Source organism: Saccopteryx bilineata, chromosome 6 (genome assembly GCF_036850765.1).
Source record: "Saccopteryx bilineata isolate mSacBil1 chromosome 6, mSacBil1_pri_phased_curated, whole genome shotgun sequence".
NCBI classification, from domain to species: Eukaryota; Metazoa; Chordata; class Mammalia; order Chiroptera; family Emballonuridae; genus Saccopteryx; species Saccopteryx bilineata.
This window is the reverse complement of record NC_089495.1, coordinates 123492127-123631068: the sequence shown is the minus strand read 5'-3', so window position 1 is coordinate 123631068 and position 138942 is coordinate 123492127. Positions and strand designations below refer to the sequence as shown.

Below are 138942 nucleotides of genomic sequence, written 5' to 3'. Positions count from 1 at the left end.
GTCGCGACAGAGCGATGCTCTGGAGGGGCAGAGCATCGCCCCCTGGTGGGCAGAGCGTCGCCCCCTGGTGGGCGTGCCAGGTGGATCCCGGTCGGGTGCATGCGGGAGTCTGTCTGTCTATCCCCGTTTCCAGCTTCAGAAAAATACAAAAAAAAAAAAGTACTTTATTCCATTTTTTCTGAGGAAGGAGAGAGAGAGAGAGAGAGGAAAGGAGGGAGAGAAAGAGAGAAAGAGAAGGGGGAGGAGCAGGATGCATCAACTCCCATATGTGCCTTGACCAGGCAAGCCCAGGATTTCCAACCGGCGACCTCAGTGTTCCTGGTTGATGCTTTATCCCACTGCGCCACCACAAGTCAGGCAAGACTCTTAATTTCTTAATTTGGCTAATTGATTGATTGTGTGGCAACTCGTCACACAATTATCTCTCTGTTCTGATACAACAGAATAACAGCCCAAATCTATTCCCAACAGCCAGTCAGAATGACCAAGCCTTAGCTAAGACTAGGGTGACCCAGAGGAAGGCCAATAAAGGGTTCAGAACATCACGTGTGTGAAGAGTGGGCTGCTTGGAGGGAGGCAGAGATTTCAAGGCCACCATGGGTGAGGGGACAATGACACAGGAGAAGAGAGAGCTAAAAAGTACATACCCTGACTCAGGAGAAAAAAAAAAAAAGTACATACCCTGAGTCCCAGGGGTCTGAGCTCTTCAGCCTGGACACTGGATGCCCCAGCATTTCTCTTAGGTGACAGGCAGCTCTCAAGGTGCCTGGGGTCTTGTAGCTCACAAAGACCCAGACAGAATGTCACTGGTACTCCTTCCTAGTCATGTTGTCCTAAAAGGCAGGCAGGCAGAATGGCAGAGACAAGAGTTACATAGGCTTTGGCATTCTCATTTCTCACACTCTCACAGGCCCTTTTAAGAGTGAACCCGAGGCCTTACGCCAGTAACCCTTAGGCAGGACTACCAAGTTTCCTGGTGAGAAAGTGGGCAGAGAGGGAACAAGAGGAATTGTGGCTTCTCCAGGTTTCCCCTGCCCCCAGGTGGGGTTCCTTGATGCAGTACCCCAGAGCCCCACTAGACAGCAACACTGCACCATCAATATCGACTGCTGACATCCAGGAGGTAACTGGTTCCCTTCTCCTGAAAACCCCTCCATTTTATCCCACCCACACAGAATCCTTCCTGACTTTACCTCTGGAGCCTGTAAGTGAGGGGAGGTAAATCTGGAGCATAGATACAGAGGATATCTGGGGCTTGTGTTGGCCAAATTCTAGAAACAAAGAATGCTTTCTTCACCTGTCCCTTCCAGCCTGCTGCTCTGCCCCCTCATTGTCCCATTCCCTAGACCAGTGGTTCTCACACTTTCTGAAGTCGGGGTGCATTTAAAATCCTACAAATACCTGTAGGTGCACTATATACAAATATCTGAGAAATACGTTATAATAATAATTCAAATATAATAAGTTATAATAAGTCAAATATTAAAGAAAAAAATAAAATCCAAGCATGCTTTTATGATAATTAAACAAAATAAATACAACAAATTAAATATATTCTGACATTAAAAAACATTTTTATATCTTGATCAAAAATGGCAGCCGCGGCTGGGTCCCGGGCGTCTGAGCTGCTGAGTCGGTTCCGGCCGCAGCTGGCGCGGTCTATGTCGAGTGGTGCCCACAGCGAGGAGGGCTCAGCCCGCATGTGGAAGGCCCTCACCTACTTCGTTGCGCTCCCCGGGGTGGGAGTGAGCATGCTGAACGTCTTTCTGAAGTCGCGCCATGGGGAGCACGAGAGATCGAGTTCGTCGCCTACCCCCATCTCCGCATCAGGTCCAAGCCCTTTCCCTGGGGAGATGGTAACCATACTCTTCCATAATCCTCATGTGAATCCGCTCCCAAACGGCTATGAAGATGAATAAAGAGAACCGGGACCACTACCCAGTGGGGACCACAGCACTGGTTTGGACCATTACTCTGCACTAGGACCAGAGAAGTGTATGGGACCTTAAGCTGACCTTTCCTTGTATCAAATGATTACTAGAGTGTACTAACCTTCTGTCTCATTCCTTATGGTAGGAGATGGCTTAAATAAATTAGATTGGTCATGAAAAAAAAAAACAAAAAAAAAAACATTTTTATGTTACATTTTTTGAGTTATGCTTTTTAGAATTTGTAAAAAAGAGGGGTTAAAAAATTAAAAAACGACAAAAAAGTTATCTTTTTATATATATAGATACATTCTTAGTAAGGTTTAGTAAATTCAGCAGGTCAGTGTTAAGTTTTTTCATTCTTGTGTTTATGAGAAACATGAGCCTGATGTGTCCTAGCGATTTCTTCAATGTTTGGGCATATATTTGAAAGGCAAACTCTCATTTCCTTGTCAATACATTGAAGAATTCCTCTCTTTTTACTCTTAATTGTGTTGAGGGTAGAAAATCCTAATTCACATAAATAGGATGTTAAAAATTGTAGTAAAATGTTCAAAGCTTTTTTAGATATTGCCACATATTCTTCTTTTATAGAAATCCAAAAGGCTTCAAGAGACAATTCCTTATGTTTAATCATCAATCCACAATCAGTGGATATAGCTGCCAGTTCTTCTTCTGTTAATGTTAAACCAAAATCACTTGAAGCTTCCATGAATAGGTTTCTAATCCAATCAAATTGTTCAGTGCTAAGTGATGGGAAATGCTATAAATTAAATTCTGCGCTCAGTGGTAGAGTGTCGGCCTGGCATGCGGGAGTCCCGGGTTCGATTCCCGGCCAGGGCACACAGGAGAGGCGCCCATCTGCTTCTCCACCCCTCCCCCTCTCCTTCCTCTCTGTCTCTCTCTTCCCCTCCCGCAGCCAAGGCTCCATTGGAGCAAAGTTGGCCCGGGCACTGGGGATGGCTCCATGGCCTCTGCCTCAGGTGCTAGAATGGTTCTGGTTGCAACAGAGCAATGCCCCAGATGGGCAGAGCATCGCCCCCTGGTGGGCATGCTGAGTGGATCCTGGTCGGGTGCATGCGGGAGTCTGTCTGACTGCCTCCCCGTTTCCAGCTTCAGAAAGAAAAAAAAAATTCTGCCCGTCAGCCTTCAAGTCCTATTTTATTTACATTTAATTTTTGCCCGCTTCCAGAATTGGATTCTTCAATATCACGTTTCTTTTTGAGAAGTCTGTCCATTTTATTTGGGTGTATTTATCTAAAAATAATATAATGATGTGTTAATAATGAATATGATAATGTGTTAAAAAAAAAAAGAGCGGTATTTCCATAATAAAATGGTATAATAGAGTAACTATGTTTATTTTTATATCTGGGCACATGCCGCGAACCAGCGCAGCTAGTAATTCCAGGTCCTGAGTGGGAACGGTGCGGAATTAAGAAAATACAGGGTCTGGAGGGCCCTGTAATTGCTGCTGGCAAGAACAAAGCGTACCCAAAAACCGCATCTTGTTTTATTTATAGGGCAAAGTGAGGCCATTAGCAAATCAATGGTCTCTGGTCACATTTCCAAGGCAACCTAAGAATTTTACCAAGTGCAGAGAACCCCCACCATACATATCATCTTAACTTTACACCAAAAGAGGGTAGAAGAAACTTGCCTCCAGTCTTTCTGGGGAACATGGGGGGTAGTGTAAACAATCCAGCACCACAGCTTAACAGCCTTTTGCAACCTAATCATGCAAGTGAGGTGGGGGGTTGAGCAGACTGTCAGTTTACAGCCAATTCCCCACATCTCTGTCTCCCAAAAATCTTTTTTTTTAAAGATTTTATTTATTCAATTTTCAGAGAGGAGAGAGAGAGAGAGAGAGAAAGGGAGGAGCAGGAAGCATCAACTCCCATATGTGCCTTGACCAGGCAAGCCCAGGGTATCAAACAGGCGACCTCAGCATTCCAGGTTGAAGCTTTATCCCACTGCACCACCACCGGTCAGGCCCCCCAAAAATCTAAACTCCAAAAACCCTGTTGGTTTTTTGGTCCCCAACAGACACATATTTCTCTGGAATACCATAGGGCGCACCAGTGCGCCCTGGCGCATACTTTGAGAACCAGTGCCCTAGACCCTTAAAGTAGTGGTGGGATTCAAATAATTTTTTTATTTTTTAAGATTTTTTTTCTTTTGTATTCTTCTGAAGCTGGAAATGGGGAGGCAGTCAGACAGACTCCCACATGCGCCCGACTGGGATCCACCCGGCTCTGCCCATCCTGGGTGTTGGTCTGTCGCAACCAGAGACAGTCTAGCACCTGAGGCAGAGGCCATAGAGCCATCCCCAGCACCCGGGCCATCTTTGCTGCAATGGAGCCTTGGCTGTGGGAGGGGAAGAGAGAGACAGGGAGGAAGGAGAGGGGGAGGGGTGGAGAAGCAGATGGGCGTTTCTCCTGTGTACCCTGGCTGGGAATCGAACCCTGGACTTCCGCACGCCAGGCCGACGCTCTACCACTGAGCCAACCTGCCAGGGCCTTTAAGATTTTATTTACTCATTGTAAAGCCAGTGGCCGCGGCCACCATCACAACAGCCTGGCCCATGCAGGTTTGCATTGGATTCAGACAGTCGGTAAAGAAACAATGGAGCCAGAAGCTGATGGGCCATCATCTTTAATCCTAGCTTGCACCGGGTGGGCAGGTAAAAACACACACTGGGCTCCAAAACCCACTCATTCAGTGTTCACAAAGCTACTGATTTATCTGAGTTTCCTAGAATCAAAGTTTTCTAACTCACCAGACTTATTCACCTCTGTTCCCCATCTCCTTCCTTCTTCCTGCACAAACTGCACAAACTGGCTTCTCCCTCAGCACTCCACCATCTTGGCTGTTTCTCCTGGCCTTCTCCATGTGGCCTTTCTCTGCTCTGCTCTCTAATGTTAATCTCAGGAACCGAGAGAGCAAGCTCCCATTCTGCCCTCATTTTATAGTGTAGAAATCAAAACCTTTAATTCAATATACAAAATAGGGAAGTCTCTAATACAAAGTCACTTATCTGGGGCATGATGGGATTGCACCCACATCAAAAAGGGTGGGAAAGGCTTAGTCCTAAAACTAAGCCCCAGGCTACAAGCAGCCCGCTCCCAACACACATTAATATCATTTGGGCGATGGGATTCCATGTGGGCAGCGCCATGTTTAACAAAGTGAGCATAATATATTTTATCTACCCAACATTCATTTTTAGAGAGAGGAGATAGAGAGAAAGGCAAGAGAGAATAGCAGGAAACAACTTGTCGTTGATTCTCGCATGTACCTTGACCAGTTAAGTGCAAAGCCTCAAATCAGCGACCTCAGCATTCCAGGTTGATGCTTTATCCACTGCACCACCACAAGTCAGGCTGATTCAAATAATTTAACTAGTTCTTTGCCCTAATGACCTTTTTTTTTTTTTTTAATTTTTCCAAAGTTGGAAATGGGGAGGTAGTCAGATAGACTCCCGCATGCGCCCAACTGGGATCCACCCAGCATGCCTACCAGGGGGCGATGCTCTGCCCATCTGGGGCGTTGATCTGTTGCAATCAGAGCCATTCTAGCGCCTGAGGCAGAGGCCACAGAGCCATCCTCAGCGCGAAGGCCAACTTTGCTCCAGTGGAGCCTTGGCTTCAGGAGGGGATGAGAGAGACAGAAAGGAAGGAGAGAGGGAAGGGTGGAGAAGCAGATGGGCACTTCTCCTGTGTGCCCTGGCCGGTAATCGAACCCAGGACTCCTACACACCAGGCCGACGCTCTACCACTGAGCCAACTGGCCACGGCCCATATTGCTTCTTGACTGGAGTCCTCACTTGTGGTTTTTTTCACTGATGGACAGAATGAACATTATTACAGTGCTCAGAATACGCTGTTGTGCCTGACCTGTGGTGGCACAGTGGGATAAAGCGTCAACCTGGAACGCTGAGGTTGCCAGTTCCAAACCTTGGGCTTGCCCAGTCAAGGCACATATAGGAGTTGATGCTTCCTGCTCCTTCCCCTTTCTCTCTCTCGTTCTCTCTCCCCCCCTCTAAAAATCAATTTAAAAAAAGAGCATAAAAAGAATATGCTGTTGTGCAAATGAATATTAAAAAAGAGTAAGGAGCCTGACCTGTGGTGGCGCAGTGGATAAAGCGTCGACCTGGAATGCTGAGGTCGCCGGTTCAAAACCCTGGGCTTGCCTGGTCAAGGCACATATGGGAGTTGATGCTTCCTGCTCCTCCCCCCTTTCTCTCTCTCTCTCTCTCTCTCTCTCTCTCTCTCTCTCTCTCTCCTCTAAAATGAATAAATAAATTAAAAATTAAAAAAAAAAAGAGTAAGGAGCCTGACTAGGCAGTGGCGCAGTGGATAGAGCGTCGGACTGGGATGCGGAGGACCCAGGTTCGAGACCCCAAGGTCACCAGCTTGAGCGTGGGCTCATCTGGTTTGAGCAAAAGCTCACCAGTTTGGACCCAAGGTCACTGGGTCGAGCAAGGGGTTACTCCATCTGCTGAAGGCCTGTGGTCAAGGCATATATGAGAGGGTAATCAATGAACAACTAAGGTGTTGCAATGCGCAACGAAAAACTAATGATTGATGCTTCTCATCTCTCTGTTCCTGTCTGTCTGTCCCTGTCTATCCCTCTCTCTGACTCTCTCTCTCTGTCTCTGTAAAAAAAAAAAAAAAAAAAAAAATATATATATATATATATAGAGAGAGAGAGAGAGAGAGAGCTGGATAAAGAAGATGTGGCACAAATACACTATGGTATACTACTCATAAGAAATGATGACAACAAAATGGTGGGATCTTGATAACATTATACGGAGTGAAATAAGTAAATCAGAAAAAAACAAGAAATACATGATTCCATACATTGGTGGAACATAAAAACAAGACTAAGAGCCTGACCTGTGGTGGTGCAGTGGATAAAGCATTGACCTGGAATGCTGAGGTCGCCGGTTCAAAACCCTGGGATTATCTAGTCAAGGCACATAGGGGAGTTAATGCTTCCTGCTCCTCCCCTCTTCTCTCTCTCTCTTTCTTTCTCTCTCTCTCTCTCTCTCTCCTCATCTCCTCTCTAAAATGAATATATAAAGTCTTAAAAAAAACAAAAAAAATGAGACTAAGAGACATGGACAAGAGTGTGGTGGTTATGGGGGGGAGGGAAGGAGGGAGAGGGGAAGAGGGAGGGGGAGGGGCACAAAGAAAACTAGATAGAAGGTGACGGAGGACAATCTGACTTTGGGTGATGGGTATGCAACAGAATTGAATGACAAGATAACCTGGACATGTTTTCTTTGAATATATGTACCCTGATTTATTGATGTCACCCCATTAAAATTAATAAAAATTTAAAAAAATTCCCTAAAAAAAAAATAGTAAGGAATGTGAACTTGTGATTTCCACATTGGGCAGCTGCCCAGACACCCACCTTAGGGAGAACCCCGATTATGAGTGCCATTTTAACAACCAGTTTGACGAACACAACAAAAAATTAGGTATCAGTTCTGCTGAACTGGTGCGAACTAGCTGAATCCCACCACTGCCTTAAAGTAATTTTCTCACTGGCCTCCTACCTTCACCCAAACCAGCTTGTCCTAAGTACAGTCAGAATAACCCTTCTGAAATTGGGTGTGGTGGTACAGTGGATAAAGAGTAAACCTGGAACACTGAGGTCACCGGTTTGACACCCCTGGCTTCTTTGGTCAAGGCACATATGGGAGTTGATGCTTCTTGCCCCTTCTCTCTCTCTCCCCTCTCTAAAATGAATAAATTAAAAAAAAAAAGAAATTGGGTATGGCCCAGGATGGCTGAAAAGTGTGGGCCTTGGGTCCAGCACCAGCTGTGTGGCCTTGGGCACAGCCCTAAACCTCTCTGAACCTTGAGAAGGACCTCAGCATCCCTTCATTCAGTGGAATTTCATTACATGTGTTCTAAAATTTTAAATTTCAGCTAACAAAGAGACCCCTAATACTTTACTCTCCTGGGCAAATATAGGGACATTTCAAAGGCATGTTATCAGAGTCCTCTCTCTCTCCCTCTCTTTCCTTTTGCTAACTTATGACTTCAAGTTCCCTTTCCCCTTTTCTCCCGAGGATCACAACCATGTCACATCTTCTTGATCTGAGTGTGTCACAAGGTAGTCTCGGGATTGCTGTGTTGGGGAGCTGGGCAGGGTTGCTCCCTCTTCCCGTCTTCCTGTAAAACAGGGCTTACAAAGGGCAAAGGCGTTTTCTTTTAAAATTCTTGAGTGTGTGGTCTAGTCCACAGCAGCCTGCTTCCTCGTCCACAGAGCCTGCCCTGCCTACCTTGCAGGATTGCTGTCAAGATTAAATTATGTAAAAAATAAATTTAAGAAATAAATAAATAAAATCTTTAAAAAATATTAAATCAGCCTGACCTGTGGTGGCACAGTGGGATAAAGCATTGACCTGGAAATGCTGAGGTCGCCGGTTCGAAACCCTGGGCTTGCCTGGTCAAGGCGCATATGGGAGTTGATGCTTCCAGCTCCTCCCCCCTTCTCTCTCTCTGTCTCTCCTCTCTCTCTGTCTCTCCCTCTCCTCTCTAAAAATGGATAAATAAAAATTAAAAAAAAAATTAAATCATGTAATCATGTTTGAGGAAACACTTTTCAAAAATATTAGGTGCTATTTCCCAGCTTGAAATACAAACACTTTATCCTGATGGCTCAAGCCTCCAGCACATGCCCACCTGCCTCCCCAGGATTATGGCCCATCACCCTCCCAACACATCCTGTAATGCAGCCAAACTAGGGGCCCAGAATTTCCCTACTGTAACCAGGCCTTCCTTGCTCCTGAGTCTCTGTTCTTTTCTTCCCGCTTGAAACCCCCTTCCTAAGCCCCACCTGTCAAAATTCTCCCAACACCTTTAGGCTCAATAAAATGAAAAATTTGGATGGGGTCCTGGGCAGTTGGCTCAGTGGTAGAGCGTCGGCCTGGTGTGCAGGAGTCCCAGGTTCGATTCCCGGCCAGAGCACACAGGAGAAGTGCCCATCTGCCTCTCCACTCCTCCCCTCTCCTTCCTCTCTGTCTCTCTCTTTCCCTCCCGCAGCCAAGGCTCCTTTGGAGCAAAGTTAGCCCCGGGCACTGAGGATGGCTCTGTGGCCTCTGCCTCAGGCGCTAGAATGGCTCTGGTTGCAACAGAGCAACGCCCCAGATGGGCAGAACATCGCCCCCTGGTGGGCGTGCCGGGTGGATCACAGTCAGCGCAAGCGAGAGTCTGACTGCCTCCCCGTTTCCAACTTCAGAAAAATACAAAAAAAAAAAAACTTGGATGGTATTTTTTTGTAAGTTATATAGTAATACCCTCATTTTGTCAAATAAAATACAAGTTTCTGTCTCCCTCCTCTCCACCCCACAACCCCCCACCATGCTGAGTTACTCCACAAATACACTTTCAAAAAGTTTTTGTGGCTCTACCAGCATATGTACATATGTGCCTTTAAATGTAGGTAAATGGAATTATACTAAACACACACCTCACTCTTTTCATTTACTGTCTCCTGGTTGTATTCCCTGCAGCAGAGAGAATGGCCTCCCTGCTTTTTTTTTTTTTTACAGAGACAGAGCGAGAGTCATAGAGAAGGATAGATAGGGATAGACAGACAGGAACAGAGAGAGATGAGAAGCATCAATCATTAGTTTTTCGTTGTGACACCTTAGTTGCCCACTGACTGCTCTCTCACATGTGCCTCAACCGTGGGCCTTCAGCCTTTAGCAGACCGAGTGACCCCCTGCTTGAGCCAGCGACCCTGGGTCCAAGCTGGTGAGCCTCGCTCAAACCAGATGAGCCTGCGCCCAAGCTGGCGACCTCAGGGTTCGAACTTGGGTCCTCCGCATCCCAGTCCGAAGCTCCATTCACTGCACCACCACCTGGTCAGGCGGCCTCCCTGCTTTTAACAGCTGTGTGACATTACCACAAATTATACCCATGGTCCCCTCAGGGTGGACAGGTGCTTGTTATTGCAGCCAAGGCTGTGATAAGCACCACTGCCCCTCCATTGCTGAGCAGGGTGCCATGTTTTAGAAAAGTCCCTGACATGGACCACCAGCATGAAATGCTCAGGTGTAGAGCGTTTGCTGGAGTGTAATGTCAGACTGTAACTGGGTTCAAACTCCAGCTGTTCCACCTGTGTCTCCCTCTGCCTCAGTTCTCTCATCACTAAAATGGAGATGATAATGGAGCTATCCCATGGATGACATGAGACAGCATATTATAGCACTTAGATCCGGGGAAGGGCCCAGAGCTGCTGACCACACTTCTCCCTCCTGTTATAGGGCCTGTGTGCTGCCATCTCCCCTAGACAGTGCCAGCACTATCCATACAGGTCCTGGTCTTGGTCGCCTGTGTGCCCACTGCACCCTGAGTCCCTGTGTTTGTTCTGGCCCATCCTGCAATATGTGCCCACCTGTGGGCAACTGTCTTAGGCTTGCTCGCTGCTCTACCAACTGCAAGCACTTTGCTTGATTAGTGCATAAGCACCTGGTAGAGACACGTGTGCACAGCCTCTATAAGGCTATGGGGTGCTTGTGCTCAAGAGAGATAGGGGATTGCAGATGTGCGGATTGCCTGCCCTCCACTGTGGGGGCCTTTTTACTGTTTGTTTGCCTGAGAGGTGGTTTCCCCTCCCTGTGTGCTTGTCCACTGTTGTGAGACTTTATTAAACGGAATGGTCCAACCCTTTCCAGCTCCTCAGTTTTTCTACCATCAGCCTAAATCCAATGTGAACCTGTCTGGCCTCGGCCACCAGCTTTACAGCTCCCCAAGGCCCAATAACCAGGGAGGAGAAGGTGAGGTGCTCTTCTTTGGACAGTTCCCACAAGAGCCCTGCCCCCTTGCCATTTCTTAACCTCCCACTCCCCTGTCCAGTCCCACCACCAGGGGGTTATGGGGAGGGAGCTGAGAAGCTCTGTGAAGGGCCAAGGTTTTGGCTAGCTCATGAGACCAGTAGGTCTTCACAGGTCCAGACCCCTTCCCCCTTCTCCCAGGCCTGAATCTTTCTTCAAAATCTGTTTCTCAAGGAGGAGTGAGATGAATAGTGGCCCAGCCAGGGCTGGGAAAGGGGCTTCCAGACTTTGGAGTTGTCCCAGCCTGCCCTCTGCCACACACAATCCCCCTTCACAGTTGTGTTTGCTAGCTCATTAGGTAAGATTAAGCCAGGTCCTCAGCCACACTATGAGGGAGAAGGGCAAACAGATCCAGGCCAAGGGTGACCTTGGCACTAGCAGGGTTCAGCCCAGATTCTGCACTTTCTGTCTGCTTCAGCCAGAACCCACGGGGGGTGGGGGGCGGATTTGAGTGGGTCCAGTCCCTGCCTTTGGGAGGGAGGTTCACGAATTTTGGCCCTGGCTGCTGGGCAAACAGGAGGTACCCCACAAGAGTGGTTGCTGTGAGGTGGAGTGGAGGAGGGAGCAATAACCAGCCCCAACCCCAGAGGAGCAGCAGTGCTAGGGGAGAAGCTGCAGCAGAAAAAGTCAGGAGCTGTGATTGCCTCAACATTGAGTCCTCTGCTGATAACAGTAATAGCAGTAACAATAGCAGCTGCTAACAGTTATAAGCTTGCCAGGTGCCCTTCCAGGGGCTTTTTATAAGAGGCTAGGCCCATTATTACCCTCATTTCACAAGTCAGTTAGGGGAGGCTCCAGAGCGAGCCCTCACTGCCTCTGGTAAGCACCCCAATAGCTAACAACACTGCCCTGTTTCACAGGTGCTTTTCACTGTGTCCCCATCATCAACCACGTGAGAAGGCCTGGCAGGCTTTGCTACTTTGCAAATTAAGAACCGGCTGGAGTGGCCTAGGCAACCCCGAGGCTGACCCCGCCACCATAGCTGAATCTGGCGAATCTCCGGGCCTCGTCCACTTCAGAAAGGTTGTGTATTGTCGGCCCAGAGGCAATGAGGGTTTTTACGCTATCTGCCTTAAAGGCTTATTCCTATAACTCCCTCCAGAGACCCCCACCGCACATGCAGCAGCCTGCGTGATTGTCCCTGCGGCAAACACCCTGCACCCTGTTGTCAGAGCCTGCTCTGGGCTGGGAGCCGGGGGCGGGTGGTAGAGGGGGAAGTTGAGCAAGACACGGGCTCAACCTGGGAAGGGGCCTCCGCCCAGGAGGATGCAAAGGAGAGTGTGTTCTTTGTAATGGAGCAAAGCGGCCGTGGCCGAGATCAGAAGGCGGGAGCTGCATCAGGATTTGGAGTAGCCGAGATGCTCCAAATGTGTTTCAAGGAAAAGGTTAGGACTAAAAGCTTCGGGGTAGTGGGCCCATTTGGCCTGAGAGTGAGGGTGCTGGACGGAGGGGAAAAGGAGGTGGCTGTTATTGGAGTGGGTTTTCCTGGGGGTGACGTGACGTTAGCAGTTGAGACCTAGATTATGTGCCTTGTGAGATTATGAGGCGAGGACGGAGCCCGGAAGACACCAGCTCCGGCGCAAAACAGGGTTCTGCTCAGGCCGAGACACCCCCTGGACGGAGTCGGGTGGGACTGGCGCCAGCACTCTGAGCGGCGAAGGACACCACGGGGCGGCTAAAGCCGGCTAGAGCTCGGACTCTGAGAGCCGAGCCGAGCCCCGCCCCGCCCCTGACACTCGCGCGCAGGTAGGGAAGAGGCGGGGCGGTGGAGCCCCGCCCCCAGGAGCCACGGCCCAGCTGTTCGGCTACGCGGCTCGGAACTGAATCCCGGGGACGAGGGGCCTCAGGGAGGTGAGCAAGGGTGACAGGCGGGGCTGTGCTCCTCATTGCAGAGTCTTTGGCGCCGGAAGGGTCCGCGAGGTCGTGCCCAAGCTCGTCGTGGGGCGGCGGTGCGTGAATGACGACGGTGCCCGCCCTGCGGAGCTCTCGGGTCCCACGTGGGCCAAGCCGGACGCCAGAGGACGGGCTGGAGTTGGACTGGGCTGTGAGACCAAGTCTTCCAGCCTCTGGGGCTCAGGTGGGACTAGACGCCTACGGGGTCTCTGGGCCAAGGGCTCCCCAATGTGGGGACACATTGATTGGGCAGAAGTTTAAAGCCCCGGGAGGAAGAGAAGGGGACTGCCACAGGGCAGCACCACACAGTTCCGCCTTACCCCAGAAGGGCGTGGAATTCGGATCCTCCCCTCCTCTCTCTGGGATGAGCAGCCCGAGCCAAGGTGGAAACAGGTGTGGGATAGTAGGGGGCTGAGGGTTCAGAGAGCTGATGCCATGCAAGTCCCCTAGTTTGATGGTGGCTGCCACCAGGGTGTCCAGGCCTAGCACCACCCTTGGCAGGTGGCTGTTCCTGAACTCAGAACTTGGACACGGGCTTTTTGACTTCTGGACTGGGGGCCTTGGAAAGGTTGGCCACTGTTTTGGGGTTCGTGTAGAGAGGGAAATATGTTCCCATTCCAGGATGGAGGGGGAGCCAGGGTCGCAGCCCCTGCCTGAATGGCTGAAAGACTAAGGGAGCAAATGAAAGGTTCCGATGTCTCAGGAGGGTGAGGCTTGAGGGAGTGAGTCCACATGTGGTCTGGCTGCTGTTTCCCAAGTGGCTAGATTTAGGACCCCTGTGTGTGACATTTGCTGGTAAAATGAGCCCAGCATCTGTGTTATGATTCTGTCACTCTGTAGGTAGGGCAGAGGGTGGTGTGGAAACTGAAGCTTGAGGCTCTCAACCACAGGGGTGATTTTGTGGGCCAGGGGATGTTTGGTAATATCTAAGAACGTTTTGATTGTCACAGCTCAGTGTTGTTGATATTTGACGTTGAGTGTGTAGAAGATAGGGATGCTGCTAAACATCCTACAATGCATGGAAGAGCTTCTACAACAAAGAATCATCCAGCTCAAAACATCAGTAGTGCTGTGCCAAGGTTGAGAAATCCTGCTGCAGCACCTGGTACATCAAGTGACAGGTACACCTCGTTTTATTGTGATGCGCTTTATTGTGTTTCACAGATGTGTGTTTCACAAATGCAAGGCACGACCCTCCATCAGTAAAAAGATTATGACTCACTTAATTGTGGTTGGGAACCGAACCTGCAGAATCTCCGAGGTATGCCTGTACTTGTCACTGACTTCCCCTCCCTGCCTCAGTTTCTCTTGGGGTTTGTGGAGAAATTTGTAATAAACCTAGATGAGATAAAAGGTAAGGAGATGCGAGGGCAGTTATTCCCCTAGTAAGAGAGGCTGCCTTTGGTGCCGCAAGCCTGCCTCTTCCTGCTCAAACCATGGGCCCTGTAGGAAGTAGGTCTGGGTGGCATGGGGAGGAGCTGAGACCAGGGTCAGGGAACAGTCCTGGAGTAGTTCACCCCAGGGCAGCCTCCCACATAAAAACTCCGATGTCCCCTGGATATCTTTTCTCATAGATGCCCCCAAAGCTGGACTGCTGATGCAGGCATAGCTGCCTGATGCCATGTGACCTGCTGGAATTTTTTCTTTTAAACTCACACCTAACTCTCTTCCAGTATTTACACCAGGAAAGTCACACTCGGGATATAACAAGGCTCCTTATTCCTTGTGGCTCCCCAATCTGCTTCCCTCCTGCTATAGGAAGTTCCACTGTGGTCATACCAGAGCCCTGCTTGTGGTGTTGTTAGCTGAACAACAGTGAGAGATGGAGAATATCCGAGTCACAGAGCAGAGGAATCCCCGGCAGGGATGACTCTGAATTCACAAAGGCAGGATGGGGTGAAACAGGTGCCCAGGCCACCCCCCTGCCCTCCTTCCCCTTTCCTGGCAGTATCCATTGCCTCTTGTCATGTTCACTTCTGACTTTTGAACCCTGGTAGGATGAGGACAAGTGGCAATTTCTGGTTTGACTTCTGCATTTTGAGTAGGGTATTTTATTTTATTTTTTTGTCATTTAGCTTTAAAATGCTGGAGTGAGACTGCCATCTTTTTAGTAAAACAAAAACCTCAATAGTGGCCTTTTCTATAGTGTGTCCCTTGAGGCACCAGGCAGTGCTCAGACTTATACAAAGCTGTTCAGGAAGTAAGCAGTAGAGCCCAATATTGAACCTGGGCTGCCCTTTCTCAGGCCCAGCCTTAAATCCTGCACCACCTGCCCGTAAAGAGACCACTAGGTGACTCCTACCTGAGTTGCTTATTGCTGAGCTGCAGCCCTACCTGCTGTCTCACACACACTCACTGCCCAGGATGGGACTTCTGTTCCTGGTAGAATGACTTGCACCCCCCCATACATTGCAGAGACCATGGGCTCGGAGTCTGGCTCTGGGTCAGCAGTAGTGTTTTTACCATGGCAAGGAGTCTGGACACTCCATGGCTTTTTCTAAGGGTTCCTATCATCTTGTGTAAACTCTGCTTCACACTAGACACCAGGAAGAAATCGAGGGTATATCTGTATGTTCATGTCTGAGTGACCTGGTGCTTCCTTTTGGATCAGGATGAGCAATACTGCAGTGAGGTGACCTCAGCCCCTGCCTGCCCCACCATGCAGTATCAGGGAGATGTGCTCCCCTGGCCACCTCTCCTCCCCTGCACATCCCTGTGGGTCCCTGTGCCACCCTCTCTGGAGCAGGCCTTAGTGTTGCCCTGGCCACCCCTAGGGATTTCCAGAGTGAGCTCACACATTCACTCCCAGTTTCCTATCCAGCTGAGCCAGGCTGAGGAAGGACAGGAGGGGATATCAGGGCCCTCTCAGGGTGCAGGCTGACCTGGCTGGCGGGGGGTGGGGGGGACAGCAGAGGCTGCCAGGCAAGGCAGCTCCCAGGACACAGGCCAGGAGGCAGTGCCGTGCCTGGCCCGTCTTTAGGGAAAACAAGGGCTTTCCCCAGATTGCCCATAAAGTTACTGTTGCTTCTCTGTGGCAGTTAGATGGGCATAAAGAAAAATTCATCTTGTCATCTCCAGGGGACTAGAGAGCCATCATGGCCCCATTTCCTCACTCGTGAAATTTATCCAGGGACCCACTTAGAAGCAGGTCAGTTGCAATTTCAAAGCTCTTGGAGGGAAGGTGCCACGGACCAGTGTGGCTAGTAATTATCCAGGTCCTGAGTGAGAATGGTGCAGAATGAAGAAATAAACTCAGAAAAAGGATGGGACAGGGAGGTCTCTGCACAGCAGATAGCTTGCAAGAGTGAGTCTCCACCCCCAAACCACTTTATTTATAGGGCAAAGCAAAAGTTATTTGCAAATCAAAGAGATCTCTGATACAAAGTCCCATTTCCAAGGCAACCCAAGAATTCTCTGAAGTGCAGAAAACCCTCCACCCTGCATGACATCTTAACTTCACAAAACAAAGGATAAAAAGAAAACTGCCTCAGTCTCTTGGAGGGACATGGGGGATGGGACAAGTAGAAACACTCCAGCATCACAGCTAACATGGAGGTGTGGGGAAGAACTTAGCCTTTAGCAACTTAAGCAAGCAAGTGAGGTGGAGGGATGGGCAGCCTGTCAGCTTACTGCCAAACCCCCACATCTCTGTCCCCCAAAAACAAAAACCACAAGGACCCTGTCAGCTTGCAGTCTCCAACAGGAAGGACTGTCCCCCTCCCCCAGGAAGGTGTTTGGAGCTAGGTGGATGGTCTAGAGGCCTGGAGGGTGTGGGGAAGCTGTGGGAGCTCAGATGCAAGGCCCAGAGGCTGGTGGGCACAGTGGTCTAGGAGAGTATGGTGAGTAGGATGAAGGTCACTCACTGTAAGGCCAGGAGCCGCCATCGTGGCCATTCACATGCAGGTTCCCATTGGATTCAGGCAGACGGTAAAGAAATGGCGGAGTCGGAGGATGGTGGGCCATTCTGTTTATTGGTGTCTCACCAAGACAGGCAAACCACAAGAGAAGACAAGGGAAAAGCAGAAAACCAGCTTTTCCCTTGAAGGGCAAGGGATCAGGGAGGCCCCTGCAATGGTGATGGCAGGAACCGAGAGAGCAAGCTCCTGGTCTGCCCCACTTATATAGTGTAGAAACCGAAAACCTTTAATCCAATATACAAATAAGGAAGTCTCTGATACAAAGTCACTTATCTGAGGCATAATTGGATTCCTCATGAGAGGGCACCACCCACATCATGCAACAGTCAAGGGTGTGGGGAAAAGCTTAGTCTTGAAACTAAGCCTTAGGCTATAACAACCTGGCCTACTTACAGCCTGTCCCCCACACCCAATACAAACTATAAGGGAGCAAACATATCATATTTAAAAACTTATTTGACCAACAGTCACTGGGGAAATGTGCCTCATTTCCCCAGCTGTATGGTACCCATACAGGTCACATATGGGTCACAGTAGTCTGTGTGGGAGGGTGGCTGTGAGAATTCCAGCGGTGGTTGGTGTCCAAGACTTGGGCCCAGTGCCCAGCCACACTAGGAACATGGCAAGGGAGCCGTCATGATAACGGCATCATGAGTGCTTTTAGGAGCGTGTCTGTGTGCCCTTGGCACAGACATGATGACGGAGCCAGTACCTCATGGGATGGTACCGGTACTGGATGGAACGTGCTGGGGAATGGCAGTACTACTGTTATTCTATAGCAGTGGCTGGTCTGGGTGGAAGTACTGCAATGCTGTGAAGGCTGAGGGAAATGAGGGTGTGTTTCGATCTTGGAGTGGAGGATCAGGCTGTGAACTGCTGCCTGTGAGCATGTGTGTCATGATGGTGTATGTGTGTGGGGGGGGAGGGAGTGTCACGGAGGCAGTGATGCTCAGCTCTGCTCTTGGGCTCTGAGAGCAGGGCAAGCTACCCAGAACCTTGGTTTTCTCCTTTGATTCCTACATATGGCCCCAGAGCCTGTGCTAAAAGCATCCTTAGGTGATCCTGCCCCTGGTGCCCAGCAAAAAGCACCTTTTCCCTGTCTGGATGGCTCTGCGCAGGTCATGCCTCTAGTGTGGCCCCAGAAGGGCTGGAAGAGAAGGTGGGGGGTCTGCTGGAGCAGGACTCACAACCAAAGTCTGACCTTATCAGCCAAGGAAGACAATAAGAGGAAGACAATAAGATAAGAACAGAGAGAAGAGAATGTGAGAGCCCTTTGATAAATTGAGAAGTGCTGCCCAAGCCTTAGGTTTTGGCAGGATGGGGGCTCATGAGTCAAAGGCCAGACCTGGACTGCTTAGAGTCACCACACTCGGCCTGTTCTTTTTCCACTTTGTCTCACTGGTTCAAGGGTGACAGGAGGCTGCAGAATGTGGGCAGATCACAGCCTAACACCTCCTAACTATGGGATCTTTTTTTTTTTTTTTTTTTTCATTTTTCTGAAGCTGGAAACGGGGAGAGACAGTCAGACTCCCGCATGCGCCCGACCGGGATCCACCCGGCACGCCCACCAGGGGCGGATGCTCTGCCCACCAGGGGGCGATGCTCTGCCCATCCTGGGTGTCGCCATGTTGCGACCAGAGCCACTCTAGCGCCTGAGGTAGAGGCCACAGAGCCATCCCCAGCGCCCGGGCCATCTTTGCTCCAGTGGAGCCTTGGCTGCGGGAGGGGAAGAGAGAGACAGAGAGGAAAGCGCGGCGGAGGGGTGGAGAAGCAAATGAGCGCTTCTCCTGTATGCCCTGGCCGGGAATCGAACCCGGGTCCTCCGCACGCTAGGCCGACACTCTACCGCTGAGCCAACCGGCCAGGGCTAACTATGGGATCTTGGACAGGCAACTTAACCTATCTGAGCCTGTTTCCCCACCTGTCAAATGGAGATCTTTGACCTCTGAGTTCTTGGCTCAAATGTAGCGACCCACTGAGTGATGATGGCAGAGGTCAGCCAGGATAGCAGTTACTGGCCATTGACAGGGTACCAGGCGCTGTGCATTCACCATCTCATGTCATCTCTATTGGATTCGGGGGGGGGGGGGGGCATCATCCCATTTCACAGCAGAGAAAACAGGCTCAGAGTGATAACATGCCCAAAGTCTTCCCCCAGGGTAAGTGATCAAGTCAGTATTTGAGCCTTGTTTCCAGCCCCCCAGCCCTCAGTCTTCAACAAGAGAAACTGTGCTGCCCCAAACAAAGCAAGGTGGGGTAGATGAGCAGTGATGAATAGGTAGGTTTTCAAGTCCCCCTGGTGTGGGTGTCCTGGATGGGCCTGTGTCCAAGTGCCCTGAAGCCCTAGCAGCCAAGGGGTTGGGGCCAGCTGCTTCTAGGGAACTAGCAAGCTCCAGGGCAGAATTCTGGGAAATCAGGTTTATTAGCTCTTTAATGACTATTTACAAGCTTAAAAGTGTTTGCCTGGCATGCTTCCTTCCTGGTGAGCGGCACCCAGCTCCCTTTCCTGAGTATGTTGTAGCATGGGACCCAGCGCCACTCAGGGCCTGACTTCTGGCTGAGTGACACCGGACCAGGTTCTTGCCTCTCTCTAAACTATGGCAAGACTTTGCCCCTCAGCTGTGTGAGCCTGAGCTAACAGTGACAAGAGCACCTAGATTTTAGGCCCTTGGAAGGCTTGTCAGTCTTTTAAGCATACACAAACTGAGCTCAGAGATGTTAGGTGGCTGGTCCAAGATCACACAGCATTTAGAGCTGAGCCTAAAACTGTCTCCCGAGTTGGAAAGTGCTTCTGTGGTCTGGAGTTCGGCTGCCAGTTCCAAAGACCAGTGAAAACCCAACTTTTGGTCCCCCAAGATCCCTAGAGAGGCAAATCTTTGAGTGTTTGGAGCAAAGTCCAATTTATGGTGTCCAGTGGGGCAGACTCCCTCTCCACAAATCCTCCTCTCCTCTGGTATCTGGCCCACAAAGGACCATCGCTTTCTGGAACCCCCCGGTGCCACTTAGGTCCCTCCCCATCACAGCAAAGCTGGGATGGAACATGCCACCCTCCCAAAGGAGGCCATGGCTCATGCGCTCCCTTCTCTATGATGCCCAGCTGAAGTTGCCTTTAGACCCTGGAGCTGTTGCTGGCCTGCGTTGTGGAAGGGCACTGTTCCCGGCCTCCGTCCTGCTCCTGTATCCCTGCCTAGCTGCTTTCCCTTTGTTTGCTTTGACCAGCAGCTTCTAGAGTCCAGAGAGTCCCAGAGGGGCCTCTGGGAGGGCCCCATGTGGGTAGGGCCCAACACTGTGTCCAGTAGGGACACCCGAAGGCAGTCTCATTTCCACTGGTGCCTGCTCCTGTATGTTGTCACCAGCTACATCACCTTAGGTTGTGGGGAACATGTGGCTCGTGTGCTCCCAGCACAGCTGGTTTCCAGACCCAAGGAGCCCCAGAGAGGATGGGGCACTCCCACCTCTGCCAGCCCCACAGCGGGTGTGTGGCACTGAGAAGGCCTGATGGGTGGTACAGAGTGGCCTTGGGGTCTGCAATGCTCTAAGAACATGGCAGCCCCCGCCCCCATGTGCTTATACTCTGTTCTTGCGAGCACCCTGCTAACTCTTTGCAGCTTTCTAAAAATGACTGGTTCCCAGAAGGGCTGTGGGAGGGAAAATCAAGTTTCAGTTTCTGTGGCAGGGAAGCGGGGAGACAGGCCACTTCCTCGGCCCCTCCCCCTATCATCCTTTGAGTCAGCAGGGGACTGGGCAGGGCAGCCCAGCCTGCCTGCTTTCTGGACTATCCGCCAGCCCACAGCTGGGAGTCTGGGCCAGCTGAAACTACAGCAGGAGATCCCCTAAACTTCCGATCATGCCTAGTGGTTAATAATGGGCTGCTACCCCTTGTCCGATGCCTCTCTCTCCCTTTTGTCCCCGATTGTGGCCATAGGCAGTTTGGGCCCACCTGTCACCTGCCTGCTTCTGTCCTGGGCCTACCTACTGCTGGCTCTCAAGAAGTCCTCAGAGTCTGAGGATTATGGAGACCCCACTCACCTTTAGCGAGACCAAGGAGTCTTGAGGAACCTGCTAGTATGCACTGGTGGCTGGCAGGTAGAGTAGAGAGAGGAGGAGGGGACTGGAGCCAGACTCCTTGGTGCAGGTGGAACTGGGGACAGGGTGAAGGGGTAGGGGTGGGGGCCTTCCCGCATTGTGCCTGGATGGCACAGTGGTGCCTTCGGGGACCTCCCTGACGGACACCTTGCCTACCCTGGCTCTGTGTCAGGACAGGGCTTCCCTGGCAGTGCCCAGCCCCCCCCTTTGTGGGAAGCTGGCTTCTGTGGTGTCAGCAGATGGGTTTTGTCACATGTGCCACGTCCTGTCTTCTGCTCGCTGGCTTAGGTTCCTGGGCATGAGGGCGATGGGGGAGCAGACTGGGTGGGATGGGGTGCTTTGGTATGATTTGAATGTTGCTCTTCACTTTTTCTTGGATCTGCCCCACTTTTACTCCATGCGGGACCCTAAGCTTCTTCCCTCTTAGAAGTCTCCTAACTACTCTGGGGCTGGGGCTGAGGCTGAGGCTGAAGACCAGTTTTGGGGAAGGCCCCATCAAGGCCAGGGTCCAGCTTAGGCAGGTGGCAGTGGCTTAGCCATTAGCCAGAAGGAGCAGGTCCTCAGACATCTCCTTATCCCACTCATGGGCCTGCTGTGGCAGGCCAGGGGATCTTAGAGCAGCCTATGTGGCTGGGCTGGGCCAGGAGGAAGCCCAGTCTCAGGATGTCACAATTTCCTGCAATGAGCAAACACTTCTGGGGTGCAGGAGATAAGTGTTGGGTGGGGCACTCCCGAAGTTCCAGCCCTTTTTCTGCCTGATCTCTGCTGCCTGGGCTCCTCCAGGCCCTAGACCAGTTATTTATGCAGGCATACACAGTAGGAGTGATCACCCCTGTACTGACACCCCCCAACCCTCACTCCTTGAGTCCTAAGGAAGGGGCTGGGCTTCTGACGCACCTGCCCACTGTTTCTGTACAGCTTGGGGCATGTGGTCACAGGAGCAGCGAGAGGTCACAGTGGAGAGGGGCTGGGGGAAAGTGGTGGTTTTATACCAAATGTGTGGGCTTCCAGGGTATCAAAGCTGAGTCATCATCTTATCCAACTCCCTCACTTAACAGAGAAGGAAACTGAGGCGAAGGGGGGGAATGGTGCTTATGTGCCAGGACCCAGTACTGCTTTACAAAGATGGGGAAGGTGGCTCTCCCAGGTACTCTACTCCTCCCCAAACAATGTGCCCCCCCCATGCCTCTGCTCTCTAAGGCCAAGCCACTTCTCAGAGCCCCCAGGATTGCTCTGGGGTCGGTCCTATCTTTCTAGTCCTTCAGCCTGGGGTTTTGTCTGCCTTTTCCCCCATCAGATTGGTGCTGATGCCAGTAGCCCAGTGGGTCCTGGGCCAGGGTCCCAGGCAGGGGTGGTAGGCTGTGGGGTAGGAGGGCTGGCTGGGGAGTCTGGTCTGTGCTGGTTGAACAAGAGGCCCACCAGGGACTCACCCTGGGAGTATGAATATCCTACATCCCCAGCCTTGGTCGCAGGCAGCACTCAGTAGAACCTTCCAGAGGGGGCTGCTTCCTGGGCTGGCTACAAGATGGGGAAGGTGACAGTTTCTGTCCAGGGTGGATGTGCACTGACCATCTGCAGCATGTGCCCACCCACCTACCTGCCTTCCATCTAGTTAGCTATTGATGGGGCTGTCAGGGTTATGGGGACACACTTACATGTAGGTAAGAAAGTGGTTGATTCTGTCTAATGGTGACAGGGCAGGCTTCCTGGAGGAAGTGACATTTTAATTTCTTTAAAGCAGCTGGTAGATGTTGACGAGATAGCCAGGTGCAAGGCCTCAGATAAGAGGAGGTGGGGTGTGTAGTGTGTCTGGTGGGGCATGGGGGCAGGTTCTGAAAAGCCTAGGGTGCTGACTCCCATGGGGGGTTGGTCAGCTCTGGGTTCCAGAAGGATCCTGCCTGTTTTCTTGACCTTTTTAGAGCTCTGACCTGGCAGCCCACACTCACCCCAGTCATCCTCTCCTGCCCGCCTGCCTTCCTTCTTGGTGCCAGTTTTCTAGGACAGTGCTTACCTGATGTCCTCTCTCTGCTCCCTGGTCCCAAATGAGGCCAAGCCGGGAACTTTCCATGTAGTTTTCTTGGATGTGTCCCGGGAGTGGGCTCAGAGTGGCATCATCATGTGGCTCCCAAGATTCTGAGGAGACAGGCTGCCGTGAGGCATGGGGCTGGCTCCAAGCACTTGGCGTGTGGAAGGAAAGGTGCCTGAGCATTGGTCATGCCTTAAAGAAGCAGGGTGTGTCCCGAGCCCCCAGTTCTGCCTGGATGCCCATGCAGGGGCCCCTCCATACCCAGAGTTCCTTTATCTGTAGTTGGAGGACTAGGCAACAAAGGCCCTGATTTCTATCATGTAAAACAAAAGGGGTGTTGCCCTGTGTGCTCAGGCAGCTAGATCTGCCGCCCCCCAGCCTCTGGTTTACTCCATGGCAGTTCCTCAGCACCTCTAGGTGCCCAGGCCCCTGAAGAACATTTTGCAGAAGGTTCAGATGCTGATTAGGTTTCCCTGTGGGCTGTACTCTCCACTTGGTCCCCTGACAGGGGCCCTTCCAGCCCTGAGTGTGCCCCAGCTTTAGGTAGTGTGTGGGGCACCAGTTTCCCAAGGAGACCTCATGCCTTGGAGCCCAGTGACTTGAGTCTCAGTGGCTCTGCGCCCCTTTCTGGCTGTGTGAGCTTGAGTGTTACTTGGCTCCTCTGAGCCTCCATTCCCCTCCCACAAAATGGAAGCAATGATGACTTTTGCCCCTGGGTGTTGAGAATAAAGTGGGATAATGCATGGGAAGGGCAGGCAAGGCCTGGGACACCTACAGACTGGACCCTGCCCTGCCCCCTGCAGCCCTTGGAGGTTCTATTCAAGGGCCTGCTCTGTGCCCTGCTGTGACTGCAGGGTATGGCAGGACTTCTTTTTTTTTTTTTTTAATTATTATTATTTATGTTTTACATTTTATTTATTCATTTTTGTAGAAAGAGGAGACACAGAGAGAGAAAGAGACAGAGAGGAAAGAGATAGAAAGAACAGAGGGAGGAGCAGGAAGCATCAACTCCCATATGTGCCTTGACCAGGCAAGCCTGGGGTTTCAAACCAGCGACCTCAGCGTTCCAGGTCCACGCTTTTACCCACTGCGCCACCACAGGTCAGGCGGCAGGACTTCTTTTAAGTTAAATGTTTCTAGTAAAGTTATACTGAAACAAAAAAAAAGACCATTTTGGTTTTGGGTTCCCAGCTGAGAGTGGAGTTTTGGGTAAACACCCTGAGGCTAGAGCCCCGTTGCTGCCAACCACAGAGACGCTTACTTGGGGGAGGGTGGGGAAGAGGACATGCGTCCTTTAATCTCTCCTCAAGGTTGGATTAATGACCCTCCACTTCATAGCTGCGGAGACTGGGGTCTGGAAGGTGTCAGGATGCATGGTTCTGACATGCCCTCTTGAGCCCGCCCATCCTTTCTTAAAGGCTTGCAGGCTGTGAGCACAAGGTCACTGCCCTCCTTGACCTGGAGCTACCTGTCCATCTGTCTCTGCATGTCTACCTCTCTGCACAGCTGAACCTTGTCCCCAGAGCATCTGTCCAGAGTGAAGAAAGGATTAGAACATGCTCTAAAGACCTTGGTAACAGACCCAGGAAGCTGTAAGCTGAGCCCAAACTCTGAAGGTAGGAAGCTGAGTAGCTGGGAGGGTGGACCCATTTGTTTGGTTGGTTGTTTGTTTTGAGACAGAGGGACAGGGTACAGACAGACAGGAAGGGAGAGAGATCAGAAGCATCAATTCTTCGTTCTGGCACCTTAGTTGTTCATTGATTGCTTTCTCATATGTGCCTTGACAGGGGGGTAGAGGGGGCTGCAGCAGATTAAGTGACCCCTTACTCAAGCTGGTGACCTTGGGGTTTCAATCTGGGTCCTCCGTGTCCCAGTCTGACGCTCTATCCACTGCTCCACCGATGACTGGTCAGGTCATTGTTTGTTTTTCAACAAATAAATAGTGTTGCCATCTGTGGGCCAGCACTCTTCTGGCGGTGGAGATGCAGTAGTGAATACAAGGCAGCTACTTTAGGCAGTTAGGGAGGACTCCTTAGAGGAGGTGCTGCTCAGACTAGGACTGGAATGGTGAGAAAGAGATACCTACTTTATTCTGTGATGTTCTGTGAGGTTCTGATCTGGTGATGGAGGGACCAGCAAAAGCAGAGGCCCAACATTTATGGAGCACCTACTCGAGACATTTTAATTTTTTTTTTTTTGGTATTTTTCTGAAGTGAGAAGCAGGTAGGCAGAGACAGACTCCCATGTGGGCCCAACCGGGATCCAGCTGGCATGCCCACCAGGGGGTGATGCTCTGCCCATCTGGACCATTGCTCCATTGCAACTGGAGCCATTCTAGCACCTTAGGCAGAGGCCATGGAGCCATCCTCAGCACTCGAGCCAACTTTGCTCCAATGGAGCCTTGGCTGTGGGAGGGTAAGAGAAAGACAGAGAGAAAGTAGAGGGGGATGGGTGGAGAAGCAGATGTATGCTTCTCCTGTGTGCCTTGGCTGGGAATTGAACCCAGGACTTACACACACTGGGCTTACGCTCTACCACTGAGCCAACTGGCCAGGGCCTTGAGACATTTTATAAACAGCTTTATTGAGATATAATTCACAAAAAAATTTATTCCATTAAAGTAGTAGTTCTCAAACTTTTTGAAGTCGGGGCACATTTAAAATCCTACAAATAATTGTAGGTGCACTATATAAAAATTTCTGAGAAATATGTTATAATAATTAAGTAAAATATTAAAGAAAAAAATATAAAGTCCAGGCGTGCTTTTATGGTAATTAAATGAAATAAATACAACAAAATTAAATTTATTCTGACATTAAAAAACATTTTTATGTTACATTTTTTGAGTTCTGCTTTCTAGAATTCATAAAAAAGAGAGGTTAAAAATTAAAAAATGACAAAAAAGTTATCTTTTTATATATATAGATACATTTTTAGTAAGATTTAGTAAATTCTGCAGGTCCCGGTGTGAATGTGTTTTTTCATTCTTGTGTTTATGAGAAACATGAGCCTGATGTGTCCTAGCAATTTCTTCAATGTTGGGGCATATATTTGAAAGGCAAACTCTCATTTCCTCGTCAATACATTAAAGAATTCCTCTCTTGCCTGACCTGTGGTGGCGCAGTGGGATAAAGCGTCAACCTGGAACACTGAGGTTGCCGGATTGAAACCCTGGGCTTGCCTGGTCAAGGCACATATGGGAGTTGATGCTATCTGCTCCTCCCCTTTCTCTCTCTCTCTCTCTCTCTCTCTCTCTCTCTCTCTCTCTCCCCTCTCTCTAAAAATCAATAAATAAATATTTAAAAAAAAAAAAAAAAGAATTCCTCTCTTTTTACTCTTGTGTTAAGTGCAGAAAACCTCTACCATACATATCATCTTAACTTTACACCAAACAAAGGATAGAAGAAACTCACCTCCAGTCTTTTGGGGAACATGGAAGGTAGTGTAAACAATCCAGCACCACAGCTTAACAGCCTTTTGCAACCTAATCAGGCAAGTGAGGTGGGGGGTTGGGCAGACTGTCATCTTACAGCCAATTCCCCACACCTCTGTCCCCCAAAAATCTAAACTCCAAAAACCCTGTTGGTTTTTTGGTCCCCAACAGGCACATATTTCTCGAATACCATAGGGCGCACCTGGAAATCTTCTAGGGTGCACACTTTGAGAACCACTGCTTTAAAGTGTGCAACTCAGAGGTTTTAGTATATTCAGGTATGTATAACCATCATCACATTAACTTCAGAACATTAAAGCAATTGAATTTATTAATTTTAGAGATGGGAAAGGAGAAAGGGAGAGACAGAAACATTGCTCTGTTTCTTTATATGTCCTGAGCAGGGATCGAGCCCACAACCTCTGCATATTGGGACAGTGCTCTAACCAACTGAGCTATCTGGCCAGGGCCTTCAGAACATTTCATCACCTCAAAATATCACCCACGCCCTTTAGCTGTCACCTCCCCCAGCCTCCCAGCCCTGAGCAGGACTCATCCTTCTGTCTCTAGAATTTCCTATTTGGACTTTTATGTGAAAGGACTCCTGCAGCATGTGTGTGTTCTCTGTGTGTGGCTTCTCTCGCCGAGGACAACGTCCTCCAGGTCCATCCATGTTGCAGCACGTGTTGAGGCTTCTCTTCTGTCGGTGCCTGAGCACCAATCTCGTGTGTGACTGCAGTGCATCCGGGGTGTCCATTTGACTGTCAGTGGCCATTTCTGTCATTTCCCCCCTTTGGCTATTATGAACACATGGCCTTGATAATCCTGAACAAGTTCTGTGTGGACATACTGCCCGAGTGTGTGGCATGGTCACTCATCTGATGCTCAGGAAGGAGGGCGTTATTCCCCTGTCATAGGTGAACATGTGGTGGCTCTTGTGCAGGTCAGGCCCAGGCTGCCAGGCTTCAGTCTGTGCTTAGTCAGACAGATTCCCGCATGCGCCTGACCGGGATCCACCCGGCACGCCCACCAGGGGGCGATGCTCTGCCCCTCTGGGGCGTCACTCTATTGCAACCAGAGCCATTCTAGCACCTGAGGCAGAGGCCACAGAGCCATCCTCAGTGCCCGGGCCAACTTTGCTCCAATGGAGCCTTGGCTGCGGGAGGGGAAGAGAGAGACAGAGAGGAAGGAGAGGGGGAGGGGTGGAGAAGCAGATGGGCGCTTCTCCTGTGTGCCCTGGCCAGGAATCGAACCTGGGACTCCTGCACACCAGGCTGATGCTCTGCCACTGAGCCGACTGGCCAGGGCCTTCAGTCTGTGCTTTTCAACAGGGGTCCACAGCAGCCAGGCGGACAAGAGTGGGCATGGAAGCGACAAAACCATGCAGGGCCCAGAATTCCCAGTGACAAGTCTGGACTTTTATGTGAGAACAGGAAATCCTAGGACAATGTTAAGCAGGGAGTGACATGGTGTGATTTGTGCTCTTTTTTTTTGTTTGTTTCGTTTTGTCTTTTAGTAAAAGAGAGAGGTTGGGGTGGACAGACAGGGACAGACAGGAAGGGAGAGAGATAAGCATCAACTCATAGTTGTGGCATCTTAGTTGTTCATCAACTGCTTTCTCATATGTGCCTTGACTGGGGGCTCTAGTTGAGCCAGTGATGCCTTACTCAAGCCAGCGACCTTGGGCTTCAGGCCAGTAACCATGGGGCCATGTCTATGACCCCACACTCAAGCCAGTGACCCTGTGCTCAAACCAGCAACCTCAGGGTCTCAAACCTAGGTATTCCGCATCCCAGGCTGACGCTCTTATCTACTGTGCCACCGCCTGGTCAGGCCGATTTGTACTTTTTTTTTTTTTTTTTTTTTTTTTACATAGGCAGAGATAGACAGGGACAGACAGACAGGAATGGAGAGAGATGAGAAGCATCAATCATTAGTTTTTCGTTGCACGTTGCGACTTCTTAGTTGTTCATTGATTGCTTTCTCACATGTGCCTTGACCGCGGGCCTTCAGCAGACCGAGTAACCTCTTGCTGGAGCCAGCAACCTTGGGTCCAAGCTGGTGAGCTTTTTGCTCAAGCCAGATGAGCCCGCGCTCAAGCTGGTGACCTCGGGGTCTCGAACCTGGGTCCTTCCGCATCCCAGTCCGACGCTCTATCCACTGCGCCACCACCTGGTCAGGCCCGATTTGTACTTTTAAAGATGACTTCTGGCCTAACCTGTGGTGGTGCAGTGGATAAAGTGTCGACCTGGAATGCTGAGGTCGTCGGTTCAAAATCTTTCACTTGTCTGGTCAAGTCACATATAGGAGTTGATGCTTCCTGCTCCTCCCCCCTTTCTTTCTCTCTCACTCATTCTCACTCTCTCTCCTCTCTAAAATGAATAAATTAAAAAAAAAAAAGATGACTTCTGCTGGCCTGACCAGTGGTGGTGCAGTGGATAAAACATTCACCTGGGAACGCTGAGGACACCAGTTCGAAACTCTGGACTTGCCTGGTCAAGGCACATAAGGGAGTTGATGTTTTCTGCTCCTCCCCCCTTCTCTCCCTCTCCCTCTCCCTCTCTCTCTCTCTCTCTCTCTCTCCTCTCTAAAAACACTGAGTAACATTAAAAAAAAAAAATATATATATATATATGTATGTATATATATATATATATATATATATATATATATATATATATATCTAGGCCCTGGCCGGTTGGTTCAGTGGTAGAGCATCAGCCTGGTGTGCAGGAGTCCTGGGTTCGATTCCTGGCCAGGGCACACAGGAGAAGCGCCCATCTACTTCTCCACCCCTCCCCCTCTCCTTCCTCTCTGTCTCTCTCTTTCCCTCCCGCAGCCAAGGCTCCATTGGAGCAAAGTTGGCCCGGGCACTGGGGATGGCTCCATGGCCTCTGCCTCAGGCGCTAGAATGGCTCTGGTTGCAAGAGCAACGCCCCAGATGGGCAGAGCATTGCCTCCTGGTGGGCATGCCAGGTGGATCCTGGTCGGGCCATGCAGGAGTCTGTCTGACTGCCTCCCCGTTTCCAACTTCAGAAAAATACAAAAAATAAAAAAGTTCTTTAAAAAAAAAACAACTAACAATATTTTTCCTCCATGGAAAGAAAAAGAGTACCAGACAGGTGGCAGTTTCAGTTACCTTTGAAAAAGGAGCTGAGCAGCCATGGGGGACAGGGACAGATGGCTTTCTAGTCTGAGAATTAGGCTGAGCTGCCACTTCCTCCCTCCCAATCCATTGTGGCACATTAGTTGCTCATTGATTGCTTTCCCACATGTTCCTTGACCGGGGAGAGGGGGGGGGGGTGCTACAGCAGACCGAGTGACTCGTTGTTCCAGCCAGCGACCTTTGGGCTCAAGCCAGTGACCATGGGGTTGTGTCTATGATCCCTTGCTCAAGCCAGTGACCCTGTGCTCAAACTGGTGAGTCTGTGCTCAAGCCAGATGAGCCCACACTCAAGCCCGTGACCTCGGGGTTTTGAATCTGGGTCCTCACTGTCCCAGTCCGATGTTCTATCCATTGTGCCACTGCCTGGTCAGGCCAGGGATACCTCCTTTGAGAACCAAGAAGCACCTTCCCTGAGCACAGTATAGTGTGAGGCCAGTGTTTGTGGCCAGGTATACCAGATTGCTCCCCAGCCATTTGTCCTCCCCAAAGCCCTATCCCAGGGTAAAGGCTGGGCTCGGCCACCTGATGGCCAAGACTGCCACAGCTGGTGGCCAAGATCTTGGCAGTTCCCCATCCTTTGTCCTTCTTTTCCTTTCTGCATGTGGTCCATGCCTGAGCAGAGACCAGAAATGGACTGAGATGAAGAGATGAGGACTTCCCATTCAGTCTCTGCCACGTGGTTTAGTGTCCAGAGTTAAATTACAACCAACTTTTGGCTGGTTGTTCTCAGTCTGGGCTGCCTGCCCTACACCTTGGTCCCTCTGACCCCTCCGGTTCTCATCACACCTGTATACCCACTCCCCTTCTCCTTTCCAGCCTTCCTGCCCCCACTGCCCACCATGGCCTCTGCAGACAAGAATGGCGAGAGCATCTCTTCTGTGTCCAGCAGCCGCCTGCAGAGCCGGAAGCCACCTAACCTGTCCATCACCATCCCGCCACCTGAGACCCCGGCCCCTGATGAACAGACCAGCATGCTGCCACAGGTGATTAATGTGCCCACACACCTTTTGGGCAGTTTCACTTCCTGGAAGAAACTTTCAAATCCTTCTTCATGAGCACTGGTGCCTGTGTAGCCCCTGGCTTAGACCTGTACCCCTTTTTCCTGGTCCCAGACATCACAGGAAGTAGGCCCTGGACTCAGGAGCTCCATCTCACAGTGGTCCAGGAAAACTAGGAAACGCTGTCCCTGAGAATGGCCTTGTCGGTCCCACTTGGGACTTGGCTGTTTCCACCTCCTCCCCTTGGCCCTTCTGAGGGGTGTGGGCTGTCTTGGACAGGGGTGACAGGGGCATGTGTGTCTTCGGCATCAGCATCCTGACCACATGGCGCCCGGTCCCTCTGAGAAAGTGGGAATGAATCAACGTTTCCAGCAGGCTGGACCGTTGGTCCATAAAAAGCTCATTGAAAACGGGCTTGAAACAGCGTGGGCTCCCACACAGCCTGGGACATAAAGGGGACTTGTGTTGGTGCCGCCCACTCACCCCAAGGCTCTTTCAAACATACAGAAACAGACCAGGACATCATAGTGTGACGAGGGAGCACTGAATAACGAGTCAGGGAAATGCATGCTCAAGTTTTTTGGAAAATGGTGATTGATTGTTGATTGAGTGATTGATTATTTTAGTGAGAGGAGAGGCAGAGAGAGACTCCTGCATGTGCCTTGACTGGGATTCACCCGGCAAACCTACTAGGGGGCAATGCTCTGCATCTGGGGCCCTTGCTCTGTTGCAACCAGAGCCATTTTTTTAGTGCCTGAGGCAGAGGCCATGGAACCATCCTCAGTGCCCAGGTCCAACTCGCTCTAAATGAGCCTTGACTGCAGGAGGGGAGGAGACGAGAAAGAGAGAGAGAGAGAGGAGCGAGAGCAGCTAGAGGGGGAGGGTGGAGAAGCAGATGGGAGCTTCTCCTGTGTGCCCTGGTTGGGAATCGAACCCAGGACATCCACATGCCGGGCTGACAATCTACCACTGAGACAACTGGCCAGGGCCGAAAATGGTGATTTTTATATTGAGAATGAAAACAGCTCGAGGGTACAAACTGGTTTTGAGGGTTTTTTCTCGTAAGGTTTTCATGGTGGGTGACAAAGAAGGCATAGCCCATGAAGTCACTGTGTGTGCACACGCCTACCCTCTGTGCTCCTCCCCACCCACAGAGACCCAGGAATCCAGCCTACTTGAAGAGTGTCAGCCTCCAGGAGCCACGAGCACGATGGCAGGAGGGCTCAGAGAAGCGCCCTGGCTTCCGCCGCCAGGCCTCCCTGTCTCAGAGCATCCGCAAGTGAGCACGCTGCCTGCCCCACCTGGCCACCCCCCAGCGGCCCTGTAGGTTCACACAGGGCCTGTCTTGTGTCCACATTCCAGAGGGTGTGGGCAGGCATTAATGAGCAGCCTCTCTCTGCAGGGGTGAACCTGGGATTCTAACACCAAGTTACAGTTGTGGAAGCTGAGGCCCAGGGGGATATGTCCTTTGCATAAAGTCACAGGTGGATTCTGAGGGGGTTCAAGGAACTGAGGCGGGCCCCTACTGCTCAGAGTGGCTCCCAGAGACCATCTCAGCCCAGCTCCTTGGTCTCTAGACTTTATTCTGCCTCTGCACATCTGGCTGTCTAGTACTGAACCAGGGAAGCTGAAATGCCCCTGTTACTGCACACACATGTGCCCAGTCACTCCTCATCACCTCCTGCGTGTTTACATGCACCAACTCTCACATCACCTCCCCTGCACACGTGCACAGTCATTTCTTGCCATCCTCCTGCCCATGCATGTGCCGTCACCTCTCATCACCCCCTGCATGCACACACGCACTGTCAACTCTTAAATCACCTCCTCTGTGCACAACATGCCCTGTCACCCCCCCACGTACACATGCACAGTCACCTCAAGTCATCCCCCTGCACATGCGTGTGCCCTGTCACACTCCTCGTAGCTGCATGTGTACACACACACACCCTTCTCTGTTCGCAGGGGCACCGCACAGTGGTTTGGGGTCAGCGGCGACTGGGAGCTGGAGCGGCAGCAGTGGCAGCGCCGGAGCCTGCACCACTGCAGCGTGCGCTACGGTCGCCTCAAAGCCTCGTGCCAGCGTGACCTGGAACTCCCCAGCCAGGATGTGCCTTCCTTCCAGGGCATTGATTCTCCAAAGCCCTGCAAGATGCCCAAGGTGGGCTCCACTGGGGGCCAAGGGCATGGCAGATGACTGCACCCAGGGGCCCTTCAGTTCTGCTCACCACCTCCCTCCCTTCCAGATTGTGGACCCGTTGGCCAGAGGCCGGGCATTCCGCAACCCTGACGAGGTGGACCGGCCCCATGCCCCACACCCACCACTGACCCCAGGGGTCCTGTCCCTCACCTCCTTTACCAGTATCCGCTCTGGCTATTCCCACCTGCCTCGCCGGAAGAGGATGTCTGTGGCACACATGAGCTTTCAAGCTGCCTCTGCCCTCCTCAAGGTGAGGTGCTCCCCCCCTCTCCTCAAAGCAGCCCTCAAGGCTTACCCAGGCACCTCCCTCTGTGCCTAGGCAATGGATGCCTGGGATCCCTGGGCAGAAGGGGGGCCCACAGTCCAGCAGCCAGGCTCATGTCCTAGCCCCAGTTCCCTCCTGAGCCCATGCTGGCTCTCTAGTTTGGGAAACTGGTTTTGCACTGATAAAGAGGCTGGGAACGTGGGAAGTAGAACGTTAGTCAGCACCCATCACCCATGCATACTGAGCCCATCATTCGTGCTCAGTGAAGGGGCTGCAGAGTGAAATAAGTCAGTGTCACTACCCTGAAAGAGCCCCTAGCCCAGGTGAGGGTGGATGTCACTACTTGGTGTGATAAGTGTAGGGGCAGCCCAGAAGAGATGCTGCTCCATCTCGCCCAGGAGTGGGGCTGATGTCAGGGAAGACACTTGAACTGAGCCCAGAAAAATAAGGAAAAGTTTGCTAGGAAAGAAAGGAAGGGAACAGCATTCTCAGCAGAGGGAATGGACTGTGCAAAGGCCTAGAGGTAGAAGGAGGCGTGGCCCTTTGGGGAGCAGCAGGCCAGTTCATGTAGTTTTAGTTACAATGTCAGGAGATGGGGTCAAAAAGGTGGGCAGGGACCTATCGTGCTGTGCCAAGAAGCCAGGAATGGTGGATATGGCCCAAATCTCAGGAATAAGGGTGCATGATGAGTGGTGGAGTACCGGCTGCCCAAGCCAAAGGGCAGGGTGTTGCCAGGGAGAAGACAAAAGCAAACCATGGAGGAAGGGATGATACATTCAGGGCTGTGGAGAAGCTGGTGCCTTGTTCCTGGCCCTCCATGCTCTGGGCAGGGCCCCACCTCCCAAGGTATTATCCCCAGGAGGGTGGGCTTGACAATTTCTTTGGTATTGGGGGCACCTGAACTGGGCCTGATGCCCGTGCCTCCACCTTGTGCACAGGGGCGCCCGGTGCTGGATGCCACTGGACACAGGTGCCGAGCGGTCAAACGCAGCTTCGCTTACCCCAGCTTCCTGGAGGAGGACGCAGTCGACGGAGCAGACACATTTGACTCCTCATTTTTTAGTAAGGCAAGCATGGAGTGTGGGCCCTCAGGGCAGGTGACATAAGAGAGGTGACCTGACTGTGACCAGTCCCTGCCAGGAGCCCCTGAGAGAGCCACAGGTCCATTGATGGGATGGAGTGTGCCACCTTGTGGATCTCCTGGATCCTGTTGAACAAAGCAAGGACCCAGGTGTGGGGCAGGATGCCAGCCAGGAAAGTCACCATCAGGGCCCACATACAGGAGCCCTTCACTTCCTTCTCAAAGAGCCTGCTTGTCCTTCCTTGTCCTGCCCTTGAATTGAGCTTCCGGGGGGCCAGTATCAGGGACAGTGACTCCTCACTGTCGCTTCCTGTGTTCCCCACCCTAGGAAGAAATGAGCTCCGTTCCTGACGATGTGTTTGAGTCTCCCCCGCTCTCTGCCAGCTGCTTCCGGGGGGTACCACATTCAGCCTCACCTGTCTCCCCCGACGGGGTACAGGTCTCTCTGTGAGTTCTGGGGGGGCCCTCCTGCTGGAGGAAGGTGGCATAATGAGGAAGGTGCTCCCCAAACCAGTCTTTCCTGGGTTATGTGAGGTGGGCATCAGACTGAGAGCCTCCGTTCCCAGCAGGAAAGAGTATGGCCATGCCCCGGTGCCTGCAGCCAAGCGAGGCAAGCGCATCGCCTCCAAAGTGAAGCACTTTGCCTTTGACCAGCAGAGGCGGCACTACGGCCTGGGTGTGGTGGGCAACTGGCTCAACCGCAGCTACCGCCGCAGCATCAGCAGCATGGTGCAGCGGCAGCTGGAGAGCTTCGACAGCCACCGGTGAGCAGGCAGGGCACCGTCCTGGGACCCCTCCACTCCGTGAGCACCTGCGGAGGTTCCTTGGGCTCTCGTTGCCCCTTCCCCACCCTCCCCACTTTCTGGGTTCCCAGGCAGCAGTCAGTCAACAAGCATCCATTGAGTGCCAGCACACAGGCCCTGTGACAGAGCCTGAGAGAGTAGAGCATGGAGGGCCGGGTGGATCAGAGGGACATTGGAAGCTATGACCATTAGTTGAGGGGACTCTGGAGGAGGACACATACAAAGACATTGGGAGAAGCCAGAGAATTGGTGAGGGGCAGTTCTCACAGAGTGGGCCATTGATAGGGACCCAGTAGACATTAGACCTCAAATTAGTAGTAACAGGTGTGGTGAGTGTCCTAAGGAGGATGACAGAGAGTGGGAGTGAATAGCTGGAGGAGGCACAGGGTGCAGTCGTGATGGGCAGCAGTTAGCTGGCTGGAGAGAAATGGGAAGAGCATTCCTGACAAAGGAAGCAGCATGTGCAGAGGCCCTGTGGCTGTAAGGAACTGCAAGAGGAGGGTCAGGAGACTAGGGAGGTGGGTGAGCACAGCAGGGCCTTCCTGTGAGAGGAGGCTGATACTAGACTATCCCAAGTGCAACAGGAAGCCATCCAAAGGTTTCAAGCTGGGAAACATATAGAGGTGCCTTTTAGAAGTCACTGGTAAAGGATGAGTTGAAGGGAATAGAAGTGGAGCATAGGGAGCAGGTGAGAGCTAGGTGTCCAGGTGCTGACCCTGGCCTCTACCCCAGGCCCTACTTCACCTATTGGCTGACTTTCGTCCACATCATCATCACACTGCTGGTGATCTGCACGTATGGCATCGCGCCTGTGGGCTTTGCCCAGCACATCACCACCCAGCTGGTGAGTTGGGCTGTGGAAGTGGGGCTCTACCATGAGGGATCCCAGCTTCCTGAGCAGCTTCAGTATTGTGAATCCCTTCCAGAGCAACATCCTGGCCCTGGTGGGATGGTGTGCTAGGCTCCCAGTGCTTTGCTTCTCGGTCCCTTCCTGGGGGCCCAACCCTGGGATAGAAACCCCTGACCCCCTTTTTTCCACCTGTGCACCAGGTGCTCAGGAACAAAGGTGTGTACGAGAGCGTGAAGTACCTTCAGCAGGAGAACTTCTGGATTGGCCCCAGCTCGGTGAGGACCCAGGAGATAGCATCTTATCAGGAAACTCTGGGCCCTATCTCCCCCAGCTGGGCAGGGTGGGGGTCAGTTTGCCCAGTAGCCATCTTCATCGGGGGAGACTCACTAGAGCAGGCAGGTCAGAACTGATCTCACTCCCTTCCCCCCACAGATTGACTTGATCCACCTGGGAGCCAAGTTCTCACCTTGCATCCGGAAGGACCAGCAGATTGAGCAGCTGGTGTTACGGGAGAGAGACCTAGAGCGGGACTCGGGCTGCTGCGTCCAGAATGACCACTCGGGCTGCATCCAGACCCAGCGGAAGGACTGCTCGGTGAGGGAAGAGGCTGCCATCCACCCTGGGCCCCCACACCGCATCTATTTGCCCTGGCCTGGGGAAGGGACCCTTCAAGGACAGTGACCACATTTCCCCTTGCTTCCTCTGCCTTCCTTGGCCTCACACACGCTGTACGTGGCCCAGCATGGGGAGGATACTGACCTCCCCAACCCAAGCAGGTGAAAGCCCGGTCTTAAGAGTGTCACCCAGGGGTAAGGGTCTGAGAGATGGGACCGAGCCCTGGAAAAGAGGGGAAGAGTCTTTACCCTGGAGGTTCCCGTGACCACTGATGGGTGTGGCCCTGTCCTAGCATGACCTGCTCACCTCCATCCTCCAGGAGACTTTGGCTACTTTTGTCAAGTGGCAGGATGATACAGGACCCCCCATAGACAAGTCCGATCTGGGCCAGAAGCGGACGTCAGGGGCTGTGTGCCACCAGGATCCCAGGTACAGTCCCAGGGTGGCTGTCTGAGATGGGGTCAAAGATTACGTCTGCCGCAAACAGGGACATTGGCATTTTGGTGTGGCAGGCTAGGGGACTCACAGCCCCTCATTTTTCCCACTCTGACCTTTGCTTCCAGAACCTGCGAGGAGCCAGCCTCCAGTGGTGCCCACATCTGGCCTGATGACATTACCAAGTGGCCAGTGAGTATTCAGGGCACAGAGTAGCCTGGGAAGGGCAAGGAGGAGGCTCCTGCCACACAGGCCCACCTCCACCCCCACTGGTGCCCCACAGATCTGCACAGAGCAGCCCAGGAGTAACCGCACAGGCTTCTTGCACATGGACTGCCAGATCAAGGGCCGCCCCTGCTGCATCGGCACCAAGGGCAGGTGAGCCAGCCCCTCTGCTCCTCCACCCACGCTAGGTTGATATTATCCCTTTCTACTCTGGGGCCACTTGTGGTGGGAGCAGAACAAAGGGGCAGGTCTGTAGAGGGGTACCACCTTCCCACTGGATAGTGCTGGCGGTGGTTAGGCACTGGCTCCAGGCAAGGTGGGCATTGGTACGAGAGGCCTTGACAAACCCTCTGTCCTCCAGCTGTGAAATCACCACTCGGGAATACTGCAAATTCATGCATGGCTATTTCCACGAAGAGGCAACACTCTGCTCCCAGGTGAGATGGGGCCCTGATCATACATAAGAAGCTGGGCAGGCCCTGGCCGGTTGGCTCAGTGGTAGAGCGTCGGCCTGGCGTGCAGAGGTCCCGGGTTCGATTCCCGGCCAGGGCACACAGGGGAAGCACCCATCTGCTTCTCCACCCCTCTCCCTTTCCTTCCTTTCTGTCTCTCTCTTCCCCTCCTGCAGCCGAGGCTCCATTGGAGCAAAGATGGCCCAGGCGCTGGGGATGGCTCCTTGGCCTCTGCCCCAGGCGCTAGAGTGGCTCTGGTCGCAACAGAGCGACGCCCGGGAGGGGCAGAGCATCGCCCCCTGGTGGACGTGCCGGGTGGATCCCGGTCGGGCGCATGCAGGGTCTGTCTGACAGTCTCTCCCCGTTTCTAGCTTCAGAAAAATAAAATAATAAAATAATAATAAAAAAAAAAAAAGCTGGGCATGGCAGCGACTAGAGCTGGCTTCATGGGTGCCCTCCTGCACTGGGTATCAGCTCTGTCCTTCATATCAGGGCCTCCAGCCCAGCTGGATCCCAGAGACTGACCTCCATGCACTCACCCCAGGTGCACTGCTTGGACGAGGTGTGTGGGCTGCTGCCCTTTCTCAACCCTGAAGTCCCAGATCAAATCTACAGGCTCTGGCTATCTCTGTTCCTCCATGCCGGGTAAGGCTCCTCAATGATCACCGCCCTCCCCCAAGCCCTTGTGGTGGCTGTTCACCTGGACTCCCAACAGAGGGGCCTTAGCACCAGGCATAGCCAGCACAATCCTTGGGATTCCATAGCTCCTGAAGTGCCTGCTGGTGGGCAGACGTGAAGGCTGATGCTGCTGTGTCCCCCCACCCTAGCCTGGTGCACTGCTTTGTGTCTGTGGTCTTCCAAATGACCATCCTGCGGGACCTAGAGAAGCTGGCTGGCTGGCACCGCATCTCCATCATCTTCATCCTCAGCGGCATCACAGGCAACCTCGCCAGTGCCATCTTCCTCCCCTACCGGGCAGAGGTAGGGACTCAGGCGGGGCAGGAGAGTGGGGAGGGCAAGCTCTGATGCTCCCTACCCCTCTCACCCGGTGTGCCAGAGGGACACACGGCCTCTCCCATGCCAGGCTCAACAGCAGATGGACTGCTAAGCTGGAGGCTTATTGGTCGATCCTTTAATCCTAGGTGCAAGGGAGCATATCCCTGAGTCATGCTTAAGTGGCACTTTTCTAGATGCTGTTCTGTTTCTCTGCTTCATGACCATGACCACGACCACTGCGTACCACCATGTCACATGTATCTATAGGTTGAGCCATAGGAAAGTGCCAGTGTGTGAATGTTCTTGACCCATAAGAATGACAATTTTTACCTGACCAGGCAGTGGCGCAGTGGATAGAGCATCAGACTGGGATGCGGAGGACCCAGGTTCGAGACCCTGAGGTCGCCAGCTTGAGCGCCGGCTCATCTGGTTTGAGCAAAGCTCACCAGCTTGGACCCAAGGTCGCTGGCTCAAGCAAGGGGTTACTCGGTCTGCTGAAGGCCCACGGTCAGGGCACATGTGAGAAAGCAATCAATGAACAACTAAGGTGTCGCAATGAAAAACTGATGATTGATGCTTCTCATCTCTCTCCGTTCCTATCTATCTGTCCCTATCTATCCCTCTCTCTGACTCTCTCTCTCTGTCCCTGTAAAAAAATAAAATTAAAAAAAAAAAAAAGAATGACAATTTTTCCCCATTGGTAGGCCTGAGAGGAAGAGGGGGGATCAGTTCATTGTTCCACTTAGTTGTCCATTTAGTTGTGTACTCATTGATTGCTTCTCGTACATGCCCTGACTGGGGATTAAACCAGAGATCTCGGTGCACTAGATGAACCTTATCCACTAAGCCACCTGGCCAGGGCAGGAATGGCAGTTTTTAATCTGTTCACTCTAATGCTGTTGCCCTGTTCAGCGTCTGACCCCTCTCCGGGAGCACTGGGCACAAATAGAGCACTTAGAAGGTTTCCACCTTTGCTAAAAGGGTGGGTGGAAACAGCCCAGCCTTGGTCCTGTAGCTCCAGCTGTCCCCTGAGCCCTGGGGCCTCCACCCTGGCAGGGACTCCCAGATAGGATGACCCAGGTCATCCTATCCAGTTCCCAAGCCCAGCTGTGACCAGAGCTCCCTTGCATACCTGGTACCTGGAAGTGACTCGTCTCCCTGCCCACTCTGCCCAGGTGGGCCCGGCGGGGTCCCAGTTTGGCCTCCTCGCCTGCCTCTTCGTGGAGCTCTTCCAGAGCTGGCAGCTGCTGGAGCGGCCCTGGAAGGCCTTCCTGAAACTGTCAGCCATTGTGCTCTTCCTGTTCGTGTGCGGCCTGCTGCCCTGGATCGACAACATCGCCCACATCTTCGGCTTCCTTAGTGGCTTGCTGCTGGCCTTCGCCTTCCTGCCCTATATCACCTTTGGCACCAGCGACAAGTACCGCAAGCGTGCCCTCATCCTTGTGTCGCTGCTGGTCTTCGCTGGCCTCTTTGCCTCGCTGGTCATCTGGCTCTACGTTTACCCCATCCACTGGCCCTGGATCGAGTACCTCACTTGCTTCCCCTTCACCAGCCGCTTCTGCGAGAAGTATGAGCTGGACCAGGTGCTGCACTGACCACTTGCCCAGCAGAGCCGGGCAAGGCTGCTACCCACAGCACTGCCACCAACACAGGGGCCATACTTGGGACAGGCTGCCTGCCTGCCTGCAGAGCACTCTGCCCGCACTCTGGAAACCCACCAACAGGGTGCCCAGGCCTTGGTCTCTGGTTCAGAGACGGCCATAAAGGCAAGTTCCTTGAAGGACTGAGGTCCACCATCTCATGTGTTCCTGTCCCTGGCTGGGGAGCACTCTGTGTACCTGCTTCTCTACAGCTCAGGGCTCACACTCTGACTCACCCTGCTGTCGGGACCACCTCCTGGGGGTGGGTTTCTTCCCAGGGACATCAGGCTGCTGCCACCTCCCACCCCAGCCTCTGCTGGTGCCTCCTCTCCCACTGTTAACTGTGAGTGTGCCCTTACCGGGGACATGGTTAGGCATCCTACCAGGTTCCCACTCTTGCCTCACCGCAGCCCCCTCCCTGTCCCTCCTCCCTTCTCTGCCCTATGAGCCTGTTCATCAGTGGCCTGCTGAATCTGCCCATAAGGTAACCACATACTGGGGAGAAGCTTTGACTGTACTCTGGGCAGAGAAGCAGCATGGAGATGCAGACTAGGAAGCCAAGAACCTTCACTTTTTTGTAACAAGCAGAGGCTGTAACCCCTGCCTTCCTCTGCTCCCGACCCAGTCGCTGTTCTGCCTCCTGGGGTGGCTCTGACAACAGTCAGCCTGTCACCCTCTGCCTTACTCCTGTCCACGCTGGGGCTCGAGTGGGGGCTGGCCACCCTGAGGACCCATTCCCAGGGGTTACCCAAGACACAGTCACACCTGTTTTTTACTGGTTTATAATATGGTTCTAATTTTTAAAAGGAACGCTAACTTTGTATGGATGATATTTCAAATGTATTAAACAATATTCTTTAGGCAACATCTTCTGACCTGAGGCCTCAGGGAGACTGAAAGCTAGAGCCAAAATGGTGGGGGGAGGACTCGGGGACATGGGCTTGGCTGAAAGGGACAGTGAAAAACTTGTGGGACTATGACTGGAACAGAAACCACGTTGGGATCACATGGAGAGCTTTAGGGGGGTCCCTTGAGGGGTTGGACTTAAATTCTTAGACCTCTGGCATCTATCCCAGGGGTCGGGAACCTATGGCTCGTGGGCCAGATGTGGCTCTTTTGATGGCTGCATCTGGCTTGCAGACAAATCTTTAATAAAAAATTAATAATGTTAAAAATATAAAACATTCTCATGTATTACAATCCATTCATTTCCTACCGCTCATGTTCATGGTTGCGGGTGGCTGGAGCCAATCACAACTGTCCTCCAGGTCAACACCAAATTTTTATTAGATAATGCATAACGTACATAGGCCGTTGTATGGCTGTCAATGGAATTACATTTTAAAATATGTGGCGTTCATGGCTCTCTCAGCCAAAAAGGTTCCCGACCCCTGCTCTAGCCCCACCTGCTTGTAAGGGCCATGAGAGGGTCGGCAGGGCCAGGGGGCGGGCCACAATGGACAACTCCATTCACTGTACCTGTGCCTTACCCAACCCTTTGCCCCATGCACCAGAGCCACCCAGGATGTGATGGGCACAGCTACTTTATTACTGTGGGTAGAGGACCTGGGCTAGCTGGAAGGAGAGGCAGCCTGCACTTTTCTGCTCCCAGCTACTCTCCCCGCCCAGTTCATCTCAGGGCTGAGATTGAAGAAGGGATATCCTTGGGCCTGGGAAGACAAGAGCAGGGCCCTGGTACTGAGCCTTCATGCCTCCCTGGGGAGCCACCCATTGGTTCCTGTAACACGAAGGGATCTGAGGCAGGCTGCAGGACACCTCCCACTCTCCCAGTTGCCACCCCCGTCTCAGGCACAGTTTGGAGTACAGGAGATTTGAAGGGTCTCATGAGGACAGACTGCAGGACTCATCAACTGGGAGAACTGACCCTGTTCTGTTTATTTCACCCCTCCACCCTGCTTGGGACTCATAGCCTCCTTTCAGGCCCAGCCCAGCCAAACTGGGGGAAGCCAGCTGGGAGAGGCTGGGCTGGAGAGGAGCCCACAGCCTGTCTTTCCAGGTCTCCCGCCCGGCCTCGGGCAGCCAGCTCAGCAGCTGCACCTCCTCATGGAGGTGTGGTGCTGCAGGGAGCAATGGAGCTCCGTGAAGGCCAGTGAGCCCACAGTGACCGCACATGGGCCCACAGGGTAGAAGCCAAACTTCTCGTAGAAAGGCACCAGAGCATCCTCACACATGAGCACGGCCTGGTGCACATCCAGCCGGCCACCCAGGTGGTCCAGGTACCGCCACAGCAGGACAGAGCCCTTGCCCTGCTGCCGGAAGGTGCGGTGCACAGCTAGCACGTGCAGGTGAACCATGTGGCCCCCGGGCCTGTGCAGCACTAGTGACTCCTGAGGGCAAGTGAGAGGCATGAGTCCAAGTCACCCCTGCGGACACCTGTCTCCCACATCACCCCCACCCCCGCACATGAGTAGGTGCCTCCTGAATGCCTCCAGTCAGGGCTCCCTCCCCCCAAGGAGGGCCCCAAATTGGGTTGATACCCCAACCTCATGGCAAAGCCTTCATGAGGGCTTTTGACCCCAAAAAGCCAAGACCTCTTGCTCCAGAAGAGAACCTGTGGCCTGGGATCATGTCTGGTTTGGAGGAAGAAACCCATTCTGGGCCCCTCCCCTCGTCCGGCTGGCTGTATAAGGAGCCAGGGCCAGGGGTGGGGGGCTGTTTTGCAGAGACCTTCTGGGAGCTGTCCATTACAGCCTAGCTGTGCCCTCACCTGAGTTAGTCTTGCCTTGTCCCAAAGCGAGCCAATGATGAAAGCCACGAGGCGGCCCTCCTGGAACCAGCCCAGGGATAGCTCTGGACACAGGGTCAGGAAGTGCTGGATCTCGTTAAGATAAAGGGGGCACATGCCCGAGACGGAGATGAAGGCTGCAGCAGGAGGCAGAGGTGGTTGCTCAGTGGTAACCACACCGCATTCCCATCCCCCAGCCCCCCTACAGGAAAGCAGGGGATTCAAGGCTAAACACACACAGAAACAGTCTGATATTCTAAGGTCCCAGCGACAAGGACAGGAGATGCAAGGTGCTTCTCCCCGCAGGGCAGCTGCAGCACTGCAGGACCGGGTCCTGTGTGGGTGGCTCACCTTCACGCTCAATCTCAAACACACCAGTGGCGTCCTGAGGGGTAAGGCAGCGAAACTCACTGGCAGGGAGTGTGTGGCGCCGCTGGCAGCTTGGGGACTCTGGCATCCCAGGTGGCAGGTGCAGGGGGGCCACAGGTGTTGGGTAGTAAATGCTCTGCATGGACAACCTTGCCGTTGGTGTTACCATTAGGCACCCAGGCTCAGGACTTGGCCTCTGCAGCAGAGGAGGGTGCCCAGCACCTGTTGGAGAGCAGTGCGGGGCAGAGGTCTTGTCCTTTTCTCCAAGAGGGACAGGCAGAGTGATGGTGTGTCTTGCCATGAGGCTAGCATACCAGATATCCCCTGCTTTGCCCTTGCTCACTGGCCGAGGCCTTTGACACTTTTTGTTTCTCCCCTGATACGTAGACATACGGTTCTTAGAGGAAGCCAACCCCCCTTAAAAAGCCCATGGCTTTCAAATTCGCCCTTCTTTTTCTCCCCATGCCCCAAGCAAGGTACTCTTGTTCCTCAAAGCTGGGAGCCAGGGGTAGGAGTCCCACTTACCATGATGTGGGCCCCCCCGTTCACACGAAAGAGCCATTCACCCTGGGCACGCCCCACAGGTGCAGGAACCAGGAAAATCTGAGACACTAGGTGCACTGCTGTAGTAGCAGGTATAGCCTAGCCTCATGTGACTTTCTCAGAGTTCTAATCCCCCCCCTAGCCCCGCCTCCAAATTATACCAGGCAGGGTTAAGCCAGCAGGGCTCCTTCCCCATGGGCCAGGATCAAATGTCAGCATGGCTGATGGACTAGGAGGGGATTACAGTGGCAGACAGAGGCCCCACAGTTTGGGGAAGGGACTAATCCCTTCTGTGGTGCAACAGGAACAGGTATTCACCCTCTGTCCCCTGGAGGCCTGGGCAAGCCCCTCCTGAGGGTCCCTCCAGCTCTGGCCACCAAAGAGTGTTACCAAGTAAATTCTTGCTTGGTGCTAAGCCCCAGCAAAAAGTCTCCTTTAATCTGCATGACAGACTGGCCCAGTGAGTATTAACCCCATTTTATAGAGAAGAAAATGGACTCAAGTTAAATAACCTCAGTGAAACGGGAACAGCAAGCCCACATCTGCTTCCCCATTACACGCTGTTCCCACCTGAGCCACTGGGCCCAGTGATTTCCCAAATGGCCAGTTGACATCTTCATGGTTCTTTTGGTCATCAGACATGTCCTCAAGTCAGAAGTCTACCAAAGCAAAGGGAGGAAATTCCAAGTCTGATACCAGGATGTACAGGTAGGTATTACTGGTGAGCCTGAAGAGGAAGGGGCTTGTTTGCTGTGTAGACAGTGGCAAAGCCACTGAAAGGGTTTGATCACTGGACCAAACCTTTCTGTCCTACCCTTGTAAACCACCCCCTCCATCATTATGTATGTAACCAAAATCTGATTCCGTAAGTGTGACTCTTTTGGTTGCACTCTGTGGAAAGATCCCCAAATCCAGGAGTATGGGTCAATGCTCACGCTTCCCCTCTCCATCATATCTCCCATCATCACTCTCCAGCTGTCACAAAGAACAACTCAAACAAGCAAAAGGCCCTTTGAGATTTATGCCCTCCTGCCATCCCCAATACCATGCCTTGCCTTCCATGCCTGCCATCTTCCTGAGGGACTAAAATAACCCTGACGTGGTGCGGCCAACACTCTGGAAGACTTGGGCGGCACCTACTAAAGCTAGACACACTCTCTCTCTCTCTCTCTCTCTCTCTCTCTCTCTCTCTCTCTCTCTCAGACCCACAATCCCACTCCACGTACCCACCGAACATTGGAGGAGCAAGAATACTCTCAAACTGGAATCCAACCCTAAACAACCATCAATCATAGGAGGGACTGTGGGATATGCACAAAACAGAAAATCACCCAGCAGTGAGAGCGAACAAACCGATACCACACACAGCACCATGGACGATGCTCACCAATGCCCCAGTGAGTGAAAGAAGCCAGAACACGAGTGGTAGGTACCGCGTAACCCCATGGTTTCTGTTCTGTTTCGTGTATTACAATCAAGAGAACAGCTGCCCAAGGGGAGCTTTGGGGTGCTAGATAAACTGAATGCTGGCTGCTTGGGGGATGGCAAAGACTCATCAGGCTGGATACCTGTGCACTTTTGTGTCTGTATGGTCTATTGTCTACTTAAATATTAGGGAGATTGCTCTAATCTAACATGTCCACCCCAAAGTTCCTTGACTACAAGTGACCTTGGCTCTACCCCATTCCCAGCGCCGCCTCCCCTCCTTCGATCTTGTCAGCACCAAGTGAGCTGACAAGCTCTGGACCCCAACAAGCTGCCCCCTACTCTTCGATCCCCTCCTCACCACAGACACCCCTCTCAGTCCTGAAGACTGCCCTGGCATCCTTTTCACCCCTTCATCTCACACCCCTCCCTCAACCTTAGCTCTTCCCCTACCAGTACCCACTCCTGTCCTCTGCCATATACACCCCATGCTCCATCAGGGCCTACCTTCTACACCTGAACAGCAATGCTGACCCCCAGCCCACCCATCTCAGGACATCCTGTTGTCTCATCTGTAATCTGAGAGGGACCATGGTGCCCACCCTGCCTGGTACTGCTGGGCCCATGTGGTACTGACACTGTAATGAACCTGAACCAGCTCAGATGCCCCCAAATTCATCCCTTTCTCCCAGTATCCCTTTGCTGTCTGAGGCCCAGCAGGACCCCCTCTGACTGCCACCAAGCAGCTCCAACCCACAACAGACCTCTCAGAATTGACTAGAAAACCTCATCACGCTTGGCCTTCAAGCCCACCAGGAAGAACATGTCCAAGACCTAGGCTGGCACCTTGTAAAGCCAGTAGCCACGGCCACCATCAAAGCCGCCTGGCCCATGCAGGTTCGCATTTTTTTTTTTTTTTGTAGGATTTTATTATTTATCCTAGAGAAGAGAGAGAGAAGGGAGTGGGGCAGGAAGCATCAACTCCCATATGTGCCCTGAGCAGGGAAGCCAGAGTTTTGAACCGGCAACCTCAGCACTCCAGGTCAGTGCTTCATCCACTGAACCACCACAGGCCAGGCTGTTCGCATTTGATTCGGACAGTCGGTAATGAAACAATGGAACCAAGAACTGGTGGGCCATTACCTTTAATCTTAGCTTGCACTCGGGCAAGTAAAAACACACACTGGGCTCTAAAACCCACTCATTCAGTGCTCACAAAGCTACTGACTTATCTGAGTTTCCTAGAATCAAAGGTTTCTAATTCACTAGCCTTATTCACCTCTGTTCCCCATCTCCTTCTCTCTGCACAAACTGCACAAACTGGCTTCTCCCTCAGCACTCCACCATCTTGGCTGCTTCTCCTGGCCTCCTCCACGTGGCCTCTCTCTGCTCTCCTACAGCATGGTCTCCTCCTATAAAGTATTCCCTCTTCTCCCAGAACAATGGGATCTCTCTTCCTTTTAAAACCTTTTGGCACAAAAGCCCTCTCCCAACACATATTAATATAATCACACCCATCCCAAGCAGTCACCTGGGCAATGGGCTTCCACGTGGTCAGTGCCATTTTTTTTTTTTTTTTTTTTTTTTACAGAGGCAGAGATAGACAGGGACAGACAGACAGGAACGGAGAGAGATGAGAAGCATCAATCATCAGTTTCTCGTTGTGCGCGTTGCGACTTCTTAGTTGTTCATTGATTGCTTTCTCACATGTGCCTTGACCGTGGGCCTTCAGCAGACCGAGTAACCCCCTGCTGGAGCCAGCGACCTTGGGTCCAAGCTGGTGAGCTCTTTGCTCAAGCCAGATGAGCCCGCGCTCAAGCTGACGACCTCGGGGTCTCGAACCTGGGTCCTTCCGCATCCCAGTCCGATGCTCTATCCACTGCGCCACCACCTGGTCAGGCAGTGCCATCTTTAACAAAGTGAGCATAATATATTTTATCTGCTCAACACACCTCCAACCTCAAGATCCCAGAAAAGGCCTCTGTCTTAGACTCTTTGGCTCCCTTGCACCCCCTAGGGGCCCAACACCACTACCAGGCAATGGAGGCTGGTCCTATTTTCTCTAGAAAATACCTCTCTACACACAGGGAATCCCAGAGAACAAGACAGTATAAACATGGCAAAAGTGCAGTGGCAGCATAGGTGAGTGGAGGGTGACCATGGGGCCTCTTCTGGTCAGCTGGAAGAACATCCACCATCGAGAGAAGATTATGGGCACAGAGATAAGTATATCTTCTTCATTAAAACTAAGGGAAACAAAAAAACAAAACAAAAAAAACTAAGGGAAACATCAAAACATTGGCATCAGGAGTAACAGCATTTGTCTCTAGTACTATTCTAGTCTTGGTGAGTGACAATCTGCTGAGGTATTTCAAAACACCCAACCACCTTAGACACCAGGGTGTCCTCCCCACAGGAGCTGTAATCAAATCCATCTGGCCTGACCTGTGGTGGCGCAGTGGATAAAGCATCCACTTGGAAATGCTGAGGTTGCCGGTTCGAAACCCTGGGCTTGCCTAGTCAAGGCACATATGGGGAGTTGATGCTTCCAGCTCCTCCCCTCATCTCTCTCTGTCTCTCCTCTCTCTCTCTCTCTGTCTCTTCCTCTCCTCTCTAAAATGAATAAATTAAAAAATTAAAAAAAAATCCATCTGACCAACACATTGGTCTCAGGAGATGTACATTATGAGTAAGGTTCCTAGATTTAGCAAATAAAAATGCAGACTGCCTGGCAAAACTTGAATTTCAGACAGGCAACAAGTAATTGTTAAGTATGTCTTGTGCAACATTTGGGGCATACACTAAAATATTGTTTATCCAAAATTCTGATTTTTTTTTTTTTTCAAAATTCTGATTTCACAGAGTGTCCTGTTGTTGGTCAAATAAGTTTGCAAATTGATATATATCTTTGCTCGCTTATAGTTTGCATTGTGTGTGGGGGACAGGCTGTAAACAGGCCGGGTCGTTATAACCAGAGGCTTATTTTTATTTTTATTTTATTTTATTTTATTTTTTTCTCACAGAGACAGAGTCAGAGATTGGGACAGACAGACAGGAACAGAGAGAGATGAGAAGCATCAATCATCAGTCCCTCATTGCAACACCTTAGTTGTTCATCGATCGCTCTCCCACATGTGCCCTGACTGCGGGCCCTCAGCAGACCGAGCAACCCCCCACCCACTCGAGCCGGCGACCCTGGGTCCAAGCTGGTGAGCCCTGCTCAAACCAGATGAGCCTGCGCTCAAACCGGTGACCCCGGGGTCTCGAACCGGGGCCCTCAGCATCCCAGTCTGATGCTCCATCCACTGCGTCACCACCTGGTCAGGCCTGAGGCTTAGTTTTAAGACTAAGCTTTTCCCCACATCCTTGACTGATTGTATGATGTGGGATGGTACACTCTCGTGAGGAATCTCATTATTCCTCAGATAAGTGACTTTGTATCAGAGACTTTCTTGTTTGTATATTGGATTAAAGTTTTGATTTCTACACTATAAAATGGGGCAGACTGGGAGCTTGCTCTCTCAGTTCCTGAGATTAGCATTAGAGAGGAGAGCAGAGAAAGGCCACATGGAGGAAGCCAGGAGAAGCAGCCAAGATGGCAGAATGCTAAAGGAGAAGCCAGTTTGTGCAGAGTTTGTACAGAGAGAAGGAGATGGGGAACAGAGGCGAATAAGTCTGGTGAGCTAGAAACCTTTGATTCTAGGAAACTCGGATAAGTCAGTAGCTTCGTGAGCACTGAATGAGTAGGTTTTTGAGCCCAGTGTGTGTTTTTACTTGCCTGACAGGTGCAAGCTAGGATTAAAGGTAATGGCCCACCAGTTCTTGGCTCCATTGTTTCATTACCATCTGTCCAAATCTAATGTGAACCTGCATGGGCCAGGTGGCTGTGATGGTGGCCGCGGCTACTGGCATTACACTTGTGTTTTATCTGGAAATCAAATTTGTGAGGTCTGAGAGAGAGGGGTGGTCAGCAAAGGCCCAGGGAAGGGCAGTGAGAGCCAGGAAGACTGGCACCATGGCATGGCGAGATCTAAACCTAAGTAGATTGGAGCCCTTGGCCTCTAAACCTCTATAATGTATATTCTGGTTTGAGGCCACTGGTCATTACTGTCACCTATTCAACCCTTCTTGCTTCAAACCAGTTGTTCTCACTCCTGGCTGCAATTGGAATCCCCTGGAAGCCTCAAAAAATGCTAACAACCTTCCTCACCCTCAAGCTTCTGGTTTTAAAGTTCTTGGGGAGAATGTTAGGAGTGCAGCCCCCTCCCCCAAGGATTCTAACATCCAGCTGGGGCTGAGAACCACTGCTCCAAGTGCACATTCTCCAAGCAGCCTTATGGCCATAACTGTTATAAAGTACCGTACCCCAGATTCTGAAAGGCACCATACCTCACTTCATCGAGTCCATGTAGAGACACCCAGTCCAGATGAACTTTGAAGAGTTTTATTGAAGGAAGAAATTTGTTAAATATGCTGGCCACATATGGTTGACACAGGGCATAGCAGGCCCAAATCGTGTGCGCCGAGTATATTTCATGGACTGGTTATATACCCTTTGACCATATACAGGTTGGGGGGCATGATAGCATGACACAATCATTAACAAGATTATAACATTTGTCTAGGGCGGTGTTTCCCAACGTGGGGCCCACGCCCCACAGGGGGGCAATTCGATAGTTAAGGGGGGCAATTTGAAAATGGACTCGACACGGCTTTAACTCTTTCGCCCCGGGCCATTTAAATGCAATGCTAGATATCGGTGCCAAATTTAACAAAAAATGCAATTCTTTTTTTTTTTTTAATTTTTTTTTATTCATTTTAAAGAGTGGGGAGAGAGAGAGAGAGAGAGAGAAGGGGGAGGAGCAGGAAGCATCAACTCCCATATGTGCCTTGACCAGGCAAGCCAGGGTTTTGAACCGGCAACCTCAGTGTTTCCAGGTTGACGCTTTATCCACTGCGCCACCACAGGTCAGGCAAAAAATGCAATTCTTAAATAATTGCGGTAAATAATTATTAAGTATAATTTCATTTGACAAGACTAAAATATCAACTGGGTGATTGGCATCATCAAGTAAACTTCGTCCTGGGTTCACCGCGGAGCGTGCTGTCTGCCGCGGGGAACCCCGGACGTTTTAAAAACTCGCTAAACAACGCAGTTATTCTCACCTAATTGGCCCATCGCAACTTCTGTAGTGTTTCACATCATTCAGTTGGTGTTAATTTGAAATAAGTGTCAGTCAAAACTGTTGTACAAGCTCATTGATTTAATAAATATATATATATTGTATAGATATAATTGGTAAGTATTTGATTTTATTTTTATCAATATTAAACTCTTTATTAAGTACTTCTTGCATCGGGGCTAGAAAGCAATAATATTTTATAAATATTATTCGGGCTATAATAGTGCATGCACGACAATTTTAATTTTAGAAGCATAACTTTCCAGGAAATTTTGTCAAGTGGAAAAAATATAGATACTTTTTGATTTGCAGTGGTAGTGTAGTAAATGTGTTATATACATTTAAATAAATATGATTTTTTAGTATACATTTACTCTATGTCACATTGAATATATTTTAACACATATTTTAATATTAGTTTTTAATTGATCTTATTTTTATTATAGCCCATAGTAAAATGAGTGGTGCAAGCAAGAAAAAAACTCGTCAATATTTGGAGGAATATTTAAAATTTGGGTTCATACTCTCTGTTCATGATGAGTGGATTCCTTTTTGTCTTTTATGCCAGCAATGCTTGACCAACGAATCAATGAAAGGAGGTGGTCTTGAGGCGCATTTGAAGGCGAAACATAGTGCTCATATTAATTCAGATTTGAGTTACTTTAAAACTTTAAAGAAAAATTTTGAAAAAAGAACAACATTAAAGTCTCTATTTACTGCTCATACTTCAACTAATAATCATGTTCTTGAGGCTAGTTATCAAATTTCTTTATTCATCGCTAAAACTGGAGAAAATCACACTATAGGAGAGAATTTAATAAAACCATCAATATCAGCATTTCTTAAAACGGTTCTTGAAAAAGATGACAAAGATGTAAAAGCTATGCCACTCAGTAACAATTCTGTTAGCAGAAGAATAGACGAAATGAGTGAGGATATTGAAAAACAACTTATTGAAAAGCTGAAAACAAGAAAATTCTCCTTGCAAATGGATGAATCAACTTTGAGAGACAGTGAGGCAGTATTGATAACTTACGTAAGATATATTGATAAAGGACATTTTGCTGAAGAAATGTTCTGTAAAAGATTAGAAATCACCACTACCTCCAAAGATATATATAATAAGCTAAAAAACTACTTAGATGTCAATGATATACTGATGAAAAATATAACATCTTGTGCTGCAGATGGTGCTCCCAATATGATGGGCAAGAAAAATGGCTGCTTAAAATTGATGAAAGATGCGAATCCAGAAATGATTCTTGTGCATTGTGTTATTCATAGGGAAAACTTGGTAGCTAAAACATCTCGCCTGTTCTGAATGAAGTATTACATACAGTAATAAAGTGTGTTAATGCTATTAAAGCTAGTGCCAAATGTGAGCATCTTTTCAAGCTATTTTGTGAAGAACAAAATGAAGACCATGTGAGACTTTTACTTCATACTGAAGTAAGATGGCTATCTAAAGGAAACTGTTTGAAAAGATTTATGGAACTGTTTGATACTCTTAGTGATTTTTTAAGCGACAAACCTGAAATGAAGTATCTGTTAACAATAGATGGTAAAGCATTTGTGAGTTATTTAGCCGATATCTTTGAAAAATTAAATATATTAAATAAGCAACTTCAAGGAGCAAATAAAACTCTTGTCGATGCAAAAGCAAAGATATTTGGTTTCATTACCAATAGTGAGTTATGTCAGAAACATATTCACAACAAAAACTTTAAACAGTTTCATTGGCTCCAAAAATGTGAAGTAACTGATACCGTTATTTGTTATTGTCAATCATTTGAATATTCTATCGGCTGATTTAAAAGAAAGATTTTCTGATTTAAAACAAATTGATTTCCCAACATGGATGATGCAGCCAATGTTATTGGATTTGTCTGATATATCAAATATGCAGTATCAAGAAGAACTCGCAGAATTGCAAAATGATGAGTCAGTTAAAGCTTTATTTAATATCAAAGGAGCGATGGCATGGCTTTGTGAGGAAACAGAAATCAAATACCCAAATTCAGCCAAATGTGCAAGAAAACTATTGCTACCGTTTCCATCTTCATTTTTAGCTGAATGTGGATTTAGTGCTGTAAATGATTTACTGTGTAACCGTGAGTGGAAAAATTCTGCTTGACCTTTTGACTAAAATTAAAGAAAGCAGGAATTGACCGCTCCCTACCATAAACTACTTAGAAATTTGCTTAGAGCTAGTTCACAGGAGGCAGCTGGACCCCAACCTGCTTACGCGAATAGGTATGTGTTCCTGATAAAGATAGAGATAGGATAAGGGTTAACTACTAACTGCCAACTCAGCTTCTGTAAACGGTTGCTTGCTTGCCTACCAAAGTATAAAAGCCCTTGCAAAAAGACTGAGAGTGCTCTTGGCCACCTTTTTGCCTTGAGCCCGCTCGTGAGTGTAATAAACTTTTTCTTCTGTTTTACCCACACACTTGGGTCTAGAGTCTTCGTGGTGCGCCCTCGGTCAACATTTGGAGGTTCCACCGAGATCCCACTTCCTCGCAGACCACGAGACGCACGCCTGACGCTTGGTGAGTGAAACTGGCGGTGGCTGTCAGGCAGGGACGTGAGTCCCTCCTGGCTGCGACCGACAGACGTGTCAGGGGTCGCAGGCCACGACTCCGGGGGACGCCCTGGAGTGTGAGGACGACCAAGGACGCTTGGAAGTCCATCTGCTGTCTCAGACAGAATCTGTAGATTTGTTGCCAGTTTCCAACTGAGCTTGTTGGTCCGGACCGCTAGGTTTATTTTTAGTTTCATTTTGCCGTTCACGGCACAGCCGGCTTAGTCTATTCGTCTTTGTGATTGTCCTGGTTATTGTCTTATTTGTGTGTTATTGTCTTTTTGGGTTTGAAATGGGACAGAAAACTTCCACCCCACTGTCCCTGACTTTGTCTCATTGGTCTGAGGTTGATGCCCGAGCCCATAATCTGTCTCTTCTTGTTAAGAAGCGCAAGTGGCAGACTTTCTGTGCCTCCGAGTGGCCCACCTTCGGAGTAGGTTGCCTGACCACTGGAACCTTTCACAAGGACACCATAAAGGCAGTTAAAGCAGTTGTCTTCAATCCAGGACCTCATGGCCATCCGGATCAACAGCCTTATATTTGGGTTTGGGAAGACCTGGCCGACGACCCTCCTCCTTGGATCCAACCTTTCCTTCCTCCCCCTACACCCTCCCTCCCAATAATCCTCTCCACCACTCCGGGCCCTCCCAGACCTGCTCTAACTCATCCAGACATCTGCTCTATGCTTCCACTCAAACCTCCGGAGCCAACGGCGCCTGCTTCATCCCTGTATCCTCCCCTTCCCTCCTCTGTTCTCCCTGAATCTCAAACTGACCTTATTCTTTTTGATTCGGGACTCCCGCCTCCCTATCCCAGGGATGTCCCTGCCAGCGCTGCTGGTCCCCAGCTTGGGGCCCCACATCAGGACAAATGGGGACCATCAGTGGAGGGTCCAGCCCAAGGTACCCAGAGCCGGAGAGCACAAGCCCCAGATGACGTGGCCGTCACCCTGCCCCTTCGACCTTTCGGACCCCCTGTCCCTGACGGCCAAGGGGGGAACATGCCGGCGCTTCAGTATTGGCCCTTCTCCTCCTCAGATCTATACAATTGGAAAAACAATAATCCGCCTTTTTCAGAGGACCCTGTCAAACTTACTGACCTTCTCGAGTCTCTTATGTTTTCCCATCAGCCCACTTGGGATGACTGCCAGCAGCTTTTAGGTATCCTCTTCACCTCCGAAGAAAGAGACTGAATTCTCCTCGAGGCCAGGAAATTGGTTCCTGGACCTGATGGTCGTCCTACTCAACTTCCCAACCTTATAGATGAGGCTTTTCCCCTGAGGCGGCCTAACTGGGACCCTAATACACCTGAAGGTAGGCAGCGACTCTTACTCTATCGCCAGACTCTGATGATGGGTCTCCGAGCAGCGGCGAGATGCCCCACTAATTTGGCTAAGGTAAGAGAAGTAATTCAAGGGCCAGAGGAATCCCCATCCAGATTCCTAGAGAGACTAATAGAAGCCTATAGGAGGTACACCTCTTTCGACCCTGAGTCTGAAGAACAGAGAGGGGCACTGGCTATGGCTTTTATAGGACAGTCAGCTACTGATATTCGGAGGAAACTCCAGAGGATGGATGGGTTACAGGACATGGCTCTGAGAGATTTAGTCAAGGAAGCTTATAAGGTATACTATAAAAGAGAGACAGCAGAGGAAAAGGAGCAAAGATTAGAAAAAGAACGTGAGGATCAGGAATGTAAGTGAGATAAACGGAGAAATAAAGAGTTAACGAAGATTTTGGCTACCGTAGTAGGGAAGCAGGATAGGAAAGGAAAGAATAGCACCCTGGGCCCGCGCCAGAAGCTGGGATCCAATCAATGTGCTTACTGTAAAGAGGAAGGACATTGGGCTAGAGATTGTCCCAAGAAAAAGAAGAAGACCGCAGACCTCCTTGCCCTGGAAGGTTAGGGGCATTGGGGTTCGGACCCCCTCCCCGAACTCAGGGTAACATTCAATGTGGAGGGGACACCAATCGACTTTGAGGTGGATACAGGAGCGGTTTACTCTGCCTTGCAGAGCCCGCTGGGTCCCCTCTCAAACAAAAAATCCTTGGTCCAGGGGGCAAATGGATGCCAGCAAATGGATGTCATGGACAACTAAAAGGACAATGGACCTGGGGAGGGGAAAAGTACAGCACTCCTTTCTGGTCATACCAGAATGCCCTGCCCCGCTGCTGGGGAGGGATTTGCTTACCAAGTTGGGGGCGAGTATTGATTTCAAACCTCAGGGATCAGAAGTAAGATTCAGTAACCCTCTTGTCAGTCAGCCTGTTGTGACCATGCTGACCTTGTCTGCTGAAGATGAGTATAAACTGTATGAGACCCCTGCCCCCGGACCCCATTCAACAGAATACAGGTGGCTTCAGAGCTTCCCAGAGGCCTGGGCAGAAACAGTAGGGCCAGGATTGGCAGTACAAAGGCCTCCAGTGGTAGTATACTTAAAGCCCTCCGCCACCCCCATAAGGGTCAAACAATACTACATGAGTAAAGAGGCCCGGGAAGGCATTAGACCTCACATCCAGAGGCTGCTAGGACAAGGGATCCTGAGGCCTTGTCAATCAGGGTGGAACACCCCCCTGCTACCAGTGAAGAAACCAGGGACAGGGGACTATAGACCAGTCCAGGATTTGAGAGAGGTTAACAGTCGGGTAATGGACATACATCCAACGGTCCTGAACCCTTACAACCTCCTCAGTACCCTCAGTCCTGACAGGAAGTGGTATACAGTACTGGACCTGAAAGATGCCTTCTTCTGCTTGAGCCTGCATGAGGACAGCCAACCCCTGTTTGCTTTTGAATGGACTGACCCTGAGAACGAACTCAGCGGACAGCTCACCTGGACGCGGCTACCCCAGGGCTTCAAGAACTCTCCCACCATCTTTGATGAAGCGCTGCACCAGGACTTGAGTGCCTACCGAGCCTCCACCCCTGAGGTAACTCTGTTGCAGTATGTTGATGATCTGTTACTTGCAGCCGCCACCATAGAGCAGTGCAAACAGGGAACTGAGAAACTGCTTGTCAAACTGGCCAAACTGGGATACTGGGCATCCGCCAAAAAGGCCCAGATCTGCCAACCCGAAGTCACCTTCCTGGGCTACTCTCTCTGAGACGATGGCCCACCATCTCACCCACCTTGGGACTGACAAACTGGTACAACTGCTTCAGGATGATAAAACATTGACCACCCCCGAGAAGAGGCAAATGGCAAAGGAAGTAGTCAAAGCTTGTAAGGCCTGCCAGATGGTAAATGCCTACCCAGCCAAAGGAACCAGAGGAACCCGTCTCCGAGGCACCAGACCAGGCCAATATTGGGAAGTAGACTTCACTGAGGTAAAACCTACCAAGTATGGACTAAGGTATCTCTTAGTTTTTGTAGACACCTTTTCAGGATGGGTAGAAGCCTTCCCTACCAAACATGAGATGGCGGCAGTGGTAATTAAGAAGATTATGGAAGAAATCTTTCCTATATTTGGCCTTCCAAAGGTAATAGGGTCTGATAACGGACCGGCGTTTGTGGCCCAGGTAAGCCAGGGGGTAGCCAAAATATTGGGGATTGATTGGAAACTACATTGTGCTTATAGACCCCAAAGTTCAGGACAGGTAGAGAGAATGAATAGAACAATTAAAGAGACCTTAACTAAATTAGTCATAGAGACTGGCCATAGAGATTGGGTAATGCTCCTACCATACGCTCTTTTCCGGGCTCGAAATACCCCTTCCGCTAAAACTAACCTAACTCCCTTTGAAATACTTTTTGGAACCCCTCTGCCTATTCGGGATTTATCCCCCTCTGACATAAATATCCCGAATACCCCTTTGTCTGTTAGGTTACAGGCCCTGGCCAGAGTGCAACATTGCCTATGGAAGCAGTTGTCTGACCTTTACCAGCCAGCAGGAGACGGGACCCCGCATCGCTACCAGGTTGGGGACTTTGTCTATGTCCAGAGACACCAACACCGGACCCTCGAACCCCGCTGGAAGGGACCCTACCAGGTCCTCCTCATCACACCCACCGCTGTAAAGGTCGATGGCATCGCTGCTTGGATCCATACTTCACACCTCAAGCCTGCTCCTACTCCTGATGACCAGTGGACAGTGGAGAAAACAGATAATCCCCTCAAGCTGTGTGTCCGCCGCCGCAACAAATCCCCACCAACCGACCTGGCAGACATGGCAGGTGATATCGGGGACCAGTGACATAGTATGGGAAGTGACTTTCAATGACCATCCCCCCCTGGACTTGGTGGCTGTCCCTGTATCCAGACCTCTGTCAGCTTGTGGCAGGGCTGGAGACTTGGGACATCCGACCACGGACCCTGCTAGACCCCTTCCTTGTAATATGTCTAGGAACCCCGTCTGCCTCAGACAAGGCCCGATGCCTGCAGACTATTTCAATTTCCCCTAACAGTTCCTATTTAATCCCTGAAAAAGGAACTCGGTGGGCATGCAGAACAGGTCTAACTCCCTGTGTGTCCACTCAGGCATTTAACAACTCTCAAGATTTTTGTGTAATGGTTAGGGTTTCCCCCCGCCTTATATATCATGGGGATGAGGACTTTGAAGAGACGGCTGAGGGGCGGACCAGACATAAAAGAGAGCCTGTCACACTCACCCTAGCAGTACTGCTGGGAGCCGGGGTATTGGCAGGAGTAGGAACAGGAACCGCTGCCCTAGTTGAAGGACCCAGACAAATGGCCTTGCTAGAGTCTGCTATTAACCAGGACTCAGATCTCTAGGTTTAGAGATATGCAAGAGAAAGAGGAGGAAATGTAACCGTGAGTGGAAAAATTCTGCTTGACCTTTTGACTAAAATTAAAGAAAGCAGGAATTGACCGCTCCCTACCATAAACTACTTAGAAATTTGCTTAGAGCTAGTTCACAGGAGGCAGCTGGACCCCAACCTGCTTACGCGAATAGGTATGTGTTCCTGATAAAGATAGAGATAGGATAAGGGTTAACGACTAACTGCCAACTCAGCTTCTGTAAACGGTTGCTTGCTTGCCTACCAAAGTATAAAAGCCCTTGCAAAAAGACTGAGAGTGCTCTTGGCCACCTTTTTGCCTTGAGCCCGCTCGTGAGTGTAATAAACTTTTTCTTCTGTTTTACCCACACACTTGGGTCTAGAGTCTTCGTGGTGCGCCCTCGGTCAACAACTGGTAAAAAAAAAGAAATCGGCCTGACCTGTGGTGGCGCAGTGGATAAAGCGTCGACCTGGAAATGCTGAGGTCGCCTGTTCGAAACCCTGGGCTTGCCTGGTCAAGGCACATATGGGAGTTGATGCTTCCAGCTCCTCCCCCTTCTCTCTCACTGTCTCTCTCTCCTCTCTCTCTCTCTTTCTCCTCTCTAAAAATGAATAAATAAAAAAAAATTTAAAAAAAAAAAAAAAAAAAAAGAAATCGGCTGGATATAACACAACGTGGAGACTTGAGACTAAAGCTAACCAAATTGGAACCTAATATAAAATCTCTGTGCAGCAAGCATCAAGTGAAAGGATCACACTAAATTAAAATAATAAATTAATATAGAAAAATCTGTATTAAAATTATTTGGAATTTAAATTTCTGTTTTTCATTATATGTTTTGAAATTTTACTTACTGTGTTTTGTTAACAATTTCATAGTGATTTCTTCCTGGAACCTATCATTTATGTTTATTAAGTGAACAAATCAATTTTTAATTTTTTTTTTTTTCCACTGAACATTTTTATTGAAAGGTGTACGTAAGATGACTATTCCTGCATCTTCTCAATGGTTTCTTCCTTGTATTTGCCCTTTTCCTTTCCTACTTGGCGAGATTTGGCTTTGCGTTCGAGGATCTTTTTGCGGTCTTTGTCCAGCTTTAACCTTGTGATAACCACCTTGCTGGGGTGAATGCCCACGTGGACGGTCGTGCCATTCGCTTTCTCCCGCTGCACTCGTTCGATGTAGATGACGTATTTCTTCCTGTAGACCTGGACTACTTTGCCAATTTGCTGCCCCTTGTAATGTCCTCGCACAACCTGGACCTCATCATCCTTTCGGATGGGCATGGACCCAACGTTGTACTTCTGTCTCAGCTCTTTGGAAAGAGGAGAAGACATAATCTTCCTGCGAACATGGGAAGGGGCATTGAAGTGCCTTTTGCGGTTCTTGCTCCGGTCAGAAGTCACAAAGGGATTGAACTTCATCTTGACCTTTCCCTGGCTGTTAGCTGGCCGCTGAAAGAAGATCGGGGACCGGGAGGTCGAGAGCATCCTAGCCCGTGAGCCAATGGCTGCGGATTACACGCGCCTTTCCAACAAATCCTCACCCGCTCCAAATCAATTTTTTAATGTTAAAAATTATGTATGTTACATAGGGGGAGACATAAAAATTTTAGAAAGGTTAAGGTGGGGCATGGCACAAAAAAGGTTGAGAAACACTGGTCTAGGGGATTTACAAGAAACGTTAACTTTCAAGGTAATACAATCAAAGACATTCACAAATCCTTTTAGTATCCATTTCTCCTCCTTTGCCCAGAGGTACACGTTAATCTCAGGATTCCAGGAAGGGAGGGAGAGCTAAAATCAGTGTAGGGGGGTATGTCGTTAATTTTGTCTCTTATTGAAGGAGAAAGGGAGTTCTTCAGATAACCTTAATCCTTTCAGAGAACTTAAAACCAAAGGATCTTAGTTGTTCTTGTAAATCAGGAGACTTCTATATTCTTTTTCCTCCATTTTCCAAAGAAAGGACAGGAAAGCCTGACCTTTTCTCCCAGAATATTAATATTAATGTTGGAGTCCATGGGAGTCCAAAAGACCAGAGTCACAGGCTTTATTGAAAGGAAGAAAGGAACCCTGCCGGGCACTTCTCCCGGGGGAGAAGAGCACCGGTTACAGACTAGGGGCGAGTTATATAGTGTTTGGGAGAGCCTGAGGGAATACTGAGGCAAAAGTCCTGGTATGTCCGGAATGCTCCTCCTTGGGGGGCTTCGAGCATGTGGGTGTTGAATCAAAAGTCCTGGTATGTCCAGAGCCCCTCCTTGGGGCGGCTTGTCAGCTTTTTGGAATTCCTCTGTCTCAGGGTCAATAGTCCAGTAAGGGTGAGGTCTGACAGATAAGCAGAACATCAAGAGGGCAGTTTGGAATTCACGTATCTATCAGTTCTCAACTCTGTGGTTACATATAAAAGAAAGGCAGTTATTAATTTTATAATATATGGTAAGGGGTGATGAGGAGAAAGAGGAGAAAAAATTGGAAAATTATTGCTTCTTCTGGAGAGAACTCGAGAAGGGAACCTTGTCAAGCCAAGTCCCTCATCCAGTTAAGGAGGTTGTCAATTTCCACGCTGTGAGGTCTGAACCAGGCGATGTTTCTGAAAACCTGAGTGAGGAAGTGTTGGGAAGATAGAATGTATTATGCTCACTTTGTTAAAGAGGCCGTTGCCCAGGTGATATTAATGTGTGTTGGGAATCCTTGTAGCCTGGGCTTGGTTTTGGGATTAAGCCTTTCCCACCCATTTTGATGTGGGGTGGTACAATCCAATCATGCCTCAGAGAAGTAACTGTATTAGAGACTTCCCTATTTTGTATATTGGATTAAGGGTTTGGATTTCTACACTATAAAATAGGGACGGAGTGGGACCTTGCGCTCTTGGTTCCTGAGGTTAGAAGAGAGAGCAGAGGAGAGCAGAGAAAGGCCACGTGGAGGAGGCCAGGAGAAGCAGCCAAGATGGTGGAGTGCTGAGTGAGATGCCAGTTTGTGTAGAGTTTGTATCTGGGATAAGGAAGGAGATGAGGAACAGAGGTGAATAAGTCTGGTGAGCTAGAAACCTTTGATTCTAGGAAACTCGAATTAAGTCAGTCGCTTTGTGAGCACTGAATGTGACTGGGTTTTGGAGCCCAGTGTGTATTTTTACTTGCCCGCCGGGTGCAAGCTAGAATTAAAGACTATGGCCCATCAGTTTTTGGCTCCGCTGTTTCTTTACCGACTGTCCGAATCCAATGCGAACCTGCATGGGCCGGGCTGCTTTGATGGTGGCCCTGACCCTGGATACTGGCTTTACAGGAAGTAAAAAATTTTGCGGGTTAATAGTTGTCAGTTGCTTGCTGCGAGTGCCGAGTGGACAGAGTGACATGGTGATGCATGGTCTCCTGGATGAGCCTCACGAGACATGCTGGTCTGGTTCCTCTCGAATGAGAGGACATGTGGAGATTTTAAGAGACAGGAAACTTGTTGGTGTAAGTTTTTTTAGAAGGATTGAATATGTGTGATAAAGAGGAAGAGGGTTTGGAGAACATTCAGGAGGGAACTTCTCGGGCTGAGGGGCGGCTTCTTCCTGCTGTCATCCCTACCTATTTGATATTTCCCTCATGAAGTTCTCCTTGGGGTACTGGGGAATAGGAATGTAGGAGCATCGATTGTAGGTAATCCTAGAGATTTCTCTCATCCCGGCCAGTAGGAACTTAATAAAGAAAGAGGCAGGTATTTGGAGATTAGCAATGCAGAGATAAGGAGGGTTGTATAGGGGTGTATGTGTGAAAGTTCTTCCATGGTAAAAGTTAGAGATATTTTTTCCTGGCAGACCTGGAGAGAGCAGTTAGCTTGAGTTAAAAGAAATGTTTCATGTCCGTTTGTAGGCTCCAAGAAGACCCAGTGATCTTGTCCTTTTACTGTGAAGGGAAAAAGACTGAGAAGCGTTAAGAGGTGTTGCTATTTATTCTCCTAGTTTTTCAGGAATATGGGAGAGCTTTAGAGTTAGGGGACCTGTAGAGGTTGAAAGATAGGATTTAGGAGGTTTGCTGATATAGGGTTTCAGATTTTTCTGTTTCGCGAGGGCAGGTTTCAGGGTTGATGTGTAGGGTTATGTAGATTTTTCCAGTTTTCTGATTGGCGAAGGTCTGCATGCGGTTCTGTAAGAAACTAGTAAACAAATGTAAGAGGCAGGGTTTAAAAGTTAGAAAAGTAAATAGGAAAGTGAGTGAACTAATGAAAGGCAATAGTAAGACGCCCAGTTTGTGTGAAACCACTGATTTCATGTTTACAAATTCACTGGGCTTCAGAGAAAGAGAGAGAGCAAATAGGAATAAGACAGGGCAGTGTGGCTAGTCCCCCTGTCCCTAGATCTACTTTTGTAGAGATTTCTAAAGCAATAAGAAGAGAAATTACCTGTATAGCTTGTTTGGTCCTTACATTGATGGATAGTGTATTAGGAACTGGAAGAGGCTCATGGGGTGGGATTAGGTTGATAATTTAGGGTGAGATAGATTAGGGATACAGGTTTTGTCTAATTAGTATGGAGACGCAGATAGGTGTTGGTCCCACACGAGTAGAAAGTTCCTGATTTGGTGAGGCAGGCTGAGAGGTGAATAGAGAATAGAAGGACAAGGGGTCGGTTTTGTTTCTCTGTTTCTGAGCTCCAGATGGTCAGGGTGGAGGAAAGAGTCATCCTAATAAGTGGGGAGGGTAGAGGATTGTTAGCTAGGGTGACTGATTAAACATTCTTTGAAAACCAGTTTTCTGACTGTACAAATTCTTTTTTCTCGGTACAAATCTCCTACAACCTGCACAAACCTTCTACAACTTACATAAACCTTCAACTTTCATGCACTTTCTTATCCAGAAATAACTGGCCTTCATAACAACTTGCTTTTCCTTTTTCTTTCAAAAGTATTTCCATACCTTATACCTTCTATTATCAAAATCATACAATTCCTTTCTAGTCAGAACTCTTGATTTATAAAATTTTAATCTCTAGTGACAATCAAGTTGACTTTCTTTTTATCCTAGTTTCCCTTTTCCCAAAGCCTGACTAAAAGAGTCCTTAGTTTTTTCATATATTTGCCATACATAGACCAACCAGCTTCAGGTTTGTGATTGGAGTAAGGCATTCCGTTTTTCTATTTTAGCAGCAGTGGGAGTTGTCAGGATCATGGTGTGTGGACCTGTCCATGTGAAAGTCAGTCCTTGGATGATGTAATGCTGGAAGTGCCTCTTGGACAGTCTTTGAACAGTTTGCTGAGTGACCTATAAAACCTGCAAGTACTTAGGGAAAGAGTGTTACATTTCCACACTTTGCAGTTAGAGTTTAAGTCCTAGTGACCACTGCTTCTAGCTGGAATTAGCAGCAGGTCCCAGCCTATAATAGGCATGGGGCATTGAGATAAGAGAAATAAAGGAGATACTAAACATTAAATAAAGCCATAAAATCAGACTATCAATACCCACAGTAGAGATCTTTGAGGGATAAATAAAACTTAAATATTCAGGCAAGGCATAGTAGATGGCCCTTGTGTTTACAAGAAAGGAGATCAGCTTATCTGCTACTTGGAAGAAATACCTTAGGCTCATGAACGATGTCCTTGGGCCTTCAGTGGCAATTCCCAGCATGCTGGGCAAGGTCAGGTCACAGGTAGCTGGAGCAGGGCTAGAAGAGACTGAACCCTCCCTCCATGGAGAAAGGGGGCAGCTTACCTTCTCATGTCCCTCTTTCCACAGCACAGGTGTGTCACCGGTGCAGCCGGGAAGCCTGGCAGGCTTCAGTTTAATGACCTTTCTTTCCACTCTGGAGCAGGGCCTTGATAGAATGCTGTGAAACCCCTTAGGGCGCTGGAGCCAAAAGTTGGTATTTCCTGACTTCTTTTGCGCCTTATTTGCCTTTTCTGTTACTTCCTTGGTCATTATAGATATTAAAAGCCATGCTCAGAAGATCTCACTGAGGGGCTTGACTAAGAGCAAAATAGGAAATTCAGTGTTTAAAGAAGCCTATTAGACTGAGGAAAGATTTGATCTGTGGTGGTAGGTGGTTGGAGACTGGAGGGTCTGAGTTTGATCTAGGGTGAGACTTCAGGTGGTGGGGATTAAAGTAATGCCTAGATAGACTAGGGACTGAGAATAAAGTTGAGCCTTAGCAGAGAAGACAGGATAACACTTCATAGTGAGGAAGTTAAGAAGGGTGGTGGTGAGTCTCCTTGAGGCAGGCACGGAGGGGCTGCAGAGGAGTAGGTCATCTACATATTGTAAGAGAGTACTAGTTTTGAGATTACCTGCTACTAAATCCTGAGCTAGTGCCTGCCGAAACAGGTGTGGGCTGTTTCTGATCCCCTGGGGTAAAATAGTCCATGTAAGTTGCTGGGCTGCATTAGTGTCTGGGTAAAGGCAAACAGAAAGTAAGAGTCAGGGTGTAGAGGAATGGTAAAGAAGGCATTCTTGAGGGCTAGGACCATGAAGTGAGTGGTGTTTGAGAAAATGTGTGACAGTAATTTGTAGAGATTAGGGACTACTGGATGGAGAGAAATTACTGCCTCATTGATTAGGTATAAGGCTTGTACGAGGTGATAAGCTCCTGAAGGTTTTCGAACAGGAAAGATGGGGGTATTGCAGGGAGAGTCCGTGGGGATGAGTAAACCTGGTTTATGAGGTGGGTAATTACTGGTTTAAGGCCTTAGAAACAGACACAGTTACACAAAGACTTTACATAAAAGTTATGAGTTAAGGAATTTAAATGAGCGCACTTTACTTGTTTCAATTCACTAGAAATATTTTCTGACAAACAATGAGACAAGACAGATTACTTACTCACATAGCTTAATATACAATTCTGTTTTTTAAGTTTTTCGAGATGGCAGGGAGTTGCCAGCATAGAGGAGGAAGAGAGAAAGCAGGTGGATGGACAGTGTGAGCAGCTGGATGGAAAGAAGGAGAGTCAGAATCTGCAGGAGGAGAGAAGGAGGTTAAAGTATTGGTGTGGCGCCACATGGTCAGAGGAGTCAAAAGGATTTAGAGCTCTGAGGAGAGAGGAGAGGGCAAGGAGGGAAGAGGCACAGTCATAGTTTGTAAGGAAGGAGGAGGGGTCGGAGAGGAGACAGACAGAACTGCAGTTTGTAAGGAGGGAAGAGAGGTCAGAGATGAGACAGGCACCGCAGCCAGGGCCACAGCTTCTGAGGAGGGGGGAGAGGACGAAGAACACAGTGGAGAAGGGAGAGGCCCCTGGCCAGCAGGGGAGGAGAAAGAGAGACTGATGAATGAGAAAACAGGATTTAGTGAAGGAAAGAGCTTTCTGGGGGGAAGAGACTCCAGCAAAAAAGATTTGCTGAGGGAGTAGAGAGGGGTCCCGAGAGAGGGGTGCCCCGGGGGTCAGGCAGGAGAAGGAGAGAGTTTGAGAGTCCGTGGAGAAGGAAAGATTAGGAGCAGAGGTTTTAGGTGAGGTTTCTTTGGCCAAAACCGGCCTGCGTGTAGAACAGAAAGTACAGAAATTAAGGACAGGAGAGAAAGGAGAAGAAAGCCTGCATGTAAGGAATTTCTGATGCCCTCCCCGTCCGGTGGCAGAAATTGTCAAGATCTCTTAGGATATTATAATCGAATGTCCTGTTTTCAGACCAATGGGAGTCTGTACTGAGGCCATGCCATGTTAGAGAAGAAGATTAATTTCTTTGGTTTGAGGTCTGAGAGACCGAATTTGGCGAGGATTTTTATGAGACATCCTAGAGGGGTCTGGTCGGAAGGCTTTGACTCTGAAGAGCCCATAGTGGAGACAGGTGAGCAAGGGGGGCGTCCCCGCCTTTTGTCACTGTCTCAAGAGGAGAGAATCTCCGTGTGGGGGAGTCGTCCCTGATAGAGGTTGTCACCACATGTCAGGGAGCTAGCTCCGAGGATGAGAAGTCCTAGAGAGTGGAGAGGTTTGGCTAGGCGCCTAGTCTTCCGTGCAATCCACTGAGACTGAAAGTCAAACCCCTCAAAACGTGAGGCATATCAGAGAAAACAGTCCAACCAGAAAGGGGTGTTTTTAGAGAGAAATTTAGAGGCCAACCGGGAAGGGGAAGGGAGAAACTCCTTACCTTCTGGTCCAGCAGGGGTTCAGGACAGGGTTAGACTGCTGGCCAATCAACCTACAATTACACGTCCAAACAGAATCAGGGAGTAAGCCCAGGATGAGCTGCCGCTGCCCATTGCTTTCCTGGTTGTAAGTTTGAACGGCAAAGAGGGATCATCCAGGCAGGTAGTACCCTGTCCCGGGTTTCGGCACCAAATGTTGGAATCCATGGGAGTCCGAAAGACCAGAGTCACAGGCTTTATTGAAAGGAAGAAAGGAACCCTGCCGGGCACTTCTCCCGGGGGAGAAGAGCACCGGTTACAGACTAGGGGCGAGTTATATAGTGTTTGGGAGAGCCTGAGGGAATACTGAGGCAAAAGTCCTGGTATGTCCGGAATGCTCCTCCTTGGGGGGCTTCGAGCATGTGGGTGTTGAATCAAAAGTCCTGGTGTGTCCGGAGCCCTCCTTGGGGCGGCTTGTCAGCTTTTTGGGTCAATAGTCCAGTAAGGGTGAGGTCTGACAGATAAGCAGAGAGGGCAGTTTGGAATTCACGCATCTATCAATTAATTTGCAGCTTTTTGGTACCTTACAACTCTTAGCTTTCTTTTTTTTTTTTTTTAATTTATTTTATTTTTTTTTTTTTTACAGAGACAGAGAGAGAATCAGAGTGAGGAATAGACAGGGACAGACAGACAGGAACAGAACAGACAGACAGGAACAGAGAGATGAGAAGCATGAATCATTAGTTTTTCGTTGCGCATTGCAACACCTTAGTTGTTCATTGATTGCTTTCTCATATGTGCCTTGACCACGGGCCCTCAGCAGACCGAGTAACCCCTTGCTTGAGCTGGTGAATTTTTGCTCAAACAGATAAGCCCATGCTCAAGCTGGCGACCTCGGGGTCTCGAACCTGAGTCTTCCACATCCCAGTCCGACGCTCTATCCACTGTGCCACCGCCTGGTCAGGCTAGCTTTCATTTCTTTTTTCTTTCTTTTTTTTTTTTTTTTGTATTTTTATGAAGCTGTAATTGGGGAGGCAGTCAGATAGACTCCTGCATGCGCCGGACCGGGATCCGCAGGGCAGAGGCCAAGGAGCCATCCCCAGTGCCCGGGCCATCTTTTGCTCCAATGGAGCCTCGGCTGCGGGAGGGGAAGAGAGACAGAGAGGAAGGAGAGGGGGAGGGGTGGAGAAGCAGATGGGCGCTTCTCCTGTGTGCCCTGGCCGGGAATCGAACCCGGGACTTCCGCATGCCAGGCCGACGCTCTACCACTGAGCCAACCGGCCAGGGCTAGCTTTCATTTCTTTAACCCTGCCTTTCAGGGCTTACAGCAAATGACTAATCACAAAGGAATGTCTGATGTCACAAGCCGAAAAGTCCTGGCAAACTTCCATAAAAGACCCTCCTTGGTCCAGCAGCCAATGGGCTAAATGCCCATGACCCATCTCACTCCCCCTCCCCAAAACCCTTAAAACCCAAGTCCCAGGCTGGGCCTGGCTCAACTCTCCTTGCAAGTCATCCCAGCAGGGTTCCTTTCTTCCTTTCTTCCTTTCTTTCTTTCTTTTTTTTTTTTTTTAAGATTTTATTTATTCATTATAGAGAGGGGAGAGAGAGAGAGAGAGAAGGAGGGAGGAGCAGGAAGCATCAACTCCCATATGTGCCTTGACCAGGCAAGCCCAGGGTTTGGAACCAGCAACCTCAGCGTTTCCAAGTTGACGCTTTATCCACTGCGCCACCACAGGTCAGGCGCCTCTTCCTTTCAATAAAGCCTGTTACTCTGGTCTTTTCAGACTCCCATGGATTCCAACAACAACATAACTTTTCATCCTGTTTGTCTTTATTGTGGGGAGGGCGTGCCAGAGCAGGGGGCATTCAAATCTCTGTAGCCTCAGAACTTCAAGTGGAGGCTTCAGCAGAAGTCTAGAATGTAAAACAGCAAGAGCTACCTGGCTGGAACTGCGGCAAACTACATGAGGGTCCCCAGAGGGCCCTGCTGGGACAAGGTGGATGACATTGTGGGCCCCAACGAGGACGCCTAGAGGGAAACAGAATTCCTGTAGAGGCACAGACCCAGAGTACCCTGTCCTGCAAGCTCCTTGGATCAACATCCCCACACACATTTCTTTCCTGGTCGTGTCTCTTGGGCCCTTGGCTGCCTAGAGGTTCTGCCCAGGCTCAGGTGGGTGTCAAGAGAGAAGTGGCTCTAGCTGAGAGGCAGTCAGTCACAGGTGACATCGCCAGTACTCTAACTACAGAACCAGAGATGAGAGGACACCACACGCTCTAACAGTGTGTCAGTATCAACTCCGGTAATGTGGAAAAGTGTTCCCATAACCACACATTCTGCTTATCCATGTATATATGCTACCTCCCATGATCTGGCACTGTCCGATTCCCGTACACGCCCAGCCCATCAGCACCATTGGCAAGGATCTGCAGCCCCTTCCAGGCTCAGCCTTCCCACTCTTGGGTGGCCCAGCACTTCACCAGCCCAGTGAGGTTGTGATTTAAATCTAATTATTGATCTGGTGCAAAGAGGGGAGGTGGAGTAGGTCCTCGGGGCAAGGGAGCAGCAGCACATGTCTTACAAGAAAGAGTCATCATCTTTGAGCAAAAAGAAAGTACTAGCCCTGGCCAGTTGGCTTAGTGGTAGAGCGTTGGCCTGGCGTGCGGAAGTCCCGGGTTCGATTCCCGGCCAGGGCACACAGGAGAAGCGCCCATCTGCTTCTCCACCCCTCCCCCTCTCCTTCCTCTCTGTCTCTCTCTTCTCCTCCTGAAGCCGAGGCTCCATTGGAGCAAAGTTGGCCCGGGGGCTGAGGATGGCTCTGTGGCCTCTGCCCCAGGCGCTAGAGTGGCTCTGGTCGCCACAGAGCAATGCCCCGGATGGGCAGAGCATCGCCCCCTGGTGGGCATGCCAGGTGGATCCTGTTCGGGCGCATGCAGGAGTCTGTCTGACTGCCTCTCCATTTCCAACTTCAGAAAAATACAAAAAAGAAAAAAAAAAAAAAGCACTAACCTCTAATGGGCTGGAGGGGCTACACCTGTGAGCATCCAGAAGGCTTGAGGAGAACCTGCTGCTTTAAGATTTTTGAGTGCAGCCACCCAGATATCCCCAGATATCTCAGGGTCCTGCTTCTTCCCAATCAGGATCCTCCTTGGCATAGCAGACTCACTAAGGTTGAGAATTCAACTTCCTTCGGAGCCCGGCTACTTTTATTAAGTATAGTCTTCTCTGTCTTCAGATGAGTTTCCTTGGGTACTGACAAGGAGAACCTCTGGCTTTTGTACTGATCCTTTGATTGATGACTCCTCACCCACAGCCTTTCACTTTCTCCAATGCAACTACCCCCAAGTACGGCCATCGGCTTCCATATCCTTATGCTGCTCCCCTAACCACTCAAAACCCTGAGATGTTTCACCATCACTGCTTGTCTTTCCACTGGTATTCCATCTGTGGGGAAGCTGGTCTTCCCAGAATTGATAAACAGCCTGTACAAGATGGACTCAGTGTGGACAGGTCCAGGCGTCAGATCTATCCATGCACGACTAAGGGAAACAGGCTGGGGACAGTACACATGCGTGCCTGCCTTACATAACTGAAAATGTTACTGTAAGGTTGGTGGATAATGGGGAAAGGTCAGACCCGCAAACTTTGGCTGAGACCACCCACAACCAAGCGCGCCAAAAGAAACTTCCCTGGAGCCCTTTGGAAAACAGCGACTATCTACCAGCCAGTGAGATTTCACCACGTCATATTAGCCCGACTTCCCTAGAGGACCCCTTTAAATATCTCCCACGTGGTTTAATCCTTGTGACTTCCCTGGCCTTCATCTTTCCTCGGGGCCAGGGAACCTCGCCGGGGATGCACGCTCTGTACTCAATAAAGCTTTATGTTATTCCACACTTTGTGGCTCCGGCCCCTCCCTTTCTTCTCAGCGGGGAAAAATACCTTACAGTTACCCCCACTTTTTTTTTTCTGAAGTGAGAAGCAGGGAGGCAGAGAGACAGACTCCCGCATGCACCCGACCCGGAACCACTGGCATGCCCACTAGGGGGCGAAGCTCTGCCCATCTGGGTCGTTGCTCTGTTGCAACTGAAGCCATTCTAGCACCTGAAGTGGAGGCCATGGAGCCATCCTCAGCGCCCAGGCCAACCTTGCTCCAGTGGAGCCTTGGCTGTGGGAGGGGAAGAGAGAGACAGAGAGGAAGGAGAGGGGGAAGGATGGAGAAGCAGATGGGTGCTTCTGTTTGCCCTGGCTGGGAATCAAACCCAGGACTTCCACATGCAGGGCTGACGCTCTACCGTTGAGCTAGCCAGCCAGGGCACCCCCACTTTTTGTAATCATGGATTGGTGACACTTTTGAGTGATTTTACTATAAAATGCCTGTGCACTATGTCAGGCGGCTGCTGGCTGCTGTTGCCGCTGCCATACTGCATTAGGCTGCCGCTGCCAATAAAATATATCCTATCTGCCTAAAGTTCCATGCGTTTTTTTTTTCCAGCTACCAGTTCTTCGCAGCCTTCCATCCCCTGCCTCCGACCTCGGACCCGACACCATCCCAGTTCACTGCCCAGGAAAGTTTGTGTGTGTGTGTGTGTGTGTGTGTGTGTGTAAGAGACAGAGAGAGGGACAGACAGACAGGAAGGAAGAGAGATGAGAAACATCAATTCTTTGTTGCAGTTCCTTAGTTGTTCATTGATTGCATTCTCATATGTGCCTTGACTTGGGGGGGGGGTGCTACAGCAGACCAAGTGACCCGTTGCTCGAGCCAGCGACCTTAGGCTCAAGCTGGTGACCTCGGGGTCTTGAACCTGAGTTCTCCACATCCCAGTCCGACGCTCTATCCACTGTGCCACTGCCTGGTCAGGCTGCCCAGGAAAGTTTTAACAGTTGCATCGCCACAGCCTGCCAAGGTGCAGGAGATTCCACCCACTGCCAATTAGCAGGCAGGTGTCCAGCCCCAGAATCCTCTTTTTAGAGTCCATTCTCTATGATCGCACCTGGCACCAATGGTTGTTACAGGCAAGATTCCCCAGGAAATAGACTTTCTGACCCTGAGTTCTGAGTGAAGATGTGTAGTTGGAGTGTGCTCGGGCCAACACCTGTGAGGGAGTGAGGTCAGCAGATGTGGCAGGGAAGAAGTTAAACAGTGAGGATGCAGTTGTAGCAGAGGCTTCAGTTGACCCCAGGAGGAGCTCTGAGGCTGGGTTGGCCCTTCCCAGAGGTCCTGAATGAAGGCGAGAGGGCAGGCTTTATTCCCCCATAGGAGGTCATTGGTGGGGTGAGGCATCCTCTTTCAGTTAAGGGCAATCCTTGGAGAGGGATACAGCTGTGAACCTTGGCAACCACAATTCGGCGACTGGGGAAAGGAGGTCTTCAGACCTGAAGGTGGACTTCGGTCCGAATCCCACAGTACCCACTGCACGCCATCTCCCCAGAGGCTGTCAGCACCCACATTGTAGCAGTCTATCAGCTGAGTGCTGACTCTTCTGCTGAAGATGACACTTAGCTGCTTGACTTCCTGGGGTTTATTTTTAAGCCTACTTTGCATAGATAGGCTGCTTCCCTGCTGGGCTCAGTGGGGCCCATCCTTATTTGGAGTTCAGTATCTGCCATTGTACAGAAAAGCATTTCCTCAGGAACCTTCCAGACCTTTCTGGAATGATGTCAAAGGCAAGAAGACATCGCCACCTTCTGGAGAAAGAAGGGACCTACAGTTCCCTGAGCTACTGGAGTCCCTCTGTCCACCCAATAGAAAGATGTAAATCCCATGTGTGATTTTCAATTTTCTAGTAGCTACAAAGAAACAGGTAAACTTGATCTAAATAATACATTTTATTTAACCTAATATACTATATTGTCATTTCAACAAATAATCAATATAAAATTATTAATAAGAGTCTGACCAGGCGATGGTGCAGTGGATAGAGTATCAGACTGTGATGCGGAAGAGCCAGGTTCGAAACCCCGAGGTCACTGGCTTGAACGCGGGCTCATCTGGCTTGAACGTGGGCTCACCAGCTTGAGTGTGGGGTCACTGGCTTGAGCATGGGATCATAGACATGACCCCATAGTCGCTGGCTTGAGACCAAGGTTGCTGGCTTTGAGCAAGGGGTCACTCGCTCTGCTGTAGCCCCCCAGTCAAGGCGCATATGAGAAAGCAATCAATGAACAACTAAGGAGCTGCAACAAAGAACTGATGCTTCTCATCTCTCTCCCTTCCTGTCTGTCCCTACCTATCCCTCTCTCTGACTCTGTCTCTTTCTAAAATAAAATAATTATTAATAAGATATTTTATATATTTTTTTCACCAAGTCTTCAAAATCCAGTGTATTTTATACTTACAGTACATGTCAATTCAGACCAGCCACAGGTCAAGTGCTCAACAGGCACATGTGGTTAGAGGTCACTGTGATGAGCGGCAAAGATCTAGATGCTAAAGGCTAAGAAGAGAGCAATAGTATGTGTGCAGAATAAGTGTTGGTGTATGAGTGATGTGAGCGTGCACATGTGGGGTGTGCTTTCATACCTAAAAAAATGGAGAGCTGGGGACTTGAGGAAAGACAGAGGCATCCCAAAGACTTGATGCACTGAGGGCCACTGGGAGACGTTGCTTGTTTTGTTCAATCATTCAACAAAAATCTTTTGAGCACCTACTATAATTTAGACCTGTGCTGGCTGCTAGGAACCAAAGATGGAGACACAGTTTTGTCCTCAAGGTTCACAGTCCCATGGGGAGAGACAGGAGTAGAAAAATGGTTGTAATAGAGGATAAGAAATACAATCAGGTTCGATTCCCGGCCAGGGCACACAGGAGAAGTGCCCATCTGCTTCTCTACCCCTCCCCCTCTCCTTCCTCTCTGTCTCTCTCTTCCCCTCCCGCAGCCAAGGCTCCATTGGGGCAAAGTTGGCCCCGGGTGCTGAGGATGGCTCTGTGGCCTCTGCCTCAGAAGCTAGAATGGCTCTGATTGCAGCAGAGCGTCGCCCCAGATGGGTGGAGCGTCGTCCCCTGGTGGGCATGCAGGGTGGACCCCAGTCGGGCACATGAAGGAGTCTTGTCTAACTGCCTGCCCATTTCCAGCTTCAGAAAAAAAATAAAATTAAATTAAAAGAAATACAATCAGACAGGTATTACTAGGTAGGGGGGAAGTGGGGGGATGGGGGAATGGGGCACTTGGAAGACTTCATAGCTAAGAAGGTTCATTCATTGTTCATGAACAAACCACAGCTGGAGACTCAGGCAGAGGCATTTCTCCAGCCAGACACTAAGGGTACAGGAGAGCTCTCCAGGGTAGCTCCCCTCCCACCTCTCCTTTCTAACTGAAGTCTCAGTGCTGAAAGCACCCTAGAGCCCCCATACATCAGCGCCAGGGTGGAAGGAATTCTCTGGGCCCATCTGGATTTGCTCACACAGGGCGGCTTGGAGAGGTCAAACAGTCTGGGCTCCCCCAGGGAACAGTGTAGGGCCAGTGCCCATTTTACGTGGGTGTGGAGAGATGGCCCAGTGGTGGGTTAAGATAGGGACAAGACAGCCTCACCTGTGGTGGCGCAGTGGATAAAGCGTCAACCTGGAAATGCTGAGGTTGCTGGTTCGAAACCCTGGGCTTGCCTGGTCAAGGCACATATGGGAGTTGATGCTTCCAGCTCCTCCCCCCTTCTCTCTCTCTGTCTCTCTCTCCTCTCTCTCCCTCTCTGTCTCTCTCTCTCCCTCTCTCTCTCCTCTCTAAAAATAAATAAATTTAAAAAAATAAAAAATAAAAAAAGATAGGGACAAGACAGAGCCTGCTTCCCCCAGATTAGTTCATGTTGCTGCCTTCTCTGCTACCCCCTCAACCACGCCAATTCCTTAGCAAGGCTGGCACATTTGTAAAGAAGAGAAATTCTCCCAAGAAGCATCCCCAAGAAGGACTGGGTATTGGGGCCATGAGAGGAAGGTGTTTCTCCACTGGGATGAAGATTTTTTCCCCCTATCCAACAATTTTGAAAATAAAAACTAAGCAGAAACTTCCATCCAGGATCATCCCACTTGCCAGCCTGTGTTCAAAGAGACTATGGCTGGGGGCTCGGAGTCTGGGAAGGAATCAAGCCTCAAACCAGGTCCAGAGTATCTCAGCTGAATGAGGACACCATGAGGTGGGGAGGGATGTACTGAGCCTTCCTCTCTAAAAGGGCTCAGATGCAGCTCAAAATGGGGCAACAGAAAGGACTTAGAGATAACATAGCAGTTCCCTGGCATAAGGGTGGGGGAGAAGAACTAAACAAATGGAGAAACTCAGCCTTTGACATCCATCAATATGGTACATTATTGAGCTCAAACACTGTGCCAGGCACCAGGGTTACACACATAGATACAATATGATCCACATTTTTTTAAAAAGATTTTTATCCATTTTTTTAGAGAGGAGAGGGGGGGGGGCAAGGAGGAGCAGGAAGCATCAACTCTTATATGTGCCTTGACCAGGCAAGCCCGGGGATTCGAACCAGGAGACCTCAGCATTCCAGGTTGATGCTTTTAACCACTGTACCACCATAGGTCAGGCTGATCCACTTTTTTTTTTTTTTGTATTTTTCTGAAGTTGGAAACGGGGAGGCAGTCTGACAGACTCCCGCATGCACCCGACCGGGACCCAGCATGTACACCAGGGAGCGATGCTCTGCCCATCTGGGGTGTTGCTCTGCTGCAACCAGAGCCATTCTAGTGCCTGAGGCAGGGCCAACGGAGCCTCGGCTGGGCTGCGGGAGGGGAAGAGAGAGACAGAGAGGAAGGAGAGGGGGAAGGGTGGAGAAGCAGATGGCCGCTTCTCCTGTGTGCCCTGGCCGGGAATCAAACCTGGGACTCCTGCACGCCAGGCCGACGCTCTACCACTGAGCCAACCAGCCAGGGCTGATCCACATTTTTAAAAAGAGTTTAGTAAGGGAGAGAGAAGCATTTGAAATCAAGGGCTCTTACCAACAACCTAGCAGGTTCCTGGTGGTGGAGAGAGAGAGCACAGTGTGGCATGATGCTTCACAAAAGGGGGGTTCATACTTCCTCCTTCACAAGTGAATTATCCACATAAAGCACCTGGTGTAGTACCTGGCATTAAGTTATTGCTCAATAAATGGTTGCTAATATTAGCCATTATTAGAAGAAGTTGCAGAATAAACATGGCACATCTTCCTGTAGTGCCAATTTTATTCAGCTATTAGGGAGGAAAGGATATTATTTTTATATTTTAACAAACACAGGCATAAGCTGATGTAGAATGCAAAACTCATTTGGATTCTTGACATCAAAGCTTTTGAGCGTGCATTGCCTTGCCCCTTTGGCCTCCTTGCACATTCTCCAATGGACACAGGAACTAGAAAAGCTTGGAGCCAGGAAAACTGGGGTTCAATTTGCATCTGCCAGTTACCACCTTGTGACCTTAGTCACTGAATTAGTATAATTACTTTATTTTAAAATTAATTTTAATGGTGTGACATTGATAAATCAGGGTACATATGTTCATAGAAAACATCTCTAGGTTATTTTGACATTTGATTATGCTGCATTCTCATCACCCAAAGTCCAGTTGTCTTCCATCACCTTCTAACTGGTTTTCTTTGTGCCCTTCCCTTCCCCTAACCCCCTCCCCTTCCTCCCCCCCACCCTGTAATCCCCACATTCTTGTCCATGTCTCTGAGTCTCATTTTTATGCCCAACCTATGTATGGAATCATATAGTTCTTAGATTTTTCTGATTTACTTATTTCGCTCAGTATAATGTTATCAAGGTCCATCCATGTTGTAAATGACCCGATGTTTATAATTACTTTTTTTTTTGTATTTTTCTGAAGTTGGAAACGGGAAGGCAATCAGATAGACTCCCCTCATGTGCCCGACCGGGATCCACCCGGCATGCCCACCAGGGGGCGATGCTCTGCCCATCTGGGGCGTTGCTCTGTTGCAACCAGGGCCATTCTAGTGACTGAGGCAGAGGCCACAGAGCCATCCTCAGCGCCCGAGCCAACTTTGCTCCAATGGAGCCTTGGCTGTGGGAGGGGAAGGGAGAGACAGAGAGGAAGGAGAGGGGGAGAGGTGGAGAAGCAGATGGGCGTTTCTCCTGTGTGCCCTGGCCGGGAATCGAACCCGGGACTCCTGCACCCGAGGCCAACACTCTACCACTGAGCCAACCGGCCAGGGCCTATAATTACTTTTTATTTTATTTTATTTAGAGAGAGAGACAGAAAGACAGGAACATCGAACTATTCCTGTATGTGACTTGACTGGGGATCATACTGGCAACCTGTGCAGTATGACAGGTTGGGACGATGCTCCAACCAACCGAGCTATCCGGCCAGGGCATAATGACTTTTAATATTTTTAAATAGAAATATGAAGCAGACTATAAGTATAACAGTTCTGCCAATCTAAAATTTTAGCCTACCTGCAGGTGGGATGGTTGAAAAATTAAAATAGTTAAGCTTTATTGAGAGTACTGTATGCCAAGTACTGCTCCATTTCATTTAATTTTCCCAATCGCCTAATGCAGGAGTCTCAAACTCGCGGCCCACGGGCCGCATGCGGCCCGCCAAACAATTTTGTGCGGCCCGCAGACTAATCCACGAAGTTCAAAATATTTTGGATAAAATTAAGTAAGCCTAGGGGCCTACTTGTATTTTTCATTTCTCTAGCATCCTAGCTAGATATTAGCTTAGTTAACAGCAGTTATGATGCGAACTACAGTTTCTGGTCATTTTGTGACACTGAGTAAACTGCATGTACGATTGTGCTTGTTGTACTGATTTTTTTTTGTTTTCAACTGCAGTGAGAAAAGTGATGCGTAACAGTTGCCTTTTGTAGACCTAGTGCGGCCCGCCGAAGGCTGTGATCTTGCTCTGCGGCCCACATGCTGAGTTGAGTTTGAGACCCCTGGCCTAATGAGACAGATACTGCTATTATCAACCTTTTTTACAGATGAGAAAAGTAAGGTGAAAAGAAGTTTAGCCCTGGCCGGATAGCCCAATTGGTTAGAACATTGTCCTGATACATAAAGGTTGAGGGTTTAATCTCCAGTCAGGGCAAATACAGGAACAGATGGATGTTTCTGTCTCTGTTTCTCTCTCCAAAAACTCAACAAATAAAATTTAGAAAAGAAGTTCTCATTTAAAAACGTTTGCCTGACAAGGTAGTGACGCAGTGGATAGAGCAAAAGACTGGGATGCAGAGGAGCCAGTCAAAACCCCGAGGTCAATGGCTTGAGCACAGGCTTACCAGCTTAAGTGTGGGGTCCCTGGCTTGAGCGTGGGATCATAGACATGACCCCTGGTCACTAGCTTGAGCCCAAAGGTCGCTGGCTTGAGTGAGGTCTCTGGCTTGAGCAAGGGGTCACTTGCTCTGTTGTAGCCCCCCCCCCCCCATTAAGGCATACATGAGAAAGCAATCAATGAACAACTAAGGTGACGCAGCAAAGAATTAATGCTTCTCATCTCCCTTCCTGTCTGCCTGTCCCTATCTGTCCCTCTCTCTGTTTCTGTCACACACACACACACACACAGTTTATCAAGATTGCCTACCTTTATAAGATTAGTAAGTGGCAGTGCCGAATATTGGAATCTATGACTCCACTTTTTTTTTTTTTTTTTTTTCAGAGGCAGAGATAGACAGGGACAGACAGACAGGAACAGAGAGAGATGAGAAGCATCAATCATCAGTTTTTCATTGCGACACCTTAATTGTTCATTGATTGCTTTCTCATATGTGCCTTGACCGCGGGCCTTCAGCAGACCAAGTAACCCCTTGCTGGAGCCAGCAACCTTGGGTCCAAGCTGGTGAGCTTTTTGCTCAAGCCAGATGAGCCCGCGCTCAAGCTGGCACCCTTGGGGTCTCGAACCTGGGTCCTTCCGCATCCCAGTCCAATACTCTATCCACTGCGCCACCACCTGGTCAGGTTATGACTCCACTTTTAACTATCTGGCTATTTTACTACTTGCCATGCATAACAAGCCTCATGGAACTTTGACTTCATCTAGATAGATTTAAAGGCAAACTATAGGGGTAAATAATACCTGCTGATCTTTTCTGATCTTTCTCTGGACCTTCTTAACCAACGCCTTAACTAATCCCTAAGGAGTAATTACTTCAAGTTTTTTTTTTTTTTTTTTTTTTTTTTTTCTGAAGCTGGAAACGGGGAGAGACAGTCAGACAGACTCCCGCATGTGCCCAACCGGGATCCACCCGGCACGCCCACCAGGGGCGACGCTCTGCCCACCAGGGGGCAATGCTCTGCCCCTCTGGGGCGTTGCTCTGCCATGACCAGAGCCACTCTAGCGCCTGGGGCAGAGGCCAAGGAGCCATCCCCAGCGCCCGGGCCATCTTTGCTCCAGTGGAGCCTCGGCTGCGGGAGGGGAAGAGAGAGACAGAGAGGAAGGGGGGGTGGGGGGTGGAGAAGCAAATGGGCGCTTCTCCTATGTGCCCTGGCCGGGAATCGAACCCGGGTCCCCCGCACGCCAGGCCGACGCTCTACCGCTGAGCCAACCGGCCAGGGCTACTTCAAGTTTTGCATGTATATTTCCTAATACAATATAGTCTAGATACACTCTATACATACCTACTTATAGCCTTGTTATAGCCTTGCTTGCAAGCTGACATGGAGTCTCTTTTTAGCTATTTAATGTGTGTATGTTTTGTTTCTTCAACTAGATTGTAAACACCTAGAGGACAAGGACTGTGTCTTGCTCTTCCCGTATTCCTCAGACGCCAAGGACCTCATTAACAGCTGTTGACAGTCTCCGGGCTATCCTCCGTCCCACCTCCGCCACTCCCTTTTTCCTTGGTGACTACACCATTTCTTCCACCTCAGTCGGCCACACCTTCCTGTTTCCTCTAGTACTTTTATCTCCTCTGGCTCCGCCCCCCCACAATGAGCCCTTGCTATACCCACCTCTCTCAGCAGCATTCTCCAGCGTCCCCTAGCGACGAGGCGGTAGCTCCTAGCAACCGCATCTCTGTTCCCTGACGACGGCGGCACGTAGAGCTACGTCAGCGCGCCGTGGCCTCGCCTCCGGCGCGGGCTGGCCCCGCCTCCCCGTGTCTTGGCTGCCGTTGCCGCCGCCGTCGCCGCCGCCGTCGCCGTCGCCGTCGCCGCCCGAGACTCGCGCAGAGCAGTTATGGCGGATCCCGCAGCACCCGTGCCTGAAGCTCCGGCTCCCGCCCAGGCCCCGGCTGCAGCCCCGGAGTTGGCCCTGGCCCCGGACACAGCCCCCGTCCCGGCCTCGGCGCCCGCCCCGGACTCGGCCTCCGGGCGGTCCTCGGACTCCGGCCCCGAAGCCGGCTCTCAGCGTCTACTGTTTTCTCACGACCTGGTGTCGGGTCGTTACCGCGGCTCGGTGCACTTCGGGCTGGTGCGCCTTATCCACGGCGAGGACTCGGACTCGGAGGGCGAGGAGGAGGGCCGCGGGAGCTCCGGCTGCTCCGAGGCAGGGGGCGCGGGCCACGAGGAGGGCCGGGCCAGCCCGCTGCGCCGGGGCTACGTGCGCGTCCAGTGGTACCCGGAGGGCGTCAAGCAGCACGTGAAGGAGACCAAGGTGCGGCGGGCCGGCGGGGCTGATGGAGGGGCAGTTATCTGCTAGAGTCCTAGGCTGGGAGGGGAGGCGTGTGAGGCGCTGCCCGGAATGGTGCTGCTGCAGTGGGCCGAGGTGGGAGGACAAACCTCAGCGGAGCGGACGCTCCCGTGCAGAGTCATTGCGCCAGTCCTGGGCCACCGGGCCCAGGGCTTCCCCACGCGAAGGGACTTCGAAGCTGTGGTATGGTGTGATGTGGGCCGCAAGGTTATGTACGTGGATTCACCACCTTGGGGAACTCCTCGTGCTCTCAGGCACCAATGCGGGTGTTTTGCTGACCCCCGAGGAGCTACATACAGCGTTGTGCATCCAGAAAGTAAGGCCGTGCTGGGTCGGTGCAGGGAGGGGTTGTGGGCATTCCAAAACAGAGGTAGAGGTGAAAACCCAAGAAGTTCACTAGATTGCAGAAGGCGTTATTGTGGGTGAAGAAACCTAACCCCTTTTTGTTTTACCTTGTTGCCTCATTTTAATTGCTGCGGGGAATTTTGTGAGTAAAATCACTGATAATCAGAGCCGTGATATTAGTAGTACTGGGAGAAGGGGATGTGACAGCTGTGTCTGGGATTGATGACTCCTAAGTGCAGTTGGACTTCTGGAAAAGAAAAAAGTACTATAGAACGAGGGATGGAGGAGAGCCGCCCATTTGGAAACCTGATGGGATTTTTTTTTTTTTTTTTTTTTTTTTTTTTACCTGAGGCTGTGAAGCAAACATCAGATTCCCATATGGTATTCCAATGAGGCTGATGAATATTGCAGTTTTACCATACCAAGGTGTTTATCATCAGAAACCTGAGACCTTAAATCGGGATTGGTTTGGTGGCTTTTCCTGTCTTGTTTTCCTGAGTGTGAATTCCTATCAGTGATTCACAGGCACGTACAACCCTGTATCTTTCACCAGTTCTTCATGTCCTCCTCCCTCTCCGTTCAAGAAAACATTTCTCAGCAAGAATCAGGTCTGGGTTTTCGCTGCCTGGGACTGAAGAGGTCTGCTTTCAGGGGAGGGCACTTTAGAAGTTAATCTGGGTTTCTCACACACTGGGAGACAAAGGCAACAGGAATAGGGCTTTATGCCACACTACAGAGGGTTGGTGATTAGGGCTTGGGCAGGGAAAAAAGCCTCATTCCCATAAAGAGCCTGTGATCCACTTCCTAGTGGCCGAAGTGACTGCTGATACCAGTGGGATCTTTTTTCCTCCCTCGCCAGTGCACATACACCCACAGATACAGAAATCCACACACAGGACCTCAGCTTCCCCTCAGGGAACTTTATAAGTTCATGTGTAAAACTACATGGAAAATACTACTTTTTGCAGCAGAGTAATTGTTAAAAGTTATCACCAGTATTTTATTGGGAAGAGATTTTTGCTCTAAATTCGGTTTATGCATTGTCTTACTAGCAAATGATTCCTGTCTTTCTGTGGGATTTTTTTTTTTTTTTTTTTTTTTTTTTTTTTCCTGAAGTTGGAAACCAGGAGGCAGTCAGACACCCGGCATGCCCACCAGGGGGCGATGCTCTGCCCATCTGGGGCATTGCTCTGTTGCAACCAGGGCCATTCTAGCACCTGAGGCAGAGGTCATGGAGCCATCCTCAGTGCCCGGACCAAATTTGCTCCAATGGAGCCTTGGCTGCGGGAGGGGAAGAGAGAGACAGGGAGGAGAGGGGGAGGGGTGGAGAAGCAGATGGGCGCTTCTCCTGTGTGCCCTGGCCGGGAATCGAACCTGGGACTCCTGCACGGCAGGCCGACGCTCTACCACTGAGCCAACCGGCCAGGGCTTCAGTGAGATTTTTTTTTTTTTTTTTTTTTTTACAGATACAGAGAGTCAGAGAGAGGGATAGATAGGAACAGACATATAGGAACGCAGAGAGATGAGAAGCATCAATCATCAGTTTTTCGTTGCGAAACCTTAGTTGTTCATTGATTGCTTTCTCATATGTGCCTTGATCGTGGGCCTTCAGCAGACAGAGTAACCCTTTGCTCGAGCCAGCGACCTTGGGTCCAAGCTGGTGAGCTTTGCTCAAACCAGATGAGCCCGCACTCAAGCTGGCGACCTCCGGGTCTCAAACCTGGGTCCTCCGCATCCCAGTCTGACGCTCTATCTACTGCGCCATTGCCTGGTCAGGCTTCAGTGTGATTTTTTAAAAAACGTCTTTTCCTCGCCTGACCTGTGGTGGCGCAGTGGATAAAGCGTCAACCTGGAAATGCTGAGGTCGTTGGTTCAAAACCCTGGGCTTGCCTGGTCAAGGCACATATGGGAGTTGATGCTTCCAGCTCCTCCCCCCTTCTCTCTCTCTGTCTCTCCTCTCTCTCTCTCTCTCTCTCTCTCTCTCTCTCCCTCTCCTCTCTAAAATGAATAAATAAAAAATAAAATAAAAAACGTTTTTTCCTAACCATCTTCTCTAGAGGTTTATGACTTCTGGAATGCATCTCATTTGACTCTGTCGTGGCTTCCTGCCCTGGGACTCAGGGAGGCAGCCCAGGTTACTGTTGGGAGCTGCCATGTTTGTCAGGTGCTCCTGTTCATCTTTTTTTTTTTTTTTTTTTTTTACAGGGACAGAGAGTCAGAGAAAGGGATAGACAGGGACAGACAGGAATGGAGGGAGATGAGAAGCATCAGTCATTAGTTTTTCATTGTGACACCTTAGTTGTTCATTGATTGCTCTCTCATACGTGCCTTGACTGCGGGCCTTCAGCAGACTGAGTAACTCCTTGCTTGAGCCAGTGACCTTGGGCTTAAGCTGGTGAGCTTTTTGCTCAAGCCAGATGAGCCCGCGCTCAAGCTGGCTACCTCGGAGGTCTCGAACCTGGGTCTTCCGCATCCCAGTCCGACGCTCTATCCACTGTGCCACCGCCTGGTCAGGCATCCTGTTCATCTTTGGTGGTTAACTTTGTTTACAGTTATGTTCCCTCTCCCTCCGGAGCCCCACCACATATAGTTGTACAAAATTTGATTTAAAATACCAATTTTGGAACTAAACTACTTTAAGGCAGTAGTTCAGATATATTTTGAAGCTGCCCTCTTGTAACTTGCGTCAAACTGGTTGAAATCCTTTGTGCCTCCATTAGTGATGTATTCTTCTGGACTTAGCAAAAGCTAAGGGGCTTAGTAATTTTAGGAAGGGGTGGCATGTAGTGCCCATCTATGGATGGCAGGACCCAATTCTTTTAAGACTTGAGAATAAATTTGTGCGGGGAGTAAATTTTATACCTGATAAGGCAGCTCTCTGTTACCATTAGCCACAGACACATGGCCCTGGTCAGCTGAACATGTCTCCTGCTTTGCTCTTGGCTGACTAAGGTGGTAGGGTGAGTCCTTTCTTGCAGCACTGTGATTTGGGAAGATTTTTCTTCTTACCTTCCACTCCTTGTAAGTCCATCAAGGTGGCATTCTGTAAAGCAGGGGTCCCCAAACTTTTTATACTGGGGACCAGTTCACTGTCCCTCAGACCGTTTGAGGGCCAGACTATAAAAAAAATTATGAACAAATCCCTATGCACACTGCACATACTTTATTTTAAAGTTAAAAAAAACAGGAACAAATACAATATTTAAAATAAAGAACAAGTAAATTTAAATCAACAAACTGACCAGTATTTTAATGGGAACTATGCTCCTCTCACTGACCACCAATGAAAGAGGTGACCCTTCCGGAAGTGTGGTGGGGGCCAGATAAATGGCCTCAGGGGGCCGCTTGTGGCCCGCGGGCCATTGTTTGGGGATCCCTGCTGTAAAGGAAAGACCAGGAGACAGACATTTAGGTTCTGATGTCTCCCCCATCACTAATCTGGTTATTCTGTTGGTAGAATAAGATAGTGATAGTCTTGGGAAACATTTCTTTTTGAAGTTTTTACTCTTGGAATTTTTAAAATAGTGTCCTTTAATGTGGAATGGTAGGCTGTGGAGTTTTTATATTTGTTTGTTTTATTTTATTGATTTTAGAGAGTGGAAGGGAGAAAAAGAGAAAGAGAAAAGCATTGATTTGTTCCACTTATTTCTGCATTTATTGGTTGATTCTTGTATATGCCCTGATGGGGGATTGAGCCTATAACCTTGGCATATTGGGATGATGCTCTAACCAATTGAGCTACCTGGGCAGGGCCTGGCTGTGGAGTATTTTTGTAGTTTTCATATCAGTTTGGTGGGCAGTGAGTAAAGGCTTAATACCAGTCTTTTAACTTTTTTTTTTTTTTACAGAGACAGAGTCAGAAAGAGGAATAGATAGGGACAGACAGACAGGAACGGAGAGAGATGAGAAGCATCAATCATCAGTTTTTTGTTGGGACACCTTAGTTGTTCATCTTTTAACTTTTTGATGAACAAATTTGTGTGTGTGTGTGTGTGTGTGTGTGTGTGTGTTTCCGAAGCTGGAAACGGGGAGGTAGTCAGACAGACTCCCGCATGCACCCGACCGGGATCCACCCGGCATGCCCACCAGGGGGCAATGCTCTGCCCATCCGGGGTGTTGCTCTGCTGCAACCAGAGCCATTCTAGTACCTGAGGCAGAGGCCACAGAGCCATCCTTGGCGCCTGGGCCAACTTTGCTCCAGTGGAGCCTTGGCTGCGGGAGGGGAAGAGAGGAAGGAGAGGAGGAGGGGTGGAGAAGCAGATGGGCGCTTCTCCTGTGTGCCCTGGCCGGGAATCGAATCCGGGACTCCTGCACGCCAGGCCAACGCTCTGCCATTGAGCCAACTGGCCAGGGCTGATGAACAAATTTTAAAAAGAGAGATGGAGACATTGGCCAACTAGTCCTACCCCCATCTGGCCACTTCCATAAATTTGATCAACTGAAATAAAATAAGTAGTTTTTAGGGTTTTTTTTTAGATTTTATTTATTCATTTCAGAGAGAGAGGAAGGGGAAGGAGCAGGAAGCATCAACTCCCATATGTGCCTTGACTAGGCAAGCCCGGGGTTTTGAACCGGTGACTTCAGCATTCCAGGTCGATGCTTTACCCATTGTGCCACCACAGATCAGGCTTGTGTTTTTTTGTGTGTGTGACAGAGACAGAGAGACGGAGAGAGGGACAGATAGGGACAGACGGACAGGAAGTGAGAGAGATGAGAAGCATCAATTCTTCGTTGCAGCACCTTAGTTGTTCATTGATTGCTTTCTCATAATGTGCCTTGAGGGGGGGGGGGCGCTACATCAGATCTAGTGACCCCTTGCTCAAGCCAGCGACCCTAGGCTCAAGCTGGTGAGCCTTGCTCAAACCAGATGAGCCCATGCTCAAGCTGGCGACCTCAGAGTTTCGAACCTGGGTCTTCTGCATCCCAGTCCAATGCTCTATCCACTGTGCCACCACCTGGTCAGGCAAGTAGTTTTTTCTTAAAATTGCGGGCTTTATGGTCCAGTTCTTAAGGCTTCCAGCTGCAGAGGCTAAGCTTCTTTAGGACTTGAAAGAAGCCCACAGCTCCTTCCTTCATCACTCTCCTAGCTCCCTTAGCGTGGTAGCTGATTTCTCCATTGGCAACTTTTCCCATTTGGCTATATCTCTCCTTTGCAGAGATTTGCTCCTTCCTCATCAGTGGTCATCCCTTGAGTAAAATTTCTAAATAAAGCCATATGCCAACAGCCTCTTTGCCTTCTTGAGCATTGGGCAGCCAAGGTGAGTCTTTCTGGCCTTCACCTGTCATGGGGGCAGAATGGCCCTGCCCCTGCGGGGAAGAGAGCAGACTGCTGTGTGGTTTGTGGGTTCCTGTTCGTGCTTTAATTCTCCCTTCTCTTGTGTGTTCTTTTTTTTTTTTTTTTGTATTTTTCTGAGGCTGGAAACGGGGAGAGACAGTCAGACAGACTCCCGCATGCGCCTGACCGGGATCCACCCGGCACGCCCACCAGGGGTGACGCTCTGCCCACCAGGGGGCGATGCTCTGCCCCTCCGGGGCGTCGCTCTGCCTGGGGCAGAGGCCAAGGAGCCATCCCCAGTGCCCGGGCCATCTTTGCTCCAATGGAGTCTTGGCTGCGGGAGGGGAAGAGAGAGACAGAAAGGAAGGATGGGGGGTGGAGAAGCAAATGGGCACTTCTCCTATGTGCCCTGGCCGAGAATCGAACCCGGGTCCCCCGCACGCCAGGCCGATGCTCTACCGCTGAGCCAACCGGCCAGGGCCTCTTGTGTGTTCTTTTGCTTTAAGTTGCCACAACATTTAAATTTCATCCTGGTTTGAGATTTAATGTCTCAATTAAATCTGTGTCTGTAATCACCCTGCTTTTTGTGAGGTGGTGTGTATGTAACATCTCTGATGACAAGTCCCTCAGGAATTGTCTTTTTGGTTTATTTTTGGCTCCTACTCAGACCAGTGTTTCCATGGGGAAAGCTATTTAGATGTAGCATCATAGCATGTGAAGTTGGCTTGCCTCGTCTGCCCAGGTGCTGGACCCATTAAAAGCAATTGTTCTTAATGAAATAATAGGAAGGAGTTATATAAGGTTACCCAAGATGCAGGACTAAGTGCATCTAATTCTGTTTTATTCAGATAGGATCACAGCACTTACAGACTCTTAGAGCTGTTCCCTGATTTTATTCTTTGTCCTTGGGTTTTCTCCCTTCCAGTTCCTGGGACTTGATGCCATTGTGGTGCTCTGTCTGGCTTGTCGCCTGACTCGAGGGCACTTTCATTAGATGAGGAGCATGTATTTGTGTCCTGTGATTGGAAATCAAAACCCTTGGGTGCTCCTCTTGGCTGTCACCTACTCTGAATGACCTTGGCCTACTCACTGCCTCATTTTCTCTCTGCAATAAAACACGAGGTCTGTCATTCTAGCCCCTGAAGTGAGTCAGTATAGGTGGATAGCCAGAGTGTAGGTGGGTTGTGCCTGGGCGGCCACTTGGTTATTAGCAGACACCATCCTGATGTCCATCAGACAAAACCACTCCCTTCCCTTCAGATCATTTCCGTGTGTCACAGGGAAGTGCTGCACCAAAGAGGCACCTTGGGAAGCAAAAGGTCTATGGAGAAGTCTGTTTCAGTGGTGTAAGAATTTCTAATTGATTGTGTTGTTGGTTGTGACCTGGTAGATTACAGATTTGAGTTCTTTATTACGCCTCTTCTATAAATACTCATGAACTTCACTCCTCTGTTACTTTATTAGAAATTCAATAATGCACATTTAAAATAACACCTGCTAAAGTCTACCAACCTCCAGGAGGTGTGATGGAACGAATATATAAGTATGTGTATATACCAGAATCTGGAGGACATTTTTTGAAATTCATGAAAAACAGGTAATGATATTATGAATTAAAAGGATGGTAGAATACAGTTATTGCTTTTGTCTTTCAAGATAATAAGAACAAGTATTATATAGTGTTACTATGTGCCAGGTACTCTTTAAGTGCTTTATGTATATATATATTTTTTTTCTTTCTTTTTTTTTTCATTTTTCTGAAGCTGGAAACAGGGAGAGACAGTCAGACAGACTCCCACATGCACCAGACCGGGATCCACCCGGCACGCCCACCAGGGGGCGACGCTCTGCCCACCAGGGGGCGATGCTCTGCCCATCCTGGGCGTCGCCATGTTGCGACCAGAGCCACTCTAGCGCCTGAGGCAGAGGCCACAGAGCCATCCCCAGTGCCCGGGCCATCTTTGCTCCAATGGAGCCTCGGCTGCGGGAGGGGAGGAGAGAGACAGAGAGGAAAGCGCGGCGGAGGGGTGGAGAAGCAAATGGGCGCTTCTCCTGTGTGCCCTGGCCGGAATCGAACCCGGGTCCTCCGCACGCTAGGCCGACGCTCTACCGCTGAGCCAACCGGCCAGGGCCAGCTTTATGTATATTAATACCCACAACAACCCTGTGAATTAGGTACCATTCCTATGTTTCAGAGGAGGAAATTGAGGAACAGAGAGGTTAAATAACTTGTCCAATGTCACACTGCTAACAAGTTGAGTAACCTGAATACAAAAAGGAATAAATCTAGTTTGCCCTCACCTGAGAATGTTTTCTGTGTTTTTTTGTTTGTTTGTTTGTTTTTCAGAGAGAGAGGGATAGACAGGGACAGACAGACAGGAATGGAGAGAGATGAGAAGCATCAATTATTAGTTTTTCATTGCGCGTTGCAACACCTTAGTTGTTCATTGATTGCTTTCTCATATGTGCCTTGACCGAGGGCCTTCAGCAGACCGAGTAACCCCTTGCTGAAGCCAGTGACCTTGGGTTCAAGCTGGTGGACTTTTGCTCAAACCAGATGAGCCCGCGCTCAATCTGGCGACCTCGAGGTCTCGAACCTGGGTCCTCTGCATCCCAGTCCAATGCTCTACCCACTGCGCCACTGCCTGGTCAGGCTCACCTGAGAATGTTTTAAGTTCAGGATTTATAGATCATTTCTATATCTGAATACCCTGATAAACCATGAGTCATAAACTCTGTGGTTGGCATGAATCATCTGGTCTTTCAACATTTAAAAATCTTAGTGGAGTAGGAGTAACCACAGGTGAGGAGAGAGGGAGGAGCAGGGTGTTGGGATGAGTGTGAGATAGTGGCTGGGAGGTAAGGCGGTCAGGCTGTACAGCAGTGTGGGAGAAAGTGTATTTGCACTTGCTATGTTTCTGTTTGTCCCCTCAGCCATTTTCAAAATAAGTGTCAAAAGTACATTTTATTTCTGGAGAATCTGTAAATGCCCCTAGATGTTGAATGAAAGTAACCTCTGTGAGTCTGATTCATTCCAATACTGGTTTATCCCCACCACCTCCTGGAGCAAAATAAGTCCGAGTAACTGGCATTTCTATGTTGTCTTAGAAATGGCCAGTGTTAGGGAAAATACCTTGACTTCCTGCCTCCAAAGACCTCATGTCTCCTCTCTGGCACCTGTTGTCGCCCTCCTGCTGAGAATGCTAAGTTATGAGATAGGTTCAGAAGGACTCCATGGAGAGAGGGTGTCCTGCTCAGTTCCAGTTCCCTTCCCTTCAGTTGTCCTGAACTTGACTGTGTGTGCTCTCCGGGTTTTTGTTTTGTGTTTTGTTTTGTTTGTTTTTTTGAGAGAGAGAGAGGCAGAGATGGGAAGCATCAACTCATAGTTGTAGCAGTTTAGTTGTTCATTGATTGCTTCTTATATATGCCTTGTTGGGGGGCGGGGTGCTCCAACCGAGCCAGTGACTCCTGACTCAAGCCAGTGACCTTGGGCTTCAAATCAGCGACCAGGGGATCATGTTGATGATCTCACATTCAAGCTGGTGACCTCTGGGTCTTGAACCTAAGCAATGTCCCAGGTGGACACTATCCAGTACACCACCACCAGTCAGACACTACCTATATATATTTTTTTTCATTGACTTTAGAGAGACAGAGAGGAATGGGGGGGGAGGGAGCATTCATTTGTTGTTCTACTTAGTTATGCATTCATTGGTTGCTTCCTATATAAGCCCTCACAGAGGATTGAACCCACAAATGACTGAGGTAACTGGCCAGAGCTCTCTCCATCTATTTTTTTTTTTTTAAGATTTTTTATTTATTCATTTTAGAGAAGGGGGGAGAGAGAGGAGGGGGAGGAACAGGAAGCATCAACTCCCATATGTGCCTTGACCAGGCAAGCCCAGGGTTTCGAACCAGCGACCTCAGCGTTTCAGGTCGACACTTTATCCACTGCGCCACCACAGGTCAGGCCTGTCCACCTATTTTTGCTTTAGGACATTAAAGGTCTTTCTGCATCCTCCCCGTCCTGCTTCACTGTTATCCCTGTCTTTCTCCTTTCCATTTTCCTGTTGTAGCAAAAGGAACATTTTTTCTTTTTTTACTATTTTACCTACAGGCCTCTTGGAATGACGTGGAACCTCTCTGGGGCTGTGGTTGGAGTGTATAATGTGAATTGCCATCAGGACAGCACTAGGCCCATGATTAGAGTCGGCTATTCCTTGGTCCCCTCAGAATTAGATTGAGGGCGATTTCTCTGATGAGTGGGTTCTCTATTAAAGAGCCATCCTGTAGCTTTAACCTGGGAGGACATCTGTGCTCCTGTTCTGAGTGACAGAAGCTTTTGGAGTTTCTCCACCCGGAGATTAGCCTGTTTCTGGATGGGGGTGGGAGGGTGCTAATTTAAATGGATACTCAAAGGGGGAAAATGGCAATCAGAACTGTCTGTGTATAAAGTGCTTTTTCATTTACAAGATGTCATTTGTGTTTAGTAGGATTTAGCTGTTTTAACACTAGCTCTCTGAGAAGGTCGTGGTTTTAATGCTGCCTCATCCACATTTGCAGCTCTTACTGAGCAGGAATGCACATTGCCAGTTGCTTGTTTCTGACATTTCCGCCAGCCTCAGAGGGATCTGTTAGGAGCCACCTGACATATATGTGGTTACAGACAGGGAGGAACAAAATGCTAACTGAAATGTTTTGTAGTTCAGAGTAAAATTGAATCATGTTAATGGATAAAGCTTTGGATTTATTCACTCCAAGGTTTATTTGCCCTTGCTGTGCTCTCAGCTCGGTGCTGCGGTTGAGGATTTTGTGGCCTTCCACCCAGGCTGATTGTGCTGCATGGATCTTTTGGTCAGTTTTGCCCACAGGCATACTGTGTTCTTCTGAAGCAGGATGGTGAAATACAAATTTTTATGATTTAAAGATTGAGGCAGCCTGACCTGTGGTGGTGCAGTGGATAATGCTTTGACCTGGAACGCTGAGGTCACTGGTTCAAAACCCTGGGCTTGCCTGGTCAAGGCACATATGGGAGTTGATGCTTTCTGCTCCTCCCTTCCTTCTCTCTCTCTCTCGCTTTCTCTCTCCTCTCTAAAATGAATAAATAAAGTTTAAAAAAAAAGATTGAGGCAAATGATATATGGTTTGGAAGTATTCAGTTAGGCAATAAGTACTAGACTGAATGTCCTTTTTTATTTTTAATTTTAGTGAGAGGAGGGGAGGCAGAGACAGACTCCCGCATGCGCACTGACTGGGATCCACCTGGCAAGCCCACTATAGGGCAGTGCTCTGCCCATTGGTGCCCTTGCTCTGTTGCAGCTGTGGCCATGTTTTAGCACCTGAGGCAAAGGCCATGGAATCATCCTCATTGCTGGGGGCCAACTCACTCTAACTGAGCCATGGCTATAGGAGAGGAGGAGAAGAGAGGAAGAGAAGAGGAGGAAGGGTAGAGAAGCAGATGGGTGCTTCTCCTGTGTGCCCTGACTGGGAATCAAACCTGGGACTTCCATATGTCAGGCCAATGCTCTACCACTGGGCCAGCCATCCACGGTCTGGAATGGATGTCCTTTTGGGCTAAATCTTGAATATTTGGTTGAGGGGTTTTGGTTTGTTTGCATATTTTGAGAGACCGAAACATGTAATTTTCTGCAGTTCTGTCAAAGTAATAAGACACTTACTGGGTCACTTTTGGTTTAAATTAATAGCATATGCCTGACCAAGTGGTGGCGCAGTGGATAAAGCGTCAGACTGGGATGCGGAAGACCCAGGTTCGAAACCTGAGCTCAGGCCTGACCAGGTGGTGGCACAGTGAATAGAGTGTCGGACTGGGATGAGGAGGACCCAGGTTCAAGACCCCGAGGTTGCCAGCTTGAGCGTGGGCTCATCTGGCTTGAGCAAAAAGCTCACCAGCTTGGACCCAAGGTTGCTGGCTCGAGCAAGGGGTTACTTGGTCTGCTGAAGGCCCACGGTCAAGGCACATATGAGAAAGCAATCAATGAACAATTAAGGTGTCGCAATGAAAAACTGATGATTGATGCTTCTCGTCTCTTTCCATTCCTGTCTGTCTGTCCCTATCTATCCCTCTCTCTGACTCTCTCTCTATCCCTGTTAAAAAAAAAAAAAAAAGAAACCCGAGCTTACCAGCTTGAGCCCAAGGTTGCTGGCTTGAGCAGGGGGTCACTCCATCTGCTATAGCCCCCAGTTAAGGCACATATGAGAAAGCAATCCATGAACAACTAAGGTGCCACAGTGAAAAATTGACGCTTCTCATCTCTCTCCCTTCCTGTCTGTCCCTTATCTGTCTCTCTCTCTGTGTCACAAAAATAATAATAATAAAATAGCATAGTTATATCTGGTGAAGACTCATTCTAACTATGACAATTTTAAAAGTTAAAATCTAAGATAGTGAGTGCTGCTAAAAAGGGGGGAGGGGCGGCAGGCAATCCTATCCAACAATAAAATTAAAATCTTCAGCTAGCAGGAAAAAATCCTAGCCTTAAAAAAGAGCCTTCATTTGCATCCTGCAAGTGAGAGCTGTTCTTTCATGCTCCACAGCTCTGATGAGGTTTCTCCTCGTTTTAATTTTTATTCTTTTTGTGGGAGAGGCTGCTGTGATGAGGGCTGGGGAAGTGATCAGGATAGGCATATCTGTAGCACTGTACTGGCCAGCCCCCTTCAGTGTAGATGAGGAGTATGCACAACACATAACTGTGTCTCTTGTGTGGCTTCTGGGAGCATCAGGACCTGACATATTTGGTGCTGAAAGCAGCCCCATATTTGTCTGCTGTGACTGTATAATTACTTAAGAGAGTCTGAGGACCCTGAAGGTTGATACCATCTTCAAGCCAAAGAAGAAAGAGCATCTCCCCACACACAGTGTTCTTTTTTTTTTTTAAAGGTTCTTTTTTATTATTATTATTTTTTTTTTTTTTTTACAGAGACAGAGAGAGAGTCAGAGAGAGGGATAGACAGGGACGGAGAGATGAGAAGCATCAATCATTAGCTTTTCGTTGCGCATTGCGACACCTTAGTTGTTCATTGATTGCCCTCTCATATGTGCCTTGACCACAGGCCTTCAGCAGACTGAATAACCCCTTGCTCAAGCCAGTGACCCTGGGTCCAAGCTGGTGAGCTTTTTTTTTTTTTTTTCTCTCAAGCCAGATGAGCCCGCGCTCAAACTGGCAACCTTGGGGTCTCAAACCTGGGTCTTCCACATCCCAGTCTGACACTCTATCCACTGCACCACCGCCTGGTCAGGCCACACAGTGTTCTTGATGGGGAAGAGCCGTTCCAGCAACCTGCTGGTGGGAGGGATGTCTGCCTACATTTCCTCATGACCTGTGCATCCCACGTGGCCTCTTGCACCACTGGGCATAAAATAGCTCTCCTAAAGGTCACAAAAGACTGCTGATTTCGCCTGCCTAGGCGGTAGCACAGTGGATAGAGTGTTGGACTGGGATGCAGAAGACCCAGGTTCAAGACCCTGAGGTTGCCAGCTTGAGCGCAGGCTCATCTGGTTTGAGCAAAATCCCACCAGCTTGGACCCAAGGTCTCTGGCTTGAGCAAGGGGTTACTCGGTCTGCTGAAGGCCCGTGGTCAAGGCACATATGAGAAAGCAATCAGTGAACAACTATGGTGTCACAACGAAAAACTGATGATTGATGCTTCTCATCTCTCTCTGTCCCTGTCTGTCCCTCTCTCTGACTCTCTCTGTCTCTCTGTAAAAAAAAAAAAAAAAAAGACCAGTGATTTTGTGGTCACTGCGTTTCGTGACTTTTTTTCAGTGACTTTTATTCTTTGGCCCGTCAGCCAGGTTAATAGGGTTGATCATCTCTCACAAGGGAGACTTTTTTTTTTTCCAGACAGAGAGAGAGTTAGAGAGAGGGATAGACAGGGACAGACAGGAACGGAGAGATGAGAAGCATCAATCATTAGTTTTTCATTGCGTGTTGCAACACCTTAGTTGTTCATTGCTTGCTTTCTCATATGTGCCTTAACCGCGGGTCTTCAGCAGACCGAGTAACCCCTTGCTCAAGCCAGTGACCTTGGGTCCAAGCTGGTGAGCCTTTGCTCAAACCAGATGAGCCCGTGCTCAAACTGGCAATCTCGGGGTCTCGAACCTGGATCCTCTGCATCCCAGTCCGACGCTCTATCCACTGCGCCACCGCCTGGTCAGGCACAAGGGAGACTTTCTTAAGTTGAGTTCCATTTACCAGGCTGTACTGAATTTTTCTCTCTTGCTTTTTGTTTTTTTCCCTTCACCCCTCACTGTGAGACTTTTCCAAAAGTCCGAGCTTTCCTGTCCTCTCCCTTCCTATCTTCTTCAGTGCTCTTGTCCACTCCTGTGACCACAGCTGGTGTCTGCATTTAGACGACCTTCACAGCTCCATCACATTCCCAGTGCTTCCTTCGTGGTCCCATCTTGTCTTCCAGAGCCTCAGACTATGCTGGGAAGTCTGAGGAGTGCAAAGGCTCTCCCCAGGCTGAGGCTGTGGAACTTTTTTTTTTTGTATTTTTCCGAAGTTGGAAAGGGGGAGGCAGTCAGACAGACTCCCTCATGCGCCTGACTGGGATCCACCCGGCATGCCCACCAGGGGGCGATGCTCTGCCCATCTGGGGCGTCACTCTGCTGCAATCAGAGCCATTCTAACGCTTTAGGCAGAGGCCACAGAGCCATTCTCAGCGCCCGGGCAAACTTTGCTCCAATGGAGCCTCAGCTGCGGGAGAGGAAGAGAGAGACAGAGAGGAAGGAGAGGGGGAGGAGTGGAGAAGCAGATGGGCACTTCTCCTTTGTGCCCTGACTGGGAATCGAACCCGGGACTCCTGCACGCCAGGCCAACGCTCTACCACTGAGCCAACTGGCCAGGGTGCAATTTTAGTTTTTCAAAGACAAACTATACTGTCTACTTTCTATGGTTCTGTCTCATAGTCTGGATTATAATATCTTTTCTGCAGTCGGAATGAAATGGTTGTTGATTGACATGAATGTACTTTGGTAACTGAGTCATTTCTGTAGCCGCTTGGCAGGTGATTGTGCTAAGAAGTGTGAGAGGATGCCTTGTGTGTGCTTGGTGATAGAAGCCTTGGGTTTTCTGAGTGTATCTTGGTTACTGTTGCTTCATAGATCCTCCATCCTTAAGCAGGGTGGCTGACTGCTAAGGGGCACATGTATTGCTATTTATGTTTTGTGACTTTCTCAGTGATTGTTTTTAGTTTAGCATTTAAGAGTCTAATTTAATTTTGTAAGTGTGTAAAGTGTTGATCATTCACGCTGGCCACATGACATTGACAGTCTCTTCCTCCAGAGCCCAGTTCTGTCTTGGATCAGTTCTGCCTGTCATGGTTCAGTCACAGCAATCTATGGTAATCATAATTTATTTGACATTTGGAACCAAAAGCCATTTGTGGGAGCAGTTAGGTGGCCCTTTCAGATGATTGAGAGTTTCCCATGGGGCTGAGCTTTCCTTTCCCATCAGCTCTTAGAATAGCAGTGCTGGAAGAGCCCTCAGAAGACGAGCCTCTCTCTTACAAGTGGGTGAATATCAAAACTAAGGATTTCTAATTATTAAATTTGTGGATCCTTGTTTGTTTTTGACTTACTGTTATCTCTCCATCTTCAAACATGTCCCACGGTTGTATGTATGCACTTTGCAAAATTAAGGTCAGAGATTTCTAGGTGGCATACTTTAGGTAAACATGGTAGGTTTAAACATTCACTTTTCTTCACTTCCTCCAGAAACCCTGCTAAAATGACAGTAAAATATTTATTTTAAAGTGTAAAGCTGTGAGGACAAAGGATGGGAGAGAAGACAATAATAGTCAAAAGATTTCAAATTTTGGAAATAGGAAGTTGGGCAAAGACTGAGTGCAGCGGAGCAGAGCAAGCTGAAGAGTTGGTGCCACAGAGAACCAGGAGAAGTGTTCTGGAAACAGAACCTCAGGAATTAGAGGAGGTGGGTGTCACTCAAGGTGGTGGTGAGGTTTGGGCCTGCAGATAGAGGATTAGTTGAGAGTCTATAGGGAGAAATTAAACTCCCCAAGTTAGTCCTTTATTTTTGCAAGCCAGAGAATACTCATCTCCTGCCCATTAGAGAAAGCATAGGTTTATGCTCTGGAGAAACTGACCCAGAGGGACTACAGATTGAAGTGCCCCAGGCATGACAAAGGGCAGCACAACACTGAGCTGAAAGAGGGATTCCTGAAAGTCTGTACACTAAAAAGGGAACCCTAGCGTGTCCCTTGCCTGCTCCCAACATGCTGAGACCAGTCCTGCAGCTGCTTGCATTTGACATCGCCTCAAAGCAGAAGCTAGATTCTACCCCAGCTAGTGTGAGCCTTCCAGTCCAGCCTTGCTTGTGTTCACAAAGCTTGTCATTCTTTTTATTGCCTTATTTTAAATTTTTTATTATGGAATAATCATAGATTCACAGAAAGTTGCAAAAATGGTATAGAGTTGTCCCCTGTGTCCTTCATCCTGTTTGCCCCAATGATTACATCTCACATAACCACAGGAAGCACCAGACCTGGGAAACTGACATTGGTACACAATGTGTGTGCACAGTTCTGTGCCATTTGATCACGTGTAGTTTCGTGTAACGGCCATAGCAATCAAGATACAGAACTGTTCCATCACCACAAAGATATTTTATTGACTCACTTTTAAGTAGGAATGGATAGCCAAGGATCACTGAACGTATTCCGAAAACTCCCCACATGTATGAATGGTAGAGGCTGGAACAAACAAAGAGAAAACATGTCCAAGTGATATTGCAGACAGAAGAAACCCTCAAAACAAAGAATGAATGTCCTCAGAGAATTAAGAGCCAATATGTTGTCAATGAAATAGAACAGGATACATTAAAAATTAGAACAAGAAAGAATTCTTGGAAAGTAATATTGTGGGGGACGAGTTGACAAAGACCCCCAGGAAATAGAATAAAAACATCTGACATCTAGGCAGTCTGTAAAGAGAGAAAGGGAAAATGAAGGACAGAAATAATGTCAAAGAAATCAGAAATGTTCCCAGAATTGAAGATCATAGGGTTCCAGGATGGTACATGGAAAAAGTTCTGATTGGCACATTGTATAATTCCAGAACAGTGGGGATAAAGCTTCCAAAGAGAGAAACAGGTTGCATACAAAAATATTGGGAATAGAAATCTTCAACCTTTTGGGAAGCCAGAGGGCAATGGAGTAGATTTCCAATCTTAACATTATAGCTGAGCAAATGTAGAACCACTCCTATAACCACTTAGAAATGCTGTGTAAAATATGACAAAGGGTTTAAATGCGTAGTTGATCTTACAGGAAAGAAAAGGGATAGCGAGAAACTAAAATCAAAGATAGAACCTAAAGTCAGAGCAGAATAGGTTTAGTGATGTGGCAACTGTGGGGGGTGTTGGACTCCAAAACATGCCCTAGAATAATAGGATTTTAACAACACATAAAATACAGAATTGAGCCTGACCAGGCGGTGGCACAGTGGATAGAGCATCAGACTGGGATGCAGAGGACCCGGGTTTGAGACCCCGAGGTCGCCAGCTCGAGTGCAGGCTCATTTGGTTTGAGGAAAAGCCCACCAGCTTGAACCCAAGGTCGCTGGCACCAGCAAGGGGTTACTCGGTCTGCTGTAGGCCCGCAGTCAAGGCACATATGAGAGAGCAATTAATGAAAAACTAATGATTGATGCTTCTCATCTCTCTCCGTTCCTGTCTGTCTGTCCCTGTCTATCCCTCTCTCTAACTCACTCTCTGTCTCTGTAAAAAATAAAAAATAAAAAAAAATACAGAATTGAAATACAAATCCCCTCAACGGGGTTATTTCTTGGTAAAGGGACGTGAGAAACTTTTTTCTGTGGAACAAGGGAGGTTTCATTGCCCCACACTCTGAAGTGTTGGGGAAGTCTCCTGTTCATCCAAGTCTGAAGTCTGTATTTATAATTCCTGTGTTTCAGGACTCCCCATGGCTCCTTGCAGAAGGAGAAGCAAGACTTTTTTGTAAAATGACCCTTTCATTTGATTTCCTAAGGTCTCCACAAATGATGAATGCTTGCAAGGAAATTGTTAAGCATTGAGAAATTATGAGCAGGAGCCAGCCAGCTGTCACAACAAAAAAGATTTCCAGCATTTAAAAACTTCAGATAATAGCCTGACCAGGCAATGGCGCAGTGGATAGAGTGTAGGACTGGTACATGGTGGACTCAGGTTTGAAACCACAAGGTCGGCCTGACCTGTGGTGGCGCAGTGGATAAAGCGTGGACCTGGAAATGCTGAGGTTGCCGGTTCGAAACCCTGGGCTTGCCTGGTCAAGGCACATATGGGAGTTGATGCTTCCAGCTCCTCCCCACCTTCTCTCTCTGTCTCTCTCTCCTCTCTCTCTTCCTTTGTCTCTCCTCTCTAAAATGAATAAATAAAATTTAAAAAAAGAAAAAGAAACCCCAAGGTCGCTGGCTTGAGCAAAGGGTTACTTGCTCTGCTGTAGCCCCCGGTCAAGGCACATATGAGAAAGCAATCAATGAACAACTAAGGTGCCACAACAAAGAATCGATGCTTCTCATCTCCCTTCCTGTTTGTCCCTATCCATCCCTCTCTCTGTCTCTGTCACACACAAAAAAACCTTCAGATAATAGGAGAGATTATAAAATATAAATGTTTAAAGTGATTGAAGGGCTAAAAGAAAGAATAGAAATGAAAGGAAAAAATAAGATAATTTTAAAGATAAGTTTAAAAGAGTTATATGAACCAGAAAATATATCCAAGGTAGTTATGTAGAATTCACAGATAAAGGAATTCGAGAAGTAAGGAATGTATAGGACAAGATGAGAAGGCCCAATCTATGTCTAACAAGAGTTTCCAAAGGGAGAGCGGCATCTTAAAAGCAGCTTGGGAGAAAGACATTATTACTTCGAAGTTTCAACAGTGAAACAGCAAATTTCTAAGTAACAGTAGAGGCCGATCACAATGGGATAAATCTTGAGCATGCTAAGGAAAACAATTACTGGCTTAGTTTTCAGTAACCAGCTTAAGTTATAATTTGATAGTGAGAACAAAATAAAGGCATTTTTATAGAAGAGACTGAGTTTATTCACTAATGGACCTTGACTGTGCTTCAGGTAGAGGGAACTAAACCCAGGAGAAAGGAGAAAGGCAAAAGGAGTAGTGTGGACATCAGAAATGTGTAGGGAGGTCTAGATAAGCATTGACTTATGAAACAATGGTGATTACTAATTTAAGGAGAATTAAAAATACTGCTTGACCTGTGGTGAAGCTTTGGATGAAGCGTTGACCTGGTCATTGGTTCAAAACCCCAAGCTTGCCTAGTCAAGGCACATATGAGAAGTATGCAGAATTATAAAACCTAGGTCATTGTTCTAGAAAAAAGAAAACAAAGGAAAAGTATGGTAGGTGTGGTCCTGACCATTTAGCTCAGTCAGTTAAGAGTGTTGTCCTGAAACAGCTAGGTTATGTGTTAGGTTCCCAGTCAGGCCTCATATGGGAAGCAACCAAAAAATGCATGACTGAGTGGAACACAAATGCTTCCCTTCAACCTCCCCTCTCTCTCCCTTCCTCTTTCTGTCTTTCTAAAAAGTTGATAAAAATTAAGCCCTGGCTGGATAGCTCAGTTAGTAGGAGCATCGTCCCAGAGCAAGGAGGTTGCCTATTCAATTTCCTGGTTAGGGCACATACAGAAACAGCTTGATGCTCCTGTCTCTCTTTCTCTCTTTTCCTCTCCCTACCTCTCAAAAGTAAAAAAAGTATGGTAGGTAGAAAGCCCCGAAGGTACTAGAATTAAATACATGTGAATGCAATCAATGTTAGCAGTGACAGTTGCAGCAGAAGTTCTCTGGATGGAAGATAGTGCTAGATAGAGCAAAGCCCTCAACACTTGGAGGGAATTTCATATCCAGCCAAATTACTTGACAAGTAAATCTTTTCAGGCATGCACAGACTGTAAAAAATGTGCCTTCCATGGACCCTTTTCCAGAAACTGGTGGGAGATGTGCTTTACCCAAACAATGGTGTTTTCTGGGATCCGGAAAACAAGCCTTCCACACAGGCAGGCTGCAGTGGGAAGTCTATGTTGGAGAGGCAGGGTGGGAGCCTGCAGGAGGAGAGCTCGAAGAAAGAGCTCCCAGAAAACACCTGATGGATTATTTGAGCATGTTAGGAAGTTATGAGTACGCATTTGACAGAATTCTCACGGTGTGCACAGGTTGTGTGCATTCACAGAGCGCCACTTGGTTCAGCTATGAGCTCTGTATACTTTATGACAATGCATTGGGTTTTTTTTGGTTTTTTGTTTTTTTTTTCTTTTTTATTTCTGAAGCTGGAAATGGGGAGAGACAGTCAGACAGACTCCCGCATGCGCCCGACCGGGATCCACCCGGCACGCCCACCAGGGGCAACGCTCTGCCCCTCCGGGGCGTCGCTCTGCCACGACCAGAGCCACTCTAGTGCCTGGGGCAGAGGCCAAGGAGCCATCCCTAGCGCCCGGGCCATCTTTGCTCCATGGAGCCTTGGCTGCGGGAGGGGAAGAGAGAGACAGAGAGGAAGGAGGGGGGTGGAGAAGCAAATGGGCGCTTCTCCTATGTGCCCTGGCCGGGAACCGAACCCGGATCCCCCGCACGCCAGGCCGACGCTCTACCGCCAAGCCAACCGGCCAGGGCCAACAATGCATTGTTTTAGTCAGTGCAATAGAACTCTTGGATGGGCTCAAGGTAAAGGGTTGTCATGGGGGCAAGTATAAAATAAAGGCAATAGATAATGTCTACACTAATTAAATTAGGAGTTAGAGGTGCGAACATATTGTTTATATAGATAGGTAAATATTCAAACTACTAATACCTCACAAACATGTAGAATTGTTCAGCATCCTCATGGAAGTCACCTACCCTTGTAGGTTCACATTCTGATGGGGCTGACAGACGTCACTGATTCAAGGAATGATTAGGTCTATGGAGAAAAATAAAATTGGGGGGTGTAGAGAATGAGTACAAGTAATCCTAGATGGGCAGTCTTGAGAAGGCCCATCAGAGGAGGTGAGCAAAGACTTGAGTGCAGCTGTCTGGGACAGATGTGAAAGGCGCGATTGTTCCCTGTCGCAGTTCTGACTTTCCCCAGTGTGAGGGAATGGCGCGCATCAGTGTGGAACTACCTATTGAACTCCCTGTCCTACACACCCTTCTCTTGGCTCTGTGCAGGCTCAGTCTCTTGTTTCCCAGTGTTTCCTTAGCATTAAGCACAGTGTCTGTCATCCTAGTAGGTATTTAGGTTGTTGGCTGAGTGGATGGATAGATGGTTGGTCAGCAGTTGGTCAATGAGCAGCATGTAATAAATGTCAAAACCCAAACTTTCCTACAGGGCAGGCTCTGTCCCTACCCAGCCCCTGGTAGATCAGACAGAACTGGTGCTCAGGCCTGAAGAAAGCCAGGTTGATATAAGATGCTTTCTGTCACACACTCCCTTTGTTCACTTAATAGCTTCTGTACATCATCTGTTTCAGCAAAGTTCAGACTACTGATTAGTGAAGTAAACTCGGAAATAATTGGAGAAGCATTAAGGAGGCAGCGGGTTTGCGGGAGGGCAAGAAAACTAACACTTTTGATTGATTACTTACTACATGTTGCACATATCCTGGTGCTTAGATCTCAAAACTTTCACTGCAGACCTGCTTTCACCCTCATGTGGTTGGTCGGCCCTTAAAGGAAGGACCATAGCAGAGCCCTTGAGACATCATCTGTCCACATCTTCCTCCACTTCGGATTGGTGGTCCTTAAAAAGATCTGGGTACAACCTACTGGAAATGGAAAGGGTTCTTCAGATGCCAGTCTGTTGCTGCCTTCTTCAGACTTTTGGTCCAGCCCTCTGGTGGCCCATTCCTAGGGCCTAGGGATTAAGGGATATAGAGCCAGCTCAGATAGGAGAGAGAGAAAAACAGATGTTTATTCCATAAAAGGTGTGGCATACCCCAGAAGGTTTCCAGCCCTTTTCAATTAGGAGTTCTGACACTCAAAAATATCCATTGTAATTCATTAATGCACCTCAATAGTGCTTATTACTACCGCTTTTGGGAGAGCAGAATATAGTTGCCCAAGTCATGTTCCATGCTCTGGTGGCTTAGATGAGGATGACACTGGTGTTTCAATCTCTAGAGGGGGTGGTGACAATGTAGAGTCAGCCACAAACTGATGGCAGACTGTGACTTTATTTTGCAGTGTTTTCTTACAGTTGGGTTGAGCTGTAAGAAATATCTCCATGGCTGTAATATTTCCCATTTCTTGTTAAAGGACCAAAGGGCCCATTGGAGATAAATTTATAGCACCAATAGGTATTTTCTTCTTGCCACTTTTTCCACTGGGTGGTGATGCATCCTTTCCATTTTCCCAGCCATACCAGTTACCACAAACACAGTCTAGAAATGGGCTGCTAAATGTGGTTAATTTTGCTAGAAATCTTTGCTCAGAGGCAGGCTACCTGATCTTGTCCTGACCTAGTTTTAGTGACATGAGGTACTGAGGAAAGGACGATGTTACTGTCAAGGTTGGCACTGGAGAGTATTGAGGCCATGTCTGCTGACCCCCAGTGGCGTCAGCCTGCCTGTGGACTCCTCTGTCTGTGACATGGAGGGTATGATCAGGCCCAATGACAACCTAAAAATGAAGGCTGTCAGAACCATCACCAAATGATGCAAGACCCAGCTAGCTGTTGGTCTCAGGGTTTTGTGTCTCTTCCACCTTGGTTTTCTGCACCTTTACCAAGCCCCTGCTTCCCTGAGGAAGGAGGTGCTTGCAGCACCCACCCCAGTCTGTCTGGGAAAGATGTAGTGCTGGAATCAAGGAAGGCGAAGAACCAACACAGCCATTCGGGAAAGATGGTGACACCTGCATGCCCCTCTGGCATGGAGTCCCCTTACCTGCCTGTCTGCCTGCAGGGTAGCTCAGCCGTGTGTCAGGGATAGTGTGTGGGTGTGTGGGAGGGTTCTATACAGTCCGCCCTGTGCTCACAGGATAAAAACAAAGTTCCATAGGAAGACCAGCTCCCTGCTTCCCAGCTCCACCACTACCTTCAGTGAGAACTTGGCCCCCCAAGGAAAGAGTCAGCCTTGGATTAGGGCTTTGGTATGTTATTTTTACATATAGCCTTTTTCTACCATTATTTGCATTTTTTTTATTTTTATTTTTAGAGAGAGGGGAGAGAGAGAGAGAGAGAGAGAGAAGGGGGAGGAGCAGGAAGCATCAACTCTCATATGTGCCTTGACCAGGCAAACCCAAGGTTTCGAACCGGCAACCTCAGTGTTCCAGGTCGACGCTTTATCCCACTGCGCCACCACAGGTCAGGCTCATTATTTGCATTCTTAATAACAGCAGTGCCGAGTGAGTTCCTTTCCATCTGAGTCTGCTTCGGAAGGTAGGATGCATTTTGCAGAGTGTGGCAATTGATTGATCCTCAGCATTGGGCGCATGGACCTAAGGTGCCACGAATGCACTGCGTGGAAGTGAGGCTGGTTATCATGAGCCACTGCCGGAAGCAGTGAGACCTCAGCTCTTTGCTGACCAAAGATTACGTCATTTTGAAGATTGTGTCATTTCTCTGAGGGTTCGCAGTGGGGAAAAGTGAGTGGGAACAGGAACATCAGTGAGCCGAGGCCCTGGTGGCCATCTTTGAGGATTTGGAGCAGTCAGTGAGTGAGTGCCCTTCCTGCCAGGTTGGGTCTTTCTCAGACTTGGATTTCTTAAAATCTGGGAGAGCCAGATTTTAAGCACTAGCTCATTCCCATCCAGTAACCCAGCTCTAAAAATCAAGTTCTCCCAGTCACAGTGTAGGCCCAGAAACCACCTTCTGCCTGGAAGTCTTTAAGGCAGCGCTGTCCCCCAGTTGTCTGTGGAAGCATGCTGGCAGAATCTGCTTTGCCACCTTGGCAACAGCTGGCCTGAATCAGGTTCCTTGCCTCTTGGTCAGTGTGGTGCTAAAAGCTGTCCTAGAGTCCTTGGCGTCTGTCTGGGAACTGGCCTCGACCTGGGGCTGGACCACCTTAGCAGAGCCCAAAGTTGGGACCACATTCTTTTGAGGACCTGGTGCCTGTGCATCTGTTCAAGGATGAATAACAGCACATCAGGGTATACCGAGGGGTGGTATCAGTCCGATCCCACTTTGTTAATTATTTTAATCCACCTTGCTTTTGCATCTTGAGCCCCAGATTTATGCTTTTATAATTTTCTAAAATTAAAAACAAATGGTCTAGCCTGACCAGGCGGTGGCGCAATGGATGGAACGTCGGACTGGGATGCTTAGGACCCAGGTTCGAGACCCCAAGGTCGTCAGTTTGAGCGCAGGCTCATCTGGTTTGAGCAGAAAAAGCCCACCAGCTTGAACCCAAGGTCGCTGGCTCCAGCAAGGGGTTACTCGGTCTGCTGAAGGCCCACGGTCAAGGCACATATGAGAAAGCAATCAATGAACAACTATGGTGTTGCAACGTGCAATGGAAAACTAATGATTGATGCTTCTCATCTCTCTTCGTTCCTGTCTGTCTGTCCCTGTCTATCCCTCTCTTGACTCACTCCCTGTCTCTGTAAAAAATAAAAAAAAAATAAAAACCCCCACAAATGGTCTAAGTAGTTGGGGTTTGGGGTTCTATTTTGTTTTAAAAGAAAGGGAAATTTACTGGTTGAAGTAGACCATTTTAACCAAGGTGACTATTGGGCTTGCCAAGGAATGTTAAGAAACCCCGTATTTGGGGGAGTTGTAGTAGGCGGCGCGTTGCCCTGATGCCGGCCTGGCCGTGGGGGCCTGTGGGAGGTGGCGTGGCATGGCCCAGCTGTGGGGTGGAGGCGGCGGAGAGGCCTGTGGTGGCTGGGAGCGGCTGGGCCGGGAGCAGGTGCCAAAGCCGAGCCGGAACCGACAGCGCAGGCAGGCGTGGCGAGCAGCACCATTGTCGGTGTTCGGGAAGCTGTTTGGGGCAGGAGGGGGAAAGGCTGGCAAGGGCAGCCCAACCCCCCCAGAAGGCCATCCAGCAGCTGCGGGACATGGAGGAGATGCTAAGTAAGAAACAAGAATTCCTGGAAAAGAAGATCGAGCAGGAGCTGACGGCCACCAAGAAGCACGGCACCAAAAACAAGCGTGTGACCCTCCAGGCCCTGAAGCAAGCACAAGAAGAGGTATGAGAAGCAGGTGGTGCAGATTGATGGCACCCTGTCGACCATCGAGTTCTAGTGTGAGGCCCTGGAGAATGCCAACACCAACACTGAGGTGCTCAAGAACACCAAGGCTATGAAAGCTGCCCATGACAACATGGACATCGATAAAGTGGATGAGTTAATGCAGGACATTGCTGACCAGCAAGAGCTTGCAGAGGAGGTTTCAACAGCTATTTCAAAACCTGTAGAGTTTGGAGAAGAGTTTGAGGAGGATGAGCTCATGGCAGAATTAGAAGAACTAGAACAGGAGAAACTAGACAAGAATTTGCTGGAAATCAGTGGACCTGAAACAGTCCCTCTACCAAATGTTCCCTCCATAGCTCTACCGTCAAAACCCACCAAGAAGGCCCTGGCCAGTTGGCTCAGCGGTAGAGCGTCGGCCTGGCGTGCAGGGGACCCGGGTTCAATTCCCGGCCAGGGCACATAGGAGAAGCGCCCATTTGCTTCTCCACACCCCCCTCCTTCCTCTCTGTCTCTCTCTTCCTCTCCCGCAGCCGAGGCTCCATTGGAGCAAAGATGGCCCGGGCGCTGGGGATGGCTCCTTGGCCTCTGCCCCAGGCGCTAGAGTGGCTCTGGTCGCAGCAGAGCGACACTCCAGAGGGGCAGAGCATCGCCCCCTGGTGGGCAGTGCGTAGCCCCTGGTGGGCGTGTCGGGTGGATCCCGATCGGGCGCATGCGGGAGTCTGTCTGACTGTCTCTCCCCATTTCCAGCTTCAAAAAGAAGAAGAAAAAACCCACCAAGAAGAAGGAAGAGGAAGAGGAAGACATGATGGAATTGGAGACCTTAGCTGGAACCATTTAACTGGCCCGGTGCAAGCTGGGCCCAGACAGACTCTGGTGGCTTGCTAGCGGCAGGCATGTGCGTGTGCGCGTGTGTGTGCAGGGCAGGCAGGACCCGATGTGGGCAAGGTCATCGCTCTCGCTCTCTCCAAAGCAGTAAGGCCTTGTCACTGCTCACTCTGCAATGCATGGTCTGCACCCAGCAGGGTGGGCTGGGGTGGGGTGGCGGGGGGAGGTGCCTGCTGTTTATAATGTTGAATTTCTGTAAAATAAGCTGTATTTGCAAATCCAAAAAAAAAGCTTTGGAAATCTTACAATAGAATGCTCCCAGAGCAGTGTTTTTCAAACTATGGGTTATGATCCACTAATGAGTTACAAGTTCAATTTAGTGGATCATGGCCCAGCATTGGGAAAAAAATAAATAAGAAGTTATCTGAATGTATCCCACATAATAAGCCTAGGTACTGCTTTGAGGAAAGTTTTCCAGTTGCATATATAACATACATGCAAAATGTGTATTCTACAGTGGGCCACTTTTAGGAAGTCTGAGAGCCTGCACCCCACAGATCTTCCCTGTGCCCAGCTCTGCTGCCTCTCTCTGGCTAGGGTTTTGGCCTGTTACATCAAGGAGAAAGACATCTCCTCTCATCAGCAGCTGGTCTGGAGTCAAAAAACAAGCAAACAAACAAAGATCCAAGATCTGTATGTTTACACATAGACACTGTGGGGTGGAGAACTAACTCTTTCTGACATTACTTAAAATGTCAATAAATTGGCTTTCAGAGCATTAGGATTTGGAGAGGCAGGAAATGGAACTGATTGTAGGTTGGAGTTGGGCTCTTCTTCAAGCTTCTTCCTAAGCCCAGTTTCTAGTTCCAGCTGGATGTAGGGATATGACCAGTCAGTGACTCTCGACTGTATTTCCCCATGTATAAGACACACCTTTTTCTGAAAAATTTGGCATCTAAAAACTGGGTGCGTCTTATACAGTGGTTGTGGCATTTCAAATGCCATAGAAATGAGGGCGAGGTAATATATGAAGACAGTGACTCATCATCAGACACAGATGAGGACAAGCTAATGGATGAGAATTTTGACAGTGATGAGAAGTTTTATGAATGTTATATATGCAACTGGAAAAGTTTCCTCAAAGCAGTACCTAGGCTTATTATGTGGGATACATTCAGATAACTTTTTATTTATTTATTTATTTATTTATTTATTTAACAGAGACAGAGAATGAGTCAGAGAGAGGGATAGACAGGGACAGACAGACAGGAATGGAGAGAGATGAGAAGCATCAATCATTAGTTTTTTATTGCGCGTTGCAACACCTTAGTTGTTCATTGATTGCTTTCTCATATGTGCCTTGACCGCGGGCCTTCAGCAGACCGAATAACCCCTTGCTGGAGCCAATGACCTTGGGTTCAAGCTGGTGGGCTTTTTGCTCAAACCAGATGAGCCCGCGCTCAAGCTGGCAACCTCGGGGTCTCGAAACCCGGTCCTCTGCATCCCAGTCTGATGCTCCATCCACTGCGCCACCGCCTGGTCAGGCTTATTATTATTTTTTTCCCAATGCTGGGCCTTGATCCACTAAATTGAACTTGTAACCCATTAGTGGATCATAACCCATAGTTTGAAAAACACTGCTCTGGGAGCATTCTGTTATAAGATTTCCAAAGCTTTTTCATAAGTCCACACTCTGGGATAAATTTCCCAATCTGGCATAAGTAGTTTCTCTGGCCTCTGAAGTTGTATTTGCATCAGAGAGAGAGGTTAATGTCTTTGGGCCTGCCCTTCCCCCGCCCCTCCCAACTCAATGCCACTTCCTTAGAAATTCTTTAAAGACAGCATATACTTCTTATTTTACATTTGTATTTTTCTCCAACCTTGAATCTATAGGAAGCACTAAAAAAGTTGCATTTACCTTAATCCTGGGTTTGAATCAAGTTCCTCCTACTACATCGTTTCTTCTAGTCCCATTCCCAAAACTGAGTTGGGCTTCTCAGCCAGTGAAGCATCTGTTTGTGCACTCACAGGTGTGGCCGCACTCAGTCTCCCTGCAGGTGAGGTGAGGGTGCTCATGGCCCAGTGGGCCTATGGCCATCGTGCCTGGGCCCTTCAAGCTCAGGAGCAACATCAGAATTTGGGGGGGGGATATAGGTCAGTTAGGAGGCCCTGTGGTCCCCAACACAATTTGGCAGCTCAATTGGACATAAAAGCCGGTGGCTGTCGCCATGGCCATGCAGATTCACATTGAATTCGAGCAGACAGTAAAGGAACTGTGGAGCCAGAATATGGTGGGCCACTCCATTTATTAAAGTCTTCTAACGGTGGACGAGCAAACAGGCAGGGAAGACCACTTCCCTTTCTCCCATCTCAGGACCCCACCAGTCTCAGCACTCCCCAGCCAAATAGGCCGGGCAGAAATCAGGGCTCCCAAGCCCTGCCTTGGTCTCCAGTTCCACAACCCGGACTCATTCTCCGGACTCTCCCTGAACTCATCCTTTGGACTCTTTCTGCTCTCTCTAGCAAAACAGGCTGGGGAGCAAACCCCTTCTCCTGCGAACAATAGCAAACAAACAGCCCCTCCCAAGAAGGAAGGCAATCTGCTGCCCTGAGGACAGGCACCTGACTATACACACAAGGCACTGCCCCAATACAAGCAAGCAAACTTAAAAAACATTTGTTTAGTGCCTGACCTGTGGTGGCGCAGTGGATAAGGCGTCGACCTGGAAATGCTGAGATCGCCGGTTTGAAACCCTGGGCTTGCCTGGTCAAGGCACATACGGGAGTTGATGCTTCCAGCTCCTCCCCCCCCTCCTCTCTCTCTGTCTCTCCATCTCCTCTCTAAAATGAATAAATAGAAGAAAAAAAAACAAACACATTTGTTTAGGCCCTGGCCGGTTGGCTCAGTGGTAGAGCGTCGGCCTGGCGTGCGGGGGACCCGGGTTCGATTCCCGGCCAGGGCACATAGGAGAAGCGCCCATTTGCTTCTCCACCCCTCCCCCTCTCCTTCCTCTCTGTCTCTCTCTTCCCCTCCCGCAGCCGAGGCTCCATTGGAGCAAAGATGGCCCGGGCACTGGGGATGGCTCCTTGGCCTCTGCCCCAGGCGCTAGAGTGGCTCTGGTCGCAACAGAGCGACACCCCGGAGGGGCAGAGCATCACCCCCTGGTGGGCAGAGCGTTGCCCCTGGTGGGCGGCGTGCTGGGTGGATCCCGGTCAGGCGCATGCGGGAGTCTGACTGTCTCTCCCCGTTTCCAGCTTCAGAAAAATATAAAAACAAACAAACAAACAAACATTTGTTTAGGGCCCTGCCGGTTGGCTCAGTGGTAGAGCGTTGGCCTGGCGTGCAGAAATCCCGGGTTCGATTCCCGGCCAGGGCACACAGGAGAAGCGCCCATTTGCTTCTCCACCCCTCTACCGCGCCTTCCTCTCTGTCTCTCTCTTCCCCTCCCGCAGCCAAGGCTCCATTGGAGCAAAGATGGCCCGGGCGCTGAGGATAGCTCTGTGGCCTCTGCCCCAGGCGCTAGAGTGGCTCTGGTCGCGACATGGCGACGCCCAGGATGGGCAGAGCATCGCCCCCTGGTGGGCAGAGCATCGCCCCATGGTGGGCGTGCCGGGTGGATCCCGGTCGGGCGCATGCGGGAGTCTGACTGTCTCTCCCTGTTTCCAGCTTCAGAAAAATGCAAAAAAAAAAAAAGAAAAGAAATCCCGGGTTCGATTCCTGGCCAGGGCACACAGGAGAAGCGCCCATCTGCTTCTCCACCCCTCCCCCTCTCCTTCCTCTTTGTCTCTCTCTTCCCCTCCCGCAGCCGAGGCTCCATTGGAGCAAAGATGGCCCGGGTGCTGGGGATGGCTCCTTGGCCTCTGCCCCAAGCGCTGGAGTGGCTCTGGTCACAACAGAGCTACGCCCCGGAGGGGCAGAGCATCGCCCCTGGTGGGCGTGCCGGGTGGATCCCGGTCGGGCGCATGCGGGAGTCTATCTGACTGTCTCTCCCCGTTTCCAGCTTCAGAAAAATACAAAAAAAAAGAAAAAAGAAAAAACATTTGTTTAGGCTTGACCTGTGGTGGCGCAGTGGATAAAGCATTGACGTGGAACACTGAGGTTGCCAGTTCGAAACCCTGGGCTTGCCTGGTCAAGGCACATATGGGAGTTGATGCTTTCTGCTCCTCCCCCTTTCTCTCTCTCTCTCTCTTTCTCTCTCTCTCTCTCCTCTCTAAAATGAATAAATGAAATCTTTAAAAACAAAACAAAAAAAAACACATTTGTTTACCCAACAACCACTGTCCTGTTTCACCCTTTTTCTCTGTATGTCTAGGACTGAGACTCAGCTCAAGTATATGTGGGCAGGAAAGATGATGTTTCTCAGATTATTTTTACCCCTTGGTAAGTAGCAAGCCTTTAGAAATTTTCAGGCCCTGGCTGGTTTGCTCAGTGGTAGAGCGGTCAACCCGGCATGTGGATGTCTCAGGTTCGATTCCCAGTCAGGGTACATGGGAGAAGCAACCATCTGCTTCTCCATTTCCCCACCCCCTTTTCCCACAGCCTTGGCTCAGTTGGTTCAAGTGAGTTGGCTTCTGGCATTGAGGATGGCTTCTTGACCTCTGCCCCAGGCACTAAAAAAAAAAAAAAGGCTCGCTGCTAGGCAGCGGAGCAATGGGCTCAGTTGGGTAGGACATTGTGCCATAGTGGGCTTGCAAGGTGGATCCTGGTTGGGGCACGTGCAGGAATCTGTCTCTCTGCCTCTCCTGCTCTCACTTAAAAAAATAAAATAAAAACTTTTTTTTTTTCAGTGTAAATCTGACTTTATATTCCTTTTAGGAGTTTGCTCTTTGAGTCCTGACCTCAGTTAACAGCCTAATTCCTATATGTGCCTGCTAGGTCCTGCCTCTTTCCCCACCTCCTCTCCCTCGCTAAGAGAAGCAGCATGGCCAGCTCGGTTTTCTTTCCCAAAGAAAGATTGTTTTCCTTGCTGAGAGCATTGTGAGGCTTCCAGAGATCTGGGGCCTGGCTCTGTCCAGCAAAAGTAATGCCTTACTGAATACAAATCAAAGCTGGGGCCACTACAAGCTGTCCCTAGTTTTCACCAGGGGCATAGTGTGGGCCTGGCAGTGCACTTTTCCTTGTGATCTGAAGCTGTTTACTAAGCCTGGTGCTTGGCACAGTGCTTTTGTTTGAAGCTACTCTCATTTGTCTGTGAAGACCAGGTATTGATAACATCACTAACCCCCAGAAAAGGCTGGGCTGGTTTACTTCCTGTGGGACTGAAGGAGAACACCCACACCATCTCGATATTTTGGTCTTCCCTAGCATTTGTTTGACAAGAGATGACAGTGATAGGTTGGTGGCTTCTAGCCTTGACACAAAGTCTTAGACACCTTTAAGGCCCCTCCTTTGCCTTTGGCTGGACTTCTTATACTGGGAGCCCCGTTATTATTCTGGGTCCAGGTACCAGCGACCAGAAAAAATGTGAAGCCACCTTTTTTCCTAGGGCTTGAGCTTGGCCTCCACTGAGCAGGTCAGTCCTTAGGGACACCCAGTCCTACAGGATGTGACCTTGCTTCAAGTTCACTTGAAATTAGTAGCTTCTGTGTCACTTCTTTCATTTTCAGCCTATTAATCAGTTTGCCTTTATCTGTTCTTGGAACATTTTTATACAATGAACTTGAGTTCTTCCTGGTCAGTCAAGAGCAGTGTTAGAGTTATGGTAGCAGTTCAGTATGCTGTTGTTAGTGGTGGGCCTCTGCAGCCCAGAGGAGCTACGTGGCCCTCTGTGGTTGGTCAGGGGAACGGGAGGAGAATGGTCCTCCTGGCCAGGCAAAGCTCCTTGGAACTCCAATGGGGGTGGGACAGAAGTACCTAGCCTCCTTGCCATGTTGCCTTCTCCCTGTGATTGTCCTTTATTCCCCTTGCCATTGTATTGCTTTCCAGCTGGAAGCACCTGATTAGCTGTACCTTGAAAATGTATTATATTTCCTCAGCACCACCCTCCTGGAAGCAGCCTCAGGACTTCTCAACTCCACTTGTACAGTGCTTTGGGTTGCATCATTCTTTGTTGTGGGGACTGGCTTGTGTGCTGTTGGATGTTTAGCAGCATCCCTGGCCTTTCCCCACTACACAGCAGAAGCCCCTTCTCCCAGAGGTGACAAGCAAAAATGTCCTCTGGGGAGCAAAGTTGCTCCTGTTTGAGAAGCACTAGGCTATCTGGTCTCCCTCCCCCTCTCTACAGCAAGTTCTCCTTTAATAGGATGGCAGGCAGGCCCTCTGCTCATATCCCTGCAGTGGCTTCCATCTCTCTCAGGTAGACTATCAAGTCCCTCTGTGGTTCTTTGTAAGGCCTGAGCCACTTGCCTGGGCGCCTTGTACTCTCTTGGGAGCTTTGTACTCTCTTGGGAGGTCCTACTGACCTCTGCTGATCATCATGGAGCATTCAAGGCACACGCCACCCAGTGTCTTTACAACAATCCTCTGTTTGGACAGCTCCTTCCCTCATTGTTCTTTGAAATGGCCTTTTCTGACCACTCATTTAAAATAAGTCACTTATGCACTCCTCCTTCAGCAGTCTCACTCACAACTGTATTGCCTTGTTTTTCTGTGTAACACTGAGCACTGCTGGCCTAGGTGTATGTACCTCAGTCTCTCCCACTGCACTAGAAGGTAAGCTTTGCAAGAGCAGGAACTTGTGTCCCCATGTGCCTGGCACATGGAAGGTGTCATCATCATCACTCAGCTGAGCAAACTCTGGAAAGCAGGTGCTGGGATTCCTTTCCAAGGAGGGTGGCTGTCTCTGAAGCTCCTGCTTCCAGAGGAGGCAGAAAGATTCTGTTCTCAGGTTCCAGCAGGCACAGCCCATGGACACGTTACGAAGGTATCCAGAGTAATGCGTGTTCATTTTTAATTTTTTAAAAATTTATTCATTTTAGAGAGATGGCAGGAGAGAGAGAGAGAGAAGAGGGAGGAGCAGGAACCATCAACTCCCATATGTGTCTTGACCGGGCAAGCCCAGTGTTTCGAACCCGCGACCTCAGCATTCCAGGTTAACGCTTTATCCACTGCGCCACCACGGGCCAGGCCGCGTGTTTGTTTTTAAAACCTCCTCACTCAGAGATACATTTTGGTGTGTTATCATGTCTTTTTTTTTTTTTTATGTTTAGAAACCTCTGATGGCTTCAGCTTTAATTCACCATGTCAGAGGTTGTTTAGAATCTTAGAACCTATAGTGACAGTTGAAATCTGTCCCACCTCAGATATCACCCTGGCAACAATTTTTTTTTGTTGTTAGAGAGAGAAACAGAAACAGACAGGAAGGGAGAGAGATGAGAGGCATCAACTCGTAGTTGTGGCACCTTAGCTGTTCATTGATTGCTTCTCATATGTGCCTTGACCAGTGGGCGCCATCTGAGCCAGTGACCCCTTGCTGAAGCCAGCAACCTTGGGGTCATGTTGATGATCCCATGCTTAAGCCGCAACCCTGCACTCAAACTGGTGAGCCCCGCTCAGACAAGATAAGCCCTCACTCTAGTCGACCACCTCGGGGTTTTTTTTTTGGTTTTTTTTTTTTTTTGTATTTTTCTGAAGCTAGAAACAGGGAGAGACAGTCAGACAGACTCCCGCATGCGCCCGACCGGGATCCACCCGGCACGCCCACCAGGGGCGATGCTCTGCCCACCAGGGGGCGATGCTCTGCCCCTCCAGGGCGTCACTCTGCCGCGACCAGAGCCACTCTAGCGTCTGGGGCAGAGGCCAAGGAGCCATCCCCAGCGCCCGGGCTATCTTTGCTCCAATGAAGCCTTGGCTGCGGGAGGGGAAGAGAGAGACAGAGAGGAAGGAGGGGGTGGGGGTGGAGAAGCAAATGGGCGCTTCTCCTATGTGCCCTGGCCGGGAATCGAACCTGGGTTCCCCGCACGCCAGGCCGACGCTCTACCGCTGAGCCAACCGGCCAGGGCCCCACCTCTGGGTTTTGAACCTGGGACCTCAGTATCCCAGATCGGCACTTTCTGCACTGTGTCATCAGTGGCGAGGCGGTAACCATTTTTAAAAAAACAAACAAACTATGTTACAGGTGCACTTAACAAATATGGTTCTGTTTCATGGCTTAGTTTTGGTTGGGAAACTGGCATTAATCATAGAGCAGATATAGCACCCTCTAGTGTTAGCCTCTGGTACACCTGGTGCTTGTGATCTGGTGCATCTGACTTGATCTTTTATGGGTGGGATGAGGAGTTCAAACTGCTGAACCCTGTGGCTTCTTCTACCTGAGCTCTCGGCCAGTGCTGTGGGCCTTGATAACATCCTGCAGCCAGAGGCCGCAGCACTAGCCTTCCACAGGCCCAGAAGTCAGTAGAGCATTTATTGCCTTTTTTTTTTTTTTTTTCTGAAGTTGGAAACTGGGAGGCAGTCAGGCAGACTCCCGCATGCGCCCGACCGGGATCCACCCGGCATGCCGCCCAGGGGGCGATGCTCTGCTCATCTGGGGCGTTGCTCTGTTGCAACCAGAGCCATTCTAGCTCCTGAGGCAGAGGCCATAGAGCCATCCTCAGCGCCAGGGCCAACTTTGCTCCAATGGAGCCTTGGCTGCGGGAGGGGAAGGAGAGGGGGAGGGGTGGAGAAGCAGATGGGCGCTTCTCCTGTGTGCCCTGGCTGGGAATCGAACCCGGGACTCCCACACGCCAGGCCGACGCTCTACCACTGAGCCATCCGACCAGGACCCATTTATTGCTTTTATAAGCAGGAGAATCACTGTGTTTTAGAATGTGTGGGCTTGCCAGAAATACGTTTTACTCTGTTCTTATCACTGCAGTTCTGGGGCAAGACGGCTTCTGGAGCTATACTGCCTAGGTTCAAGTCCTGGCTCTGGCACTCAGGAGCTATGGGACTGTGACCAAGTTACTTATTTATTTTTTTATTTTTTATTTTTTTGTATTTTTCTGAAGCTGGAAACGGGGAGAGACAGTCAGACAGACTCCCGCATGCGCCCGACCGGGATTCACCCGGCACGCCCACCAGGGGCGACGCTCTACCCACCAGGGGGCGATGCTCTGCCCATCCTGGGCATCGCCATATTGCGACCAGAGCCACTCTAGCGCCTGAGGGAGAGGCCACAGAGCCATCCCCAGCGCCCGGGCCATCTTTGCTCCAATGGAGCCTTGGCTGCGGGAGGGGAAGAGAGAGACAGAGAGGAAAGCGCGGCGGAGGGGTGGAGAAGCAAATGGGTGCTTCTCCTGTGTGCCCTGGCCGGGAATCGAACCCCGGTCCTCCGCACGCTAGGCCGACGCTCTACCGCTGAGCCAACCGGCCAGGGCTGACCAAGTTATTTATTTTCTGTCTCAGTTTACTTATTTATAAAATGAGAATGAGAATAATAGTACACTTACTCCATGGAGTCGTGGAGGATTTCACAGGTTAAGAGACAGAGAGAGTGCCTAGAAAGCTGCCAGGAGTGTAGTAAGCACCAGTTATGCTGTTACTACAAGGCCGAGGGCTTGAAAGCTGAGTCCTGGGAGCACAGAGGTCCCTTCCAGAATGGGGATGCAGGGAGCATGTGGCAGGTGTAGGTGAGGAAAGGTGGGCCGCTGGAAGGACTGCTCAGTAGAGGCACACAGATAGGAGAATGAGGTTTCTGTGGAGAAAGGCAGTGCCCAGGGTGGGGGACATGGGGATGGGAGGGAAAGTTATGAGCCCTTCCAGACACCTGGTTCTCATTTTCTGGAATTCCCAAGGGAAAGAAATATTGTCAGGATAGTGGCCACCACACCTCTATCCTCCTGCCACTTCCACTCTGCTTCTAGCCTAGTCCTGAAAGACTAGGAGAGCCTGGAGACCAGCTTCACTGTGGAGTCATGTGCAGGTCAGGAGAGCCAGGTGGAAAGGCTGACATTGGCTTACCAGGCTCCCTGTCCCCAGGAACGCTGTGGCCGAGGCAGAGGTTCAGCAAAGGAGGGCAGGAAAAAGCCCACCCTGGCCTTGCGGTGATGTCAGCTTCCACTAGCTGTGTTGTTCCTGCTTTGGCCTCAGAGCAGGAGCCTCAGTTTCACCTGTACCTTTAGGAGCAGTGTCCCATCAGCGACTACACTAATTCAGGATCCACTTCCTGTCCTCAAAGCTCTCAGGTACCAACACAACCACCAAGGTGGGGACATAATCTGCCTACTCAAGTTGAGTCTCTTCTTAGGGATCTCTGAGCTGATGAGGTAGCCTGTGCCAGCTGCCCCAGCTCACACCAAAAGTGACATTCCCTCCCACCCCACACAGCGCCATCTCTCTCCTAATGAGTTTCCTGGGGCTGCAACTTCTGGTTTCTATGACAACTTAGAAAGACCTGCAATTGTGGTTTTTTTGAAGTCTAAAATGAGAGCAGAGGTTTGAGATTGGGTGGGAGAGCACGGAAAATACTATGTTCCAGACTGGAGACGTGGCACAGAGGGTTACAGGATAGGATAGAAGTGGCACCATCATACCACCGCACCCTTAGCAGAGTCCCACGTGGCCCCTGGCAGTCTCCTGGCATCTTTGAGCAAATATAAGAGCCTAGGACCAGAAGAGCTGACACCTGGTGACAGTGGAGTCAAGCAGAGTGATGATAGCCAGCATTTGCTGAGCACTTACTGAGTACCAGACACCCTGCACCCCCATCTGTGCTTTCATTGTCTTGTTAATCCCCTCTGCCACACTGAGATGGCTGCTCTTAGCTCATTTTATACATGTGGACACAGCGATTTGCCTGAGGTTTCAGAGCTGCCACATCTGTGTGTCTGGCTCAAGGACCCCAGATTTAATACCTGGGCTCAGTCTCATTGCGTCATGGGCTTGTGTTTCCTGTAGGAAAGTCTTTACTGCTTGTATTTGATGGAGCCCATTGTTCCCCCTTTACCTTTTTGTAAGTCATATCTAGTTATAATGGAGTTGGTTTTAGTCATCATAGCTAACAATTTGGTAACCTTGAGCCAGTATCTTCATTTTCAAGTGTCTCAGTTCTCCTTCCATGAAGGTCACCTTTCCATGCCCCAGGACTTGAGAGTAGAGAGAGCGTTATTTGAGGGAATAGCTCGTCCATCCCTGTGGTTTGAGGTCTTGGAGATTCCCGTCCAAAGGATATGGGTAGTCACAGAGATGGCCCTCCCATTATCACTATTTGATGAACTGCATGCAGAGTGGCCGTAGGTTGGAGGAACCAATAAAGACTTGCTGGCCTGGTGGAGCGCTGTCTTGTACCTGAGCTGTTGGAGGGGGATCCAATGTCCAGCAGAGGGGGAGGGGGAGTCCAGTCTCCTGAGGCCCTGGTTGTCCTCTCAGAGGAGGGCGGCTGCGGCTGGGTGTTCGTGGAGGGATAGGTCAGGTGCTCACTGTGTGGTTGGCCAGGCTCCCAAAGCTGGTGGTCCCGAGTTACTCAGCAGCCTGCAGGACTCCACAGCACACTAGATAAGTAGCATGCTGTGGCTGGTCAGGAAGGATAGCCCGGATTAGAAGGTGGTGTTGGGTGATAGCCGGCTTCAGGGTGATCCACACAGCCATGTCACGCTCCTCCTCCATCCTGCTCTACTCGGCACTTATCACAGGGTTGAAGGGCAGGCACTTGCAGAAAGTAGAAAAAGGATTTCACTCCTCACAAAATGTTACACTCTCTTTAGAACAGGTTCTTATATCTTTAATTTAAATGCTGTCTTATGTGACCTGTGGTTTAGCCACACTGATCAAAATGACTTCTGTAAGCCTAGTTTTTTTTGCCTTTGGTGGAGGAGGTGTCTGGAGTTCTTCCTCTTGCTCTGGGTACAGTGAGAGGGATGTTCCTGGAGTTTATGAAAACCGAGCTCAACATTTAGGGTTTGTGCACTTTGCTGTATCGTGACACCCTTCCCCAGGAATCATGTACCCTGTGGTGACTTCTAAGGCCATTCTCTCATACTCATGTTTTTTGTTCAGCTGAAACTAGAGGACCGCTCCGTGGTGCCCCGGGACGTTGTCCGGCACAAGCGAACCACCGTGAGTCCTGTATCCCACTCCTGGCGGGCAGTTGCTTGGGGATTATCCGGCCTGGGTCTCCCATGGTGGCTGGTGCTGGATACCTGCTCAGGCCTGGATGCCCTCTCCACAGGACAGCCAGTGCGGCACCGTGATAGATGTCAGCATCGACTGCGCGGTCAAGCTCATCGGCACCAACTGTATTATTTACCCCGTCAACAGCAAGGACCTGCAGCACATCTGGGTGAGCCTCCTGCTCGCTTCTCATTTTCCTCTCACTCTTTGGTACCTGTCACTGAACATGAGTGCTACCCCTTCCCAGGTCAGAAGGCCAAGCACAGGGTCCTCCTGCTCCCTTGGAGCCTGCCTGCACCTTGTCAGCAAGCCACTCAGACAGAGGTCAGGACTCAGCCTTATGTCTCCAACCCCAGCGTAGGCTGCAGGTGTGGTTCTCTTTGCCTAGTTTCCTTTCTCCTCTAACACGTCTCCTTTAAAAAAGGGGGGGAGGGTATTATTTATTTATTATTAAGTGAGAGGTGGGGAGGCAGAGAGACAGACTCCTGCATGCACCCTGACCAAGATCCACCCAGCATGGCCCTTACTGGGCAATTCTCTGCCCATCTGGGGCCATTGCTCCGTTGCTCGACAACTGAGCTATTTTAGTTCCTGAGGTAGAGGCCATGGAGCCATCCTCAGTGCCCAGGGCCAACTTGCTCAGACCATTTGAGCCATGGCTGTGGGAAGTGAGGAGAGGGGTGAGGGTGAAGAAGCAGATGGTCGTTTCTTCTGTGTGCCCTGACCAGGAATCAAACCCAGGACTTCCACACACCAGGCCAACACTATCCCACTGAGCCAACTGGCCAAGGAGATTATTTTTTAAATGATTTCAGACTTCCTGAAAAGTTGTGAATGTTTGTATTCCCCGCATCACCCAGATTCCTCAGCTGTTAACATTTCACTCTGTTTGCTCCATCACCTGGCCTTCCCTCCCCCACATCTCCTTTCTCCTTAGCTTTTCTCCCTGAAATTCTTTTTCCTCAAACATTCAAGAGCAAGCTACAGATGCCCTATGGCCCCTAAGTACTAGAATGTATATTTCCCAAATTCAGGAACATTCTCTTATATAACCACCTTTTCCCCATTCAGTTGTGCCAACAACATTCTTTCCCTTATTCTGATCCCGAATTCCATTCAGGAGCACACTTTGCGTTTACCGGTCAACTCTTGATCTCTACCACCCTGGCTCTGTTCCCCAGCCTTGCCCTGTCTTCCATATCCTGATATATCTATCGCTAGATTCAGCATGGAGCTATCTGACATTCACTTCAGATCAGCCTCAGGCCCTCCATCCTTGGCAGAACTGCCCCAGGAATTCCCAAGCTCTTCCCTGGCTCATAACGTCCAATGGCAGCACCATGGCAATATTCACTATGATCCCTGGTCGCATTGGAGTCTGCCATGCCTCCCCACCATAGAGTTGCCATTTATCCCTTCGTAAATAATTGTTTTGTAGGGAGATTCTGGGATTATGTCAACAACCTGTTGCACATCAGACCCCAGCCTGCCAGCCTTAGCCTCCATTAACAGTTCCCACCTGGACTGGCAGCACTCTGATGATTGCTAAATGTTGATTTTATGACCCCACTGTTCCCTTGTCGTTTTTATTAGTTGGCCTCTCCCTTATGGAAGAAGAGCCTTACCTTCTGCCCTGTTTATTTATTCATTCCTTTTTTACATCAGTGCAGACTCACGCATCCCTGTTTTATTCAGTTGGTTGTGATCCATTACCACCATTGTTTGTTTTGTTGCTTTAATGACCCCAGGTTTGGCCAATAGGAGCCCCTTCAAGCTGGCATGTATGACCTTTTGACTGTCTCCATCCCCCCACCCCCCTTCTTAGCTTTCCTACTTTCCATCTTGGACTTTTTTCTGATCCAGCCCTGGAATCAGCCATTCCTCCAGGGAGCCATGGTTCCTTGCAGAGGAGAAAACCAAGTTTCAAAAAACAAGATCTGGATGTATGTTGGGTGTGCTAATTGCTGTCAGGCCCTTCAGGACAGAACTAAGACATCCATGTTATGTGTATACATTTTTATAGACACACATCTAAACTTGTCAATACCTGTTCCATGTATACATTAAAATATGAGTTCGTCTTGATACTTCCAATTCCAGTCCAGTGCCTCAGATTCTTTCTCTTCCTCCTCCTGTGTATTAGTAAGTACCTTCCCCAAACTTGAGCAACTTGGCTCTTGATATTCTCCATTTATTTATTTGCTTAAACCGCTTTACTTCCTTGTCCTTGTAGCTGATCTCCATAGCCCAGTTCCACCCAAGAGTCCTGTGTTCTTGAATGCCACAGGTATCTGCCACCTCCTCTCCACACAGGGAAGGGAAGTTGGGTACAGCTTAGACCCTGGGGGAAGCGTGCTGCAGCAGTTACTTAGGTGTAGTAATGACCAGTCCAGGCAATAAGCTGTCTAGATCCTTCCTCCCCATCTCAGTGGGATAAAGAGGCATTGATGCACTGGACACTAATGTCATCTGCCATCTCTCACTCCCCTGTGCCCTGGTCTGCAGCCCTTCATGTATGGAGACTACATTGCCTATGACTGCTGGCTGGGGAAAGTCTACGACTTGAAGAACCAGATCATCCTAAAGCTGTCCAATGGTGCCAGGTATGCTCATCACAGAGGAGCCATCCACTTAGTGGGGCAGCCACTGGATGGCAGGAAGGGGGCTTTTTCCATGGGCCTGTGAAGACAGGCTTCATTAAGAGCCATGACAGGTGCTGTGAGCATTCAGGTCCTGACCCTGGGCAGGTCTCCTTAGTACCAAAGCCTAATTCTCTCAGTTTCTGGTCTTTGCCCTCTCTTGGTTCAGGGGAGAAGCATTGTTACTTAGGATGTCTGCTAGGAGTGGATGCTTTAGGCACTTTAATGGTGCTGAGCACTCAGATATTGGGCTAGGGTCTTGTTCATTTTAGGAGAGTTACTTGTACCAATTCAGAGATTGAGCTGTGGAAGGAGGAGGAATCACTTCATTTTAGGGCATGCAACATATGCCTTTGGATAATTCCTTTTTTTTTTTTTTTTTTTTTTTTTTCATTTTTCTGAAGCTGGAAACAGGGAGAGACAGTCAGACAGACTCCCGCATGCGCCCGACCGGGATCCACCCGGCACGCCCACCAGGGGGCGACGCTCTGCCCACCAGGGGGCGATGCTCTGCCCATCCTGGGCGTCGCCATGTTGCGACCCTCCTGGGTGTCGCCATATTGCGACCAGAGCCACTCTAGCGCCTGGGGCAGAGGCCACAGAGCCATCCCCAGCGCCCGGGCCATCTTTTGCTCCAATGGAGCCTTGGCTGCGGGAGGGGAAGAGAGAGACAGAGAGGAAGGTGCGGCGGAGGGGTGGAGAAGCAAATGGGCGCTTCTCCTATGTGCCCTGGCCGGAAATCGAACCCGGGTCCTCCGCACGCTAGGCCGAGGATAATTCCTTTTGATGCTGATCAGCACCACACGTGGTCCTGGCTCCACACCTCCTCTGAGACTCAGTCATTGTGCTGTGTGGACACCAAGTCCATGTTCCCTGTTTCAGGTGCTCCATGAACACAGAAGATGGTGCCAAGCTCTATGATGTCTGCCCACATGTCAGCGACTCAGTAGGTTTGGGGGTAGAGTGGGGGGTGTTTCTTATTCCTTGGTACACTGGGCTGTGCAGGGAAAAGGACTCTTTAGCTTAGAGCTTGTAGCTGGCCCAGTCTAAACACGGCTTCTAAGCAAAGTGGTTTCCTAGAAAAGGGCAGAAAATATTAAAACTTTCCTTTATATTTTGTTAACTTTTATCTCATCCTTTTAAAATCTCCAATTTTTTTGTCTTCAAGCGTATACAGTGTTTTAGTGCAGTGTGACATTTTAAAATGGTAGTTTACCATACAGTTTGTAAGTAAGTATACTGGGCAGTGTGTGTGATCAAACAGGCAGAGTCTTAGTTCTCAAAGTGTCTCCCCAACCAAAAACATTGGCATGGCCTGAGAGCTTGTTAGAAATGGAATGAGTCAAATGTGCATTTTAATAAGATTCTGGGTGCTTTATTGCTCCATATCTTTGAGAATGGAGCCTTCGAGCCTTTGAGTGCTGCTCTGGAGCCTTCGAGTTTTAGGGAGTATGGAGGCCTGTGGTGGGGGGCGTGTGCTAGGCAAGGAGGAGGCAGGCAAGGAAAGGGGGTTGAGAGTGGCATGGAAAGCACCATCCCCCCGAGGAAGCGCTGCTCACAAGGACTTTTCTCTGGCTCCAAATCCTGTAGGGTCTCTTCTTTGACGATTCCTATGGCTTCTACCCGGGCCAAGTGCTTATTGGCCCCGCGAAGATCTTCTCTAGTGTACAGTGGCTGTCAGGAGTCAAGCCCGTGCTCAGCACCAAGAGCAAGTTCCGGGTGGTGGTAGAAGAGGTAGGGGCCGGAGGCTGGGTGGGAGGTCAGGGTGGGACCTTAACCTCCACACCCTGGGCCTGAGCTGCTGCCTACCCCTTCCTTTTCTCCTCTAAAAGCTAAGCTCCACTTGTTGGTCTCTGGACTCTGTTGTCAGAAAGGGCTTTGAGGATAAGGGGAACCCAGGCTGTGGTCATGGGATGATCAATACACAGGTGTCTCCTGGTCGGATCCAGGCTAAGCAAGGTGGGAGAGTAGAAATGGCAGGTCCACTGAGCCCTGACTGGTGGTAAAGAGGTGACAGGGATCCCTGGTAAGGGTTAGGTGATGGTGAGGGTGGCCTGGGGGTGTTCGTATTTGGCACAACACAGTGAAGACCTGCTTCCTGCCCAGAGGTCAGGTGGACTTTGGGCAGCTGCTTAAAGAGAGAGCTATTAGAACCTGCTGACCATGGCGCTGGTCCACTCACCATCCTCAGGTGCAGGTTGTAGAACTGAAAGTCACGTGGATTACCAAGAGTTTCTGTCCAGGGGGCACTGACAGCGTCAGCCCCCCACCCTCTGTCATCACCCAGGAAAACCTAGGCAGGTGAGCAGCTCCAGCATGCCATCCACTCAACAGCCTCAGAGATGGGTCCTGAGCAAGTCTCTGGGCACAGTCACAGATGTGGGGGGGGGGGGGCTAAGAACTGCTGGCCCAGCCTCCACTTCTCTTCCCCCTCCCCCCTCCCAGGGTGAAGCGTCTTGGATGCTTTGACCATGCTCAGCGGCAGCTGGGGGAGCGCTGTCTGTTTGTCTTCCCAGCCAAGGTAGAGCTGGCCAAGATTGCCTGTGAATGTCCAGAAAAACACTGCGCCCAGGGGGAGGGCTCTATGGCCAAGAAGGTATGTCCTCGGGGTTGGGGTTGGTGGGCATATGAGGAACTGGCCTTGAGCTATTTCCACAGTCAGGAAGGATGATCTGTGCTTCACGCTTTAGGGGGCAGCCCTGATGACTCTTGCAGGCCACTTAGGTGTGTATAGCTGTCACCCCCGCCCCCAGACCAAGCTGCCTGGGGTCCGGCATGCCTGGGCATCCTGCATTCCCAGGACAGGGCTGTATCAGCCCTGCTCGCCTCAGCTCCCTCCTCCCTGCTCTGCCTTTGCAGGTGAAGCGCCTGTTGAAGAAGCAGGTTGTGAGGATCATGTCTTGCTCTCCGGACACCCAGTGCTCCAGGGAACATTCTACAGAGGACCCAGGCAAGAAGGGTGGGGGCAAAGCCAGGAGTGAAATGGGGTCTGCCAGCCCCGAGGAGACCCCTGATGGGTCTACCAGCCCAGTGGAGATGCAGGATGATGTCCCAGAGGAGACCCCGGAGGCTGGTGAGCAGCTGCCCCCCTTCCTATTGAAGGAAGGCAGAGACGAGAGGTTGCCCTCGGCAGAGCAGGATGCAGATGATGAGGCTGCAGACGATACGGATGACACCAGCTCAGTTACCTCCTCCACCAGCTCCACCACTTCCTCCCAGAGTGGCAGTGGTACCAGTCGCAAAAAGAGTATCCCCTTGTCTATCAAGAACTTAAAGCGAAAACATAAGAGGAAGAAGAATAAAATCACCCGTGACTTCAAGCCAGGCGACAGGTAAACCCAGAGAGTGTCCTTCCTCCTGGCTGAGTGTCCAGCCTGAGACTATCCCCTTGACCTCACACATATGTGCACACTCAGGCTCACACACACATGGTATGCTGCCCTGTAATGTAATGGCCTAGGGTACCCAGCTGACATAGTGTAAGTGCCTGGGTTGACCCAGGTGGAAAGGAGAGACTGGGGAGTAAGAGGGTGGGACAGTGGCCTCGACCCCGAGTCTGGCCTTTGGGACCACATTCTCTTAAACTCTCCCAAGTGGGGCTGTTCTCAGAAGAGATCACAGGGCATGAAAACTGTAGGTGAGCATCCACTGCCTGTTTGTCTTCCTTCTGACCTGGGATTAAGAGTTTCAGGTCACCACGCCCCACAAGGATGGGGTGGGTAGGAGTACCTACCTGCCCTTTCTTCCAGGAAACCTTTTGCATGGCCTGGCTCACTGGTCTCATCCTGCAGGGTGGCAGTGGAGGTAGTGACCACGATGACCTCAGCAGACGTGATGTGGCAAGATGGCTCCGTGGAATGCAACATCCGCTCCAATGACCTCTTCCCTGTGCACCACCTGGACAACAACGAGTTCTGCCCTGGAGACTTCGTGGTGGACAAGCGAGGTAGTGCTGGCTCCAGAAGGCCATCCTTGCTGAGGGCCTGGGTGGGCCTGGGAAGAAGAGGTGAGAGGTCTCAGGGTCAGGAGTAGGCTCCCCTTTGAAGGTGGCTCACTCTTGAGGACTGGGGGAGCCTTTTCTGGCCTCTACTGACCTAGCCAGGTAACAGGTGGGTTCTGTGCTGCTAAGCACAACATGTAGTGAGTGGGTGGATGAGTGGCATTAGTGCCACCAGGGCTCCTTAGTTAGTCATGTGCTCTCTGATTCCCTAGTCCAGAGCTGCCCAGACCCCGCTGTCTATGGTGTGGTGCAGTCTGGGGACCACGTGGGCCGCACCTGCATGGTGAAGTGGTTCAAGCTGCGGCCAAGTGGGGATGACGTGGAGGTGAGTGTGCAGCCCTGCTTCTTTCTTCATGGTGGGTTCTGATGAGCTGGGTATAGGGCCCTGGGCTCATGACAACCCATCCTGTGCCCCAGCTGATTGGAGAAGAGGAAGATGTGAGCGTTTATGACATTGCTGACCACCCTGACTTCCGGTTCCGCACAACTGATATCGTCATCCGCATTGGCAATACTGAGGATGGAGTTCCTCACAGGGAGGATGAGGTATGCCCCCAAGTTTAAGTTCCCACAGCTGCAATGCCTGGTCATGCCACCAGGTGGCTCCAGGAGACCAGACCTGCAAATTCCTGGCTTGTTCAAGGTGCCAATCAGCCTGACCACCTACATAAGGACACGCCTGCCGGCCTCCCAGGGTCAGATGGCATTCACGCAGTTGCTCCCAGAACCCCACTGCTGGGTTATTAGGGAAACTCTGCTCCTTATCTTAAGCACCCTGATCATGATGCTGAATGCTGCAGGAACATGGCGAAGGCTTGCAGAGGGGGTGGAGGGGCTGGGCAAATTCCAGCAGAGGAAGAGTAGGAACAAAAGTCCAGAGGCTAGAACCCCATCCTTGGGAATGACAGGAAGCCTGGAAAGACCAGATGCTGTGAGAAGAAGGGAGTTAGTGGGTGCTATGTACTCAGCAGGCAGCCAGGTGGAGAGTGAGCTCAGGAGGGCACGTTGGAGGTGTTTGGATGAGAGGGTCCTATGCTTGAGTTACTGTGGCTCCTCTGCCGGTGCCCACGTCCCTCCTGTTTTTATGGCCTTACCCTTGCCACCACTGCTGGCGCTCCCTTTCAGAGGTGCTCCAGCCCTTGCCCCTCCTGGGGGACTGCACCCTTGACCCTGTCCCATTTGCCCAACAGCCATCAGTTGGCCAGGTGGCCCGTGTGGACATCAGCAGCAAGGTGGAGGTGGTGTGGGCTGACAATTCAAAAACCATCATCCTGCCCCAGGTAAGGGCCTTCCGAGCCAGTGGCAGCTGGTCAGGAAGCCATAGCCTGGCTCCTCTCTCTGCTCAAGGGACAGGAAGATGGCTCTCAGATCTTCCTGGTGAGGGGTTGTCTTTTGGGTGACAGGGTCTTAGAGAAGCATGAGAGGGAGAGTGGCATTACTTTCAAGCTCCACAGTCTCATTCCACCTAGCAGCCACCCTAGATTGCCAGGTGTGTGTGGATTTCACAAGCCCCCCCAGATTTGCCTGGATCCCCATCTCACTGTGCTAAAAAAATGCAGGTTACTTCCTGTAGGTGATAGAGCTACCAACATTTCTAGGAAAACTTGCACAGAGTAATAAGAGGAAGGAGACAGGCTGGCCACAGCCCTAGCACCTGCTAGTGACTTCTGAGCTGCAAGGCTGTTCTCAGTACCATTCTTTTGTCTCCTTGTTTGAGCCGTCCTCAGGTCCCAGCTCTCCTCTCCTGGCACCCATAGGGGGAGGTGCAAGGGAATAGCTTGCCCCTCCTCCAGGGATGGGAACACATGTGACAGAGGCCAACTGTCTCATACATCCCTCTCCTCTGGCATGTTCCATCTCCCAGAGTAGCCCCACAGAGGCCTCTGACCTGTGCCCTGTGGGGCTGGGGCTGGATTTGCCCCCAAGGGCAAAGGCTGACTGAGTTCACACAGGATGAAGAAAAGCCTGTTGCTGGAGCAGAGCAGGCAGAGGCACATCCCAGGGACATAGGTACCACCTAGCACAGAGAAGCTACCTTCAGAGCCCAGAGCAGGAAAGGGGAAAGAGTACGGCGGGCTGTCAGGGCCTCTGGGTTCTGAGGGTCGGGGTCCCTGGAGCCCAGTGAGCTCTTCTGAGTCAACCGTCTACCCCTAGCACTTGTACAACATCGAGTCTGAGATCGAGGAGTCGGACTATGACTCAGTGGAAGGCAGCACCAGTGGGGCATCCTCTGATGAGTGGGAGGATGACAGTGACAGCTGGGAGACAGACAATGGGCTGGTAGAGGACGAGCACCCCAAGATAGAGGAGCCGCCCATCCCACCCACTGAGCAGCAGGCAGCCCCCGAGGAGAACAAGGGAGTGGTGATCAGTGAAGAGGCTGCCACCGCCGCCATTCAAGGGGCTGTGGCCATGGCCGCCCCGGTGGCTGGGCTGATGGAGAAGGCTGGCAAGGATGGGCCCCCAAAGAGCTTCCGGGAGTTGAAAGAGGCAATCAAGATACTGGAGAGCCTCAAGAACATGACTGTGGAGCAGCTTCTGACGGGCTCCCCCACCTCCCCCACGGTGGAGCCTGAGAAACCAACTTGGGAGAAAAAGTTTCTAGATGACATCAAAAAACTACAGGAAAACCTCAAGAAGACCCTGGACAATGTGGCCATCGCAGAGGAGGAGAAGATGGAGGCCATGCCTGACATGGAGTGCAAGGAGGACAAGCCCGAGGCGCAGTCTCCCATGAGGGCTGAGTGGCCCAGCGAGACCCCGGTGCTGTGCCAGCAGTGTGGTGGCAAGCCTGGGGTCACCTTCACCAGCGCCAAAGGCGAGGTCTTCTCAGTGCTGGAGTTTGCGCCCTGTAAGTTAGCCCTGTGCTTATGCCCCATCCAGCCCTACTGCTGCTCCAATGTTGGGGGTAGGGGCAGAAGGTTTTCCTGGTGTGGTCACCGGTCCTGATGCCAGGAAAGATGGGTGGAATGAATGGGGGTTGATTCACCCAGTTGGGGAATACACCCAGCCACTGCTTCCTCTGGGCCAAGCTTCCCAGGGGCTGCAGCTACCTTCCTGGACTGGGCTCTCAGGGCCTTGCCATTAGGGGTTGAGAAGCTACCTGAACTCTGAAGGTGGCATTCTCTTTCCGACCCTCTAGCAAATCACTCCTTTAAGAAAATTGAGTTCCAGCCTCCAGAAGCCAAGAAGTTCTTTAGTACAGTGCGGAAAGAGATGGCACTGCTGGCTACATCACTACCCGATGGCATCATGGTCAAGACTTTTGAGGACAGAATGGCAAGTAGCTTGGCATGGGCTGGCGTGGGCAGGTGCAGGTGTGCTCTGTGGCACCTGAGAGGCCACCCATACCCCTGAAAGGCAGGAAACAGGTTCAGTCAGGTGAGGGGAAAAGTCCAACACCAGTGTCTAGACCAAATGGCTCATTCTTTCCTCCCTGTTTTAAAGTTAGTTGTAAATCGTATAATTATGGTTTACAAGTCCAGTCTTCTTTTTGAAAAATTAGAACATTACAGAAAAAACTGAAGTTGTCTTTGACCAATCTTCAGCCCACCTTTGACAAGTTTGGTGTATCTCCTTGCGGATGATGTTTTTTATATTTTTACATCTTTGTGTCTCATCATGAACACATACTATTTTGTATCATTTGTTTTACACAAATAGCATGCCATTATACACATCACCTGTAATTTCCTTTTCTCACTCTGGGTAATTTTGAGACCAACCAGTGTTGATTCATACTGGTCTAGTCCATCCCTTTTTTAGCTACAGAATAGCACTCCTCATGTGACAGCATCACATTCTTTCTCTCCTGTTACGGTGGCCAGTGGCCAGGGCCTGGAGTTTGAGTCCTGCAGCCTGAGGTGGCGTCATTACATCCTTATTTGTTTCAGGAATGGACAGGCCTCTTCCACCTTCTACCTTACTTATTCAACAAACCTCTCCTGGGCCCCTCTGTGTACCAGGCACCAGAAGCAAGACACTGAGTTAGAGTCTTATCGACGTCCCAGCTCTGACCCAGCCCTGGAGCAAGGGGCCAAAGAAGGGACCACAGAGGGGTGCTGTTAGGTGGCCCGCAGTGGCCAGAAACCATAGGGCAGAGCTGGGAACGTGCAGAGACCGCTGCTGCTCTAGGTTCTGAATACTTTGGATTTTCTTGGGTTTTAGTGAATTTCTCTTTAAAAATTTCAACTCTTGCCTGACCTGTGGTAGTGCAGTAGATAGAGTGTCGACCTGTAATGCTGAGGTCACTGGTTCGAAATCCTGGGCTTGCCTGGTCAGGGCACAAACAGGAAGCAACTACGAGTTGATGCTTCCTGCTTCTTCCCTCTCTCTCTCTCTTCTCTCTTCTCTCTAAAAACCAATTTTAAAAAAAATTCCATCTCTTGCTCAGAGGGAAAGGGAAGCAGTGCAGGAACTTGAGGCCCCCAGGTGGCCCCGTGAGGCCATGCATGAGAGGATTCTGTCATCTTGCCTGGTGTGTGCCCTCATCGTCCCTCCAGCTCGCCATCCCTCGGCCCTGGCAGCTGACACCCCTCTCACCCCAACACCCACAGATTTCAAGGATCTGTGGAGAGACTCCCTAATGACTTAATGACATAAGTTTCTTTGGTGGTCTCCCAGCATTTTCTCCTGGAGTTCAGCATCTCCTCTTTCCTAAAAGCAAATGCAGCCTTGCCATTCTGGAATGCCTTTTCATTTTCTCTTGCTTGCCTTCTTGGGGCTGGGGTAAGGACAAGTATTTTTAACTTTTAGTGGGAGGAGGGGAGGCAGAGAGACAGACTCCTGCATGCGCCCCTACCAGGATCCACCCAGCAAACCCACTAGGGGGCGATGTTCTGCCTCTCTGGGGCCACTGCTCTGTTGCATCCAGAGATATTTTTTAGCACCTGAGATGGATGCCATGGAACCATCCTCAGCACCCGGGCCAACTCAAGCCATGGCTGCAGGAGGGTAGGAGGAGAGAGAAGCAAGGGGGGGTGGTGGTGAAGAAGATGGGTGCTTCTCTTGTGTGCCCTAACTGGGAATCGAACCCAGGGCTTCCACATGTTGAGCCGACGCTCTACTGCTGCGCCAACCAGCCAGGGCCTAGGACAAGTGTTTTTAAGGAATAATTATTTATGAGGAATAAAACCTGGAGAATAAAAACCAGTTTGGAAAATTCCTTTTGTCAGTAGTTAAAAGATGCCAAGTGTTCAAAGAAGTTTACATTTAGCTTCTCAGTCACTGGCAGTGTGTTGAGTGCCTGGTGCTGCTCCTCTGCCCGCAGCACCCTGGAATAGTGCAACACTAGACCCCCGTGTGGAAGCCCCTGCCAACCACAGCTTCCCTCCTTCTCTAGGACCTTTTCTCAGCCCTGATCAAGGGCCCCACTCGTACCCCGTACGAGGACGGCCTCTACCTGTTTGACATCCAGCTCCCCAACATCTACCCGGCCGTGCCCCCCCACTTCTGCTACCTCTCCCAGTGCAGTGGTCGTCTGAATCCCAACCTGTATGACAATGGGAAGGTGTGTGTCAGCCTCCTGGGCACCTGGATTGGAAAGGTGAGGACCATACCTGCACCCAGTGGGGAGGAAGTACAGCCTATCAGGAGTGGGTGTCTGGGACAAAGTTGATAATGCTATTTGTGTTTCAGGGGACAGAGAGGTGGACAAGCAAATCCAGCCTTCTCCAGGTGCTCATTTCCATACAAGGTACAGTGGCAAGGCTGAGGGGCAGTGATTGGGAGGGCTGTGGAAAGGTATAGCAACTGGCCATTGTGTCCCCTCCCTGCTTTAGGTCTGGCTAACCCCTTGGGAGTTGAGGTCAGGCTGGCTCTGATGGTCTTCTCCCTTGCAGGTCTGATCCTGGTAAATGAACCATACTACAATGAAGCCGGCTTTGACAGTGACCGGGGCCTGCAGGAGGGCTACGAGAATAGCCGCTGCTATAATGAGATGGCGCTGATCCGTGTGGTGCAGTCCATGACCCAACTGGTGCGGCGGCCCCCGGAGGTCTTCGAGCAGGAGATCCGGCAGCACTTCAGTTCTGGCGGCTGGCGGCTAGTGAGCCGCATTGAGTCCTGGCTGGAAACCCATGTGCTGCTAGAGAGGGGCCAGGCATTGCCCAATGGGGACTCCAAGGACAACAACTCTTCAGGGCCAGCTGCCACAGCTGAGCTCCCAGACTCCAGCCGAGAAGAACCTGAGGACAGTGGGCTGGCCCCTGGTGAAGCCTCCCAGGGCTCAGATTCAGAGGGTGGCTCCCAAGGCCTGGCCACAGCCAGCAGGGACCACACAGACCAGACTTCGGAGGCTGTGCCGGACGCCTCAGTGCCACCTAGTGTCAAACCAAAGAAGCGGAGAAAGAGCTACCGGAGCTTCTTGCCTGAGAAGAGCGGCTACCCTGACATTGGCTTTCCCCTCTTCCCACTTTCTAAGGGTTTCATCAAGAGCATCCGTGGGGTCCTGGCACAGTTCCGGGCCGCTCTGATTGAGGCAGGCATGCCTGAGAGCACAGATGACAAATAGCCACCAGCCCTCTAGGAAGGAGAATGATGGTGGGAAAGGCCAGCAGCTGCCTGCTCATTCCTTCCCCTCTTCCCGTTTTCTCTTCTGTCCCAAATGCAAGTCTCCACTCCCCTCTTCTTCCCAAAGTGAGTTTGATGCTGATGTGCAAGAAGTTTCTTGAGATGCTGCCATTTCTATTCTGAAGCAATCTTTCAACAGGTGACCCTGTGCAAAGCAAATCTGAACCCTGTCACTGACTTCCCACTTGTCACCCCAGGCAGACTGTCCCAACACTTGCCCCCTTGCCACGTCCATCTTAGGTCGGAGGTGAGTTTTGAGGGCCTGGCAGGAGGCTCCAGGGCCGCAAAGCTGTGCAGAGCAGCAGCAGGACGAGTGGCGGCGCCTTGCATGAAGTGTGGGTTGCTCCAGCAATTTCCCTGATCCCTTTCATCCTCTTCAGTTCCAGAGTGGTCCCCCATATCCCCGGCCACTGCCACCAGGTCTTCCCTTGACCCCCAGCATAAACACTCTCCCCTGGGAGTTGTAGCCACTGTCACCAACTCCTGGCTCTGTTCTGGCCCATTAACTGCAGGACAGTCCACAATTCCTGTTGAACTTGCTCTCTTGAGAGACCAGGCTGGGTTCAGGGTGACACCCAGAAGAGGTGGTGGCCCTCACAGGCTAACCTGGAGTGAGGACCAGGGAGCTGCTGGGAAAGAAACAGCTGAAGGTGCCTTGCTCTTCCTGTCCCACGTGGCAGTGGTTGGGCAGTTCTGGCTTCAAGGCCTTGCCCACTTGAGCCAAAGCCAACATCTCCCTGCTCAGTCCCATCCCAGGACCCCAGGAGGGGGGAGCAGCATCACATCCAGGGCCTGGACATATGCTGGGGCCTTTCCCATGGACTCTGCCCCTCCCACTAACAATGCTTATGCTGGGAGATGGCCTGTAGCTCACAGCACAGAGCCAGACTTCTCTCCCACAAGCATGAGGCCTCCTGTCAGCCCTTTGCTTACAGACTCCGTAGGCTTTAGTCTGGGGAGAGAGAAGTGGCCGGCATGGGGCCCACTCTCTTGCAGAGACAGGCCCAGAGGTTTACAGTTTTCTAAGCTTTTGATAATGTGAAGCTCCAGGTTAAGAGGATGCTGTTGAGCACATTGCAGGTATGTAATTTTTGGTGTATGTATGTAATATTTAAGGTTGAAAGAAAATAAATTTCAAAAGCAAAGATATTAACTCTTACTAGGAAAAAAAAGAAGCCAAAGCATGATGCATCTTGTCCGCCTTAAGCTGGCTCCTCGCCTCAGCTATGCCATATCCACCCAGCGGGTGGCAGCCGCAGGGAGGGATGGGGCCAGACCACGGGCTGCAGCATCTGGAGCCGAATGGGTATCTTGTGTGAGAACATCCAGAGTGACTGGCGCTGAGCTTCCCAGTGCATTGTTATGTGGAGATGTGAATGCCTACTGCTTATGATATCTGTATAAAGTGCTGTGTGATTAAACCTTTTTTTTACTTGCATTTTTTGTTTGTTTGGCTCATTACAATGTACAAAGAAGACAAGGTGGCACCATTAAACCTGCCTCTGCCATGCATTTGGGCTCTGTCGCCTTTCTTCTCTGGCACCTCACGTGCCCTCCCCCCCCCCCCCCCCCCCCCCCCCCGCACTGCCTAGCCATCTGCACTTCCAGTCGTAGGATTCATGGGGCTGGGACCAGGAAAACAAGACCTCAGGTTTCAGTGCAGCAGGCAGCTCCTGCCCTTATGCAGGGTTGTTTGTTCCTCAAGAGCCAGTTTTTAGCGATGTTGGCCACATTCCACATGCTGGGGAGCTGACATTCAAGTGCATCTGGCCTGGGCTGTGAACCAAAATGGTTGCCCAGTTTGGGAGACTGGCATCTGCCCCTCCTCCCTGCTGCTTCCTTCTAACTGCTGCCCAACAGTCCCCCACAAGGACCAGAAGGCTCAGTGGGGCAGGGCAGAGTGGGCAGAGGAAGCTGGGGAGCCTGGGACAGCACTAGAGCCCTCAGTGAGGGTATGACACACTTCCTTTTTAAGGGACCAGCTACCTGCCATTTTGGGTTCTGTTGCTCTTTTGTTTCCCCACTGCTTCTTACTAGAGGCATTTCCCCTTTTTGCTGAGTCCTGGCTCCTATGGATGGGGTGAGGCAGGTTGCTGAGTTCCCTGGCTCCTTATAAGGCAGAAGGGGGGGGGGTATAATCAGCTTCTGGGTAGGGCCCTACCCCCTGCAAAAGAAGCCTGGACCGGCTCTGGTCCTGTGCACACCACAGTGACTACCCAATCCAGGAAGCACCACTGGGCATCATGTTAAATATTAGAACCTAGCAGGAGCAAGACCCAGCTCCTATTTCAACCCCTAAGATAAGACCAGTAAGCTCAGAATGTCACTTTATTTGGATTTGATTCATGGAGTGGGACTCCCAGAGCAATGGGTTGGCTTCCACAGGCAGTAGAGTCCAACCTCCTGGCCCAGGGCCCACTGGCCTTTGGTTGGCAGAGCAGATCCTTCTGAAGCACAGTCTCTACCCAGCTATCCACAGGAGTCCCCTTCCCTCCCCATGGGAGCTGGAGGAGCTGGAACAGGCCCTCCAGTCCTGGGGAAGGTAAGGACAGTCCTGAGCTCAGATTACATTAAGGAGACAAGGCACAGGAAGGTCCAAGAAATCAAAAGGGATCTCCTAGAGGTGGCGTCTGTGGAGGCTTCTGGCTGGGTGGCAGTGGCTGTGGGTCCAGAGAGCGTTGCGGCTCCATGCAGCCACTGACCATCCAGAAATAGTTTGGATGCACCTGGCCCTGCACAGCCTCACTGACCACCAATTCCCCATCTACAGCAAACATCCCCTTCCCATCCTTGGGCTCCAGGCGGAAGGCAACCACAGGCACATATACCAAATAGGGACAGTGACACTCCATGTGCCTGCCCTTCTCCATGGCCAGAAAGAGGCGCAGCAGCATGGCCCGAGACACACCTGCCCGCACATAGAACAAATGCATAGCACCAGCTGCACAGTGAGCCATGGGTGCAGCAAACATCTCGCTGCCCAGGTGTGAGTGTAGCAGTGCTAGCACTAGCACAAAGTCCTGCTCCGGCACCACAGTCCAGTGAGCAGGCACTGGCTCCTCCAGGGGTACAAGGTGGGCATCTACTGGGCCCTGCTGGTCCTGCTGACCCAGAGCAGGGGAGGGCACCTTGGAGACCACCCGTTCTACAGGGAGGTAGGCCAGTTGGCCCCGGTAGACACGCAGGGCTGCCAGGCGCAAGATGGTGCCTAGAGTGAAGCGCATCTCCCCCAGGCGCCGAAACTTCTCACTTTCGATGTCCACATCAGCAATGAAGCCCCAGGCCAGGCTGAGAACAGAGTAGACTCGCAGCCCTGAGACCATCTGCAGTGACAGCAGGTTCATAGGAGCCAGCTGCCTTCGGCACAGCAACAGCGTGCAGTTGGTCAGGAGGTCTTCATTAGTCACCTGCTCATAGCTGCAGGGGAAAAAGTCCTCATGCACCTCCCCTTCCTCCTGGGGAGTGGGGCCAGGCAAGGCCACACTGGGTCCCTAGGGAAATGGAGCAGGTGGAGGCAGCCAGCTGGGGTCACCAGGAGAGGGACCCAGAACTGAAGGTGGAAGCTCCAGCAAAGAGGGAATGGAAGTCACCCCAGCAAACAGAAATTTCTAATAGAAAACCAGACAGTGGGGCAGAACTGAGGGGAAACGGAGACCCACTCCAGTCCTGGTTTCTCACCCGGCATAATGGTTCAAAGAAGCTGCCAGTGCATTTCCGGAACCAGCGGGGAGGCTACACAGGGGCTTCCGGATGGCAGTCTCCCAGTCAGGCCGCTCCATGAGCCCATTCACTACCTGTTAGAAAACAGGTGGCTTCAGCCTGGGAACACCCCAGCCCCACCACCCAAGCCCAGCCTCCTGGTGCAAGCCTCACTTACCTCATGCATCAGTCCATCTCCAGACATGACCACCAGTGCATCCCAGCGTCCCAGCTCCTCCGCCCGCACCAGCTCCCGGGCATGGTTCCGCCGTTCTGCAAGGGGAGAGAAAGGGTGGATATAGAGGGGGGCCCTAGGCAGTGGATGCTCCCTGCACCCCATCCCCTCAGGAAAACACTCACCAGTGAGCATAAGCCGAAAGGAGACATCAGCTTGGGCCAGTAGGGGCTGCACATGGCTCTTGAAGAGCTGCAGGGCCTTGCCCTTGCCGCCGCGCGGGTTGAGCAGCACCAGCACGCGGCAGGGTCGTGGGAGCAGGTTCCGGAGGCCACCCACTGCAAAAACAAACCCGAAACGGCCGCGTCCTCAACAGGCCACTAGGGGGCGCAGGGTCACAGCGGCACTGGGATGGAAACTGGTGCCTAAACTACCCGGGTAAGTGATGCAGAACAGCCTGAAGAGAGGCAGCGGCCTCCAGGAGGGAGATCCAGGGCGGGGTAGGGCACCCTTGACAGCCCCATTCTTGGTTCAGGCCCAGCCACTTTCTGACCTCATTGGGGCAGTGTTTCTTTCCAGCGTCTCCAGTCCCTCTCTTTTGTCCAGCTGACTCTGGTCAACATTCTGACCAGGAAAAGTAGTGATCCCCCTTTAGCCCTTCTCGGCGGGGCTACCACAAACCTGGGTCCATAACCTCGACTGGCGGTTCCCGGTGCCTAGGGATCCCCAGCCCTGTCAGGATGCTGCCCTTGGCGGTGGCTCCTGCCTTCAGCTCCTTATCGGTGGTGCCCAGGCGGGCGTCACGGTGCCGGCTGTAGGGCTCGCCCTCCTTGCCCGGAGCCCGGGTTGTGGAGTCACCCGAGTCATTCCCTCCGGCTGCCGGATCTGAGGGAGATGAGACAGAGCTGGTGGAATCCAGAGCGGCTCCCTGAGGTGAGGGGCGCCCAGGCAAATAAATCCTCGGACAACGCGCGGGGAGCAGCGTGCTCCGGCATTGCCGGAAGTTTGGGGGGTTGGGACTTAGCTTTCGGAGAGGTTCAAAGCGCCGAAGTCCAGTGACACCAAGGGCGCTCCCTTCTTGGAACTGAGCCACCACCCCCAGTAGTGAAGGGACTCTTCCTGGGGCCTCGGGTTCCAGCCCGACGGATGAGTCAGAGCCCGGTGGCTCTCTCCGTGGAACCAGACGCTCACCCCTCTACCCAGGGGCTGCCTGAGGAAGGGGAGTCCAGGTGCGTGAAAATCCCAGAACTTGAGCGGACATGGTGGGGCACGAAGTTTGGGGCCAGCGATCCCAGCCCTGAGCCATCCGGGCCATTAAGTTCCCTACCCTGAGCTCCAGAGCAGCCGGGGTAGCCGCGCACGCCTTCAACCGCCCGGCTCTGCCGGGACGCGCGCGCTGGGATCCTGGGGCAGTGCCGGGATCGCGCAAGGACTGAGCCCAAAGCAGGCCTCCAGTTGCCACCTCTGTCAGCGGAGTGCTGAGTGGGCGCAGAGTCCACGGGGTGCGTGGCCCAGTTCTCAGGGCTGCCTAAGAGCCACGAGCCGAGGGAGGGTAGGGCAGGCGGCCAGCCCTACCCAGTTGGTCCGGTTTGCTGAGAAGGCGTCACCTCGGTTCCCTACAATGGCTTAGGGCGGAACGCAGCCCCTCATATGAGCCACAACTGTGGTGCCAGACAAATACCGACTCCAGGGCTCCGCTGCCTCCGGTCTCAAACTTTTCGCTCAACTTGGCCGCCACTTGTCAGGGTGTGGGGAGGGCACGCCTTTGTGCCCGACCTGGCCACGCCCAGCGCCCTGCACGCTCGCCAGGGTGGAACCCGCGCCACTGGGGCCCGCGAGTCCCCAGCTTTACTGGGTTGTCTCTGACAGGATCCGCGCCTGCGCTCCGCCACAAGCAGGCCCTCGGCAGGGTCCCGGGGCGTGACTACGCACCCTGCCGCTAGGAGTAGGCAACCCGCGGAAAGCTGGCGCCGCGGCCCGCCGGGGGCAGAGGTGAAAGGTAATTCGCTAGGCGCGGGTCCCTAGGTCCGCCCACGAGCTGAGCTCCGAGAGCTCAGCTTCCAGAGCATACGAAGGTGAACGTACAGCGCAGATCTCGCGCGCTCAAAACTCATCGCGGAGCTCAAAGTCATAGCGGCCCAGGACACGGTGCCAGGTGCGCAAGGCACGGGGCACGCCTTCGGCTGCCCCTGGAGGCTGCGACCTCCCGCCCTGGGGTCTTCCCGCTTCACATGCCTAGCTCCAGCCCACCCAGAAGTCGAGACCTTGACCCTCCGCCCGTACCCGGACGTCTCTCCTGTCGCCCCAGTTCTTCCCTAGAGGGTTGTTTTTAGTTTCTTGACACTGCAGCAGCTACCGAGCCCGAAGGAGCCAAACATGTCGTCCCGGGGAGGGCGGGAGACCAGACAGGGAACTGCAGTCCGGAGGAGGAGGCCTTGTTAAAAACTTCAAAAGTTGAATTTGTTGTCTCCAGAGGACATCCTTGGCCAAATAAGCTACCCCTGCAGCAGGCGATTAGACCTACGGCCCCTCGACACCCGAATGGAGTCTGGTGGTGTAAACAGGCCTAGGGGTCCGCATCGGGATTGGAGAGCCAAGCATTAAGAGGCGTGTCCTTCGTCTTCTTGGTCCTCCCGGTCCTCCCCAGCTCAACCGGAAAATGCACAAGTGCCTGGGAATTTCCATTTCAACGGAGGCAAACGGGGGTGCGTGTGGTAGTATGCGTGATATATATAATCACCGGCGCAACGTGTCCGCAACCAACTCCAGTTCATCCCGGGGGGGGGGGGGGGGGGGGTTGCGGAAACCCGGAAGAAGTTGCCCAGACCTGACCGAGTAGGGCCAAAGTTAGAGAAAAAAACAACCCTGTAGGGGGCTGAGGTGGTCCAAGCCCACGCGCCCAAACCTCTTCCCACCCGACCCCCACACACCTCTCTTCATTGCCCCTTAAAGTCAAGAGACAGGTCTGGTCAGCGTCGGTAACCCAGGCACGCATCAATGGTGGCGCTTCCCAACACCTGGGGGCGGGCCCCGGGGGTCCCCGGATAGGGGGAAGCAGAGGCTGGGATGCTCGGGTACAAGGGCCCGCGGCTTCGCGCGCGTCGTGGTGGTGCGCGCCTACGCCCTGCGCGGCCCCGGAGCAGCCCTGGCTGGGTCCTGAACGGCCTGAGCACATTCCGGAAGGTGACTCAGCGACGCGCTCATAGACTGGGAAACTCCGCCAAAGAACGAGGGGAGGGATCTGGGGCGTCATCACCCTATAGCAGCGTCATGGCACGCATCCGCCCAGGTCTGCTCTAGAATCTCCCGGCCTCCCACTTCCACCTCCCACCCCCCGGAATCCGTGCAGGGAAGGGAGGGTAGCGCTGCAGCTGCAGTGCCGCGGTCACGCGATGCGAGGACGGGAGCGGCAGCGGGAGGAAGGGGGTTTGTCTGCACGGGATCCGGGAGGGCCAGATTCCGCCCTCCTCCCCCCCTCCCCACCTCTCCCGTAGGGGCTGGAGGCTGGGCTTTCGCGCCTAGAGGTTGTAGGCACGCGGGATGATGCTCCCTAAGATCACAACCTTGGAGGGAGGAGACTGCACAGACGGCCAGGACATCTTCCCCTTTCTTTTCCCTTGCTTGGGAGGGCACTTATATCAGGCCTGAAGTGCCGCTGCCTTAAACCTTGTAGTCTAATGGAAACTGAGGCACTGGAAAGGGAAGACTTGGCTGTGCCCTAGTCCGTGATGAGAAACCCGCCTACCTCAGGGTCCTTCTATTCGTTCCGGCACCCCAGGCTGAAGCCCCAGGACTCGCAGGGCGGGTTGGGGGTGGAGTTGACTGGAAACCCAGCGGGGGAGGGGAGACGGGGCAGCCTGCTGGGTTCTTTATCTTGCCAGGGGACCCAGTGGGAGGGAGGTGAAGGACAATGCCCTCTGACCCCGGTTCTGATCCACACAATGACTCCTCTGTCCTCTCTGCTGGCTCTCCCCTGCCTTTCTCACCTCTGGCCTCTGCTTTGTCCCCCTCATTCTTGTCATTCAACTTCCCCCTCCCATGCTGCTTCTCTTCAGCCCCTCTAAAGAACTCTGTCTCATCTTCGGAAACTCACCCATCAGCATCCCTGGCTGAAGAGACAGGATTGGGCAAGAACAAGATGCTTCCCCCTTTTGACAGTTGGGAGAAGCAAAACTCTGTGAGGTGAACGGTCTTGTCCAAGCTGCCAAACCACTTGCCTGCAGAGCTGAGACGACGCAAACCCAGAAAGCCTGACCCCCAGCCTGGGAGGCTGAGCTTCCTCCAGGCTTCTCATTGATGTTTGAGTATCCCTTGGCCTTATGGGTTGCTTGTCACAGATCTCCCCGGGGAACACCACTGCTCAGTCTCCCCGCAAAAGAAGAAGCATCTTCAAAGCCCTCTCCAAGCTTCATTGTGTCCCTCAAGTTCTGATTAAGCACCTAGCCACTGTGCCCAGCAGCCTCACCAGGGTCTGGCATCAGGTTTGATCTGACCTGATTGCCAACCCAGCCCTTGGCTCACAGGTAATACCAGTCTCACAGGTGAAAGAAACTGCCTTTTCATCTCTCCCAGCCACCCCCATTCCTGCTTGTGGGCAGCCTCCCCAGGGAGACACACCTGAGAACCCCCCCCTTTTTTTCTTCAGTTTAAGAAAGTAGGCATTCAGTGAGAAGCAACTACTACCTTCATACTCCTCATCTCTTTCTCTCTCTCTCTCTAAAATCAATCAATAAAAAAAATCTGAAAAAAATTAAAAACTTGTGTTCTAGGATGGTCCCAGGTGTGGTTTGAGTTTCCTAGATGCTGGTGACTGTCCCAGGCTGGGGGTGATGGGCCATCCAGGAGAGCAGACAGTCACTTGGGATTCTTAGCTGCTTACAGAGTTTCAGCTACTCTGGGTGTGTGGTGGGGTAAGCTTAGCTCTACTCTTTTTTTTTTTTTTACAGAGACAGTGAGTCAGAGAGAGGGATAGACAGGGACAGACAGACAGGAACGGAGAGAGAGGAGAAGCATCAATCATTAGTTTTTTGTTGCGCACCTTAGTTGTTCATTGATTGCTTCCTCATACGTGCCTTGACCGCGGACGTTTAGCAGACCGAATAACCCCTTGCTGGAGCCAGCGACCTGGGTCCAAGCTGGTGGGCTTTTTGCTCAAACCAGATGAGCC

At 50.4% G+C, this 138942-nt stretch overlaps 5 protein-coding genes, 1 long non-coding RNA gene, 2 other non-coding genes and 1 pseudogene across 25 annotated transcripts; 4 read left to right on the top strand and 5 right to left on the bottom strand.

Moving 5' to 3' along the window:
• Window positions 1-12573: 12573 nt before the first annotated feature.
• Window positions 12574-41032, top strand: RHBDF2 (rhomboid 5 homolog 2). Of its 12 annotated transcripts, none has more exons than XM_066235662.1 (20): window positions 12574-12639; window positions 13846-13942; window positions 24129-24326; window positions 30126-30292; window positions 31462-31586; window positions 32273-32468; window positions 32554-32757; window positions 33711-33839; window positions 34182-34300; window positions 34420-34617; window positions 35389-35500; window positions 35707-35781; window positions 35939-36100; window positions 36441-36550; window positions 36685-36748; window positions 36840-36934; window positions 37143-37218; window positions 37778-37878; window positions 38061-38214; window positions 39405-41032. In XM_066235662.1, the coding sequence occupies exons 4-20, from the start codon at window positions 30149-30151 to the stop codon at window positions 39822-39824; spliced, it is 2484 nt and encodes an 827-aa protein (XP_066091759.1). In that variant the 5' UTR covers window positions 12574-12639; window positions 13846-13942; window positions 24129-24326; window positions 30126-30148; the 3' UTR covers window positions 39825-41032. The 12 variants fall into 12 exon arrangements, with proteins under 12 accessions (XP_066091759.1, XP_066091766.1, XP_066091765.1 ...); XM_066235660.1 differs by lacking the exon at window positions 13846-13942 and adding an exon at window positions 13632-13802 and having other exon boundaries at window positions 12578-12639; XM_066235663.1 differs by lacking the exon at window positions 12574-12639 and adding an exon at window positions 12646-12865.
• A 365-nt stretch (window positions 41033-41397) lies between these two features.
• Window positions 41398-43606, bottom strand: AANAT (aralkylamine N-acetyltransferase). Of its 2 annotated transcripts, none has more exons than XM_066235673.1 (4): window positions 43510-43606; window positions 42967-43206; window positions 42598-42752; window positions 41398-42217 (listed from the first exon to the last, which is right to left on the bottom strand). In XM_066235673.1, exons 1-4 carry the CDS (start codon window positions 43544-43546, stop codon window positions 41915-41917), a joined length of 735 nt encoding a protein of 244 aa, XP_066091770.1. In that variant the 5' UTR covers window positions 43547-43606; the 3' UTR covers window positions 41398-41914. The 2 variants fall into 2 exon arrangements, with proteins under 2 accessions (XP_066091770.1, XP_066091771.1); XM_066235674.1 differs by having other exon boundaries at window positions 43027-43206.
• An 8646-nt stretch (window positions 43607-52252) lies between these two features.
• On the top strand, window positions 52253-57012 carry LOC136309022 (uncharacterized). Its single transcript, XR_010726214.1, has 3 exons — window positions 52253-52388; window positions 52596-52684; window positions 56541-57012. It is a non-coding gene; the product is annotated as an uncharacterized lncRNA (long non-coding RNA).
• A 1371-nt stretch (window positions 57013-58383) lies between these two features.
• LOC136308001 (large ribosomal subunit protein uL24-like) lies at window positions 58384-58914 on the bottom strand. The gene has a single exon (XM_066235090.1). It carries the CDS (start codon window positions 58877-58879, stop codon window positions 58442-58444), a length of 438 nt encoding a protein of 145 aa, XP_066091187.1. The 5' UTR covers window positions 58880-58914; the 3' UTR covers window positions 58384-58441.
• A 7780-nt stretch (window positions 58915-66694) lies between these two features.
• On the bottom strand, window positions 66695-66770 carry TRNAA-GGC (transfer RNA alanine (anticodon GGC)). Its single transcript has one exon. It is a non-coding gene; the product is annotated as a tRNA-Ala (tRNA).
• An 8799-nt stretch (window positions 66771-75569) lies between these two features.
• On the bottom strand, window positions 75570-75645 carry TRNAP-CGG (transfer RNA proline (anticodon CGG)). The gene has a single exon. It is a non-coding gene; the product is annotated as a tRNA-Pro (tRNA).
• Window positions 75646-78565: 2920 nt separating this feature from the next.
• Window positions 78566-131339, top strand: UBE2O (ubiquitin conjugating enzyme E2 O). The gene is made up of 18 exons (XM_066234619.1): window positions 78566-79027; window positions 116579-116638; window positions 116751-116861; window positions 119198-119295; window positions 120214-120277; window positions 120922-121065; window positions 121523-121632; window positions 121777-121927; window positions 122191-122663; window positions 123123-123277; window positions 123544-123656; window positions 123749-123877; window positions 124522-124611; window positions 125486-126182; window positions 126474-126610; window positions 128673-128876; window positions 128969-129026; window positions 129172-131339. Exons 1-18 carry the CDS (start codon window positions 78611-78613, stop codon window positions 129840-129842), a joined length of 3882 nt encoding a protein of 1293 aa, XP_066090716.1. The 5' UTR covers window positions 78566-78610; the 3' UTR covers window positions 129843-131339.
• LOC136308345 (putative charged multivesicular body protein 4B-like protein CHMP4BP1) lies at window positions 103447-115989 on the top strand (annotated as a pseudogene).
• An 872-nt stretch (window positions 131340-132211) lies between the features above and the next one.
• SPHK1 (sphingosine kinase 1) lies at window positions 132212-138438 on the bottom strand. 6 transcript variants are annotated; one of them, XM_066234650.1, is made up of 6 exons: window positions 137869-138438; window positions 134457-134660; window positions 133961-134113; window positions 133779-133873; window positions 133580-133695; window positions 132212-133318 (listed from the first exon to the last, which is right to left on the bottom strand). In XM_066234650.1, the coding sequence occupies exons 1-6, from the start codon at window positions 137876-137878 to the stop codon at window positions 132505-132507; spliced, it is 1392 nt and encodes a 463-aa protein (XP_066090747.1). In that variant the 5' UTR covers window positions 137879-138438; the 3' UTR covers window positions 132212-132504. The 6 variants fall into 6 exon arrangements, with proteins under 6 accessions (XP_066090747.1, XP_066090752.1, XP_066090746.1 ...); XM_066234655.1 differs by lacking the exon at window positions 137869-138438 and adding an exon at window positions 137521-137846; XM_066234649.1 differs by lacking the exon at window positions 137869-138438 and adding an exon at window positions 136706-137492.
• Between the last annotated feature and the right edge of the window lie 504 nt (window positions 138439-138942).

Coding starts and splice junctions, on each gene's coding strand:
- RHBDF2 (XM_066235669.1), top strand. CDS start 30,149: ATGGCCTCTGCAGACAAGAATGGCGAGAGCATCTCTTCTGTGTCCAGC. Junction 30,293..31,461: donor AGACCAGCATGCTGCCACAG/GTGATTAATGTG, acceptor CCCCACCCACAG/AGACCCAGGAATCCAGCCTA. Junction 34,618..35,388: donor GAGAGCTTCGACAGCCACCG/GTGAGCAGGCAG, acceptor CCTCTACCCCAG/GCCCTACTTCACCTATTGGC.
- LOC136308001 (XM_066235090.1), bottom strand. CDS start 58,879: ATGAAGTTCAATCCCTTTGTGACTTCTGACCGGAGCAAGAACCGCAAA.
- SPHK1 (XM_066234650.1), bottom strand. Junction 134,114..134,456: donor AGTCGAGGTTATGGACCCAG/GTTTGTGGTAGC, acceptor TTGTTTTTGCAG/TGGGTGGCCTCCGGAACCTG. Junction 133,874..133,960: donor CTTTCGGCTTATGCTCACTG/GTGAGTGTTTTC, acceptor CTCCCCTTGCAG/AACGGCGGAACCATGCCCGG.
- AANAT (XM_066235673.1), bottom strand. CDS start 43,546: ATGGCTCTTTCGTGTGAACGGGGGGGCCCACATCATG. Junction 42,753..42,966: donor GTTTGAGATTGAGCGTGAAG/GTGAGCCACCCA, acceptor CTCCTGCTGCAG/CCTTCATCTCCGTCTCGGGC. Junction 42,218..42,597: donor ACAAGGCAAGACTAACTCAG/GTGAGGGCACAG, acceptor ACTTGCCCTCAG/GAGTCACTAGTGCTGCACAG.
- UBE2O (XM_066234619.1), top strand. CDS start 78,611: ATGGCGGATCCCGCAGCACCCGTGCCTGAAGCTCCGGCTCCCGCCCAG. Junction 124,612..125,485: donor AAACCATCATCCTGCCCCAG/GTAAGGGCCTTC, acceptor GTCTACCCCTAG/CACTTGTACAACATCGAGTC. Junction 126,183..126,473: donor AGTGCTGGAGTTTGCGCCCT/GTAAGTTAGCCC, acceptor CCGACCCTCTAG/CAAATCACTCCTTTAAGAAA.